This window comes from Pyrus communis, chromosome 10, assembly GCF_041283825.1.
Source record: "Pyrus communis isolate YQ-2024b chromosome 10, ASM4128382v1, whole genome shotgun sequence".
Classification (NCBI taxonomy): domain Eukaryota; kingdom Viridiplantae; phylum Streptophyta; class Magnoliopsida; order Rosales; family Rosaceae; genus Pyrus; species Pyrus communis.
The window spans coordinates 29,748,711-29,867,358 of record NC_142574.1 but is presented as its reverse complement, the minus strand read 5'-3'; the positions used below and the strand labels follow the sequence as shown (position 1 = coordinate 29,867,358).

At 36.7% G+C, this 118,648-nt stretch overlaps 18 protein-coding genes, 1 non-coding gene and 4 pseudogenes across 27 annotated transcripts; 17 read left to right on the top strand and 6 right to left on the bottom strand.

The window, feature by feature from the left end:
• Positions 1-18,164: 18,164 nt before the first annotated feature.
• On the top strand, positions 18,165-19,185 carry LOC137729761 (pathogenesis-related genes transcriptional activator PTI5). The gene has a single exon (XM_068468781.2). It carries the CDS (start codon positions 18,298-18,300, stop codon positions 18,910-18,912), a length of 615 nt encoding a protein of 204 aa, XP_068324882.2. The 5' UTR covers positions 18,165-18,297; the 3' UTR covers positions 18,913-19,185.
• Positions 19,186-21,988: 2,803 nt separating this feature from the next.
• On the bottom strand, positions 21,989-24,229 carry LOC137727256 (Integrase-type DNA-binding superfamily protein). Its single transcript, XM_068466110.2, has one exon. It carries the CDS (start codon positions 23,058-23,060, stop codon positions 22,287-22,289), a length of 774 nt encoding a protein of 257 aa, XP_068322211.2. The 5' UTR covers positions 23,061-24,229; the 3' UTR covers positions 21,989-22,286.
• A 1,600-nt stretch (positions 24,230-25,829) lies between these two features.
• LOC137729781 (GDSL-like Lipase/Acylhydrolase superfamily protein) lies at positions 25,830-28,215 on the bottom strand. Its single transcript, XM_068468805.2, has 5 exons — positions 27,452-28,215; positions 27,206-27,336; positions 26,867-27,100; positions 26,373-26,619; positions 25,830-26,203 (listed from the first exon to the last, which is right to left on the bottom strand). Exons 1-5 carry the CDS (start codon positions 27,729-27,731, stop codon positions 26,013-26,015), a joined length of 1,083 nt encoding a protein of 360 aa, XP_068324906.2. The 5' UTR covers positions 27,732-28,215; the 3' UTR covers positions 25,830-26,012.
• Positions 28,216-31,859: 3,644 nt separating this feature from the next.
• On the top strand, positions 31,860-31,932 carry TRNAE-CUC (transfer RNA glutamic acid (anticodon CUC)). Its single transcript has one exon. It is a non-coding gene; the product is annotated as a tRNA-Glu (tRNA).
• A 40-nt stretch (positions 31,933-31,972) lies between these two features.
• LOC137728542 (negative regulator of systemic acquired resistance SNI1-like) lies at positions 31,973-36,633 on the top strand. The gene is made up of 15 exons (XM_088678128.1): positions 31,973-32,168; positions 32,516-32,541; positions 32,636-32,716; positions 32,807-32,893; positions 33,099-33,170; positions 33,441-33,522; positions 33,603-33,662; positions 33,862-34,064; positions 34,142-34,212; positions 34,346-34,415; positions 34,819-34,884; positions 34,989-35,144; positions 35,688-35,824; positions 36,128-36,210; positions 36,372-36,633. Exons 1-14 carry the CDS (start codon positions 31,973-31,975, stop codon positions 36,198-36,200), a joined length of 1,380 nt encoding a protein of 459 aa, XP_088534254.1. The 3' UTR covers positions 36,201-36,210; positions 36,372-36,633.
• LOC137729657 (D-Tyr-tRNA(Tyr) deacylase family protein) lies at positions 36,534-38,183 on the bottom strand. The gene is made up of 7 exons (XM_068468654.2): positions 37,992-38,183; positions 37,791-37,882; positions 37,639-37,705; positions 37,519-37,549; positions 37,071-37,211; positions 36,787-36,868; positions 36,534-36,700 (listed from the first exon to the last, which is right to left on the bottom strand). The coding sequence occupies exons 1-7, from the start codon at positions 38,127-38,129 to the stop codon at positions 36,667-36,669; spliced, it is 585 nt and encodes a 194-aa protein (XP_068324755.2). The 5' UTR covers positions 38,130-38,183; the 3' UTR covers positions 36,534-36,666.
• Positions 38,184-40,240: 2,057 nt separating this feature from the next.
• LOC137728540 (glutamate receptor 2.9-like) lies at positions 40,241-43,126 on the top strand (annotated as a pseudogene).
• Positions 43,127-43,857: 731 nt separating this feature from the next.
• Positions 43,858-46,071, top strand: LOC137729924 (uncharacterized). The gene is made up of 4 exons (XM_068468974.2): positions 43,858-44,297; positions 44,953-45,032; positions 45,117-45,175; positions 45,574-46,071. Exons 1-4 carry the CDS (start codon positions 43,995-43,997, stop codon positions 45,876-45,878), a joined length of 747 nt encoding a protein of 248 aa, XP_068325075.2. The 5' UTR covers positions 43,858-43,994; the 3' UTR covers positions 45,879-46,071.
• A 676-nt stretch (positions 46,072-46,747) lies between these two features.
• On the top strand, positions 46,748-53,859 carry LOC137728340 (apoptosis inhibitor 5-like protein API5). Of its 2 annotated transcripts, none has more exons than XM_068467152.2 (17): positions 46,748-47,075; positions 47,176-47,292; positions 47,419-47,580; positions 47,854-47,953; positions 48,053-48,118; positions 48,399-48,496; positions 48,584-48,658; positions 48,933-49,082; positions 50,098-50,163; positions 50,260-50,325; positions 51,016-51,126; positions 51,609-51,698; positions 51,785-51,891; positions 52,316-52,430; positions 52,515-52,580; positions 52,670-52,773; positions 53,233-53,859. In XM_068467152.2, exons 2-17 carry the CDS (start codon positions 47,206-47,208, stop codon positions 53,435-53,437), a joined length of 1,668 nt encoding a protein of 555 aa, XP_068323253.2. In that variant the 5' UTR covers positions 46,748-47,075; positions 47,176-47,205; the 3' UTR covers positions 53,438-53,859. The 2 variants fall into 2 exon arrangements, with proteins under 2 accessions (XP_068323253.2, XP_088533324.1); XM_088677198.1 differs by having other exon boundaries at positions 46,775-47,075; positions 47,146-47,292.
• A 661-nt stretch (positions 53,860-54,520) lies between these two features.
• LOC137728786 (E3 ubiquitin-protein ligase At4g11680) lies at positions 54,521-57,471 on the top strand. Its single transcript, XM_068467551.2, has 5 exons — positions 54,521-55,386; positions 55,638-55,757; positions 55,862-55,994; positions 56,618-56,782; positions 57,041-57,471. The coding sequence occupies exons 1-5, from the start codon at positions 54,836-54,838 to the stop codon at positions 57,215-57,217; spliced, it is 1,146 nt and encodes a 381-aa protein (XP_068323652.1). The 5' UTR covers positions 54,521-54,835; the 3' UTR covers positions 57,218-57,471.
• A 3,488-nt stretch (positions 57,472-60,959) lies between these two features.
• On the top strand, positions 60,960-65,264 carry LOC137730324 (sodium/calcium exchanger NCL2). Its single transcript, XM_068469393.2, has 7 exons — positions 60,960-61,392; positions 62,970-63,158; positions 63,256-63,437; positions 63,642-63,763; positions 63,857-64,127; positions 64,321-64,629; positions 64,824-65,264. The coding sequence occupies exons 1-7, from the start codon at positions 61,008-61,010 to the stop codon at positions 65,070-65,072; spliced, it is 1,707 nt and encodes a 568-aa protein (XP_068325494.2). The 5' UTR covers positions 60,960-61,007; the 3' UTR covers positions 65,073-65,264.
• An 809-nt stretch (positions 65,265-66,073) lies between these two features.
• Positions 66,074-70,248, top strand: LOC137730325 (sodium/calcium exchanger NCL2-like; annotated as a pseudogene). Its single transcript, XR_015952307.1, has 6 exons — positions 66,074-66,668; positions 68,310-68,498; positions 68,598-68,779; positions 69,023-69,141; positions 69,235-69,505; positions 69,717-70,248. The product of XR_015952307.1 is annotated as a sodium/calcium exchanger NCL2-like (transcript).
• Positions 70,249-72,391: 2,143 nt separating this feature from the next.
• On the top strand, positions 72,392-75,064 carry LOC137727370 (sodium/calcium exchanger NCL2-like; annotated as a pseudogene). The gene is made up of 6 exons (XR_015952459.1): positions 72,392-72,868; positions 73,394-73,672; positions 73,771-73,952; positions 74,151-74,272; positions 74,366-74,640; positions 74,855-75,064. The product of XR_015952459.1 is annotated as a sodium/calcium exchanger NCL2-like (transcript).
• Positions 75,065-80,005: 4,941 nt separating this feature from the next.
• On the top strand, positions 80,006-80,695 carry LOC148693866 (sodium/calcium exchanger NCL1-like). Its single transcript, XM_088677806.1, has 2 exons — positions 80,006-80,133; positions 80,325-80,695. Exons 1-2 carry the CDS (start codon positions 80,074-80,076, stop codon positions 80,571-80,573), a joined length of 309 nt encoding a protein of 102 aa, XP_088533932.1. The 5' UTR covers positions 80,006-80,073; the 3' UTR covers positions 80,574-80,695.
• Positions 80,696-82,812: 2,117 nt separating this feature from the next.
• On the top strand, positions 82,813-86,751 carry LOC137730344 (sodium/calcium exchanger NCL2-like). Of its 2 annotated transcripts, XM_088677804.1 has the most exons (8): positions 82,813-83,384; positions 84,574-84,762; positions 84,863-85,044; positions 85,259-85,377; positions 85,451-85,721; positions 85,932-86,084; positions 86,171-86,240; positions 86,428-86,565. In XM_088677804.1, exons 1-7 carry the CDS (start codon positions 83,000-83,002, stop codon positions 86,237-86,239), a joined length of 1,368 nt encoding a protein of 455 aa, XP_088533930.1. In that variant the 5' UTR covers positions 82,813-82,999; the 3' UTR covers position 86,240; positions 86,428-86,565. The 2 variants fall into 2 exon arrangements, with proteins under 2 accessions (XP_088533930.1, XP_068325509.2); XM_068469408.2 differs by having other exon boundaries at positions 82,818-83,384; positions 85,932-86,240; positions 86,428-86,751.
• A 1,663-nt stretch (positions 86,752-88,414) lies between these two features.
• On the top strand, positions 88,415-91,700 carry LOC137729536 (protein IQ-DOMAIN 9). 3 transcript variants are annotated; one of them, XM_068468510.2, is made up of 6 exons: positions 88,415-88,695; positions 89,292-89,382; positions 89,889-90,020; positions 90,329-90,556; positions 90,729-90,842; positions 90,929-91,700. In XM_068468510.2, exons 2-6 carry the CDS (start codon positions 89,308-89,310, stop codon positions 91,262-91,264), a joined length of 885 nt encoding a protein of 294 aa, XP_068324611.2. In that variant the 5' UTR covers positions 88,415-88,695; positions 89,292-89,307; the 3' UTR covers positions 91,265-91,700. The 3 variants fall into 3 exon arrangements, with proteins under 3 accessions (XP_068324611.2, XP_068324612.2, XP_088533931.1); XM_068468511.2 differs by having other exon boundaries at positions 88,519-88,695; positions 89,270-89,382; XM_088677805.1 differs by lacking the exon at positions 88,415-88,695 and adding an exon at positions 88,702-88,857.
• Positions 91,701-93,285: 1,585 nt separating this feature from the next.
• LOC148693865 (transcription factor TCP5-like) lies at positions 93,286-94,114 on the bottom strand (annotated as a pseudogene).
• Positions 94,115-96,315: 2,201 nt separating this feature from the next.
• LOC137729299 (nudix hydrolase 15, mitochondrial) lies at positions 96,316-98,256 on the top strand. The gene is given in 5 exon segments (XM_068468193.2): positions 96,316-96,802; positions 96,915-97,057; positions 97,732-97,851; positions 97,942-98,133; positions 98,135-98,256. Coding segments are annotated over 5 exon segments (834 nt in total). The 5' UTR covers positions 96,316-96,456; the 3' UTR covers positions 98,168-98,256.
• Positions 98,257-98,562: 306 nt separating this feature from the next.
• On the top strand, positions 98,563-100,765 carry LOC137730059 (nudix hydrolase 15, mitochondrial). Its single transcript, XM_068469126.2, has 3 exons — positions 98,563-98,819; positions 98,923-99,065; positions 100,320-100,765. Exons 1-3 carry the CDS (start codon positions 98,612-98,614, stop codon positions 100,659-100,661), a joined length of 693 nt encoding a protein of 230 aa, XP_068325227.2. The 5' UTR covers positions 98,563-98,611; the 3' UTR covers positions 100,662-100,765.
• A 1,962-nt stretch (positions 100,766-102,727) lies between these two features.
• LOC137729902 (nudix hydrolase 15, mitochondrial) lies at positions 102,728-103,812 on the top strand. Its single transcript, XM_068468952.2, has 3 exons — positions 102,728-102,945; positions 103,046-103,188; positions 103,368-103,812. Exons 1-3 carry the CDS (start codon positions 102,738-102,740, stop codon positions 103,713-103,715), a joined length of 699 nt encoding a protein of 232 aa, XP_068325053.2. The 5' UTR covers positions 102,728-102,737; the 3' UTR covers positions 103,716-103,812.
• A 279-nt stretch (positions 103,813-104,091) lies between these two features.
• CHLI1 (P-loop containing nucleoside triphosphate hydrolases superfamily protein) lies at positions 104,092-106,200 on the bottom strand. Its single transcript, XM_068467648.2, has 3 exons — positions 105,956-106,200; positions 105,623-105,729; positions 104,092-105,341 (listed from the first exon to the last, which is right to left on the bottom strand). Exons 1-3 carry the CDS (start codon positions 106,059-106,061, stop codon positions 104,289-104,291), a joined length of 1,266 nt encoding a protein of 421 aa, XP_068323749.2. The 5' UTR covers positions 106,062-106,200; the 3' UTR covers positions 104,092-104,288.
• Positions 106,201-106,823: 623 nt separating this feature from the next.
• LOC137729959 (HXXXD-type acyl-transferase family protein) lies at positions 106,824-108,836 on the bottom strand. Its single transcript, XM_068469009.2, has 2 exons — positions 107,961-108,836; positions 106,824-107,679 (listed from the first exon to the last, which is right to left on the bottom strand). Exons 1-2 carry the CDS (start codon positions 108,767-108,769, stop codon positions 107,130-107,132), a joined length of 1,359 nt encoding a protein of 452 aa, XP_068325110.2. The 5' UTR covers positions 108,770-108,836; the 3' UTR covers positions 106,824-107,129.
• A 996-nt stretch (positions 108,837-109,832) lies between these two features.
• Positions 109,833-116,200, top strand: LOC137728539 (uncharacterized protein At4g18490). 3 transcript variants are annotated; one of them, XM_088677425.1, is made up of 16 exons: positions 109,833-109,940; positions 110,885-110,980; positions 111,123-111,258; positions 111,570-111,758; positions 111,854-112,678; positions 113,068-113,253; positions 113,335-113,436; positions 113,627-113,758; positions 113,968-114,180; positions 114,277-114,448; positions 114,608-114,675; positions 114,843-114,882; positions 115,004-115,180; positions 115,439-115,549; positions 115,646-115,743; positions 115,833-116,200. In XM_088677425.1, the coding sequence occupies exons 2-15, from the start codon at positions 110,917-110,919 to the stop codon at positions 115,727-115,729; spliced, it is 2,499 nt and encodes an 832-aa protein (XP_088533551.1). In that variant the 5' UTR covers positions 109,833-109,940; positions 110,885-110,916; the 3' UTR covers positions 115,730-115,743; positions 115,833-116,200. The 3 variants fall into 3 exon arrangements, with proteins under 3 accessions (XP_088533551.1, XP_088533552.1, XP_088533550.1); XM_088677426.1 differs by having other exon boundaries at positions 109,836-109,940; positions 110,868-110,980; XM_088677424.1 differs by having other exon boundaries at positions 109,841-109,940; positions 115,439-115,551; positions 115,648-115,753; positions 115,833-115,961.
• Positions 116,201-118,648: the final 2,448 nt, after the last annotated feature.

Sequence of the window (118,648 nt, the reverse complement as noted above, 5' to 3'; positions counted from 1 at the left end):
TTGTAATTGTAAATAGGATTTGTATTCTATTGTGGTTAGATGTCTTAATTATCGTAATTTCTTCTTTTAAAAGTCTTTGTAAACTTAAATATTTCTTCCTTAAGAATAAAAATACATATTAGAAATATATTCCACTATTATTTTGAGTAAGATAACATGAGTGAGTTATATGGCTATAGACGGTTGACTACCACCCCGATTATGCTTAGGCATTTGAAAATTAAGAAAGGGTGCCTAGACCTGCTGAGGTGCTCACCTAGACCGCTAGGCACCCGCATAGCCTGTCCAGACCTGCCTGGGCATCCGCCTAGGTTGAGACTCACTTAGACAGAAAATAGATAACTTTCATTTTGCATTTTATTTTTTTCAATAACTTGTAAGAAACTTATTGCATACTTAAAATGAACACACGTTATAACCTTGTTCCCCATGTTTTCCTTATGTTCCAATACTTCATAATATATATGTTATACTATTTTGTAGTTTATAATGAAATTATATATATTTTAAGTATAAGTAGACACTTATTTATATGAAATATAGTAGATTTACTTAAATCCCTAGTCTGCCTAGGCCCCGCCTAGCCACTTAAGCGCTAGGCCCCAGCCTGCCGCCTAACTAGCGTCTAGCGTTTTTTAAAACGTTGGTTACATGTGTATATTTTAAAGTATCAGTAAATAAATTACGAGTTATGATATAGATGTAACATATCATGATCGTGAGACAGTCATACCCAGAAAGAAATTCATAAATGTGAGATTTCTAATTAATTAATAATATTATTTAAACACATTGTTATGTTGTGATATAACATAATAGGACAACTTTGGCGTTTTGAGGTCGAATAGACTTGGAGAGTGTCTCGTTATGGATTTCACATTCCGTTTCATGTGACATTGGATACAGTTCTTTGTCTTGTTACTTTTGTTGCGTTATAGTGTTAGTCTTCGAACATGTGAATATCCAGCATTTGAGTAACACAATGGAATGGATCACATACTTTGACTTAATGGTGAAGTTAAGCCCCTTTGAAATTTATAATGAATTGACTAAAAGTACTAATCAGAATTTGTGTAAACATGCACATTTGAACTAATATATATATATTCACATTGCATTCTAGTTATACAGTAAAATCTCTACAAAATTATAAAGTTGGGATCAAATTAATTTATAATTTTAGGAAGGTTATTACATTATTTATTTGACTTATTTATCCTTAATGTGTGTTGTATTTCCTAACTAGAATTTTTTGTGCGTCGAGTATTTTATTTCTTGCACATATATACTTTCTTTACTTGTACTCCAAGACAACGTTCCTTGATGCCCAGTGCCCCGTTGTGCATATAAAGGTGTTGAATAGCTTTTATTTTTTTTCTATCAAATCAGCCATATATGCCAACCGAGGTCAATATGAAAAATCAATCGACTGAAACTATTTGTGTTGAGTTGTGCAAAAAGAAAGCATCAAACTCCAACTGGAAGCAAGAATTATAGTTATATGGAGATGTGTTTCCTTAAGACAGGACCAAGAATAATTATAAATTATTACAATCTCTCTACAATATGAAGCCTTCAATCTCCCTACAATGCCCTCACTTTAATATTATAGAGAAGAACAATGAATATAGCCTTATAACTCAGACTAAATACATGTTTTAAATGAATATATTCGAACCATGTTATGGTGGTTATTTATTCTTCCTTTGTTTTTTGTAGAATTTTTTTAATTAAAAATTTGTAAATAAATTTAAAAATAGTAAAACAAAAATTTTAAATTAAAAAGGTTAATTGCTACAGACATTCGTGTGTGGTAGAGGCTAGTAGAGTATTACTTTAGGTGGGAACCATGCATGGTGGATTTTAAAGGGTGGAGGGTCTATGGAGAGGGAGTGCTTAAATTCCTAATAAAAGGTGGATGTCTGAAAACGACTACATTTTAGATTGTGAAAAAAGGTTGAATTTTCATCCAACAAATAATTAGACCTCTCATGGTAGCTAATATATTTCATATATATGCTATTCATAATACTTGACTACTAATGCCTAAACCCCAAAACCATTGACTGGCCAACATTTGAGAATAATAATTAGTACCACTTGATCCATATCTATCCCCATGCCCATAACGTACGTATTTATAGATCGATCAAAATGGGACCACGGCCTCTAAGAGTGTGAGTGAGTGTGACTGCATGCATATAAGTGAGTTTTGGGGGGACGGACAGAAAAGTATGCAGAAACTAGGAAAGAAGAAGGCATCACATATTTAGAGTAACTGAAGTCGACGTGTGTGGTACAACCAGTTGAGACTTCATTAAGACTCGTATGTAGTACGTAGCTTTTTGGCACTTTGGACTCAATACATATATATTACACTTTCTGAAAGTCTGATGCAAACGTGCAACGTCTGCAATTGTTAATTATTATGGTGAATCCTCTCCTCTCTGCGTACCAATGCACTACCCCATCCCCCCGCTTTAATTTCAACTTGTGCTCCCCTCTCTGTACGTACGCCTGTCTATTGTAATTATTGATTCAATTCCTATATTTGTGTCTGTTTCTCTTTTCAATCAGATTGCTTGTTTCTTCCCACCAATTTGTCTGGACCAAATTTGAAGCTATTGATGAACTAGATCGAGCCTAGGTGTATCCTATATAGACAATTATCATCATGATGAATCCATGATCACTACGACCCCATCACGGTTACAAGTTCCATATTTTAATTTGGTCATATATAACCATGAACCATGGCTTCATTAAGAACAATGAATTAAACATGTAAACGTAGCTAACCATTATCTGTATTCTTATCTTAAGTCTTTGGTTTAAAGAGTAATGTTTTCTTACCGGACTTATTTTATTGTAAAACTGTGAATATAGGTCACATATATAATATGGTAAACTGTGGTTTGACCCCCTAAACTATTACCCCTGTTGAAATTGACCATCTGAACTATTTTTTTGGTAAATTAACCCCCTGAACTATTTAAAAGCAGCCAATTAACCCGCCGTTAGATTCCATCCACTATTCCGTCAAATTCAAGGGCAAATTAGTCTTTTCATCATCAATTCTTACTTGTCAGTTATAACCACCAATAAAATAATGACACGTGGACACAGAATAATTCAAAAACTTATAACATAGTAAGAAACATAAAGAAACGAAACGTTTACATAAGGATCATTTCATATTGTCATTACACATTATTATGTGTCCACATGTCATATTTTTATTGGTGGTTATAAGTGGCATGTAAGAATTAATGGTAAAAGACTAATTTGCCCTTGAATTTGACAGAATAATGGACGGAATTTAACAATAAGGGGTTAATTGGCTTATTTCAAATAGTTCGGGGGGGTTAGTTTACCAAAAAAATAGTTTAGGAGATCAATTTCAACTGAAGTAAAAGTTCAGAGTCAAACGACAATTTACCGTATATAATAAACATGATGGATTCAGATTTATAATCTAAATAAACACATCTTACTTTGCCAAAGAACCCAATAAAAGATATATTTCTCATTTTTAATTAAGTTGGTTAACTATACTATAACAGATGCAACGTGATAAATTAAATAGGGAAATCAAGGGCCATGAACTATCCACTAGCAATCAGAAATCATTTAGGAACTTGAGAGAACCTCAAATTTATATTGTTGGAATAAAATAAGATAACAAACCCTAGTACCACGAAAGGACGCTTTTATAATGTATCTCAACCCTAGACTTGCTAGAAAACTTAATAGGAAGCAAAATTCGAAAAAGTAAAATACTTAAAATATCTTCAAATGTTAGAATTCTGTTTTAGGATAGTAAACGAAAGAAGTCAGCTAAAAATGCCCATCATTCACAGCATATGTCTTGATCACGATGTTATTTTTTTTCTTCAGAATAACAGGTTGTTGGCTCAAATGAAATATGCAATGATTGAACTTTGCTACTAAATTTGCGCTTGTCAAACTGTTATTCAATGCAATATTAGGCAATATATGTTCTACATACAACAAGGCCATGCTAATTATTAACCAGTAACTCCACCATTCAGTTAGTACCTTCCACCCCAATTGGAAGCAAGGCTCTGAGTAAGTTCTTTTTTATGTTGCACTCGCACATGATTACAATAAATGGGGTGTATTAGTCTAATATGCAACATGAAATGGGTATGTGTGTCTTAGCAAAAAATGCGCCAACAGCATTCACTAAATGCTAACGTGCATGTAGTAAATACACAACATGATAAGCTTAAATGCTTCATCTTGGTGCACATGATTTACCAATATATAAATCCTATATACATTTGAAGACCAACTTAAACATGCGTAACTTGTTTCTAAATTGGCACAGAAAATTTGGAGTTGGGGAGTGAGTGAGAGATTGAAAATGCCTTTGATTTCGAATGTTGCTGGAAAGTCTATTTGTGTTCGATCCATTGTGGGCTTTATTTCTCATCGAGATGACGTTTTTTCCTTATCAAGAGTTGGCCGGGATGGTGCATTGAGTTTCATAGTACTGAAAATTATACATCTTTGTTTTTCGTCATGTTAAGTCAGTGCTCTTCACTTGTGTGAGAGGTCTTAGGTTTGATTATTGCCAAAAACAAATCTAAACCATATTATTGTCAGCCCATTGTGATGTAAACCCATGTCTCTTCTCATTAGTGTAGTTAATATCGTTTGTTCAATTAATCTAAGAGACAACCCTAAACTAGCTAGATAGGATTATCTATATGAAAGTGGCTGAACATTCTCACTTGGAAGGCCAATACTGTTGAGATCAATTTTCATTTTATAAACCAATCTATGCATTATTAATCGTTGTTATTGTTAATCCGCGAATCATGGATACATCCTCCTTGGAAATTGAGAAGCACCTACCTAACTTGATTAGTTTTGCATTGACTACTTGTTAAACATATTTGCATTTGCACTAAATTAGGATATGTTTTACTTCAAATAAGAGGAAACACAATCCAAACTTGGACGACTCTTACGTTATACATTTAATTAATAAGAAGAAGCACGATCTAAATTAATTGTTTTGGGATACTAAAAAGCTTATAAATAATAGAAGTCAGAAAGTTGAATTGCAATTCCCACCACGTTCACAGCAGTTTTATTTTCAGAATAAACAATTGGTTTTGAGAAAAGGTTCATATAAGATAATGCAATATAAATCCAGTGTAATTGACAATCACAAACACTAAAATTAAAATCAAAGTTTAGAATTTAAAATTTCACAAAAACAAATATTTACCATATCGATGTTTCTTATGGGTTCTTTACCAGGGTTCTCAACAATTTGTGGAAATATTAAATTATAACACCACATTCTCACAAACAAACATAAATAAGTTAATACCATTTCTTATATGAATGGTAGCTAAGAATGTCAATGCTGGTAATTCGTATGTTAGAGGAAGTAGTGGTGGCTTAATATTCATGGTTAGGGAATACACAGCTGAGGACGACAAATGTTTTGGGATTTCAAGTGATGGGAGAATATACGTACACATGTGTCCTAAGAGGAGGCAAATAATGATTTTAAAAAAAGTAATTGGGTTTTGTAATTTCTAATGCAAATTATTTAGGGTTTTGATTCAGTTGGAAATTAAAAAATCGAAAAATTGATTGCTGTACTTTCTCTTGTTCTTGACCCTGGATCAATGACCATGTTTGATTTGCTTAGGTTTGGATTACCGAAGCTCAGCAGGCCAAGAAAGCCACCCTTCATCCATTTATATGCCTATCTCAGTCCAAAGTACAAACATCCGGGATTCAGTCCGAAGGCCCTGCACTGTTTCCAAACTTACAATTATTTTTCAAATTGGCTTTTGGAGGCTAAACCCGTAATATTTTCATTTAAAGACACATAAAGAAGCTAAATACATTTGTTTTTTTTATTAAACGATAAAGTTTGTTATATTAGATATTAGATTAGCCAATATGAAGTTCAAACTCATACCATCATGCAAGGGAACACCTTTCTACAAAAGTGGTAAAGGGCCAAAATACATTACTCCCTTTGTCTATATATATATATATTGTCTCAATTTAAAATTTGAATATGAAAGCTATGGATATAAAAACACAAAATACATTTCATAAAACTCCACTAGCTTTGAATCATTTCAAGGAGAGACAAAATCTCAAACCCAACAAACCTAGAAAAAAGAACAAGCAAACCAAAATTTTTAAATTCCAACTAAACCCCCAATAGACTTGTCGAAAACCACACTATCTATAAAAACTTCAAACTGATTTTAGATATGAAAAAATAATTTCTCCAAAATTAGTTTTAAATTCTAGTAGTTGTGCAAGATCAGTTTCAAAATTCCAACAATTTTGCAAGATCAATTTCAAAATTCATGTACTTATACAAGATTAGTCTCAAAATTTCAACACTTCTACAAGATCTATTTCAAAATTCCAACATTTATGCAAGATCAGTTTCAAATGCATCCAAACCTTCAAAACCTCGAAATCAAATACTTCAAAAAACAAAATACTATAATAAAAAAATCTAACGGTTCTCATAAAAGAACAAACACCGTTAAAATCTACAGAACAATACGCAAAAAAAGAGGAGGAAAGCGAATTATGAAGAAGAAGTAGGGGGAGAGAAGGACAAAGAAGGAGGAGAGAGAGATAAAGAGAGAGGTATGAAGAACGAGGAGAACAAAAAATAGAGAAGTACCGAAGAAAAAAAGAGGAGAGAAAGAAAAATAAGGAGATAGAAACTCATGGTCAAACACAGAGGGGTAAAATTATAAATACAAAGGCAATTAAATTTAAGTTAATAATCATGATATCACGTGTCACATGAATAAATTTCATCCTTCCATGGAATACATAAATTTTTTTGTCTCTTTCCAAAAGGGATGTGTTATCCACACATCCCAAATTACTTTTCACACACCCCTTGTTAATTTTTGTCCGTTAATCTTCTTTAATTCATCCGATCCGACGGCCGAAAATTAGAAGGGTGTGTGAGAAGTAAAATAGGGTATGTGGATATCACACCTCTTCCAAAATATAATTTTGACTTTATGTCTAATTTCTCCTACTTTTGAATATAATATTCAAATTTTCTTTTTTTTTTTGTCAAACGATATATTTGTTAGATTAGAGAGCCGACGAGGTTCGAACCCCTGCCATGGTGCAAGAAAAACACTCGTCTTCACTATTATAGTAGAAAGCCACCTGCATAATATTCAATTTTAGCAGATTATGTGATTAAATTTGATGGGATACTAGTCAAGCCTAACAATAACCTAGTAAAAAATTATAAAGGAAGAATTCACATACCCATCTTCTTTATGGGATCATAATATTACGACTATAGATTATGACGTCACATTCAGTCAAATACAATGTTATATGTACCGTATCTTTTAATACAAAAAGGTAGGCGATTGATTGCTTAATTTCGCTAGTTATAAGATGATGAAATTTAATTAGATTACAAGGATAAATACCACCTGTTTATCGTTGATAAATAAGATTTTAGGTTGATAAAACGAACGGCTATAATTAGCTTAATACATAAGGATTATGTGTAAGTAAAATTTTCAGACAATCTTATAGTAGACACGGAACAAAAGCACACGTAACTGAGTTCTAATTAGCGGTAGATTTTTTCACATAAAATCAATTAAGGGAGATTTTCACATATAGATTTTGGCTTGAAGTAAACATATAAAAATCTTACCCTAATTTTACCACTGCCTAGTCTACCTTTTTTACTCGTTCTTTTCTTAGGCTCTCTCTTGTTGGGCTTTAGCCTTTCTCTCGAGAGAGAGAGAGAGAGAAGAAAAAAAAAAAAAAAGAAAAGAAAAAAAAAAAAGGAGGTAAACCTTATTATAACCTAGTAAAATATAATAGAAGAATTTATACCCATTGTCTTCTATATTGGCAAGCATATCAAAATATTATGACTATAGATTATGACCAGCCATACTGATAATATCCTATGTTGTACATAACACTTACCCTAATACAAAAGAATAGACGATTGAATCGTCTCACTATTTATCCGATGGTGAAATTTCATTAAATTGCAAGAATGAATATCACCCGTTGATCAACGATCAACAATTATTTTTTTTGGCAATAACATAAACGGCTATGATTAGCTAGATATATAAGGATTATGCGTAAGTGAGATTCGAGAAAATCTTATGGTAGATACAGAATAGAATGTAAATAAATGAATTATAATTGCAATGGATTGTTTTACCAAATTAGGTAGATTTTTTGGTACATGTAGATTTTGGCTTGAAGTATACATATAAAAAGTCCTAACCTAATTTCACCACTGCCTTCGTGATTCATTCTTCACCACAACACCCTCTGCTCTTCGTCTTCTTCCTCCCCTATATATATACGGCTTTCACCCTGCTGGTCTCTCTCACGTGCTTTTCTTTCTCTTTTTCTTGTTCTTCTGTAACAAAATAAAGATTTTACATACTCGAAGCTAATATTTGTACAGGTTTATTATATAAGTATGTCAATGGGTAGCAGTAGTTCTGCAGGGGAACTAGTTGCTGGCCGCCATGCATGTGCGGCATGCCGACACCAAAGGAAGAGGTGCGAAGAGGATTGCGCTATGGCTCCTTACTTCACAAACAAAGATGAAGATTTTAAAGCAGTGCACAGAATATTTGGCGTTAGCAACATGACAAAGTTGCTTAAGCAACTAGAAGACCAAAATCACAGGGGTGCGGCCGTACAATCTTTCATATGGGAAGCCTATATGTGGAACCAAGACCCTGTGAACGGACCTCTAGGAAAGTACAGAAAATTAGAGAGAGAGAATGAACTGCTTAGGAACGCATTGAATGAAGAACAAAAGGCTTTGGCCTTGGCTGCATCCACAATGGAGGAGGAGCCACTTGCTTTGGGCCAAGAGAATAACAACAATAGTGGCAATATCGCAGATGATGTGGAAGGAGTGATACCTATATATGGAAGTTCTCTGAATTATGGTTATGCTATTCAAAGTTTAGCAATTGATGGTTTTAATAATGGCACTTATACTAATCTATTACAAGGGCATGAGGCCACTGAAATGTCACAAGGGCAACAAGTATTAAGGCAAGGGAGAGGCTTTCGTCATGGAGTTGTTTTGGCCAAGCAAGAAGCACCAGACCAACGAAGAGTAGTCGGCCTCGGTTCTTCTTCAGAACAGTTTGGGTCAGTCGGTTTGATGTCCACCCCTGCGTTTCAGTACCAAAGGCCTACGCAATTTGAAGGACCCCCTAATATAGGGCCTCATATGAATGGGCAAGGAAGAGGTCAAGTGGTTTTTGACCCTTCTGTTGGGCAAAAACAGCAAAGAGCATTAGGATCAGTAGGGGCAGCTCAAATTGGGCCAAATTTTGGTGATTTTTCTTTGGAAGCCCACAGGAGATCAACTATTATGCAAAGACATGATGACCGTTATACACCTTATCATCATCGTCAACCACAACAACAACAGCAGCGTCCTGTGAACGCACAGAGGCAGGTGATGAACCAAAGGCAAAATCACCATAACTTTCAACGATACAGCTCGTTGAACAATTTCCACAGTTACGACAATGTTCAAGGTAAATATAATACAATAATTGCATTCTCTTTTCCTATCTTGTTCAAAAATTGGTTGTGTATGATAATGGGCATGTACATAGCAAATTAAGTTGTAACAAGGTCGAGCAAGTGATTGGCGAAACTACTTGTCTGTTTGATGTGAACCTGTATCATATCATCATATTTATACATTGTGTTTTTCGTATTTAAAGTTTTGTCATATGTGTTATCATGTCAAATTGTCAATTTTAATATGTGACCGAATTATGGTTAATATTTGTAGTGGTCAGAAGAAGTGAGGTAGACTGAAATAGCCTGTTGTGAGGGAATCTTATTGTAGAAGTATGTGAATTGAATGATTGTATTGTTACATCAATATATAAGTCTATGACTTGGAGTCCAAGTATACAAATACAATTAGGACAAATAAACCTAGCCTAACCACAGGAAGAAAGAGAATCCTAACCAGATTCGCCTTCTTTGACACTTATATTTCTGATGTGTTACAATACAAATAAATAAACGTTGGTTACATTTCTTTATGTTATTTGTACCAGTAACCGGTTTTGGGTCTAGTTTTGGGATGAAGGATTCAAAGTTGTTTGTGGCTTACTACTTATTAGTGATTTTTTGACTGAGACTTGCTCTATGTTTTATACGATTGTAGATGCAGAGCAGTTCAACCAAGTGAAAAGTGAAAGGCCATGAAAGATCCAACGTGGAAGGCAAACTACTCCTTTACTTCTAACATCTATAGTTTTAATTTTCTCTTTTGTCAAAGTTGATCATGCTCCCATGTTCGGTCCCATTACTTATGAGTGGGCAGATCAACAACACATATTTACTTGAAAATTAGTTAAGGTAATGCCGCCTTCATCATAAACTATTTTATTGTCATGTTATTTTGTTTTTAATTAATGTATGAAGATAGATTCGAACTCGGAAACTCTTCAATCGGATAGAAGTAGTAATACTATTGAGCTAGAACTTTTCTCCTCTTAAACTTTTATAAATACACAATCAGCTAACTTTTGGATTTGATCCCATGTTAACCCATGGCTTATAGTTATATTATATATGTGTTGTGCACTGAAGCATACTAGAACTTAGCTTGGGTTACGAGTTTTTTGGAGTGTCAATAATAATTTTGTTTTTTAATACATAAAATATTATCTACACTAAGAGGTGGAGATTTGGCCAAGCCTCACAGTCGATCAGCCAAATAATTTCGTTCGAATTCGTCTTTAGCGAGAATCAAACCTAAAGATCTTTCACTTATAAGTGAAGAAGAATACCCTTTAACCATTGTTGGTGGTCCAAAAATATCACATGCAAGCCCAATAACGTCTCAAAGCCCGATTGTCCGTGAAATACCCCGAGCCAAGATTAAATACACGCAAAGATGCAAAATCAAAAATATTTACAATCATGCCATGCTAATAAAGTAATAATTTATGGGAAGAAAGTGTTTATGTATAATCGCGCCAAGCCCGTACAAGCCTATGCATATTCACCATTTCAAACCTTGTCACGACATTGCATCACAGACAAACCATGCTAACTATAATACATGTTAAAATGAGCCCAAACTATGCGTCCGGGATTGCTGAGTGGATTGTGGTGTGGACGATCACAGAAGATTATCGTGCATGTGTGAAATTAAGATTATGGAGGACTTTGCGCTTCTTGGGAGCATCAAAGATCCAAGCCTACAATCTTTGAATCCCAAGTAGGTAAGTTTGGGAGAGAACAAACCAAAATCCTTTTTCTCTTACACTATGTTTGGAAAAAGAAGTTTAAGATTATTAAGGAATTTTAAAATGACAGAAATTAAAATGATGGGATTTTAATTTTTAGAATTTGTGAATTTTCTTGTTTAGTTAACCTAAAAGAACAATGGAATTCAATACGGAATTTGTTATTTCTAAACTCTCAATCATAGAAATTGGAAAATGACACTTGTTTACATGGAATTTAAACTTGGGATTTGAAGGTTCCAAATTCCAATTTTTTTTTTCCACGTGGAAATTCTAAATTTCTATATTTATGAATCCAAATAAGGGAATTAGTGTATGTCAATTTATAAATTCTGACTTTTACCTAAATTTCAAGTTTATTTTCCTCATCCAAACATAGTGTTAGCAAACTAACTAATCGAGTTAGGAAGAAACTAGAATCCAAAATATCAAGTTCAAGTGAGAGCCTAGTGCAAGGCGTCCATTAATGAAGAAAGAAGGGGTATTTCCCTTCTTAACTCATGCAGAAGAACGATGAAGAAAAACAAAAGGGCGGGTTGTCAGAAGCAGCGCCTCTGGAAGGTTGACTAGGGAAGAATGTAGTCTAAACCAGGTGTGCAATACAATTTTCATGGGAACAACAACGTCCATCAATGTTACGCTAATAGGAAAAGTCATAGCTGCGCTGAGGAATAAAGAGAGGAAGACTTAGACAAAACAGGAAGAAACGGGGAAACCAAAGGATTCCGTAATGGAAACCCAGGAAAGTTATTATTATCCTAAAAAAAGGTATATGAGACACAACGTAAGCGAGGAACCTTACATAACACAATAGAGAGAAAACGGATAAGATAGAGGATTGCATCACACCAAGTGGGGAGATCTTTCTCTAAGTGCAGGCAGTCTTGGATCATTAAGGAAATCATCTTTCTAGTGTTTTAAGGGTTCCCTTATGTTTCCTTTGAATTTTCTAAGTCACTATCGGCATCCTCAGACCCTTAGGAAACCCAAATTATTCATCTTTCAAAACCATGCAACCATGCACAAGTTCTTTCTCACACTAAACTGGTAAACTTCTAGCTTCCACATCACGCTACAGTAAAGCAAACCATTATTTTCTTAATCACATTATCGTTAAGTGCAGGCAGTCTTGGATCATTAAGGAAATCATCTTTCTAGTGTTTTAAGGGTTCCCTTATGTTTCCTTTGAATTTTCTAAGTCACTATCGGCATCCTCAGACCCTTAGGAAACCCAAATTATTCATCTTTCAAAACCATGCAACCATGCACAAGTTCTTTCTCACACTAAACTGGTAAACTTCTAGCTTCCACATCACGCTACAGTAAAGCAAACCATTATTTTCTTAATCACATTATCGTTAAGTCATTGATCCAACTAGAATACTTCTTAAGATACGGTAATTCTTACGAGGTATTCAGAGACTTGGTATGTAAACAAACCAGGGGAAGTAAAAATATATTTGTCAAAACCCAAGTTCAGCTCGACCTAAAAGTCTCCCAACAACCATATACTAAGTGACATGTATCAATTTTTTTTAATATTAAACATTTAAACAAAATATATAGATAAAGATGATAGAATAATGGGCCTACGTGGGATCCACACAAAATTTTGCCCTAGCTAAAGGGCTTGCTATATTTTGCACGCATGTTAACTCTTTAGCCTGCTCAGGTGCACACTAGAGTTTAGGGAAGCCCGCTTGTTGAAGATGAGTTTTGGGCTATTGCGGGATAAAATGATCCATTGGAACCATGGCTGAAGATGACCTTAGGTGAATCAAAACGTATAAGTGGAGGATTTTAATAATAATGACGGATCCATAATTTTAACATTAGATCCTTGGAGAAAGAGCCTGCCAAACAGGTGCTTCAATGTCGGTGGTCGTGGCCTTCGGTGGTTGGTGGTTGGTGGTTGGTGGTTGGTGGTTGGTGGGATGGGGAACAAGGATAAGTTGATAGCCAATTGGGAATTAGTTTTGGTAAAGTGAAAAGGGATTAGGTTGGATGAAGAGAAATTGGAATTTGTGCCTGATTTTACTCAAAAGTCGTTTGGGATTTGTGCTTTTTTTTTTTTTTTTTATAATAAATAGTGAGATGTTGGTTATGCTCTCTCACGTGGATCAAAGTCTTTCTTATGTGTTTCTGCTCTTTTTCAAAGAATTTTAAAGAAAAATTCTCGATAATATTCATTTTAACGAAAAATTATATTTTTATTTTAAAAAATTATTATAATACTATTCATTTTATTCTTTATTTTGTCCTTATCGTTAAAATTTAAAGTATTCAAACCCTTTTCATTAGTTTTTTTTTTTTAATGACTTGGCTCAAATCAATGTCATTTTAGCCTTTATTTTGTCCTTATCGTTAAAATTTAAAGTTTCCAAACCCTTTTCATTAGTTTTTTTTTTTTAATGACTTGACTCAAATCAATGCCATTTTAGTCAAGTCATTTAAAAAAAAAAAGAGCCTTCTTCTTTCTCCTTGTCTTTGCAGAACCTTCAATGCAATCTATGGTTGCTCTTCTCCCCAACCACAGCCCAGACTTGAGTGGTTTTTGAAGGTCCTCACACCCTATTGTGTGAGCTTTGGGGTGGTCAACTCAGTTCCCTTAATAGATCCACCTCTGATGATAAGTCCATCTTGGTTCTTGAACTTTAGTTGGCGAAGACGTCAGTTCGGTTGCCGATTCCGGCCAAATATTCGAACTTACTTAAGCAACGCCCATCCCTACTATACTTAAGCTTATGCCTGCCCTATTTTCTCAACCGATCAACATTAAGAGATTCCATAATACCTTGAATTTCAATTTTCAGTACTTCAAAAGCTCCTTTTTAAAATTTTGAAAAATAACTTTTGTTTTTACTTCCCTCTTTCCTTCTTATTATTGTTTATACAAGTAACACTGAGAACACAAGACCTTAAGCGTGTGATATATATTCTTAATCATTTGAACTACAAATTTCTTGCATATGCATGAATTTGTTGTTGCAGTTATGCACTCGATCTATTGTTGGGACAAAAAAAAGAGAGAATCCTCAACTCAACCATTGTGATTGAGATTATAGAAAAATAGAAACTGGAGGAAGGAAGAATTTGCCGAGATGAGAGAATGACGAAAAGGTAGGATCAGATTCAGCTGCCAAGTGGAAATGATCCGTTTAAAAGTTTAAAACTCCATTGTAAAAACTGAATGAGAGAGCTTTACTCTCGGAATTGTTTTAATACACAAACGATATTGGGGAACTGTAGATTCGGACATCATATGTAACGGTGAATGCTCTTAGGCATGCTTGCTTACCATAAAAAAAATTAGGATGTGAAGACTTGTGTATGAAATGAAAAATCCCGAGGTAATCTCATTAATTTGTGAAGCTGTAGGCCCAAAATCGATGTGGAACCACTTATTTTTTTTATAATATTTAAGTACTTACCAGTGAGTTCCATAGATTCTAGTCAGTTTAATCAATTGAATGGATTGATCAATAATCTTTCACAAAAGTTGGTGTATTTGCTTGTGGCAGTCAAATTAAAGGTCGTGGCTGCTTAAACGGCAAAAAAGTATAGTATTATACTGTTAAGATCACTATATGGTTATAACTTGGTTGTATACGTTGAAATAAATAATAACATTATTGATAATGATATCGTATAACAACAAGTTCAAATTACAAAAAACATTAATGAATTATGTATCTAAGGGTGAAGTGTCAATTTAGTCCCTGAACTATCATTTCAGTGAAAATTAAGTCCTTTAATTATTTTTTTGGTAAAATAAGTCCCTAAATTCATTAAAAATTGCTTATTTTTTTGTTAACTTAAGTAACTTGACACAATTTAGAGTGTAATACCGTCATTTCCTCGCTATAAGCCCTTAACATTTCATATTGGTTGCAAACTTAACGTCTAATTTACCCTCTAAAGTTAATTTACACTATTTCTTATGAAAAACTAACAATTACCCTTCAAAGTTAACTCCATACACTATTTCTTTATAAAAACTACCAATCTACCCTCCAATGTGTATCATATGCAATTAATGTAACTTAAATTGACAAAAAATTGAATACAGTAGCTTCGAATTTAATATTAGAGATGTAATTGACAAATTTTTATAATTCAATGACTGATTTAAAAAAAAAAAAATAGTTGAGAGACCTAATTTTCACAAGGTAATAATTCAGGGACTAAATTGACAATTTACCGATTATCTAAATAACAAAATGTTCCTACCTCTACTTCTTTATCATGACTTTGTGAGTTCAAATCCTGCCTTAGCCACTGACTGCGAGTTTGATTAGTATTAGATTATTGTCACAGTGATGTGAGTTTGATAACGGTGGGTTTTATATATTAAAATGTAGATCCATCTACTAGTACTTTTTCCATATTTTATGACTCACTATAGGAGTCTGAATTCCATATTATTGGGATCACACTCCCCCACTATAGAAGACCTTACAAAATACAATCCTTACTAGTAAATATACCCTTAATAATAGGGGTAAGAATAAATTATGGATAATGTTATCCACTCATTCATTTTTATTTCACACACATCCCTCTTAATTTTTGAATGTTAGACCGAATGAATCAAAGAATATATCAATAGACAAAAATTAATAAAAATGTATGGGAGGTAAAAAATGATGTGTGAGTAGTACTACCAAAATTTATTCCCACTACCATAAAACATAATTAGCCTTCTCGCGCGTGCAGAAGACATTTTTTGAATCACGGCATGCTACTCTCAACTTACACATTTTAAATGTATTTATATGTGTAAATTGACAAAAGGAAATTCAAATATTTGAAGTAAATGAATAATCTTAGATCATGCTAGAAGAAACCCCTCATAAACCAATTAAAGCAGCTGAATTCACATAATAAAATCAGTCTCTACATAATTTACATTAAAAATAGAGAAAATAATATTTAATAAACAATTGATTGAATCACATTATTACTAACTCATTGTGAGGCTAAGCCCACCCTCTCCCCCTTAGTGTAAGTAATATCGTTTGTTAAAAAAACAATCATTTGACAACTAATTTAATCACATTATTATCCGCGTGCAAAATACTTTTTTTATAACCAGCATTACATGTCTCTTAAGATGTTTTGAACATGTTTAAAATAGAAAAAATAATATTTAATAAACAACTTATTGAACACATTATTGCTAGCCTATTGTGAGGCTAAACTCACTCCCCTCCCCCTTAATGTAGATAATATCATTTGTTAAAAAAAAAAACAATCATTTGACAACTAATTTAATCACATTATTATCCGCGTGCAAAATACTTTTTTTATAACCAGCATTACATGTCTCTTAAGATGTTTTGAACATGTTTAAAATAGAAAAAATAATATTTAATAAACAACTTATTGAACACATTATTGCTAGCCTATTGTGAGGCTAAACTCACTCCCCTCCCCCTTAATGTAGATAATATCATTTGTTAAAAAAAAAAACAATCATTTGACAACTAATTTAATCACATTATTATCTACGTGTGAATAACCTTTTTTTTATAGCCGGCATTACACATCTCTTAAGATATTTTGAAAGTGTTTAAAAATAGATAAATTGAATCACATTATTACTAGCCTATTGTGATATACTAATTAAAAAAAAAATTAATTATTAAAAAAATACTGTTAAAATGACGAAAACGGCCCTACTTTATTTGATGCATTATTTTGGGATGCCTTTGAAGTTTTTTGGCTTGAGGATATTTTTGTCCAAATATTTTTGTTCAATTGGTGACACCAAAATCACTATTCACCTTTCCATTGCCTTATTTGGAGATCTTCCCAAAAGTATTTAATTTCAACGCATGTGTTATTCTAAGTCCTTGATTAGGACCTCCATCTTCATCAACATTCGCAAAAATTTTAGGACTCTTTGTGGTTGCTATTGATTTGAAGTCTTGGACAATTCTTAATTATAATTTTGAACAAATTGTTGAAAAGTCAAGCTATGGACCAGATTGGGTTAATAACACGACCCACGACCTAAAAAAGTTATAATATTACGACCGTGACGACGTCATATACAGAAAAAAAGTTGAAGTTGCGATGTGTATGAATCCAAAATCAAATTTGATCATCGTCATCCCAAAATTCCACCAAGAAACGTCTTTCACACTTTCCTTGCCTAGACAGTCACCTTGTTGACTTTACCAACCCATTGCCCATAACAACAAGCCAAGTCTTGCAATTGAATTGCTAAGTTAGCATCCATTTGCTTATGTTTACCGTTTAGCTCAATTTGCAGTTTAACCTAATTTACCATGAAAAAAATACATGATTTTGGCACAACTGACCGACCCGACAAAAAAATAGAGTGAATAAGGTCTGTGTTACGCATGCATGTTGTGAGAGAGGTTATAATATTTGTGTTACAAGCGACAAGCCTGCACTAGATTAATTTAAACTACAAAAAGAAATTCAAATTTGAATACAGAATAAAAACATATTGTTCTAACTAATTTATCTAAGTCCAAATTTAACACAAATCAACCTTAATTAGTTTCACAGTGATGATGCACAAGTTGCAAGTGCTTATTATCCCACATATGTCTGCTCAAGGCATATTTTGAGATTATGAAGCATAACAAGTTTATAGCAAATATCACCCTTTAAACCCATCTTTGGGGCATCGACCTTCGTACCAATTTCCCTGAATTACTAAATGGAAATTTTAGTTATTATGCTTGGTATGATTTGTAATATCAGAAGGAAGCCAAGGGCAAAAGTTGTGCACCATCAACATCAAGTGGTGGAAGACTAGTCCAATATATAATTTTCTTTTTGTTGATTTCCATCACCATCCTCGTGCCAATGAAAATTCTTTGACCCCACGTTCCCTCCTCCGTTTAGTCCAAAGTTAAATACAAGTCTTGTGCCTATATGCCACTATCTTCAATACCTGTTCTTGCCAGATTTCAGAAGGCTCCTTACAGGTATGAGAAGGCATCTTGGGGAGGAAGAACTGGCTAAGGAAGCTATGGCTTTAGCCTCCTCACAACAAAATGAGCTCCCATTGAATGAGAATGACTCGCAAGACATGGTCATATACCAAGTCCTAAATGAAGCCACGTCTCTCACCCCCTCACTATTGCCACAGAGGCACCACATCCATCGTCAACCAAATCGCCTCGAACCCACCAAGAACGTCGGCAAAAAGCACTATAGAGGCGTGAGGAGGCGTCCGTGGGGCAAGTACGCAGCTGAAATCCGTGACTCTACAAGACAAGGTGCGCGTGTATGGCTAGGAACATTTAACACAGCTGAAGAAGCTGCCTTGGCATACGATCGAGCAGCTTTTCAAATGCGTGGTACTAAGGCCATGCTTAATTTCCCAGCTGAAATTGTGGCTGCATCATCTCCACCAACATCATCAGTTCATAGATTCAGGCCAAGTTTTAGTACACCTTGCAGCTTAAATAGTAAAAGCAGTACTACTACTTCAGACTCAAGTGGAAGTTCTAGTATGCCTTCAGTTGGGACGCCAAGATCAGAATCTGAGAGTAAATTAAGTACCGTGGAGGTACAAAATATGGAGGGTCAGATCTTCTAGAAATCTTCTTCTTCTTTTTTACTTACAAACTTCGGGTTACTAAACACTAGGACATTAAGTTTCATTTTATAGAAAGCAGAGTTCTTAGAGGTGTCTGGGAAAGTTTGTAATTTTTCTTTCATTGGCTAGTTATTCTCTTTTGCTTTGCCAACACAAACAGTAACAATATAATTCACTGCCAAAGAAAGAAAAAAGGGTATACAAATGTACTGCAAGAAGTGAATTTTATTGGTTTTGTAATATAATTGAATGAGTTGGAGCTTATTTTGTATACATACATACATTCTTTTGGTTTTCTCTCTTTGAGCTTCACAATTTTGATGAGGCAGGTGGATGCAAGAAGAAATGCTAAAATAACTCTTAAAAGCGGGACCTTCATGAACTCTCTTTTACCTCATATTTTTTGCACAATGTTTTATAATGTTGGTATAGGAATTGACGTTAAACTGAATGTGACAAAGAGTCCCGCTTGTGAGAGATTCCTCTTAACAATTCTCATCTACTAAGACAATTTACCTACAATTTGAGGAACACTCAGTGAGAATTAATTATCATCTTGTCCAGTACCTAATGTGAAAATGAAGAGGACTGTTCATATCAGTCCCTTAAAAATCAGTCTCTGGGCTTATATTTTGTAGTGAAATGCATGGACTATGGGACAATTTTTACATACTAAATGGTGTCTTGGAGAAATGTAAAAGAGACTCTTTCAAAGTATTTTTCATGGATCGTTGATCACCTCATAATTGAACGTCAATTCATGTGTCAACGTTATAAAATATTGTATTAAAAATATAAGATGACAAAAAGCTCATGAAGTGTTTCCATTTTTGAATCTCTTTAGCATTTCTCACTTGTCAAATGGACCACTATTTTGGTTGGTGGGTAGACACACGTGAACCTCTCTATCTAATTTTTGTAAGACTAATTGCCAATTTGGTCAATCAATCCAACCTATTCTTTCATTGGTTCTCTCACGTTAATTTGTTCCATTCTATTACAAGTTGAACCCAAAAACTTACACGTAACTTAGATTGACAATAATCTAATCTCATATTCAAAGCAAATAGACTTATCCCTTGCGGGGACCAAATTTTCTAATCAGCAAATCAACCTCCTTTTTATTTTCAAATAGAAGAAGAGCAGTTCATATAGACCATCCATTGACCGTACAATTTAAAATTTTGTTATTAAGAAAAAGAAATGTGAAATGTCTTTTGGATAAGCTGACCAGGTACAGAGCACGGCTTGACTTTGAACAGGGAAGAGAGAAAAAATAAATAAATTAAAAATTCAAGGTCGGTTGTGGAGTGGGTTTGCTTTATTTTGCTTTCTTTTAATAATTGAAAAAAGATGGTTCATCTTCAACATGTGAAAGTAGATATACTTGAGGGTTCAAAGTTGCGATGGAGAATTTGAACTTGGTATCTGATTAAATTATTCATATAATATTTTTGTATCATATTTTTATATTATTTTAGATGATATTTGATATGAACAATCATATTATTTGAATTAATTAGATTTTTAAATTTAATTTATTATTTAATAAACTAATAATTAAGAAAAATTAATTAATTAAATGATGATTGTGGTATACGAGGAGTTTTTCTCTTTCATTTCCTTAGATTTTACAAAATTTTAAAATGATGTGACTATTAACATCAGTTATCATCTAAGGTAATATGAAAATACTGTATAAAGACATGATATGAATAACATTATTCTAAATTACTTCCTTTATGTCCTTCCGAATACTTTCTAACGTGTTAAGTTCTTTTGAAAAATACTTGGGTACTCCCCCGAGAGTGCCTAATTCCTGACCAAATGACATGGCCCTGTGAAATGGGAACAGCTGTCCCTTTTAATTCCGTATCAAATTTTTGCTATGTTGAGAACCAAACAGCCCTCTTCTTCCTCCTATTACCTCTGCCATGTCAAATCTGAACAAGCCCTATCCTCTTCCAACCTTCGTCAACCCCACCCCGTGACCTCGACGGCTCCGGCATTATGTGCAAGCTTCAAGCTCACTCGCCAAGCCGACGTCGATTCCTTAACCGAGATACCCCAATCCGTAATCCTCCCAAATTTTGTCGCCGCAATCTCACTGCGGTGTGCAGTCAGCGGTGGGAGGAGGGTGGGTGGGCTTGGTGGTGGTGGGAAAGGATGGTGGCTTGGGATAATGGGATGGAACTCATGAAAGGCTGGTAGTTATTTGGCGAGGGAGAAGACGTGTTTGGATAGCAGAATAGAATGTGTTTGGCAAAAAGGATAAAGGCTGATTGGTTATGTGTTAGCAGATTTGAGATGGACAGGTGTTATTATCTTGTTGTTCCACGTATCCAAGTCAGTATATTGGGTACACTACTCGCCGAGGAGTACCCACAAATTATCCTTTTCTTTTCGCTTTTTATCTTAGATGGTTTTGAAGATTTACATAATTCTTCATTTTAGTTTTTGAAATTTAAAATTGTGGTTCATGAGATTGTCCATTTTGGTCTTTCAATGAGAAACCTCTGTTAAATTAAAGGTGTTTTTTTTTATCAAATCAACTCCTCCTCTTGAACGGGTGGTTTCTTCAATTTAAAAGAGATTTTTCACAAATAAACCAAAATAATTGACGGTAGACAATCTCATAGATCATTTCTATTAATTTTAAAGCTCAAAAATTAAAATGAAGAGTTATAGGAATCTCATAACCATTTTGTGTAAAAAGTCTATCATCGTTCAACGTTTTCATTTTATCTGCCTCTCCATCTTAAGCCAGCTCGGAGATATCCTTTTGATGGTAGAGTAATGCTAAGTAGATTGTAGAAAAAAATTTGAAAATTAAATGACATGGAAGTTAATAATTGGGTTATTACTTAAGCGTTAATAAATATGCTCATTCCTATTGGTGACAAATAATAATTTTGTCGACAAATTTAGTCTTCCTAGCAGTACCCTAAAAAATTAGATAAGTTAATCAACACTTAAGTAATAATCTACTCATTGACTTCCTTATCATCTAATTTATAAAATTTAATCTACAAATTTGATCTACCTGAAATTACCCACCAATCTCTCGAACTAAGAATAGTAAAATAATTAAATGATATAAAACTCTTTGAAAATCTGAAAAAAGTAAATTACAAGATGGTTATAACATGGAAACCTTTTGTATAAAATCCTTACACACTTGCTGATGTGTCTTAAGTTGGCGAGTCACTATCCTTTATTGAAATCTTAACAAAGCACCTTATAATTGTTGATTAATGTTGCAGATTCCACGAGAAATTGTATGTAAGTATATAATGTTTTGCTATTTTTTTAAAATAGAAATTGCTATCTCTTTCTGTAAGGCTAGTTTGAATGGAAGTTACACATCATGTTCTTCAAAAAGAAGACAGCAAACTGTCCAAGTAGTCACTTCCCAGGTCTTCGAACTCAAATACATCAAATTCATGATCACACATCTTATGCATGCTTGCCTTCCTCTTCACTGCAGGTTTTCTTTCCTCAACATTTTCTTCCCAATCGCTCAACCCTCTCTTCCGAGGATTCGAACCGATTGAGGATGAAGAAATGCTGAAGCAATCCAATCCCATAGCCTTTGCAACTGTTTCAAGGGGGAAGTTAAGATGTGCCTTTGAGCCTCTAATTCTCAAAGCAGCCTTGTCATAAGCCAAAGCGGCCTCCTCAGCAGTCTTAAAAGTCCCAAGCCAAACCCTAGCCCCTTTTCTTGTTGAGTCCCTAATCTCTGCTGCATACTTGCCCCACGGCCGCCTCCTAACTCCGCGGTAGTGCTTCACAATTTCCACTTTCTTTGCTCTCTCGACCTTTGCCTCACATTCCGAATTTGTAGCTCCATTGCCTTCTAGCTTGTCATTGCAAGACTGCTCCGTATTTTGTGCAGGACCAACAACACTGTCCAGAAGCTCCTCCCAGGCCTCAGTTCCCATTGATATCCACCTACCTAGACTTGGTAGCCTTTGTAGAACTTCCATTGAACCTTCTCTCCCATCAAGAGGAGGCATATCTTCCCAGGATTGAGACAATTCTGTTGCGTTTTTCGGTCCATCCACACCGACAAAGCTCGCCCACACGTTCTCTAGTACTATAGCTTCAGATGCTGGCTTTTCTGCATGAATATCACTATGTACAGTCATATTCACACAATTTGAAGTCGATATGAGGGGAGAGAAGAGATTGAGAGAATGGGCAATATAAAGGACTAAAGAGAGACGCGTGAACAGCTAAGCTTTTAATGAAGAGCCTGGAAACTTGTAGCTCAATCCAGCTGCAAAATGCATGGAGGATTTCAGGAGTTGTAAGAGTTTAATAAAATGTGGGATTCATTATTAAGTCTCCCACATCGACTTGTGTGGTGTTCTAATCATTTGCGCGGCTTTATCGATGTAGATTCTATGCACTTAGGGTTTTCTATTGTCAAGACCTTCCACAAATTCATGAAGATTACATAAGAAACAAAGAAGAAGACGAATTGAAAGCTGGATAGAGTATAAAGTTGAGTTTTTATAGTGGCATGCTTACACCTCTCGCTTCTAAACAATCCTAAAAACCTACTATAAAATCATTTTTTCCTTAAGGTACTCTTTGAAAATAATTGCAGACAGATGGCTGCAGCATTCAGAAATGTATTTTAGGACTCAACTGAGACAATATAATATCATATATAGATGGCACTTGGCAGAGTCAGGTGGAAAGGGATTTGGATCATTTGAGGATTAATTAGCAAAAATATCCCATCTGAACATAATTAATTAATTCTTGTTGCAAATCAGATCCCTTTGACCTGAAGCTACTGATTTCACAAGTAAATTCTTGTGTACCCTTGAAAAAAGATATAATATGAGAGTTCTAAAATCTTTTCACCACACAGAGAAGAGACTGCAAAATTGTAAAGTCCAAAAGTGCTGCCCTATACTAATTTACTTCAAGACATTTCCAAAAGAACATTATTTTATCATCGAAAAAACTTCAAAGAGGGTCATTTGAAATTTACATGGAAAATATAATTGTTAAATAATTGTAAAACTCCATCCAATCCAACCTTGTGATATTCATTTTTTGGACTAATCCAGTCCCGTCCAAGGAACCCAGAAATGGCAGTGAACATGGTATCCAAGAAATGCCACGGTATCCAACCTTGTGATATTCATTTTTTGCAATAAGCTGGCATATCTTAGAGCCCAAGAAATGCCAGCTTGATTAACAAGTAGATGCACAAATACAAGCTATCAATGTCCTAAACTAGCCGCACGCTTCACTTAGAATAATAATATAATAGCTAGCTAGCGAGAATAAAAACAATAAGGGCCGACGACAAAAGGGGAGGTTTGATTTGCAGAAGATCAAAGCAAGCTAGGGATGTTGTTATGTAGATGCGGCGTACGAACATGATTTGGAGTGGAATATTTATCAAAATCCGTGGGTGCATTTGAATTAGGCGTGTTAGAAATGTATTCAGAGCCAAGGGGTTTGACTTTGATCACTTTTCTTTGCTTCTGTTGATGGCAAAAGGATAACATATTCTTGCAAAGCGTAAGTTGTTTGGCAACTCTCGCTGATTTTTCACTTGTGCTAGATATTGTCTTTTTAAGACCTAAACGTTTAGTTGGCTAGGACATTGTGTTATATTTGTATTCAAATTCCATTATCCCTGCTTCATAAAGTAGAAAAGATCTAACTACATTTTACACACTCCGCGTTTTGCATAATATTTGAAAAATGCCACAAAGCTTTAATTTTCACATATTACATCATGAGATTTTAAAATTGAAAAACTATGTTTTCTATTTATTTGATTGTATAAGCTTTCATTATAATAACGATGTGGCATACGTGAGACCAATTTATGAACTTCATAAAAGCTACACTGTCACTATTGGGATCAAACTATGTGACGAGGAGTTGTCGTTTTAGAAAACAAAGCATTATAGTTGAGATCGTTGAGAAGTCAATGCTCCATATGTGAATAGTTGTGGTATGTATGCTGCAAATGTGGATTCCACACTAACTAATAAATTGTCTCGCACTTATCCTATTATTAATTTAATGAAGGACTAGACAACCGTCAAAATAACACGGGGCAAAAATCCTTGTGGGATGTAAAAATGCTTCGTTAGGGAGGGTTCCGCCTAGTGAGAAGCACTTGCACGAGTAGCGGTGACGAAGCAGGAGTGAGAATGTCGGCTTGATTAACATAAACATTTGCAAGGATTAATGCCCCCGAAAACCTAAGGATTCCTCTGTAAGATTCATTCACGAAGGATGAGTCAGGGCCTAAGATCAGGCTGAAAAGTGTAGTCAACGACTCTAAACTTAAAAGAATATAAAACTGAATAAAACTTTTATAATATTTTTCTATTAGATGTTCTAAATCAAATTATTAACAAATATAGCAAATAAGTTTGTGCAGCTATAGTACAGTTATGCACATCAGCTTTTGCGTAGGAACGGTGCTGGCAATTCTCTCCAATGGCAATGATAGACCAGCTCATTGTGTTAGAATACAATTTTTTTTTTTTTTTTTTTTTTTTTGTTTTTACCTCACATTAAAATTGCAAATTGATATGTAAAGCATGAATATTAATCTCATTAATGATATATTATCTATTTATCCACAAATAAAGAATGAAAAATAAGAAGTGTTCTATTTGTACAATTTCAGTGCATTTGTACGTCCTAAATCCAGATAATCCAGATAAGGACGTTTTTTGGGCTTCACAGCACCCCACACAGAAAGCATACTAGTTAGAACTTGTTTAAACTAGCATTCCGCTCTACAATTGGTCGTGTCATCAAGGACTATAATTGATCAATTACTATAGTCGTTCATGAAGATCTTATAACCCAAGTGAGTGCAAAATAAAATGCAAGCATACGTGTCACGGTTATATTGTGAAAAAATTGCGTTATGTTGGACCAGGAAATGATTATTACGTGAAATGATTATTACAATTACTCACATGAGTAAAACAAATTAGTCGAACCTTCAACTCTGGTACTTAAATTCTTTTGACAACAATCGATACAATTTAAGAACCACCAACTGATTTCTTGTGCATACATCACTGTGTACCCCGAGCCAAATTTTCTTATACGAAGAGTGCTTCGGAAAGAGTTTCGAGAGCCTTGTCAGCAATGATTTTGTACATTTTTTCAGTTGGATGAACAGCATCCCAGTATACGTACTTTGCTGGGTCAGTGCATGTCTCTAGTCCCCGGCATGAATCTCCAAATTCTATGGCTCCAGTCCCGCAGCATCCTTTTGAAGTTTCAGCCAAATCTGCCAGTTTTCACAAAACTTTTTAGTTTCTTTTAGTTATAACACAGAATTTGGACTTGTCTTCATTATTTGGTGTCAAGTAACGTGTCAAATCATGTGTCAAATCAGATACGAATTACTTATTTTTAATAAATTTATGAATAAATAGTAATCAGAAAAATTGACTGACCATATAATTTTGGGTTATTTATGGCATTTTGTATAATACCATAAGCATCAACAAAACCAATTTTCATTCTGGATGTTTTGGTTATGGCCTCCAATTTCTTTTGTATCCTGGAACCCAACGAGAATGCCACTTTGTTGTAATTTTCAGCACATGCTGTCACGTCCATTAGCGTTTTCACTAGTGGCATGCACCCCAATGGTGGAACCCCAACCACAACCAATCTTGTCGCTCCTATCCTCTCCATTTGCTGCACCAAAAATAAACTTAAAAATGTTTAACAATACAGATTACAGATGTGTACGCAGTTTTTCTCTTTTTGCACACCTCTCTGTGTCTCTTACTTTACTTTACCTTGATTGATTGAATTCAAAGGCCAAGATAAAAAGAAATGTATGCAGAAGGAGAAAACAGGTGTGTCAAAACCATTTCGTAGGGATTTTATGAATTCAAACATTTTAGTTAGGGCCGAAGATTAGGAGATTAAAGAAGAGGACCTGAATGCCATTAGCCATGCTAGAGACCAAGTAATTTAGGTACTCTTCAACACTGAACTGCTTGGGTCGAGTTGGGTCCAAGTAGTAATTTTGGACAAAGTCATTTGTGCCCATACTCAATATGAGTACAGCAGTTCTAATAATATCCTCAGCCTTCTTCTGACCTACCAATTTTATCAGCTTGACTTTGTAATGCAAAAAATACTTCAGCTGTCTGGGAAGAGACAATACACTCTGTTCAATCAACAAAAAGAAAATTGATATACATTAGTTTTCACTTGTGATTATGTGACCGTCACACTAAAATTTGTCGTTAAAAAGTATTCCATAGTTAGTTACCGAAATGTTGGCGGTCAAATCATCATAGCCGGAACCAGCTGATGCGAAACTAACACCATGCGGCAGATCTTGCAACTTCAAATTGGTGTCAAGAAATGCTGGGATTATTTTTGTGTAGCCAAGGGCATCCGCTGGTAATTGATCATAAATTGGAAACATGCAAGGTAATTGAATAAACACAACATATAAAATACAAGTAAATTAGTCATAATGTGACTAATTATGAATTAAAACTGTGTTACGTACCAATAAAATCTGTGGCAAGTCTTCCATTAGAGAACCTCCCAGTAGGGAGGCCATTGAAGAAGTCTTTCCCATAAGGAAGGAAATTGCCCTTCAGGAAGGTCGGTAGAACATTGTTGTTGCCAGGATCAACACTTGAATCTCCAAACACTAAGACACATGTCACGTTGTTCCGAGCAGCGACTTCCCTCACTCGGCCAATGTCGACTGCTCCTGAGAGCAAAGGAAGCAGCAAACCCAACGTTACGATCAGCACACCCATCGCCACCATTTTTGAATGCATTAATGCTTTTCTGTGGAACTTTTGCCACCCTTCACCTCTCCTTTAATAGGCCTGTGATAATTAAATGACTGATATTGTTGGTTGAGTAAGATTAATAGACTAAATTTGCAGACTAAATGATATATCACCAATAAGAAATAATCATGTTAATCAACACCAATAAAAAATAACTCAATCATCAACTTCCATGTTGTTTAATTTACAAAATTTGATCTACAAATTTAGTCTCCCTAGCATTAGACTGGTAGGTTTTGATTCGTCGACGGTGTTCTCATTGATGGATATATATGTTGTAAAAGGGGTGGCTTGCAATAACGGGAAGAGAATTCAATGCTAGCTACTGAAGCAGATGTCAAACATAAATGTGGACATGGCAGAACCTGCAAAATGCACATGAAATTTATTGAGCTAAACCAAAGTCAAAAATGATAGCAACACTAATCTCTTAACATATGCGTTGGTCGAGTTGGCCCAGTTCTCTTCACACATGAACTCCACAAATAATAGAAGGACTTACCTGAAGTGAAATAGGGATATACATCAACGGGTTGTAGGGTGTCCAAAATTAATTATTCGACACATATATGATAGTTAACACACATTGTAGACCATTAGTTAGCGTCTCTGTTTCATGCACAACAAATAATGATTTTACCCACCCATTTTTTCTATGTATAAGGAGGCTTCTACCTTCCATTTTTTCTATATATAAGGAGGCTTCTACCTTCCAATTACAGCATGTCAAATCTTCAGTTCCTAACCATACCAATATTATTCCAACTTAATCACTCATTGCTAAGGGTGCAACTTGGGTTGGGTCAACCCGAATCTGCCCATGCCAACCCGATTTCAAACTCAATAGAGCGGTTTAAAATAAAGTAAAAACCTGTCCAAACCCAACCCGACCTCAACCCTATTAATTATTGGGTTGAGCTGATGCTTTGCCCGTCCATGCCAACCCAAACCCAACCCCATTTCTAGCCCAAATTGCTCATGGACATATTACCCGTCCCATTTCATATTATATAAGCTACTCGAAGTTTGTTGTTTGGTTTTCATTTGAAGCAATAAATGATTCTGTTGATTTTACGTTTCTTTTGGTTAAAACGTTGGTATTGTCTATGTAAAATTGATTTTAAAGTATTTATGATCTTATTTGGTTCAAAATTTGAGATTTATCTTATAAAATAATGTGTTACAAGATTGAAATTTATAAGGTTGGGCAAACCTGAACCCAATTTAAACCCGAACCCGAATTAACCTGAACCCAAACCCAAATTAGGAATGTTGGGTTAGGGTCGAGTTACCATCTAACATGCCCGAGTTGCACACCTACCTATTGCCAGACATTGGGTTTTATCACAAGGTCTCAGTGTTATTAGGATGAAACTATATGCTTATATATTATATTTTATTTTCTCAATTCTCCGATTTGGGACTTATATTCAACACCATATTATCTCTTTCTCTCGAGGTTTTACTTTCTCAAAGGCTTGAATGTAAAATGTACAATTATATTTACAGTGAATTATAAACTACTATATACGTAGACGTAGCCCAATTCAAATTGAACCACACACAAACACAATATTTGTGTGATTATGAGTCTTGCTTATGTTGATCCGATTTTGTGCATCGACCACATGATATGTATTCTAAATGAGATATATCAATAAATATTAGGAGGAAACAGTAGCCCGGTCTCGGCGTTTTAAGCAACAAATTCATGTATAGCATAAACTGGACCACGCATATCCAGTGGGTCGGCTAGCCTGCCTAACCAACAAAGTTAAGAACAAGTTGGATTATTGCAACTTGCAAGAAACGTTCTCAAATATTCTTCCGCACACTTCTGTGTATTATTTACTTCCAGATGTAAAATATGCATCCATGGACCATACTGTCTTCCGTAAGAAACCCTAATTACAGAAAGGCTGAAACAAACTAATTAAGCAGAGCTGCTTCCAGTAATTAGCCTCCTTTGGCGGTGAAACAATATAGCTTTATTGCTGGACAGAATTAAATGCTTCAATAATTTTCTGCAAATCTTTAAAGATCAGGTCAAGAAATTGGGTCTGCCATAACTCGAAACCCAATTGATATTGATATTGTGATATATATACGTTGTAGTGGTTGAAGAGAAAGTAGGTAGTGCAATTTTAAATATTCAATAATTCATCGACTGATTTGACCCAAAAGAAACTCATTGATTAATCTTGTAGCTGCTGAAGGTTGTAATGCACAGATATTTCTTTTTTTTTTGAGGAAGTAGTAATATACAGATTACGACTTTATTCGATCGCATCATTTCTCTGCCCAGAAATTGCTTTCTTTTATTGAGGTTTAAGGTGGTAAACATCATTGTCATTGATCATAAAGATTTGGATTCTGCTTGTACCCAACTTGAAGTTAGGATGTCTCAGCTCAAAAGACCAGGCATTATTTAAGTGCTGAAATCGATCATAAACCTAACTTAATTAAGGCTTGTCTGGTAGTAGGATCGGTGAATAAGAAATGTATATGCATAAAAGCTAAAAATTGAAAAAATGTTTAAGTTGTTTCACTTTCAATTTCAGATTTATCCTTCCTTCTTCCATCTCCTCCTTCCTCCATTGCTCCACTGTATTATTATTCCTATCTTATCTCATGTACTAGAAAATGTAGTTACCAAAGAGCCTTTGAACGACAGATAAACACACAAGTTTTCTTTCATATATATTGTGTTCTGCGCAGTTCACCATATTTATTTTGAGGAATGCTGGAGTCATTTACTTGCTTAAATCAATCATCTTTATATATAAAGCCAACTAGCCAAGGGCCCAATGAACAGTATTTTTGGTGTCACAAACTTCACAAAAATAGTTAGACAAAAATGCCCCTTAAACAAAAAACTTCAAAAGCAACCCAAAATAATGCATCAAATGTGGCTGGGGTATTTTCATCATTTTAACAGTGTTTTTTAATAATTAATTTTTTTTACAGTTTTTTTTAATAATTAAAACCTCATAATAGGCTAGCAATAATGTGATTCAATCAGTTATTCATTAAATATTATTTTATCTATTTTTAAACACGTTCAAAACATCTTAAGAGGTGTGTAATGCTAGTTATAAAAAAAAGTCTTTCATATGCAGATAATAATGTGATTAAATTAGTTGTCAAATGATTTTTTTTTTTTGAACAAACGATATTATCTACATTAAGTGGGAGGGGGGTGGGCTTAGCCTCACAATGGACTAGCAATAATGTGATTCAATCAGTTATTTATTAAATATTATTTTCTCTATTCTTAATATAAATTCAATAGAGACCGATATTATTATGTGAATTCAGCTGTTTTAATTGGTTTATGAGGGGTTTCTTCAAGCATGATCTAAGATTATTTATTTACTTCAAATATTTGACTGTCATTTTGTCAATTTACGCATATAAATACATTTAAAACGTGTAAGTCGTGCATAGCACGCCGTGATTCAAAAAATGTCTTCTACACACGCGTGACGCGTGCATGAAGGCTAGTAAACTTAACTAAGGCTCATCTAGCTTTTTTTTTTTTTTTTAATGGTGATAAAGGCAAGAGAAAATAAATGAGATAAAAAAGGGTGTGGAAAAATGGTAGTAAGAGGGGTAAGGAAGAAATATATATATGGAGAAAAACTAAAAACATAAAAAATGGAAGAATTTTTAAGTTATTTTCACATTTAAATTTACATTCTCGATGTTCCTTCTATCCATCTCCTTCCCTCCATTGCTCCTCTTTTGCGCGGAAAATTTGAAAAATAGATGAATTGCGGAAACACTCGAACCTTTAACCGAAATTTGTAGACTTGTAAGATTTTAGCCACTTGAGTTAGGTTCTAGCATGACCATATTTCTTGATCTCGAGTGCTCTTGTGGCTATATTTCTAGTCTTAAATTAGAACATGAAAAAAAAAGGGTTATAAGTCTTCAGGAAAATTAGCTATAAAGGAAAGAATTTAAACTTTGGTTGGTAAAATAGAAAGAAAAATACGAAACACATGAACAACATTAGTCTTTACGAAGTAAAGTTTCTATACAAGCAAAGCACTAAAGATCCAAACTTTATCTTAATTCTAAAAATATTTCTTTAAATGAACTCCCAAGTCCTCCGTTGTAGTCTAGTTGGTCAGGATATTCGGCTCTCACCCGAAAGACCCGGGTTCAAGTCCCGGCAACGGAATTCTATTTTTTTTCAAATTTCTCTTTCGTTCCAAACACAAATGGCGTCAGTCCGTCTCCGTCTGCGTGGGTTTTTTGGCGGGAACATAAACTCAGTGCGGAAGGGTTTCGAAATTCTGGCAGAGGAAAAGATGGAGAGGCCCGGCAGTACGAGAAACGTGGGAGGAATCGAAGAGAACATATTAGCGATCCTCGGGTCTTCCGAAGCTAAAGACAATCAGGACGCCTACGAGGATAGTAAGTCTTAATTCTGTTGTTCCCTTTTTGTTGATAATTTCCTGTTTGGCTGCTGAGAAAATTCGTCAAGAAAATGAAGTTGGGGAACTAAAATTGGTTCCTCTATCAGTTGCTTCAACTCTGTTCTATATTATAAAGGGAATCACACCGTTTTATCTGTATTTTTTCTTCCAACATTTTTGGGCGTTTTTCAATCGTTGCTTGTTTATTTGGAAATTGGTGAACAGGAATCACTTTTCTCGAAGCCGTTCGTGCTGCTTCCATTGTACCGAAAGATGGAACTCCGATATATCTTTGCCCAAATAACCAATTTCTGTTCGTGCCATTTGTTGGACAGTACCATGTTTGAGGCAATCTTTTCCATTTAGATAAGGTGCCCAATGCTAACGTTAATATTCAATTTGTATTTTTATACAATCAGATGGTGCAAAGTTTCTTACAAATTTACTCTTCCTGTATTTTTTTAGCGTTTCCCTCGAGTATATTCTTCTGATGCAGATAAATCAAAATCATCCAGTAGCTTGCCTTTATTAATCGTGGTTGAAGAGGTACTAAGATTTTATCTTCTCCCCATCTGTTTGATATGTTGGACTGACTCATCTTGTATCAATTAAACGCCATTTCTGTGTGCTTGTTAGACTTGGTTTCCATTCACCTTCAGCTCTGAAATCATTAGTAACGAAAAGGGAGCTGCTAATAACTCCGGGAGACCAGTTGACTCGTATGTGAGTTAGATTTTTTTATCATAATTATAATTGTTGTGTGAAAAGCTAGTTCACTTTATTATGTTTAAGATCCTAGTGATTGATGACAATTCCACCTGATTTTATATTTTTTGTTTTTGAGCTCCCGTTGGAATCTTATCTTCGTTTTGGTAAGCTCATCTCTTGCAATTTCACCTTGATTGAAGTGTTCTCTTGCCAACTGCAGAGTTTCCAACTTTTGATACAAGCACTTGTTGATGCAACTGGTGAAGCAAACTTCCAAGCATCAGAAACAAAGGTTAGTTTACTTGCAGTAAGATCATAGAAAATGTATAAGAGAAGATTTTGAATTCGCATTTTCTTTGAATATGTCTGATAAAATGATCAGAGAGCATAATATGACCGTATCGTTCTTGAGCTTTCATTCAATCTGTGGTTTTGGGTTTTGATTGAGTTTTATGTTTTTGGTAGTTTAATGATATAGACTTACTTAACCTGCTTAGTCTTGCTTCCCTGGGTAAGCGAATTTGCTCATCTCTTTTTGGGCTTATTTGATCTTTTGTTGCAGTCCTTGGCAAAGATGCTATTGTTTCAATACCTAATTAATGTTTTGGAATGGGATTTTATACCACGTAACTGTATCTATAAAGGTAAATTGATATCTTCTTATCTGTTATGTTATGTACCTCTAGCTTTCTGGAAGTTTTAAGTTGCTCCTTATTGTATGCAGAAACCACAAACTGGGTAGTTCTGAGAGAGTTGTTACTCAACATGCTTCTGGTATTCTCTCTCTTTCAAGCCATGAATACTGAAGAGCCCGTTTCACATTGCCGATACATTAATTGATTGTTATACCACAACTCTTACCCTCAAAATTATCTTTTGAAGGTGTGAAGGATTGCTTGACGAAGCTTGATGAAGGATTGCTTGACGAAGCCCCTCAAAATTGATTCTTATACCACAATTCTTATACCACAACTCAACATGATGCTTAAACCACGCAAGCTTGATGAAGGATTGCTTGACCATTATGTGTAACCTGTATCAAACCCATGCTGGATTCACTGATGATCTAATATGTTCAAAGAACTCTGTGGCACAACCTGCTGAAAATTTTGATACTGGTCCTGCAATCGCTTTACTCGAGATAGGAAAGAATACCTGCAAAGCCATGCAGAAGTTTCTAGTAATTGTAAGCCCCTTAGAAATGTTTTTATGGAGGTTTTGTATGATGAATTTCAGAATTGTCACTCATTTTGGACTTTTCAGATAATGGAGCTTGATGCATCCAAGCAGAGTGCAGATACGCAAGGTTCTACTACCAGAGCTGATGGCATCAGGTACTAGTTTGTTTTCTTGATTGAACGGTAGTTGCTCGCTCTCTCTCTCTCTCTCTCTCTCTCTCTCTGCTTATATATCATCTTTTATTTTAATATTTTTTTTATGCAAAAACACTTTTCACATTTGGTGCAGAACTCCTCTGTTGGAGATGATTTTGGAGGAACTAACGTACAATAAAGAGATTCTTGACCCATTTCTCCAGGTTCAAATTGTTTAATTGCTATCCCTCACCCTCTCCCATTTGTGGTTTTCTATGTTTCTGTATTCCTACCATGGGTGGCAGCCAGTACCGTTGACTTCACACCTAAGAAGTTCCGTTCATCTGTTAAATTTTGACGGGGGGAGTTCATTTGTATAGCTGTTTACTGAAATCTGATGCTTTAGAAACATTGTTCTTGGTGCTTATAGCATGGCCACTGTTCTATCTTCAAGTGTAATTGGGTTCATATGCACTTGGTGCATCATTAGCAATTTCTTTGAGTTTGTTAAGGGTCTTGTATTTCATTAATATCTAACCTTCAGTATTAATATGTAACAATTTTTTATAAGTTGGCCACGAGTTCTTATTCCTTCTGCCAGTTTATTTTGTGAGGTTGCATTTGCAGGTTTTCGATGAACCTAAATGGAAGCTTAAGATAGTTGTTCAGTACTTGTGGAAATATATTGCTAAGGTAAGTTTTCAGAGTGCGTTTATATTGTCCTGGCATTATTTTTATTTGTTATATTGCCTGTTGTCTGTTAATGTCCTCACTTAATTGTATTCTACATGTCGTAGCCTTCCATTCGCACTCGTAAGTCAAATGGTCCTCCAGATGATGATGCATCTTTCAACGGAGCGTTGAAGTGCTTTTCAAATATCACCAGTGCAAGAAGTACCATAAAGAAGATTAGGACAGAAGTAGTACAGTTGCTTTTAGCACATGGATTTCAGGTGATTATTCTCTTTATTCATTCCAGGGTGATGTTTTGGTTGATTCTTCAAAGGATGTGATGTCATTTTTCCGTAACATTCTTATTGAGTCTGCGCCTGTGTGCATTGGTTACAGAAGTGTTCGTCTATGGATGGTATGTACCACGTAGATATAGCTTGTCTTTTCTTGTGGGACTACCGAACATTGCCTATTACCATGTGCCATTGATTACATGGTGTTAATGCAGTCGATGGCGTTTAGAGGGCATTATGCAAGCGAAATGACCCAAAATTGTCTGAAAAGGCCTTAGATGAGGTCTTGTTTCCCAGTTGGATGACATTTGGACAACTGGGATGAGTCGATATACATTTATATCCGATTGGATGGCTAAGAAGACATAGTATGTACGTGTATGTGTGCACGAGCATGCACCCATATTTAATCCTATGACACACCAAATGGCTTTTTATCTTATGCTATGAGACTTACGGTTTTAAGTCAATCAGAGTAGCATGTCTTACACTTTAACCGTAAGTTTCTTATACTTTCTAAGTCCTTTTCAGGCTCATTTGTCGCTGCCATGTGAAAACCGTCTGGTTGGAGACGCCTCTGCTTCCGATGAAGAAACAAGTAGTGGCTCACTTGTTGAAATATGCGAGAACATAATATCAGCATTCAAAAATATGAAGGCAGCAGACAAGTAAGTTCTGAATCAGAATCAGTTTTTACTTGTTTGTTTCCTTTATTCCTTCGCACATGAGGAGTTTTAACGAAACACTCCCAGTACTATTCACTTTTAACGAAAAACCATATTTTTACATTTTCCTAGTACCATTCACTACACATTTATTTGTCATTTTTCATTCAAACTAAAGTTTTTTTTTTTTTTTTATAAATTTTTCGTTAGTTTTCCTTCACACGTCTGTTATAAACAGTAAGTTTAAGCACGTAGGCTTTTTCTTTATAAGTTTTAACCTCGTATTATTACCAAAACATGGTTTAGGCGCATGGAGATCTCGTCACTCGGAAGGGAAGCACTATTTACGGCAGCTACGATGTTATCAGCAGAGTTATAATATGTTACAGGTAACCTGATTCGAATCTCTAGTATTTATACGCGTATTGGCTAAACTTGAATCTTGAACACGTCTGTTTATCAGGAAAGATTCTGATCCTAACCTACAGCAACTGTAATTTTTTGTCTGAAGAACCGATATCTGAGCTTTGCTTGTTTCCGCGTTTTTCAGGTCAGCTGCGAATAGCGTCCGGTGAAAGCTTAACAAGAACTAAGGAATGTGCCGCGCGCTTTGTGTTTTATGGTCGGCCCTAAACCTTCATTTCCACCTACTTTTGTTCTAGGATAAATCAGTGTCAGGCTGTAGAATTGTAGTGAGATCGTTCGCCGGAGATCAAAAAGAAAACCAAGAATGTATAAACACGGTGATGGAAAACCAGAGATCAATCAAGAAAGTCAAATATTACATCCTAGATATTCAAATTCCGAGTCCATTGCTAAATCTTCACTTGAGCCAATTGACGAAATCATGATTGTTCTTCGCTCACATCATTCGAGTTCCTGAGATGATTGTTAGCAAAATTAAGTTCAGTCGAATGCAAACACGGTGATGGAAAACACCGGAAATACCAGGGGAGTACACTCACTTGGGGGACTGTGAGTCGATCTGCATTGTGACTGGTCCGTCATTCACCAAATTAACCTTCATCATTGCTCCAAACACACCATCTGCACATCCAATCAAAGAAACAAAAGAGATCAACAAATCGAACACATTCAAAAAGAAAGAGCCAAAACTCGAAAATTCTGAACCAAAGATAACAGAATGCAGCGAGAACTCTCAATCCGTTAAGCGAGATCAAGCCGTTTATTTGACAATGTATGCAATACATCAAACGTATAGCAGAACTTTCGAGTTACAAGACATCACCTTTGACTGCATCAGGTTTGTAGGAATTTCTGAAGCTCTCAACCACAGAAGCATAAAAGGGCTTCGCTTTCTGAGGCGGCATCGCCACATGAAAATCCGGCTTGTTGCCCTTCAAGATTCCGTACAATGTAAACTGACTCACTGTCACATTCTCACTACAGCATTAGAGTTCACAAGTACACATATATGGATAACATACGACCGTTTGGTCCAGCATTTTCACGAAGCCAACAGGGCTCCCTGCTTTGCGATGGTCGGGGGAATGTCTATTGTACGTAGTCTTACCCTTGTTTTGCAAATACGTTGTTTTCAAAACTCGAACCCGTAACGTAATTTTTCGTTCACAAAGGAGCAACTTTCCGTTGCGCCAAGGCTCGTCCTCACAAAAATAATCGATTGAAAAATTGTAATTTATATGTTTCTAAAAAAAAACATTTAGCTGAATTACCAAGTAGGACTTCATAATTTCTCTGCATTACCTGAAAACGTTAAGAAGTAAAGTAAATAAATAAAAAGCAGCATAGAAACCGTTAATTCAGTTAAATTCATGAAAAAAGAGGGAAATTACGTTTTGGTCCCATCCTCTGCCGGTGCTTTCATTTGGGAACAACCTCATATTCAAGACCTTCCGGCATCTGAAAATTTTTCACTAATTAGTATTCCAATAAAATAAAATAAATAAAAATTGAGAGAAAAATTAATTTAGTAGCGAGTACGGACATGTAGTCGGCGTCGGAGGTGGAATCGGAGTCGTGGAGGCCGACGAGGACGAGGAGGCCCGGCCCAATCTCCGACACGATGCGCCCTTCCACCTGCAATTTGCTATCTTACGCAGTTGAGGCGTCGGATAATAAATAATATACAGTATACCAGATCGAAATTAGGGGTGAATGTGGATGTGGGGAGTGTGGACTGACTGACCTCGACGCTGGCGGAGGCGACGCGCTGGACGACGGCTCTCATGGCTTTGATTGGTTTAGGGTTGGATCGGGGGCGAAAGTTGTGGGATTGGTGCGTGTGCTTGCAATAGTGAGGCACTGGCAGCGGCAGGCAGTACATGTTTCTGCTTTTTTGTTTTAGGTCTCTTTTTCTTTTCTTTTTTTTTTTTTTTGAATTTTTATTCGTGTAATAAAAGTCTGCAATAGGTTTAAGCGATCCTTTAGACCTTCCACAGTAGGTCCGGAAAAGCGAGCGTGGTCTCAAATACATTGAACTCGTATAGGAGTGTAATTTTCACGGTAGGCAAGAAAATTTGAGTGTGATGGAATGCATTTTCACAGGTATGTTTAGTTCACCGTGTCTCTCTATAAGATAATCATTACGTCCGTTGTGTGGGTCAGAACTTAAACAACAAGAAATTTCGCTATCTTAGGACCGTTATAGTTATTGCCGCCTTCACCAGGGCTTCGGTTGTCAGCTCTCCTGTCAGTATGTCACCAACTTCCTTGACCTTCTGACACTAGGTAGGCGTCAAGCCCCATACATGGTTTAATACCAATTTATGAGTTTAATATATTAAACTCACAAGTGTAATACTTATAAATTAGTAAGCTCTAAAGTATAACTCTTGATGGCATTGAACTCACACTATTGTCACAATAGCATTATTAGTATCAATTCCAGACTGCTTAATTTTTGTATAGGTATCACATTCATTCATATTACTTTGAAATGCCGAGGGATAAACTTGAAGTAGAAATAGCAATTGTATTTAAAAGAAAACTCCAATAGATTTCTTTATAGAAAATTTAGATAATTTGATTAAAAAAAAAAAAAAATCGTCTAAGTTAGACTTGGATTCAATCCATTGTTTCCTTCTAGAAGAGCTTAGTTGAATAGGTTCATTGTAACTATATTTGTGGTAAGAATGATCAATTTAATTAGGGACAATTTCGTTATATCATACTAATATATCTGTAACATGCTCTTTTGTTGTATATTAATGGCTTCTGCGAGTCGCAGCTTATATATGAGGAGTTGATGTGTAGGGAAGAAAATCTCCCTTGCTGCAGAGACACCAGCATCAAATGTTGGCGGCATTACTTGAAGTCCAGTAAGATCAAAAGGTTTGAAGATCGATTGTCAGCGCTTTATGGCAAAGATTCATCAGTGTTGTTAGCGAACTTGAAAAGGTTAAGGAAGCCACTTTTGAGCTCCAATGGTTGAAGTCGAATTAGGCCATTTGTGTCGCCCAACACATATTTTTGCAACAGTCCGAAGGAAGCAAAATGATTTTCACCTTAAATTGAAGCGTCAACGGAAAGTTTTCTCCTTGGTATAACGGTTTATGAATACCTTTCATAGAAGGCCAGAAGCAACGTTGTTAAATTCTAAATACTTCCAGAAGCTAATGGAGTCACAGTTATAAAGATGTCCAAATAAACATCAAGGTCAACTAATCAATTAGTTGTTTATTAAATGGTCTAACTAGAAATTTGACCCAGACATGCAGATACATTAGTTGATTAGGTCAGTGTGCTCGTCCATTTACGCCCTAGCTCAAATTTCTTTTCTGTAAATTAGAGCAGTTTAGAATTTGAAACTAGAAATTTGTGAGGAGGACATATGGTGTTAAGGGGAAAATAATACAAGATCCAACTAGGTGTAAGGGGAGAAGATTGGTCAACAGTAGGGGCTACAAAACACAATAAGACTAAATGCATGAGAGGCCTACATCCAAGTGCTATGTTTGACAAATCACATCCAAACAAGAGATGCAATTTTTGTGAATCACAAAATCGATCTGCTAAATCCCAAAATTGCAAGTTTGAAACTTACACAACAGTTACGTTGATTCATCGTAAAAGACTTGTTCCCCCACATCTCGGTAGTATTCTTTCCTGGCAGACCAATTCAAGGATAAAATCCACACATTTCCGGGGAAAATACCGCGTTTTCTCTTGCACACAATCGAAATTTTACCTAGCATAAGCTGATCTGCTAAATCCCAAAATTGCAAGTTTGAAACTTACATAACCGTTACGTTGATTCATCGTAAAAGACTTGTTACCCCATATCTCAGTAGTCTTTTTTTCTAGCGGACCAATTCAAGGATAAAATCCACACACATTTTCTGGGAAAATACCGCGTTTTCTCTTGCACACAATCGGAAATTTTACCTAGCATGAACACAAATCCTTGTGCAAGACAGTAATATATATAAACAGAACATGTGGGGAAGGTTAGATCAGAACAAAATGTCTTTTCCTTTCCCTAAACTTGGGCTCTTGCTTCCTGTGCTCATCGTCTGCTTGCTAATTGCTATCTCCCATGGAGTTGGAGCTAACAATAGTAGCAATGTCACCAACATTGGAGCAATCATTAATGCTAATGGCCGTATTGGGAAAGAACAGAAAACTGCCATGGAAATTGCAGCTGAAAACTTCAACAACTGTTCGAAGACTCATAAGCCAGTCCTTCATTTTCGAGAATCTGGCAGAGACCCCCTTTCGTGCTTCTTCTGCTGGTTAGTATACACACGACGGTTGTTATAACATACATCATTAAGCAGTTAGTTTGTACACATAAGTGCTTAACCATAAATATATATATGGAGAAGGTAGAAACATAGGATTGGTTGTAGCTGAAGGATTGATAAAGGAGAAGGTAGAAGTGATAGTTGGCATGGAGACATGGCACGAAGCAGCTTAAGTAGCTGATCGTGCAGGAAACCAATCAAATGTTTCGGTGATTTCATTTGCATCGCCAGCTATCACCCAGCCCCTAATCCAAAGCCGCTGGCCATATCTGATACGAATGGCAACAGACGGTTCTGCTCAGTTGAAATGCATAGCAGATATGGTTTCTGGGTACAATTGGAAAAGGGTTGTTGTAGTCTACGAAGATGATGGTCACGGTGGAGCTGTTGGGATGCTAGCTGTTTTATCTGAGGCCCTTCGAGATGTTGGTTTGAAGATTCAGCACCATTTGATTCTCCCGCGAGTTTCTTCAATGTCTAATCCAAATTGGGATGAATTAGAAGAGATATTGAGCCTTCCCAACATACAATCCCGTGTGTTTATTGTTATTCAGTCATCTTTTCCTACAGTGACTCATCTGTTTTGTGTAGCGAAGAAGATGGGAATTGTAGGAAGAGACTCAGCTTGGATAATCACAGAGAGTGTCATTAGCGATTTTCCTGACTCTCTTGACAACTCTGATATGAATGGCACTCTCGGAATCAAGACCTACTATGCTAATAATTCTAGTTCTTGTACGAAGTTCCTAAAGGAACTCGAAACAAAGTTTTCAGACGAAGATAACACTGCGCCAATGCCAGGAATTTATGCGCTTCAAGCCTACGATATGATGACCGTCATTGCACAGGCCATAACAATAATGACTAGTAACAACAGTTCTACTACTAGTAGCAGCCTGCAGGTGTTGTTAAACATATTGTTGAATAATTGTACTGGTCTGAGCGGTAAAATGTACTTCAAAGAAGGTGAGGTACGTTTTTATTCTCCACGATTTAGGATCATAAATGTCGTTGATGGGAAGATACATAGAGATGTAGGGTTTTCAGAAAGCGTTGTCAGGCAAGGCACAAACAGACGTAATGATGTTGGTATAATTTGGCCCGGGAAGGCCAAAAGTGCCCCAAAAGGTTAGGCTATGCCTACTTCTGAGAAGCCAATGAAAATTACGGGACATAAATAAACAAGGCGTCCAGAAGGAGAAAAAGAAGTTTTCGTAAAGCATTTCTCTTTCAGATATCAGTACAAGCCTAACTATGAAACGATGCAGTCTAAAATTGTTAAACCAAAAAGTTAAATGTATGAATCTTTCATCTTGCAGGAGAGAAAATCTGTAACAACTTAGCACGAGTAGTTGTTATAGAGTGGCTTTTTGTTGTATTGATCTCAAGCTCAAGCTACACTGCTAATCTTTCTTCAATTCTTACCATCAACCGGATAGAACCAAACGTAATAGACACCGAAATGCTGAAGAGAACCGAAGCGAGAGTTGGGTCAACTGCAGATTCACTTGTCAGGAACTACATGCTTAATGTTATTGGATTCAGAAACGCAAACATCATAGAAATAGACCCCCAGCACAACGTGGACTATTTCAAGAGCAAACATTTATCTGCTGTCTTTCTTGAACTCCCATTTGCAGAAGTACTCATCAACCAGAACTGTAAGGGATACACTAGAACTGCGCCAACCTACAGATTCGGAGGATTCAGCTTTGTAATTAGTGAATACATTGCATACAACACATCTTCTTACTATTCAACATTAGGGAAACGGTTTCTGCACACCGTTGTTTGTTTTTGTCAACTTATTCTCCTTTGGTTTATTCAATCCAAAGAACAATAAATTACCATATAATGGTGTGCCGAAATCACTTCCCTCAACTTAAGTAGTTCTACGAAACTAACAGAATTGATTTCGTGTTTATCATGCAGGCATTCCAGAAGGGCTCCCCAATAGCGAGGGATTTCACTAGGGTCGTTCTAAAGCTATTGGAACATGGAGAACTGAAGGAGCTACAACATAAGTGGTTGACTCCAAAGGAAGAAAAGTGTTCAAGAAATGCGACTTCAGATATACCGGAAAGCTTGAACCTCAAGAGTTTCTCCGGCCTCTATATTATTACCGGCGTTACTTCCACATTTTGTTTCCTAATCTCTCTTGTTATCTTGCTGAGGCAGTTTGGAGACCGAAAAATGGAGCAGGGCAATGCAAGTCCGAGTGATGAAAGTATTTGGAAGAGAACAGTTAGAATAACAGGATATATTAAACGAAGTCTTTTTCCCCCAAAGGAATTTCCACCTTTCCCTAATGTAGAAGAATGGAGTTCTCCGTTTAAGGTGGAACAACACGGTCGCTTCCAACACTCCTGATCATCCCCAGGCCTTGATGTCGCCGCCGGAAATTGAATGCGTGACGCCGCCGGAAACTGAAGGCATTTCAGAAGAACCTATAGAACAAAGGCAATAGTACATACTACTGCATGTTAATAGCTTGCCAATTGTATTCCTTCCTTTTCCTTTTCTTTTTTTTTTTTTGATCCAAGTATTGTTTCATTTCTTAATTCCCAGGAAATGTGAGCTTCTAAGTGCTTCTCTTTCATTGTAATATAAAATTTTCACCACTTCAAATGACAAAAATGTTATTTATAATTTTAGCAATTTGAGTAATTTTACTTAAAGATTGCTCTCTAGCTTTGACGAACATTAAATATTAGTTTTTTTAGAGAGAACAAGAATTTGACTAACATCATTTTTTTTAGCTGGTTACGATTTATAAGATCAAATGTGATTCAAATATAATTAGTCTAGTCTTGAGAGTTTATTTGGAAAAATATAAGAGAATTGTAGATAAATTTATCTGATCACATAACACGTTCAAGTACTTATTATGAACAAATGTATTAACATATTATCGACTATCCATTATTATTTCTATTATTGGTACCATCCATACTTCCAGTATAAAGTCGTCAAAATGCCAGTGGAAGTCTAAGAAGTAGATCACGATGTGTTAACTTCATTAGATAGTCAGCAAGACACGTGGCAATTGCTTGAGCTCACTTGGGTTGGGCGGAAGAGGATTCTCACGTCTTAGTCGTTTATCATATATCGTGCGATCATTTTTCGTCAAGTACTATTTGTGTTTAATTTTAAATAAAAAGTTAAATTATTTTTGACCGCACGATACATAATAAATGGATAAGATGTAAAGATCTCTAGGATCTTCACAATTTGAATGGGGATGAGATCCAAATCCTACTTGGGCTTTCGCATCGAAACCTGTCGGCCCATCCACCGCCACTTCGTTCAGCTTCGACTCTTATTTGTATTTCTCGTCCCGACGAAGGTGTTTGATAAAAGTCCTGGATGTTTCTAGCTCTCCAGCAGCAATCACAATCCCAATTAGCTCTTTACTCCGAAGTCCGAGCACTTGAAAATCTTCTAAAATGCGAAGAGCTTCCAGGATCTTTACGCTTCCAGCTTCAAATCTCATCGGCCATTCTTCTTCTTCCGCTGGCGCTGTGCACAAACACTCCTTCATAACTCTGACCCTGCAACAAAATCGCCAAAACCCACAACAGCAATCGTTTCCGGGAGGATTTCTGAAATGGGGTTCGCTGGGTTTCTTCAGGGCTTCGAGTTTTGCTACTGGGTTCAATCCCTTGAAGGCTAAGCCGTTGGATTCCATTATTGATGTCGAGCGGGTGAAAGATCGCTCGGCCGAGGACATCGCTTCGGCTTGGGACGATGTAAGCCTCTCAGTTTCCTTGCTTTTCTGTGCCTCCAAATGTTACATTTTACTGTACAAGTTTAGTTTATCTGTGGTTTTTTGAACTGGGTTTTGCCTTCTTTTTCTTAATTTGACTGATTTGCTTTTCTTTCGATTAATTAGATTGTTGCAGAAGCTTGTTTCATTTGCTATAATATTCTATATGGTAAAAAAAGATAAGACTTTAAGCTGCTCAGTACTTGTAGCTGTAAAATATCTAGCTTTGTCATAGCTTTAAAGTTTCGTTCTTGAAGATTTGAAGCTCACATTTTTGTTACTGTTTTTATTTTTTTTGGATAATGTGATATTATTCTGAACTTCTCTAACTTACCGGAGGAGGATTCGAACACGGGTGCAAGGAGATTCGAGCCACTACATTGTATCTATCTTGTCCCTTAATATGAATTGGCTGTGTGTTAAATCTAAGCTGTCTGCTGCTTGAGGCCACAGTGTTAAAGTCTTTTTCTAACCTGATTTTCATGATATCCTCATGAGCTAAAATTTACGCTTACCATGCATCATGTGCATTTGCGATTGATCTTGCTTATCAGTTCTTTAGTGTCTCACTAGATGTGGCTTCCGTTGCAAGATTGTTTTCTAGTATCATTTATGTTTAGACGGGTTGTCTTTTATAGTTTCACCTGGGAAGAGGTCATATCGGTGCATCCATGAATGCAAAACTATATCACCTGTTGGAGCATAGAGCGGCAGATTGGTAATCAGTTTACGTAATGATTGTCTTCCTTTGCTTTCTTTCATCTTTCCGTTGTTTTAACTTTCAACTTGTTTATCATGGCAGCCGGTATTTTGTCATTCCCTTGTGGAGAGGAAATGGTTATACCACAATGTTTGCTCAAGGTTTGGCCTCTAGCCAGTCTATTTACTACTCTTTCTAGTGATCACTTCAGCACGTCTTACATTCGCTACCAAACATTGTAAATGTTATGTAGAAGCAACAACGCGCCAGTATAGGACTACTTAACTTGCTTTTGTTAGTTTATGTCATTAATATGTCAAGAGTTATCTATGCCCATAGTTGATGTTGTCATTGCTCAATGCTGAGTGGCAACATCAAAGAAGAGCATAGGTGGGACCTCTCGAGACGAGTGACATTTTGCAATCTTGCATATCGGTAGAGAACTTGCTCGTTAGATTATAAAATTAAAGAGTTTGAAGAAACTTTTTTCCAATTAAAATAACTAAACAGTTGGATAATGCCTTGTCGTATCAAGTTTTGATTCAAAACTCTTTTGCAGTACAGATGCCACACATGATTTTCACTGGTCTTGAAGATTACAAGGCGAGGGGAACTCAAGCTTCTCCCTACTTCGCTGTAACTTACTACAACGAATTTGCAGAAAGCAAGGACATGGTGCTTATTCGAGGGGATGTCGTACTCCCCAGCAAACTCACTGACTCGGAGGCAAAATGGCTTGTGGAGACCACCCAATCATTTTATTTGAACGACATGAGGTATAAGCTGGTCGAACGGTTCAACAAACAAACACACGATTTTGAGTTCAAGGATGTCTTGCAAGCATTAGAAATGCCGATTCTGTGATTTCTCCAACGGAAAGAAATTTGTCTTACTAGCAGTGATAGAAGGAGCTTTGTCAATAAAGGAGGATTAATTTGATTTTTGCAAAAGGGTGTTGTACTTGTGAGAAATCCCCATAGGGGATACCATGTTTCATACTGATTTGTGCCTTGAATTTTGTGAGAATTGTTTTAACAAAGCCTAGTATTGAAGGTCACGTAAATTGTCATGATTATACATGGTGGATAAATTTGTCCAAAAAAAATACATGGTGGAGAAACTTGGAGCCATAATTTTTTAACTTTGGCCCAATCGGAGTGTTGGTTCATGAACTAAAAATTCACAAGTATTGGTCTCTGAACTTGTTATAATGTGGGGCAATGATCATTTTGTCAACTTTATTAGAATTTTTATCCATTTTTTGTTCCTTTAAATCCTTTATTTTGGATGAAAGTTCTAACGAAGTTAGCCAAAAAAACCATTGCTTTGCATTATAATAAGTTTAGAGGCCAATATTCATGGATTTTTAGTTCAGATACCAAAACTCGATTTGAGCTAAAGTTCAAGGATGATTGCTCAAATTACCTCTTCATGGTGTTAGTCAAAAGAGATTGATTTTCGCACAATCTTTTCTTTTGTTGTACACCCATGTTTATTTGTCTCATGGCTTCCTTATGAGTTATTCAATCTAAAGGCCAAAAATAGATAGGGGCGTGCAGAAGGGAAAGAGATGTGCGAAAGTTCTTTTCTTGGTCAAAACTATCTCATTTACGTATTGTATGAAACAAATTATAGTGAATCATGCAATTAACAAAGTTCAATAGCCATGTTGATTAGATGAGGAAAATAAACTTAAAATTTGAACGGACTCAATTTCTCAAAAACTTCATATACAAGTTTTCAACTCGTTTGCAAGAAAACGACATGCTGCAAGAGCATCTTTGGATGTTCATTAATCAGGAGTAAGACGGTGCGTTTTGAGCATTAGGAGAAACGCTGTTTTTAGCTTTCTCGGTGAGAAGCCCAAAAGGGCCCGACGAGACGTCGTCGTATGACTACAAAGTAAACGGCATAGAGGGGAAGCTCGGCCCCGTCTTTTTCCCTTCCCCATCAAGCCCTCTCTTCGTCGTCTTCGTCTTCTTCTTCGTTTTCTTCTTCTTCTTCTTCTTCAGTCACTCTCTCTCCCTACTTTCTCTCTCTACACTCCAGAGCCAAAAACCAGTAAGCTCTCTTTCGAATTCCAAAATAATAACTATGAATTTTCGAATACCTTTGCGTAATATAATAATAGTTCAATTTTTTGTTCCAAATTTCGCCTCAGCTTCTTCAGAGAGCCAGAAGAGCAGCTTCAATGGCTGACCCCTCCGACGAGGCCAATCACATCGAGAAGCTTTACGAGTTCGGCGAACGACTGAACGAGTCCAAGGACAAGTCCCAGGTGCCCCACGCCCCGCCAATTTCCTTCCAGCATCCTTTCATATTTTATACTTTTTGAAATTTTGGTTTCTAGGGTTTTTCTGGGTTTTAATATTTTGCGATTTTTGTTTGTTTGTTTGTAATTCAGAATGTTAAGGATTACCAGGGGATTATCAATGCGGCCAAGACCAGTGTCAAGGCCAAGCAGCTGGCTGCCCAGCTTATTCCGAGGTTCTTCAAGTTCTTCCCCGAACTTTCGCAGCCCGCCATCGATACGCACCTCGATTTGATTGAAGAAGAAGAGCTCGGGGTTAGTTCATATCTGTATACCCACTCGTGATTACTTGCACTCATTGCATTTTTTGATGCCCTAGCTATATTTGGTAACTGGAGAATTGTTGAGTTTTTATTTATTTATGGAAGAGTTAGATCCCTGTTGAAAAAGTTTGTGTCTTGAATTAATTTGTTGTGACATATTTGAAGCAATTTATAACATGCCTTTGCATGTTATTCTTATTTGGGGTCTTGCTGGTTTTAACATTCAGTTCAACTATTTAGTTCGGATCATCAATGTAATGTGCAGGTACGAGTACAAGCTATTCGGGGCCTTCCCTTGTTCTGCAAGGATACGCCTGAACATATTGCGAAAATTGTAGACATTCTTGTGCAACTCCTTGCATCTGGTAATTTTTTTTGTTTCCATTCTTTGTTGGGAATTGTGATTCTGGGAGTATGGTGGTTGTGTTATATGAGTGATGTTGGCCTTTGTTGATGCTTTTTAGAGGAATTTGTGGAGCGTGATGCTGTGCATAAAGCACTTATGGCTCTTTTGAGGCAAGATGTTAAAGGTATATTTGTGATCTTCAAACTAACTGATAGTGAATCATCATAGATTATACGTTTAGTACAAATTAACTGTTAGGGCATGATTACAAATTAACTGATGTATGATTACATCAGATTTTAAGTTGGCATTTTTATTTATAAGTAAATATGTTTATGTGTACAAATGTACACATTTTATGCAGATTTATGTGTTTTTACTAGCCTTAAGTTCAACACCTGATACATCTTGGATCATTGAAATCTATCTCTTTCATAAAGTATCTCATCTTCTTCTATGCACAGCTTCTTTGACAGCATTATTCAAGCACATTGGGAGTGTTGATGAACCAAGCACAGATGAGTTCATTCGGGAGAAGGTTTTAAGCTTCATTAGAGATAAGGTGAGAAGACCACTTTGTCGAATGTCCAATACGATTATTATCATGTATCTCTTAAGATAACTGGATCTTGAATGATCAAAATTGTAGGTATTTCCTATTAAAGCTGAACTTTTGAAGCCTCAGGAAGAGATGGAAAGGCATATTACTGATTTGGTAAAAAAGGTATGTACATGAATGCTGTGCCAATTGTCTTCATGCGCATGTTTATTTAGAGTCTTGGAACTGTGTACTTAAGTTCCTATGAATGTATTATTTTGAAGTGTGGCATGATGCTCTGTCGCATCTATTTAGTAAATTTATGGGCTGTTCTCTTCCCCTCATGTTACCTTTAGTTAAAAGAAAAACCATGGACATTTATAATTATTATCTCTTGAATTTTATTTTACTTTTCTGTTGAAAGGTTGTATATGACTTATACGATTGAGTTCAATTGCAGAGTCTGGAAGATGTGACTGGTGCCGAGTTTAGAATGTTTATGGACTTCTTAAAAAGTTTGAGCATATTTGGGGAGAAAGCGCCTGCTGAACGCATGAAAGAACTTATTGGAATTATTGAAGGACAAGCTGATTTAGATGCCCAATTCAATGTAAGCACTTGTTTTATTGTGTTGATTTAAGGGTAAAGAATAGAAGCTTCTGACCAAGCTGAATATGCAAAATGTACTCACGATGAGTAATGCAGAAATAAGCGTTTTTGATATTGCTCTGTTATTTCATAAGATGCTTGCATTTATTTTATCATCGTTATATCTGATGCATTGACTTTGTGTTTTGATTACTATTTTATGATTGTATCATACCTGAACCAATATCAACCCATGAGTGTTGAATATATATATGAGTATATACTGTATAGTAATGTTGGTGATTACTTTTTTCCGGCTTGGTTTAGCTCCTTGGAAGTTTTTTTTTTTGGTTGCTAATTTTATTTATTCTTGGGTGACATCGTATGGAATTAATCTTCTGTTAAAGAATTTGGCCAAGCTAAGATGAGGCTCTTCATTTGTTGTGCTTAGCGTAGTCATTTGATTCAATGTGTATGTAGTTCTTATTCTTGAGACTTCTTACCAGCTTTCTCATCATAATATTGACTGCATGCTCAAGATTTGTTAAGTGATAAGTTTGTGTACTTTTCCCTTTTTCATTGGGATGAGCAACAAATCTGTCAATGGTAAACAGGTGAAGCTCTACTTAGTTATCTAGTATTCATAGGATACCAATTAGACCTGTAATCAAACCAGTAGATTAACAGGTGGTTTTTGGGGCTGGGGTAGTCTACTAGTATTTGTTTTTCAAGATATATAGATTCATCGGAAGCTTGATATCTATCAGTTTCTTAAAGTATCAGGTATCTATAATGTTTGTAGGGTTGAAAGTTTGAGTTAGAATATTATTTCAAATTATAATGACCACCAGTGTCTTGTTAACGTAAGCCACCCTTAGATATGATATTGTCCATTTAGGCTAGAAGGAAACAAAAGTGATGCTGTTGGAAAAGGTGCTTCCACAATGTATATTCTGCTTCCTCTTTTAATATCAATGTATTCATTTTAATCACTATGGTTCTTTCGGTAACTTAACAACAAAATGGTTGGGATGCAGGTTTCAGATGCTGATCATATTGATAGGTTGATATCCTGCCTATTCATGGCTCTGCCATTTGTTGTGGTATGGCCTCTAATTATCATAGATTTTTCCATGTGCTTTTGATGTGTATATTTCTGGGAATCAAGTACCAACCATGTTTATTCATATTTCACATAGAGGGGTGCGTCAAGCAGCAAATTCCTAAATTATCTGGACAAACACATCCTTCCTGTTTCGGACAAGGTAACATCATCATTTCCACTGAATTGGTATATTATCCTAGTATGCATGTCAAGTTTCTTGGTAATCTGAAGAGTTTTATTTCTATATGGTTCCATAAATTGAGCCAGTATTGGCCAAAACAAATGAAAATGTTTAGATTTTTCTTACAAACTGATATATAATTAAACATTGGGATAGAATATTTTCTATATATTTGTTTGCTTGATTGGTTTTTGTCTGAAATGTTCCATCGGAATCTGGGATGATTTATCCTTTCTGCTATTGGTCTCCTAATCTTGTTTTATTTCTTTTTCTTGACTCAACTACTCAATTACTAAAGCAGTGTTTAGATCAAATAGTTGATGTCTTTATTTCCATATGAATCCAGAAGTTTTTCTAGGTTGTAAGTAGTCATACTTTCTTCGCACTTGTCTACATTGTTATGAGGACTCTGAGAAATGATCATTACATTCTGAAATGAAAACAAGGACAATATGGAATATAGGATTAAGTAAATAGCATTGGGAGTGCGGTACATGCAAGCCTTTTGTTGATGATAAAATAAAATTTTAAATTCATTTCAATTTTATCTGTATCTTTCTATGACTGTGTGACAATATTTATATTATGCTGTGCTTTCTTTATAGTGTTTTATTGTAATGGGAAAGCTTGTCAGATTCTTATTCAAACAACGTTTTTTTTTTTTGTCAGCTTCCTGATGAAAGAAGGCTAGATTTGCTCAAAGCCCTTGCAGAAGTTTCACCTTTCACAGCACCACAAGATTCTCGTCAGATCCTTCCTTCTGTTGTTCAGCTGTTAAAGGTACAATTTTTTTAATCGGTAATGACATCAGTTTGTATATTCAAAATTATCGGATGATTGGACTATGTGCGTGAAGATCCGACCTTTAAAATACTCTCCACTATTGCAGTCGGTGTTTATAAATGTAAATGCCTAATGCAAGGTGTTTGAATTCTGACAAGATGAAAAACAAGCCTTTTGGGACTCAAGTTATTAATTAAAAATTATTTAATTATGTATTATTTGTATTAATTATTATTCAACAGTAATAGTCAATTTCAGACCTTGTAATATTCATTTATTACAAGGCGCATTGCTGTGAGGTGAACCTCAATTGCACCTTAAAAAACTTCTTAGAATTGATGTATTCACATTCAGTGTTTGGACAGTATTGGCTTTTTTATTTGTTTCAGGTCTGGATAACAAGCCATTTTGAGTCATTTTTTTTGTTTATTATCTCGTTGCAAATTAACTCGCATTTTTATTCTATTTTTTCCTTGCAGAAAAACATGCCTCGGAGAAAGACCGGGGATGAGTTTAACTTCACTTATGTAGAATGCTTATTGTACACGTTTCACCATCTTGCTCACAAGGTAATTTGATTTCCAGTCAACCTCCCTTGTCAATACTACTATGAATAAACATTGTTTTGTGCTTACTTGATTTCTTTACCATATAGGTTCCTAATGCTACTAACAGTCTATGCGGTTACAAGATAGTGACTGGGCAACCATCAGATAGACTTGGTGAGGACTTTTCAGAGCAATATAAGGAGTTTACTGAGAGGTTGGTCTTTCTTTTTCCCTGTTTTTCTCCTTGTATATTTTATTACTTATTCTAGTTTACATAATGAAGTACCACATGAGTGTATATATAGGAATCAAAATATGCCGAATAACTCATGCTCTTTTAAATCCTAGGTCTTCCTGTTCCTTCATCTGGCTTATATTTCCTCTTTTCTTGTCAATGTGCATCCAATATACTTAGCCCTTAACTCCGGTTGTGAGATCGAGTGTTTTTTCTTAAGAGAGGTTGAGGCTGGTTAAAGCTTATGCTGAGGGTAGTAGCCTCCATATCAAGGAGAAGTCTATGGCTGAAATTGAAGACCTTGCAAATTACCGATATCTGATAAATTTCTCTGAAAAGTGGAGAATCAAGTGGCCACACCTCTATAAGACTATAACTGGAAATATTATGATTGTCTGTGCAGGTTGAGTTATGTCGAGGAGCTAACTAGGGCCACCATGAAGAAATTAACACAGGGAATGGCTGAAAAGAACAAAGCGATGGCAGCTGCAAAATCTGACGAAGCAAAGGATACCATTGTGAGTTAATTTCATGGTCATTTCACAGTTTTGTGAACCGTTTCTGTTAGCAGTTATCTTAAACAATGATTTTATGGTGTGCAGAAAACTGAAAAGCAGAATACTACAACCGGGTTGCGAACCTGCAATAACATATTGGCAATGACAAAGGTGAGGGCAACCGTTTGAGAATTTTGGATGGATGATCATTTATTCATGATCTTTTAGAACTGATGTTTAAATGATTTGAAACAATGTAGACTCTACATTCAAAAACACCCTCATTCATTGGAGACAAGAGCATCAACCTGTCTTGGAAAGAAGCAACAAAACCCGCTGTGCCCTCTAGTACACCTGTTGCAGGGTAAGAGAAAAATTCTTGAACCTATATTTTGTTTTTTTGTGTTATACTCTCATTGGTTTGAAGAATAGTTTTTGATTTATGTGATGTCAGACTTTTGGCGTCATTAGTTCAACATACATTTTCCTCAATTGCTTGTGCAAAGAATAAAGTGCGCAGTTCATTTATTTCAATTTTGTGGCTCGGAGAAAAAAAACTCAAAACACCTAATTTTCCTATGTTTTATCATATTCTTTTAGTCACAATCTTGAATTTTAACAGACATCGATACTTGTCAATATTTTCGCACTTCCTGACCATTTGTATATCCGTAGACATCTACATTTAAAAGCTTAGTCTTTATCCATACGAGATGCACTTTGAATCTTGAAAGGAAGGTATAACATGCTGTGAAATCAACATTTTCATCCTATTGCATAGTTAAAGGATCCATTCTTATAGGGTTTAAACCTACTGTTGCAGAACAAAACGACCTGCTAATTTTTCCAATGGATCCGGAAATACGCCTTCAAAAAAGGGTCGTGGTGGCGGATTACAAAATCAGCTTGTTAATAGAGCATTTGAAGGTTTATCTCAAGGTGGAAGAAGCAGGGGAAGGAGCGGCGGTGGTGGAAGGAGCAGAGGCAGAGGGTGGGGTGGACGTGGAAGGGGAAGGGGTTACAGATAGCTGCACCGTGAGACAACTTTGGGAAATCACGATGGTGAGAGAGACATGGATGCGCCCCAGGAAAACGCAGATGAGTACGTGATGTGCTGAATTCCTCTCTATGAAACGAGTTAGAAACAAGTTTTGTTTCATCGAGCAAGCTGATTATAATCTAGATTCGTTGTTGATTAACGCTACTTATTATGTTCGTCTGGAGCTTTGTCTAACAAGAATGGGGCGACCGGATTAACGCTCTGAGTATTTCCATCTGTCGTCGAAAAAATATGCAGGGTTCCGAGACAGCTCCGGGAATCTATCCGTGCGTTGGTGAATGTATGCTTTCAGGGGATTTATAATACTGCTAGTTTGACTTTGTTTTTATGATTGAATGTTATGAATTTATAAGAACTCATACTGACTGATGGAAATTGCTTCTTTTGCCATTTTTAAGTTTTGCCAATTACCTCTTTACTTTCTCCTTATTTATAGGGTTCGTTTGGAAACGTTTTGAAAATAATTGAAAGAGTTTTTGAAGAAAATAATTTTGATTCCAAAAACATTATTACTAAAAGTGTTTTCAATCATTCTAATAGCACTTTCAAATGCGCTAATAAAAGTTTGTTCAACCATGCGATACATTGTTGATTGAAAGCGTAGAAGATTTAAAAGGTTGTTGTGAACTTAGGCCTACCCAAGCTGGCTATGAATAGTGTGCCTCAATTTTTACAATCAAGTTTGTATTGATGTATTATCTCTTTAGTTTAAATCATGTTAAAATGTTTGATAATTTTACTATGTTTTGGAAATGCATCATCTCTGGATTTCTTCCAACAAATTCTATCAATTAACAAATTTGAGCTTTTGAAATTTGATTTAATGGTTAAAATTATTATAATTTTTAAAATGATTTTAATTTTTTATCCATTTGATCAAATTTCAAAAGTTCGAATTTATTAATTGATAGGATTCGATGGAAGAGACTGAAAGAAGATTCTCTTCCCTCTTCAGCGTGGGACATGGTTGATATGCGGGGAACAAGTGGATGTGTACTATGAATCTATAAAATACCTCTCTAATAAATGACAAAATGGTAAAATTATCCAAAATTAATTTCCTTTTCTCTTTTTCCTATTTACAACAAAATAAAACAAAATATGCTTCGGTAGTCCCGCGCGTACGTCAACTCGTCCATCTCTTATTTAACGGTTGCCAAAACCCCATGTGATTCGTCTTTAAAGTGTGTTCTTCCTTACCACGATACAAAACGCTCACCAAATTTTCCGATCCCAAAAAATCCAATCTTTCAATTCGATCCCCCACACTCTAACCCTAAATTTCACTTTTCCAGATCAAATGGAAAATCCCCAATTCAATTAGCTTCGAAATTCAGTAAAATTGAAAAAAAAACAATTGAAAAAAATGTTGAGCTCAAACCAATATCAACCCTCTCCCTCCGACGCCTCGTCGCCGCTTTTAGGCCACTCTATCGCGGACAACATCGTCCGGAGCCGGAGACTCATACGTCGGCCGCCGCATCCTCTCCGTGGCGCAGCTCGGTTCTTGCGACGCGCGAGCAGCCGCCGGATGATGCTGCGAGAGCCGTCGGTTAGAGTCCGTGAGGCCGCGGCGGAGCAGGTGGAGGATCGCCAGAGCGACTGGGCCTACTCGCGGCCGATTATCGTTTTGGACCTATTGTGGAACGCTGGGCTCCTGGGACTTGCCGTCGGGGTGCTGTCGCTGAGCTGGAAAGAGGAGCCTTCCGTGCCTTTGAGGACTTGGATTGGCGGGTACGCGTTTCAGTGCCTGGTGCATATGGTCTGCGTGGTCGTGGAGTGCAAGCGGAGGAGGCGCGGAGGTCAAGCGGCGGCGGGGGCGGAAGCGAGTTCTGCGTGGGAAAGTTCATCTGGGTCTGGGAGTGATGATGCTGAGGACTATGGAGTTGAGCAGAGCACAGATTACACTGCCACCAGGTTTTTCCCTTTCTCTTTTTCTCTTTTGAAATTATTAACCTTTTGGTTTTAGGGTTAATTGAGAACTTGAACTGGGGTTTTGAGTATTAACTGTTACTGTTTGTAGTACTGTAGCTGTTGCATTGTCTGTTTTTGGGTGAAAATTGTTAAATTTGGGAATTTTGGATTGGATTTTGGCCTCTAGGAAAGAACCCATTTTCCAATTGAAGAAATTGTTTTGACTGAGATTGATTGATGGTTTGATATGGCAGTGTTGCAAAGAATTTGGAGTCTGCGAATACGGTATTTTCGTTTATCTGGTGGATTCTTGGGTTCTACTGGGTGACTGCTGGCGGTGAAAATTTGACAGAGGAATCTCCCCAGTTATACTGGTTTGTTTGAGCTAATTGTCCCTTTTTGCTTCTGTTTTCTTTCAAGTCCTTTCTGCGCATGCTGTCGACTTTGTAGGCTTATAAAATATGGGTTTCTTTTGCAGGATATGTATCACTTTTCTTGCTTTGGATGTTGTTTTCGTAGTCATCTGCGTTGTTCTTGCATCTCTCGTTGGTATTGCCGTTTGCTTCTGTCTCCCCTGCATCATTGCCATCTTGTATGTTGTGACAGATCAGGTATGTGCTTGTAGGAAATGTTTGAGTTTATTCCGTATGTTAAGGGTGCTTGATAATCAGTGATTTTATGATGCCACTTGAATAAATTTGTCGCTTGTCGTATGGACATAAGATCTACTTTGACTGGTGAATGTCTATTGCACAACATTACGCCTCTTATCTTCTCGAGCCTCAAGAGTCAAGGCTATATATGAGGCAAACTAAGAATATATTGTAATGTTTCTGTTGTCTGGTGCAATTGAATGCACTAAAACTTTCGGATAGGAAATTATCTCCAATCCCCACTGGGATTCTGAGTTAAGATCTAAACATGCCATGTGAAGACATTGTCTAGCAGTGATTTTCTGCTCTTGGAGATTTACAGTGACTTTGCTTTTATTTGTCAAATTTTGACTATCATATCTTGCACAGTTTCTGTGTATGAGTCGTTCTCTTGCACGGTTTCTTTGTATGAGTTGTTTACTTTTTTAGGAGAAGTATTGAATTTCATTAACACAATCTGTGAGAACTTTATACCTTCCTTCCGCTTATATGCAGTTAAATACTGTCTGTCCCTAAACCACTTATATGCTGTTAAATACTGTCTGTCCCTAATTTCCTGGTCATTTTTTGTTTCTGGACAGGAAGGAGCAACAAAGGAAGAGATCGATCGTTTGCCTAAGTACAAGTTCCGCAAGATACCTGATTTTGACAAAGTTAATGGTGAGATCCAAGAATCTTTTGGAGGAGTAATGACTGAATGCGACACTACTACACCTACCGAAAATGTTCTCTCCCCAGAGGATGCCGTAAGTTCCATGATACCTTCTTGATATCTTATTACTAGAAAAGTCTCATAAAATAGTTAATTGTTTTTAAATGGCATGCTGAAATAGGTTTTTGTATTACCAACTGGAATTCATACATGTACTTGTTCAGCAATTGAGCCTTCAAGTCATGTGTATGAAGTCTGGGGCACCAGATCCGGGGTTTCAGTTTCTCATTGCCAAATTAACCCTACACCAAATCACTAAGTGTGCTTATTACGTGAGTTGTGTTAATCTTAGGAATGTTGCATCTGCCTTTGTGCCTACGAAGATGGAATTGAACTGCGTGAACTTCCTTGCTGTCACCACTTTCACTGCACCTGCATAGACAAATGGTTACAGATCAATGCCACATGCCCACTCTGCAAGTTCAACATTTTGAAGTCCGTTAGCCAAAGCAGTAGCGAAGAAGTATAAAAAGTAAGTTCTGTATAACAGTTATGAGGAGATTTCATGCCCTGCTCCTATGTGTATAGACCATGAAAGATTTCACCGTCTGCCGGAATCCGGATGCAACTTCACGGTCGGGTTTGTTGCGGGAGCATCTTCACCTCCAAGAATGTTAGTTTGTATAATGAAAGTCATTTGTGTGATATCTTATAAACAAAATGTTTAATATGTAGTAGTCCTACCTTTTTTGACATAAATTACAAAATAGTATTTAACAAGGATATTCTCGTCTTTTGGCTGTAAAGTTCACATGTTAGGTCTAGAATTTTTTAAATTATTTTTTGCTTCATAATTACCCCCAAAGGATTTATGGTGAGGATATAACCCAATTCAAAATTGTATCTTTACAAGTTTAATTCTTTTGGAAGAGGATCATCTCCGGATCCACTTTGTGGGGATTATAGGGGTCTCCACATCTTAGTCGTTCATTGTACATCGTGCGAATAGTTTTAGTCAGATAATATTTATATTTAATTTTAAATAAAAAAAATCAAATGATTTCTGACTGATGTGAGGATCTCTGGGATCCTCATAATTTGGGTCCGGATGTGATCCAAAGGGAATTCTTTCTTCCAGCCAAACGGACCAATTGTTTCAAACAAACCTGTCGACAATTTATCAGGTTGAATTGAAGTGTTACTCTCTCACCACTTGCTAAGTCAGTATAATCACTATTTCGAAGAAAAAAAATGTTTTATTTCTATTTTTAAAAAAAAATCTCAAAACATTTTAATATTCAAAATAAACAAGGGTCATGCATCAAGGGTTAGGATTGTTGATGTTTCAAAATAAACAAGGGTCATGCATCAAGGGTTAGGATTGTGTTGATGTTTAGGGTCTTCTTTTTTGAACCACTATGTCTCAAATTCAAACACTCCTCCTATTTAGTGTGAAATTAGTGAAGAATATTTGCTCGTTAAACAAAAAAAAAAAAAAAAAAAAAAAAGAAAGAAAAAAAACACTAAGGGTATGTTTGAAAGTGAATTTGGGATGTATAACTATTTTTGGAAGAAGCACTTGAGAGATATTTTTTCATATAATTACTTAAAAATCACTTTATTTTATTTTATTTTATAGAGAAGCACATACGAGAGGGTGTTCTTCGTTTATCCACAAAAGAAGTCATCCTTGACGCCATCCCATTCCTTCCTTCCCCGTCGAACTGCCTCTCATCGCGGCTTCGCCATTGGAGGAGGGTTCTTGGTAAGCCATCGAATTGCACACGAACTCAGGGATGATGGAGTTAATTTAGCCTTTCGGTTTGCTTGCTTATTGATCAAAACCAACTTTACACGACACCGCATCACACATCCTGACATCTGTAATTTTCCTATGTAGAGTCAACGGTCCAAGTTTGGTATTAAATGATTTAGACCCCAAATGCACATAATGACTATTCATGTGGTTCTTGTTGCAGCATTAGGTTGACAGAAAGATATCATTCGTGCATATGCTTTTTCTGTTTTGAAAAGGGGCTAGTGGGTAGCTGTCCTTTTTAGACTTAAAGGTATTTTAATTTTTTCATGATTATACTATCGTGTAATTTACCAACATTAAGAATCGAATTTAGAATTTACTGTGTAAAATAAGAGCCTAAAATTCGTCCCCAAGTACTACACGGGTTCCACTAGTTCTCGGGAATAAGTGAAAGTAATTTAAAATACCACAGTGTTAACAGAAAAAGAAGACTGTTGTACTCATTGATTGTCTTTAGATTAGTCCAGTTCTCGTCATATGCGTGGATACAAAGATCCTCGTACTGATGACGAAATAAAAAAATAGAAACAAGCTATTTTTTCACCAAAATTCAACCCCACCTGTACCACTCTGCAGGTCACGTTTGGATCGTTAACCATGTTTTTTAAATTAAAAGTTGGCATTGAAAAAGGATTTAACTTCGCTACTGCTTACATCCAATTCCGACTGGACACGTATTCGAGATTTGATTAAAAAAATCAAAATTTAAACACGTATCCAACCGGAATTGGGTGTAAGCAGCAGCTGCTGCTGAATTTGCAGCAGCCAAGTCCAGTTCATTAAAAAAATCTACTTTGATTCACCAACTCAAATTCCGCAGACAATTAGGATAATGAAGGAGGCGTACGAATGCTAAAGCTCTATGATGAATCTTCGTACGAATCTCTTCGGGCTAATACTTGTTATGCTTGTCATCAATATAAAATCTTTAGTTACTACGTGATTATTTTAAATAATATAAGAATCATAAGAAGATACATATTTTAAACTACTCTAATTTATTAGAAATAAAACCTCTGATATTTGAGAGATTGCCCTAACTTGTATACAAAACTAACTTTACACGACACCGCATCACACATGCTGACGTCTATAATTTTCCTACGTAGAGTGAACGGTCCAAGTTTGGTATTAAATGATTTAGACCCCAAAGTTTGTATATAATGACTATTCAGCGCTTGACCATGTGGACATGTGGTTCTTGTTGCAGCATTAGGTTGACAGAAAGATATCATTCATGCATATGCTTTTTCTGTTTGAAAAGGGGCTAGTGGGTAGCTGTGCTATTGTAATTTACCTTTTCAGACTCAGATGCATTTTAATTTTTCATGATTATACTATCGTGTAATTCATCAACGTCAAGAATCGAATCTAGAACATACTTTATGAAATAAGAGCTTAAAATTCATCCCAAAGTACTACGCGGGTTCCACTAGTTCTCGGGAATAAGTGAAAGTAATTTAAAATACCACAGTGTTAACAGAAAAAGAAGACTATTGTAGTCATTGATTATCTTTAGATTAGTCCAGTTCTCGTCATATGCATGGATACAAAGATCCTCGTACTGACGAAGAAATAAAAAAATAGAAACAAGCTATTTTTTTCACCAAAATTCAACCCCACCTGTACCACTCTGCAGCTCACGTTTGGATCGTTAACCATGTTTTTTAAATTAAAAGTTGGCATTGAAAAAGGATTTAACTGCGCTACTGCTTACACCCAATTCCGACTGAACACGTATTCAAGTTTTGATTAAAAAAATTAAAATTTGGACACGTGTCCAGCTAGAATTAGATGTAAGTAGCAGCTGCTACTGAATTTGTAGTAGCCGAGTCCAGTTCATTAAAAAATCTACTTTGATTCACCAACTCAGATTCCCCTGACAGTTAGGATAATGAAAGAGGCCTATGAATACTAAAGCTCTATGATGAATCTTAGTATGAATCTCTTCGGGCTAATACTTGTTATGCTTGTCATCAATATAAAATCTTTAGTTACTACGTGATTATTTTAATTGATATAAGAGTCATAAGACGATACATATTTTAAACTACTCTAATTTATCAGAAATAAAATCTTGATATTTGAGAGATTGACCTAACTTGTATACGCATAATACAATAGACTAATCAACGTATCCGTTAACGTGTGCATTTATATTTAGAGACTTTCATTACTTATATCCAAAACTATGCAATAATTAATGTCATTGTGGAGCAAGTATAGAAGAATATATTTGGTCAAATTGTTTAAAAAAATCCAAATAGGTAGCTGTTTCTGTAAAACTGCCGCTTTCTATGAATTTACTAACTTTTGTTCTTACTTGTAAATTTAGAGGAAGGAAAAGATGGATTTTGCTTATGTCAGACAACTGGCTTGATTTTTTTGCCCATTTTGTCTGATGCCACAACTTGCATGGTATCGATCTCCATATAAACCTAATCAAGTACCAAGTTTCCTCATTCACATATTTTCATTACAAAGCTAAGTGTCTCTGGATATGTCAAGACAAATGTCAAGACCAGCTTTGTTCATTATATCTCTGGTCCTCCAACTGGTCCATTTAGGAAGCGGCCGGATTGTTAGAGACTCCGGTCTTGTATCACATGAAATAAACGACGTAATAAGCCAATCTTCGATCCTCGAAGCACTGAATCTTAGAGCAGATTATGTGACTTGTGAACCAACGTATGGATTCTTGCCTTGTGCAACTTCAGTTTGGGGGCTTCTTTTTCTGGTTATCGTCTACGAGGTCTTGCTCTCCCTCGCAGATCATTATGTTTCAAGAGGATCTGGTATCTTCTTTGAATTGTTTGGGACTGGTGTCTTTGGTGCTAGTGCTTTCCACATGCTTGGCGTGATTCCACAAGTTGGAATGGTTCTTGGTAAGCTCTTTAATTTCTTCTCAAGCCTCAGCATGTATCGTTTGTTATTAGCTCATCGATCGTCTTCCTCTCGTCTATAAAGTCTATTATGCTACATTGTTCTTCACTTCATCGTAATTGACAATTAAAGCACCATTTTGAAGAAGAATAAGCCTAAAATGTTTGAGTATTTCTCACTGACGTTAACAGTTGTCAATTAGGGGAACTGCACTAATTATAAAAAAAATTTAAGTCATCAAAGGTTGAGTCTTGAGTTAGCAATAGTATGATAAAATGCTCTAATGGGGGATAGTGAGGTGGCCTACTTAATTAATTAGCGAGTTAATTATAAATCCAGGTGTACAGCTTCATAGTTTGTCATTTTATAATTGTTTCCCGAACGTAAAAATATGAAGAGCAGGTATAAAGAAGAGGCTCCAGGCTGGTGTCCCTTAAAATGTGTCTCATTTGTGTTTTCTTGCTAATATGTTGACATATGTCCTTTAACTTATCTCTGTTAACTTTATTTATTTAACATTTAAATTAAAAAAAAAATCAAAATAATAAAAATCTATTGGGTTAACGAGGTGAGCAAACCCAAATATGATTCTTCACCTTCTTTTATGTGGTTGTTGAGTGAACAAACTTCTCTGTTCAAGCTTTCTGGTAGAAAGTGAGATTAATGAACAAGCTTATGCAGTTGGGATGCAGAAGCTTGCTTATTAATCTCACTTTCTACCAGAAAGCTTGAACAGAGAAGTTTGTTCACTCAACAGCCACGTAAAAGAAGGTGAAGAATCCTATTTGGGTTTGTTCACCTTATTAATCCAACAGTTTTTTATTATTTTGGATTTTTTGTTTAAATTTAAATGTTAAATAAATAAAGTTAACGGATACAAATGAGACACATTTTAAGGGACACCAGACCTGGAGCCTAAAGAAGAGAGAGAATTTTGAAAAATTACAAAAAATAAAAAATAAAAAAGAGTACCTAAATTGTAATGACCTTAATACATTGCATCAGAGCAAACTATACGCATGTGTTGAATCGTTGATCTCAACAACTCACGTGTTGAATATGTATTGAGCGTGAATGAGTATTAGAGCAAAGAAACTTGAGATTCCACCATCAAACCAATTGGCAATAGGGTAGTCCAACTTACTTATAAGCTCATTCAAAGTCCTATTAATGTGAGACTCATTCTCAACACGCCTCCTCACGTTTAGCAAATTTTCAAGGCTAACACATCAACAACACAACGGGATGACATGGAGCGCGTGTGCCCATTTAACTTCACACTTGGGACAAGTTGTTTTGATAACATGAAGAAAGTTGAGGTTCCACCATGAATCAATTGGTAATATGAGAAGTAGTCCAACTTACTTATAAGCCCATGCAAAGTCCCTCATCCCATCAATGTGAGACTCATTTTCAATAGATTAGTAGTTTAAATGATTATGACTTGCTTAGTAATTGCTTGACTATTTGGAGAAATGTTCAGAAGTTTTGGTTTTAAGTTTTAAATCAAAGTAATAATACACATGACATGTATTATATTTTATAAATTGATGACAGAAATTCACATTTTGTTCCCCAGTAATTGGAGTTACAGCAACTACAGAAACTGCGGAGGAAATGGCAGAAATGAGCATGAGCATGCTTGCAGGATCATCTATCATGATTCTTACCATAATTTGGGGTTCTGTTGTTGCTTTCGGTAGCTCCGACCTCTCGGATTCTCAAACTTCATCAAATCCAGAAAATAAGAAACCCTTCAGTTTAACTGGTTTACTTCTCTAATCTCCACAAACACTAGTTCACTCACTGACAGAAAGAGGTCTAAAATATGATAACTTGATGTGTAAGTAAACATGGCTGTGCAGATTCTGGTGTAAGAACTGATATCGAAGCCCGAGATACTGCAAGAATCATGATGCTCTCGTTGATCCCATATCTCATTCTTCAGCTGGCAAAAATCTTGACTTCAACTACAGCGGTTCGAGTTGTGATCTTAATTTCTCTACTGATTGCATCTGCATTCCTTGCCACTTACTTCATTTACCAGGTAACACACTTCAAGAATATAAAATCTGCTCACCAATACTTAGATGATAGTAAAAGTTCGATTTATTGTGTATATATATGAAAGATGAAATAACTTAATAAGAATCTGAAAAAGACTGATTGTTTAAGCAACGATGAACACAGTACATAAGTTCGAAATGTTGTATTCGTGAACTTCTTAACTGATAGAAAAAAAATTATGCAGTTCTTTCAACCATGGATTCAACACAGAAGGCTTGAATATTTGATGCGTAAATACATACCAAAAAGCATACTGGCGAGTCTTATGAGAGTAGGCGGAAACCCTAATGTATCCAGTATAAAAGGGTAAGTACCCGGTTTCTATTTTTAGCTTACTCCACCTGAATCGCTGAAATGCCATGATCTCATCATTTGGTCGTTTTCTAAATTTATTTGCAGGCTGTTCCATAGAATAGACAAGAATAATAACGCATACATCTCAGCAGATGAGCTTAAAGCATTGATCCTAGGAATACAAATAAACGAAATAGGTCTGGATGACGATGATTATGTAGCAGAAGTGATGAAGCAATTTGATCACTCTGGCGACGCTCAAATAGATGAGACGGAGTTTGTGAATGGAATCTCAAAATGGATTAATCTAGCTAAGCCCCCTGCCAACGGTAAAGGTCATGAACATAGATCGCTTTTCAGAAGAAATAATTCCAAGGTATAATTCAGCCCCAGTAGGACTACTAGTATATTTTTTATACACAAGCAATATTTTACTTTAAGCTAATGTGAACACTGGAGAGAGGGACCTTAAATTACCTCCCTACGCCTGCATTAATTTGCCTGATAGGACTAATTTGAATGCTTAGAAAAACTAGAGTTTCATCCGGGTCATTAAACTGCACTTGCAGAACGAGAAATCTATAGAAGATCAGCTTAGGCCACTGATCTCTAAGAAAAAGGAGACTAAGGGTGCTACTACATCGTGGATGAATCTCCTGAAGGCTGCTTTTCTAATTATTCTAGGAACTGCCATGACGGTTTTTCTTTCAACGCCCCTCATGGAAAGTCTCCAAAAGTTTTCCACTGCTGCAAGCATCCCTTCTTTCGCGGTCTCGTATGTTGTGATACCCTTGGCTACAAACTACAGACTGGCGCTAATGTCAGTAACGTCTGCCAAAGAGAAGACGGAGAATGCCATCTCTTTAACACTTTCTGAGGTCTGTTTCTCTCCATAAACTCAAATATATTGTTTTAACTACTATCACACACTTGAACGTCTAATGATGTCAAACACTTATTTCTCCCCGATTTATATTCCAAAGGTCCGTCCCTAATACTTTCCATGAGCCAAAACACAACACTACAACTCCATATGATCAATATCATCTGACATTTGAACTGTTCTCTGCAGATTTACAACGCCACGTTCATGAACAACATTGTGGGGTTGGTCATATTTTTGGCGCTCGTTTATATACGCAATTTATCATGGAACGTGGCTGCTGATGTTTTAGTTGTTTTACTTATTTCGACAGCAGTTGGTCTTTCTACCAGCTTCAGCAGGAAGTTCCCATTTTGGACAAGCATTCTAGCATACATTCTGTACCCTCTATCACTGCTGCTGGTTTATGTTCTTACCACTGTTATCGGATGGTCTTAAGCCAACAGTTTCGTGACTAGCAAAATATGCTTTTCATTGTAACCAATATCTAAATGTCACTGCAAATATAATTCGGACTGTAAATAAAAACATAAACTTGAAGATCATAGGTAGAGTAATTTAAAATACTGTAAAGGTTAAAGTAATTTAAAATACCATTTTGTTAACAGGAAAATAAGAGTATTGTAGTCATTGATTATCTTTATTTTAGTCCACATCTCTTGTCATATGGCCCTCATACTGATGAAGGAAGGAAAAACTAGAAAACAAGCTATTGCTTCAGCAAAATTCAACCCACCTCTACCACTTTGCAGTCTGCAGCACGTTTGGATCTTTAACCTTTTTTTTTTTTTTTTTAAATTAAAAGTTGGCATTGAAGAATCTTAGTACTTTGATTAATTAATTCAGATTCTGCAGACAATTAGGATAATGAAAGAGACCTGCCTATCCTACAGCTCACTGGTGAATCTTCATATGGATTTGTATTTCAAGCTAGGCTATATTGTTAATTCGTTTTTACATCGTGGTTATTTTAAATGAAAAGAGTCATAAGATGATACGTAGTTTAAACTACTCTAATTTATTAGAAGAAAAATTCAAAATTTAAGTGAAAAAAGTATATTATCATAATCAACTGACCTAACTTATATACGCATGATTCGATAGACTAAATTTATTCATTAATATGTGCGTTTATATTTAAAGAGTTTCATTACTTATATCCAAAACGATCCGATGGTTGATGGCATTGTGGGGCAACTATATAGGAATATATTTGGTCAAATTATTGGAAAATCCAATTAGGTAGCAGGTACCATTTTCTGCAACCTGCCACATTCTATAAATTACTAACTTCTGTTCCTACTGTTCAAAATCTAGACGAAGGAAAAAAGGGATTTGCTAATGTCAACAACTTGCTTGCTTTTTATGGATTTGGATCCTCTCCTGAGCTAATGGAGAGGATCTTCCTCATCAATCATCCTGAAATCCAACGGCTATAATCATTATACCTTTAAAGGGACCTCTTGTTTCTAGCCGTTAGATAAAAATCTAACGGCCCAGGATGATTGATGAGGAGATCCTCTCCATTAGCTCAGGAGAGGATCCAAATCCGATTTTTATGCCCATTTTTGTCTGATGTCACAACTTGCATGGAGTTGATCTCCATTTAAACCTAATCAAGTGCCAAGTTTCTCATTTGTAATAATTATTCATTGCAAAGCTAAGTGTCTCTGGATATGTTAAGACCAGCTCTGTTCATTATTTTTATGGTCCTCCAACTAGTCCATTTAGGAAGCGGCCGGATTTTCAGAGACTCCGCTCTTATATCCGATGGAAGCCAATCTTCGATCATCGAAGCTCTGAATCTTAAAGCAGATTCTGTGACTTGTGAACCAATTTATGGCTTCTTGCCTTGTGCAACTTCAGTTCGGGGGCTTCTTTTTCTGATAATCGTCTACGAGGTCTTGCTCTCCCTCGCGGATCATTACGTTTCAAGAGGATCTGAAATCTTCTTTGAATTGTTTGGGACTGGTATCTTCGGTGCTACTGCTTTCCACCTGCTTGGCTTGATTCCACAAGTTGGAGTGGTTCTTGGTAAGATCCTTAATTTCTTCTCAAACCTCAGCTTGTATTGTTTGTTATTAGTTCATCGATCGTCTTCCTCTTCTTTATATTGTTCTTCATTTCATAGAAATAGACAAATAAAGCACCATTTAAAAGAATAAGAAAAATCCTGAATAGTCCGAGCATTTCTCATTGACATTAACAAGTATTAATTAGCGGAATTGCACTAATAATAAAAAATGTAAGTCATCAAAGATCGAGTCTTGAGTTAGTAGTATGATAAAATACTCTAATGGGTCGATAGTCAATGTTAATCCTCCTCCATGCATATTCATCCATCAAGAAGTTGGAGACTATTTTATTAGTCAATGTTGCCAGCTTGGTTCACTTTTCTTAGCGTAATATTTGTTCTGAATACAATAAAGGAAAGAATAGTTACTTTTGGATTTGGATCTTCTCCGGATCTCCTCCTTGGGGATCTCGGGGATCAAGGCATAATGACCGTTCATCAAAGATTATGCGACCATAATTAAATATTTTTTATATTTTTAAAAGTAAAGCAATCTCGTTTTGCGTAAAAAACATTTAATTATAGCCGCACGATTTTTGATGAACAATCCTTGTGTCTTGATCCCCGAGATCTAAGGGATCCAGAGAGGATTCAAATCCGTTACTTTTACCAAAAAAAGAAGAAGGAAAGAATAGTTATTTAAAATAATATATATTTACAGTCTATTCTATCTTTTTTTATTTAATCAGGCATATACAATGAATTCAAAAGGGGAACCGGATCCCCTACATACCTAAAAGAACTGAGACTATTCATCAAATAATTTAAATCATTAAAATTTGATCAAACAATTACAAATAAGTAGATATTTTAAAATTATAATAATTATAACCGTTAAATCAAATTTTAATTATTCGAATCATTTAATCATTAGGCTCAATTCCTTTAATTTCAGATAGGATCCGGTTCCTTCAAAAGTAACAACTTCTGCAAATCCCCGACCATGTCAGAGCAGGTAAAATAAGAGAGAGAATTTTGAAAATTTACGGAAAAAAAAAAAAAAGTTACCTAAACTGCGATGACCATAATCTTATTGGTAGGAATCTAACTTCGAGGAATTAAAGCTTTACATAGAAGTTTAATTATCTTGGGTCTCTATTTTGTGGTTCAGTTGCTCACCTTTATATAAATATATATACATACTTAACATGATGAAACGTGTTAAGAGTGTAAATGTGATATCGGAATAGAGACTATAATCATGTGTTGAATCGTAGATCTCAACAACTCATGTGCTTAATTTTGTGGCTTAGTTGCTTACCTCTATATACTTAACATGACGAGGCATGTTAAGAGTGTGAATGTGTATTAGAGATTCATAGTTTAAAATAAAAACTAATAAAAAGGATTTGAAAACTTTGAGTTTTAATAAAAAAACAAAAAGATGTTGTAATTAAATAGTACCAAGAATGATTTTTTAGAGTAAAAATGTTGTTTTCATTAAAACTCCCTAGTTTAAATGATTTTGACTTGCCTAGTAATTGCTTGACAATTTGGAGAACAGTTCAGAAGTTTTGGTTTTAACTTTTAAATCAAAGTATACATTTGACCTGTATTATGTCTTGTAAATTCATGACGACAATTCACATTTTGTTCCTCAGTAACTGGAATTACAGCAACTACAGAAACTGCGGAGGAAATGGCAGAAATGAACATGAGCATGCTTGCAGGATCAACAATCATGATTCTTACCCTAATTTGGGGTTCTGTTGTTGCTTTCGGTAGCTCCGACCTCTCGGATTCTCAAACTTCATCAAATCCAGAAAATAAGAACCCCTTCAGTTTAACTGGTTCACTTCTTCTCTGATCTCCACAACACTAATCAACACTCACTGAGAGAGAGCTCTAAAATATGATAACTTAATGTGTAAGTAAACATGGTTGTGCAGGTTCTGGTGTAAGAACTGATGTCGAAACCCGGGATACTGCAAGAATCATCATGCTCTCGTTGATCCCATTTCTCTTTCTTCAACTGGCAAAAATCTTGACTTCAACCACAGCAGTTCGAGTTGTGATCTTAATTTCTCTACTGACTGCATCTGCAATCCTTGCCACTTACATCATCTACCAGGTAACACAACTTCAAGAATATAAAATCTGCCTCGGCAATACTTAGATGATAGTAAAATTTGACTTATTGTGTATGAAAGATGAAATAATTAACATACTGACATTATAAGAATCCGAGAAAGACTTTTGATTGTTTAAGCAACGACGAACAAAGTACAAAAGTTAGAAATGTTGTATTCGTCAACTTCTTAACTGATAGAAAACAATTCGTCAACTTCTTAACTGATAGAAAACAATTATGCAGTTCTTTCAACCATGGATTCAGAGCAGAAGGCTTGAATATTTGATGCGTAAATACATACCGAAGATACTGCCGAGTCTTCTGACAATAGACGGAAATGCTAATGAATCCAGTATAAAAGAGTAAGTACCCGGTTTCTGTTTTTAGTTCACTCCACCTGAATGGCTGAAATGCCATGTTCTCATCATTTAGTCGTTTTCTAAATTTATTTGCAGGCTGTTCCATAGAATAGACAAGAATCATAACACATACATATCAGCAGATGAACTTAGAGCATTGATCCTAGGAATACAAATAGAAGAAATAGGTCTGGATGATGATGATTATGCGGAATAAGTGATGAAGCAATCTGATCTCTTTGGCGACGCTCAAATAGCTGAGATGGAGTTTGTGAATGGACTCTCAAAATGGATTAATCTATATAAGACCCCTGCCAACGGTAAAGATAACGAACATAGATCGCTTTTCAGAAGAAATCATTCCAAGGTATAAATTCAGCCCCGGTAGGACATAAGTATTTTTTTTTACACAAGCAATATTTTACTTCAACTAATGTAAACATCGGGAAGAGGGACTTGAAATTACCTGCATAAGGGATGAGCACATCTGCTCTTACACCCGCATTTGCCTCATAGGACTATGTTTGAATGATTAGAAAAACAAGATTTTCATTCGGGTCATTAAACTGCACTTGCAGAATGAGACATCTATGGAAGATCAGCAGACACCGCTGATCTCTAAGAAAAAGAAGACTAGGGGTGCTGATACATCGTGGATGAATCTCCTGAAGGCTGCTTTTCTAATTATTCTAGGAACTGCCATAACGGTTTTTCTTTCAATGCCCCTCATGGTAAGTCTCCAAGAGTTTTCCACTGCTGCAAGCATCCCTTCTTTCACGACCTCGTATGTTGTGATACCCTCGGCTACAAAATACAGAGTGGCGCCAATGTCTGTATCGTCTGCCAAAGACAAGACGGAGAATGCCATCTCCTTAACACTTTCGGAGGTCTGTTTGTCTCCATAAACTCAAATATATTGTTTTAACTACTTCACACACTTTGAGCGTCTAATGATGTCAAACACTTATTTCTCCCGATTTATACATCAAAATTTACTCCCTAATACTATCCGTGAGCAAATGATCAATATAAACTCTCCATCTCTCCAACAAGTTGCTAATCATGAATTCACTCGACACAACCAAGTCTCACACTTGATTTTAAGGAGGAGAAAACTCACTCTCTTCTTAGATTAACTTTAATTCATTAATTTCACTACTTTAAGGATACGTATGGAGCCCCTTAAATAGGGAAATTACAAAGCATTGGTATACTAAATATTTAAGAGTAAGATAGTTACTAGGTAATTCAATTAAAAGAGGTCAGAAAGGTTTTGAGAGATGAGAAGTCACTAAAGCCTTAAATATATTTGTTCCCCATGCACTGCATCATTCTACTCTTCTCCAAAAAACTCGTCCTTGGGTTTGTGTATCTTTTTAATCTTGATTTGAATTTAGGTTTTCGACCTTCCCAATGATATGCCATCGGTTGTAATGTCCCCAAAACTTGATCTTTAACAATGTGCTGGAGAATTAAAAAGCAAATTCGAACAGCTCCTTCATCACTTGGCCGTGACCACAATTTTACATGCATGTAGATTATTGATGAACTTAACATTGGACTCTCAATCTTCTCATCTTGAAAAAATCCAAATCCTTCATATTCTGAACTTTCCAGGCTGCAAATATCTATCAAAGCATGTTCTTCAACATTCACTTCAACGTTAGCAACTGTTTGGATAGGAATCATCAAAACACCATCCTCCGAATACTCAGCATATAGTGGAGGTAAATTCCAATCAATTCTTTGGGAATAAAACAGATCTTCCTCCATAAATAACATACTAGAGTGGCTTTCATATACCTGAATATTATTCATTGGAACAAGATGCTGGTATATCTCTTCGTTGAAAAAGAAACCGCGCCTTGCAGATTTTGCACAAAACGTACACCTTTCACTATTTGCTATCGAATTGCTGCAAAAAAAATTTGATTGAGTCACTGTCTGTTCTGTTGGAAAGTGGACTCCTAGACCTTTCCAATGATAGGTAACCTTTTGGGTGAATCGGACAAAGAGAACTGAAATTTGAAGAAGTGTAGAATCAACAACACGATTTTTTTTTTCCTTTTAACTCCGCAGCAGAGAACTTGCTCTGATGCCACTTGATGCAGAAAAGACCAAGGGTCTCGAAAAGACAAGGGGTAGTAACATGGGAATCGCTCAACTGGGGGGACGGAATCACTCACATCTCTACAGGGATGGAACCTGGGAAGCACTCGACCAGGGGCAATGGATTCACTCACGTCGCTAATCGTGAATTCACTCGACACGATCAAGTCTCACACTTGATTTTAAGGAGGAGAAAACTCACTCTCTTCTTAGATTAACTTTAATTCACTAATTTCACTACTTTAAGAATACATATGGAGCCCTTTAAATAGGGAAATTACAAAGCATTGGTATACTAAATATTTAAGAGTATGATAGTTACTAGGCAATTCAATTAAAAGAGAAGGTCACAAAGGTTTTGAGAAGTGAGAAGTCACTACATCCTTAAATATATTTGTTCCCCATGCACGGCATCAGCATGGGATACGAGGACCTTTGTATCCCATGCATATGATAAGAAAAAGAAGACTATTTTAGTTGTCGGGAACCTAGAAAACAAGCTTTTGCTTCACCAAAATTCAACCCACCTCTACCACTTTGCAGCCCATGTTTAGATCTATAACCATATTTTTTTTTTAATTAAAAGTTAGCATTGAAAAACCCTAGTACTTTGATTAAGTAACTCAGATCCCGTAGACAGCTAAGATAATGAAAGAGACCTACGTACGAATACTAAAGCTCTCTTATGAATCTTCACATGAATCTCCTGGGGCTAATACTTGTTATGCTTGTCATCAATATAATATATTTTGTGACTCTGATGATACATATTTTAAACTACTCTAATTTACTGGAAAGAAAAACTCGATATTTGAGACAAACTAACCTAACTTGTATACGCACAATACAATAGACTAGTTAAGGTATTCGTCAATGTGTGCATTTATATTTAGAGAGTTTCATTACTTATATCCAAAATGTATGCAATAATTAATGTCATTGTGGAGCAAGTATAGAAGTAAATTTGGTCAAATTGTTTAAAAATCCAAATAGGTAGGTAGCTGTTTCTGTAAACCTGCCACATTCTATACATTACCAACTCTTGTTCTTACTTGTTCAAAATTTAGAGGAAGGAAAAGATGGATTTTGCTTATGTCAGACAACTAGTTTGATTTTTATTTTTTTTTGTCCATTTTTTTCTGATGTGACAACTTGCACGGTATCGATCTCCATTTAAACCTAATTAACCAAGCACCAAGTTTCCTTCTCATTGACATATTTTCATTACAAAGCTAAGTGTCTCTCGATATGTCAAGACCAGCTCTGTTCATCATTTTTCTGGTCCTCCAACTGGTCCATTTAGGAAGCGGCCGGATTGTTAGAGACTCCGGTCTTGTATCCAATGGAATAAACGAAGAAATAAGCCAATCTTCGATCCTCGAAGCACTGAATCTTAAAGCAGATTCTGTGACTTGTGAACCAATTTTTGGCTTCTTGCCTTGTGCAACTTCAGTTTGGGGGCTTCTTTTTCTAGTAATCATCTACGAGGTCTTGCTCTCCCTCGCAGATCAGTATGTTTCCAGAGGATCTGAAATCTTCTTTGAATTGTTTGGGACTGGTATGTTTGGTGCTAGTGCTTTCCACCTGCTTGGTTTGATTCCACAAGTGGGAATGGTTCTTGGTAAGATCCTTAATTTCTTCTCAAGCCTCAGCATGTATTGTTTGTTATTACCTCATCGATCATCTTTCTCTCCTCTATAAAGTCTATCATGCTATAAATCTAGGTGCACAGCTTCATAGTTTGTCATTTTATAATTGTTTCCCGACCATAAAAATATGAAGAGCAGGTATAACGAAGAGAGATAATTTTGAAAAATTACAAAAAAAAAGAGTACCTAATTTGTGATGACCATAATATATTATGGCATCAGAGCAAACTATACGCAGGTGTTGAATTGTTGATCGTAACAACTCACATGTTTAATATGTATTGTTAACGCGTTAAATTTAAGTAACCTTACAGGTGACAAGGCATATTAAGAGCGTGAATGAGTATTAGAGGATTAATAGTATGATTTTGAATTGCTTGACTATTTGGAGAAATGTTTAGAAGTTTTGGTTGTAACTTTTAAATCAAAGTAGAAATATGCATGACATGTATTATATTTTGTAAATTCATGACAGAAATTCACATTTTGTACCCCAGTAATTGGAGCTACAGCAACTACAGAAACTGTGGAGGAAATGGCAGAAATGAGCATGTGCATGCTTGCAGGATCATCAATCATGATTCTTACCCTAATTTGGGGTTCTGTTGTTGCTTTTGGTAGCTCCGACCTCTCGGATTCTCAAACTTTACCAAATCCAGAAAATGAGAAACCCTTCAGTTTAACTGATTTACTTGCTGTTGCTTTCGGTAGCTCTGACCTCTCGGATTCTCAAACTTCATCAAATCCAGAAAATAAGAAACCCTTCAGTTTAACTGGTTACTTCTCTAATCTTCACAAACACGAATCAACACTCACAGAAAGAAAGAGCTGTAAAGTATAAAAACTTTATGTGTAAGTAAACATGGTTGTGCAGGTTCTGGTGTAAGAACTGATGTCGAAACCCGAGATACTGCAAGAATCATGATGCTCTCGTTGATCCCATATCTCATTCTTCAGCTGGCAAAAATCTTGACTTCAACCACAGCGGTTCGAGTTGTGATTTTAATTTCTCTACTGATTGCATCTGCATTCCTTGCCACTTACTTCATTTACGAGGTAACACAACTTCAAGAATATAAAATCTGCTCGGCAATACTTAGATGATAGTAAAAGTTCGATTTATTGTGTATGAATGATGAAATAACTTAATAAGAATTCGAAAAAGACTGATTGTTTTAGCAATGATGAACACGTTACATAAGTTAGAAATGTTGTATTCGTGAACTTCTTAACTGACAGAAAAAAATTATGCAGTTCTTTCAACCATGGATTCAGAGCAGAAGGCTTGAATATTTGCTGCGTAAGTACATACCGAAAAACATACTGCCGAGTCTAATGACAGTAGGCGGAAACCCTAATGTATCTATTATAAAAGGGTAAGTACCCGGTTTCTGTTTTTAGTTCACTCCACCTAAATCGTTGAAATGGTATGATCTTATCATTTAGTCATTTTCTAAATTTATTTGCAGGCTGTTCCATAGAATAGACAAGAATCATAACAAATACATATCATCAGATGAACTTAGAGCATTGATCCTAGGAATACAAATAGAAGAAATAGGTCTGGATGACGATGATTAATTATGCAGCAGAAGTGATGAAGCAATTTGATCTCTCTGGCAACGCTCAAATAGCTGAGATGGAGTTTGTGAATGGAATCTCAAAATGGATTAATCCAGCTAAGCCCACTGCCAACGATAAAGGTCATGAACATAGATCACTTTTCAGAAGAAATAATTCCAAGGTATAATTCAGCCCCGGTAGGACTATACTAATACATATTTTTTACACAAGCAATATTTTACTTTAAACTAATGTGAACCCTGGAGAGAGGGACTTGAAATTACCTGCATAGGGGAGGAGCACATCTGCTATAACGCCCGCATTTGCCTGATAGGACTAATTTGAATGCTTATAAAAACTAGAGTTTCATCCGGGTCATTAAACTGCACTTGCAGAATGAGAAATCTATGGAAGATCAGCTTACGCCGCTGATCTCTAAGAAAAATGGGACTAAGGGTACTGATACATCGTGGATGAATCTCTTGAAGGCTGCTTTTCTAATTATTCTAGGAACTGGCATAACGGTTTTTCTTTCAATGCCCCTCATGGTAAGTCTCCGAGAATTTTCCACTGCTGCAAACTGTTGGAAATTCAAATCAAAATAGGTTGCTATTGTTGAAAATCAATGTCAAAGTTAGGCATTGAAAGTTAGGCAATGTTAGTATGGTTGAATAAAAATTATTAGGTGCAATTAATGTGTTTTGTGTGGTAATAAATAATCTTAGTTTAATCATTTGGTTTGCTATAAATACCCAAGCTCTCAAGCATTGTAAATCATCCCATCCAAATCCCACTTCCAATTGTGAAGAAGCTTGTAAGCTTTCTTATTCCAATAGTTTGTAAACCTTTTTTTCATATATCAAAGTCCAAGTGTTTTGCCAAAGCTTGTTGCTTCCCTCCTTTCTCTATTTCTTTCTTTGTCCAATTTTATTTGAGAGTGCAAAGTGAAAGAGGTGTGATAGAGTTTGTAAACTTATCACCCACATATTTTGGTATTGAGTTAGTAAACTGTCAAATACCAACAATTGGTATCAGAGCCAGAATACCATTCTGGCAGGTGCAGCAGTTATGGCGTCCAACTTAGTGCAACTCCAAGTTCCCACATTGAAGAAAGAAAATTATGAAAGATGGTGCATCCAATTCAAAGCATTGTTTGGATCACAGGAGCTATGGGAAGTTGTCAGTAGTGGGTATGTTGTACCCACTGCCGAGCAAGAAGCCGTATATACTGCGGATCAAAGGAACACTCTCAAGGACTTACGAAAGAAGGACCAAAAGGCGCTGTATCTTCTATACCAGGGTTTGGAAGATTCAACGTTCGAGAAGGTTGCAGAAGCAACAACGAGCAAGCAAGTATGGGATACACTCAGTACAATCTACAAAGGAGTAGATCGAGTCAAGAAAGTAAGGTTACAATCACTTCGAGCAGATTTTGAAACTGCTCATATGAATGAAGGGAAGAGCATCTCCGACTATCACTCAAGGCTCATTGTGATAGTAAATCAGATGAGGAGAAATGGCGAGAGACTCGATGAAGTACGAGTTGTGGAGAAGATACTCCGGTCACTCACATCTAAGTTTGAGCATGTGGTGACTGCCATTGAGGAATCCAAGGATTTGGAGGTGATGAGCGCAGAAGAGCTACTAGGATCCCTCCTAGTTCACGAGCAACGCATTCAGAAGAATGCAAGCCCCACAACGCTAGAGCAAGCTTTGGAGTCAAAGTTGAATATTGACAAACCAAATAAAGGTCGTGGGCAGTGGAACTCACGTCGTGGGAGCTCATCCAACCGTAGCCGAGGACGAGCCCGAGGAAGAGGTCAAGGCTATGCACAAAATCAAGGTCAGTCTCAGGAGTGGAGATCTACTCGAGGAAAGGCGCATATCCAGTGTCACAACTGTAAGCAATATGGACATTATGCCAATGAATGTTCACATAAAAATGGTGAGCATGTCAACATGGCAGAATCAAGTGGAAATACTGATGAAAAACTTACAGTCTTACTAGCACACCATGATTCCAGTAGCCAACAAGATGTTTGGTATTTGGACTCTGGTGCAAGCAATCACATGTGTGGAAAGAAGGAGTTTTTTGCCGAACTCAAAAAAGGGGCCTATGGATCTGTAAGTCTTGGTGACTCCTCAAAGTTGCCAGTTGAAGGCAAAGGGAAGATCAAGATCATCCAGAAGGATGGAAGAGAAGAATACATCTCCGATACCTACTACATACCAGGTATGAAGAGCAACATTCTGAGCATTGGTCAACTGCTCCAGAAAGGGTACATTATACATATGGAGAACATGCTTCTCACTCTCAGGAATGCAAGGAGAAAGCTTATTGCACGTGTTCGAATGTCAAAGAACCGGATGTTTCCGTTGAATTTGAACACAAAGATTGGAAGCTGCAACATCGGTGTAATGGAAGATGAGTCATGGAAATGGCATCTTCGATTTGGCCATCTTAATTTCAATGGCCTAAAGTTGCTGTCAAGTGGAGGAATGGTTCGTGGTCTACCCCAGATTGAAGCCACACGCCAAGTATGTGAAGGTTGTGTGCTTGGCAAGCAAGCACGACTATCGTTCCCTGTTGGTGATACATGGAGAGCAAAGGCACCACTGCAGTTGGTGCACACAGATATATGTGGTCCATTGGATCCCATGTCTTATGGAGGTAATAGGTATTTTATTACCTTCATTGATGATTTCAGTAGAAAGACTTGGGTCTATTTTCTCAAGGAGAAGTCAGCTGCCCTAAAAATTTTCAAGGAGTTCAAGGCACTCACAGAGGCAGAAAGTAACCACAAACTTGTGGCTGTGAGATCAGATAGAGGTGGAGAGTACACCTCCAATGCTTTCCAAGCATACTGCAAGGAGCAAGGAATTAGGCATCAACTTACTGCTGCCTATACCCCACAGCAAAATGGGATAGCCGAAAGAAAGAATCGAACCATCCTTGACATGACAAGGTCCATGCTTAAGGAGAAGAATTTGCCAAAAGAGTTATGGGCAGAAGCTGTAGCTTGTTCGATTTATTTGTTGAATCGATGTCCAACAAAAAGTGTCAAGAGGATGACACCACAAGAGGCTTGGAGTGGATACAAGCCGAATGTTACACACCTAAGAATTTTTGGGTGTGTTGCATATGTTCAAGTTCCAGAAGCCAAGAGGAGGAAACTTGATGATAGAGGTGAGAAGTGTGTGTTTGTGGGCTATAGTGAAGAGTCCAAGGCATACAAGTTCTACAATCCACTAACTGGCAAACTAGTGGTTAGTAGAGATGTCATCTTCAGTGAGGAAGAGACATGGACGTGGAACAACAAAGAAGTCAGTAAAGAGAAGATCGTCTCCACTGATTTTGAAGAACCAGAAGTTGTACCACCGATTGAGCAACAGCCTGCTCAAACAATCACAACAACTCCAGTGCACAGAATTGCAAGGAGTGGTCCTACATCTAGTGAGGAAAGCAGCTCCTCAACTCCAGTGAGGTTAAGGAGTCTCACAGAGATTTATGGACAAGAAGAAGAAGAAGAAACCAACTTTTTCTGCTTGTATGCAGACCACGAGCCTTTCTCATTCAATGAAGCTGTGGAAGAAGATTGTTGGAAGAAAGCCATGGAAGAAGAGATCCATGCCATCGAGAAGAATGACACTTGGGAGCTGACAAAGCTCCCACCAAATCAGAAGGCTATTGGTGTCAAGTGGGTTTACAAGATCAAACGCACTGCAGATGGGAGTGTGGATCGATACAAATCAAGGCTTGTAGCAAAGGGCTACAAACAGAAGTATGGAGTGGACTATGATGAAGTCTATGCTCCAGTTGCGAGACTTGACACGGTAAGATTGCTAATCTCTCTTGCCGCACATCATAAATGGAAAATTTATCAACTAGATGTCAAGTCAGCCTTCCTTAATGGAGTACTTGAGGAAGAAGTGTACGTGGAACAACCGGAAGGCTTCCAAGTACAAGGAGAAGAAGATAAGGTGTATCGTTTGAAGAAGGCTTTGTACGGCCTCAAGCAAGCACCACGAGCTTGGAACTCAAGGATCGACAACTACCTTCACCAAAATGGATTTCAGAAATGTCCATACGAGCATTCAGTTTACATGAAGAATGGTGAAAAAAGGGAGTTCTTAATTATTTGTCTCTATGTAGATGATTTATTGTTTACAGGAAACAATGAGGCAATGTTCCATGAGTTCAAGCAATCCATGTTCAGTGAATTCGAGATGACTGACAATGGATTAATGTCATACTTTCTTGGCATAGAAGTGAAGCAAGAAAGTGATGGTATCTACATCTCTCAACAAAGGTACATGAGAGACATATTGAAGAAGTTCAATATGGACAAGTGCAACACTGTCAATACCCCAGTCGCAACTGGATTGAAGCTGTCCAAAGGAGGAGAGGGTGAGTTTGTAAACTCAACAGTGTACAAAAGCCTCGTTGGAAGCCTAAGGTACCTTACAATCACAAGACCTGATATAGTTTATGGTGTTGGACTCGTGAGTCGATACATGGACACACCAAGGGAGTCTCATTGGCTGGCCGCCAAGAGAATTTTGAGGTACATAAGAGGTACTCTAAACTATGGTCTATTTTATAATTTTGGTGAAGATGCAAAATTATTTGGTTATTCAGATAGTGATTGGGGAGGTGACCAAGATGAAAGGAAAAGCACAACTGGCTATGTGTTTTTTCTAGGATCAACAGCTTTCTCATGGACTTCAAAGAAGCAATCAATTGTTGCTTTGTCATCATGTGAAGCCGAGTATGTTGTTGTAGCCTCAACCGTGTGTGAGGCAATTTGGTTAAGAAATCTGTTGAAGTCAGTGTGTCATCCACAAGTGGAATCGACTGTGATTCATGTAGATAACGTGTCTGCAATCAAACTTGCAAAGAATCCTGTTCAACATGGAAGGAGCAAGCACATTGATACCAGGTTCCATTTTCTAAGGGACCATGTGAAGCAAAAGACAATTGAACTTGTCTACTGTCACACCAAGGAACAAGTGGCAGACATCTTCACAAAGCCATTGCCAATTGAAACATTCCGGCTACTGCGTGAAATGCTAGGAATGAAGGCGTTTTGATTTGAGGAGGTGTGTTGGAAATTCAAATCAAAATAGGTTGCTATTGTTGAAAATCAATGTCAAAGTTAGGCATTGAAAGTTAGGCAATGTTAGTATGGTTGAATAAAAATTATTAGGTGCAATTAATGTGTTTTGTGTGGTAATAAATAATCTTAGTTTAATCATTTGGTTTGCTATAAATACCCAAGCTCTCAAGCATTGTAAATCATCCCATCCAAATCCCACTTCCAATTGTGAAGAAGCTTGTAAGCTTTCTTATTCCAATAGTTTGTAAACCTTTTTTTCATATATCAAAGTCCAAGTGTTTTGCCAAAGCTTGTTGCTTCCCTCCTTTCTCTATTTCTTTCTTTGTCCAATTTTATTTGAGAGTGCAAAGTGAAAGAGGTGTGATAGAGTTTGTAAACTTATCACCCACATATTTTGGTATTGAGTTAGTAAACTGTCAAATACCAACACAAACATCCCTTCTTTCGCGGCCTCGTATGTTGTGATACCCTTGGCTACAAACTACAGGCTGGCGCTAATGTCAGTAACGTCTGCCAAAGAGAAGACGGAGAATGCCATCTCTTTAACACTTTCCGAGGTCTGTTCCTCTCCATAAACTCAAATATATTGTTTTAACTACTATCACACGCTTGAGCGTCTAATGATGTCAAACACTTATTCTCCCGATTTATACATCAAAATTTAGTCCCTAATACTTTCCGTGAGCAAAACACAACAATGCAACCCCATATGATCAATATAAACTAACGTTTGAATTGTTTTCTGCAGATTTACACAGCGGCGTTCATGAACAACATTGTGGGGTTGGTCATATTTTTGGCGCTCGTTTACATACGAAATTTATCATGGGACGTGGCTGCTGAAGTTTTAGTTGTTTTACTTATTTCGACAGCGGTTGGTTTTTCTGCCAGCTTCAGCAGAAAGTTCCCATTTTGGACAAGCGTTCTAGCATACATTTTGTACCCAATATCACTGCTGCTGGTTTATGTTCTTACCACTGTTATCGGATGGTATTAAGCCAGTAGTTTCGCGACTACCAAATATTATTACAGCAAAATGCGCTTTTCATTGTAGCCATCTAAATGTTACAGCAAATATATCTATAAATTAGAGTAACTTAAAATACCGTAAAAGTTAAAATAATTGCTAATGAAAAAAGAAGACTGTTGTAGTCATTGTTTATCTTTATATTAGTCCAAATCTCTTGTCATATGCATGGGATACTGTTGATCCTAAAAACTACCAAGCATACGTGATGCACAAACTGATTAATTAATAAACCAATTACGTCATTCGGTTGTGTGCGGGGTGTACCAACTCGTCAGCCAAGTTTGGCTGGGGAGTAAAATATATTGATGTGGCGTCGGGTGCATTGTTGACATTTTGATCTTGCGACTACGGTCGAGGAAGGAACATATCTTGGCCTTCGGGTTCTAGAGTTTGAAGACAAGGCTGCTAATTCTACGAAGTTCAATTTCAAATTCGGCTTTCAATGTGCCCAATGTAGTAACTTGGTAACATCTCACTTCGCCGAGAAGACTGATAAGATGACCTCTACCAACAAGAACTCGGAAATCCTTGGATAAATAACCAGTCGGTCTCAAAGCAGTGTTGTACGGCTCTAGTGTTGTCTATCCAAACTGAAGATGTTGCCGATTGCCTTCACAATGCTGTTTATCCAAATTGAAGATGTATTGGTGGGAAGAAAAGGGAAGAGGGTAAAATCTCAAGGTTATTGAGAAGCTTTGCGTAGGACAATTTGTGTATTGATTTGGAGAGGCTTTTCGACTCACAAAGTCTTGTATTTATAGGGTTTGTATTTGCTTGGCACGGTCTGATGATGTTCAACTGCAACTCAAACTCTAGGAAGAAAGACTGATCCGTATGTCATCTATCCTTCCCATTCGTGACTTTTCAAACAAAATAAAAAGCCTATCTAGGAATCACGTCATCACCAAAAGCCTAACTTACCTAGGCTTCTTATCTCATCATCACCCAAAGCCATCATCTTTTACCCTATTGTTGCGTGCATCCTCATCCTCGTCTAAATGAATTTCAAATTCATTTTTTTAGTACTTATCACCATATTTTAAATGGATAATAATCAGTTCATAATCCAATTCCATTAGCAGCTTCTAAGTGACATCATATTATCATCTTGTCTTGAATGCTTCATTATCTGATACCGTGCATATCTCCATATTCCACCATTATTCAAATCAATTGGGATTTAGACAAATATTAGGTTCAAATAATTTAATATATTACTAAAAGATAATATCATGATTAAAATCACAGTATTATTTCTCAATAGTAACTAAAAATCATTTCAACCACTTTGTTATTCAACGATCTAATATTCTGCTCATTCAACATCCTCAATTACTCGGGCCAATAATGTAAAATCGGGTCCAAACAGATACAAAGATCCTCATACTAATGAAGAAAAAAAAAAAAAAACTAGAAAGCAAGCTATTGCTTCTCCACATTAATGGGATGAGAGACATTGGATGAGCTTATAAAAGGTTGTACTACTTCTCATATAACCAATTGGTCTTATGGTAGAACATCAACTTTCTTTATGGTATCATAGTAGGTTGGTCCACGTGTGAAGTCAAATGATCACACACTCTCCACATGGCATGTGTATAAGAAGTTAGGCTACTCTTTATATAACTAATTAGTTTTACAATAGAACATTAACTTTATTTAAAATCAATCCACGTCTACCATGCACTATGCAGTCCGCAGCCCACGTTCTTTAACCATTTTTTTAAATTACGAGTTGGCATTGAAAAATCTTAGTAGATTCCGCGGACAATTAGGGTAATGAAAGAGACCTGCCAATAGTACAGCTCACTGGTGAATCTTCATATGGAATTTTTTTTTTTTTATTACATTGATATTTTTACAGTTATTAATTTGTTTTTACATTGTGGTTATTTTGAATAATAAGAGTCATAAGATGATATATATTTTAAACTACTTTAATTTATTAGAAAAAAAATTTAATATTTAAATACAAAAAGTACATTATCATAACCAACTAACCTAATTTATATACACATAATTCGATAAACTATTCAATTTATTCATTAGTGTGTGCATTTGTATTTAAATAGTTTCATTACTTATATCCAAACCTATGCAACGGTTGATGGGATTGTGGGGCAAGTGTATAAAATATTTGGTTAAATTATTTAAAAAATCCAATTAGGTAGCAGGCAGCTTTTTCTGCAAACCTGCTACATTATCCTTCATTCTTATTGTTCAAAATCTAGACGAAGGAAACGAGGGATTTGCTAATGTCAAACAACTTGCTTTTTTTTTTTTTTGCCTATTTTTGTCTGATGTCACAACTTGCATGGTATTGATCTCCATTTAAACCTGATCAAGCACCAAGTTTCCTTCTCATTTGTAATAATTTTTCATTACAAAGCTGTATGTCTCTGGATATGTCAAGACCAGCTCTGTTCATCATTTTTCTGGTCCTCCAACTAGTCCATTTAGGAAGCGGCCGGGTTGTTAGAGACTCCAGTCTTATATCCGATGGAATAAACGACGAAACAAGCCAATCTTCGATCGTCGAAGCTCTGAATCTTAAAGCAGATTCTGTGACTTGTGAACCATTTTATGGCTTCTTGCCTTGTGCAACTTCAGTTTGGGGCTTGCTTTTTCTGATAATCGTCTACGAGGTCTTGCTCTCACTCGCAGATCATTACGTTTCAAGAGGATCTGAAATCTTCTTTGAATTGTTTGGGACTGGTATCTTTGGTGCTAGTGCTTTCCACCTGCTTGGCTTGATTCCACAAGTTGGAGTGGTTCTTGGTAAGATCCTTAATTTCTTCTCAAACCTCAGCTTGTATTGTTTGTTATTAGTTCATCGATGGTCTTCCTCTCCCCTATATTGTTCTTCATTTCATAGAAATAAACAATTAAAGCCCCATTTTGAAGAATAAGAAAAACCCTGAATAGTCCGAATATTTCTTACTGACATTAATAGTTATTAATTAGCGGAAGCACTCATTATAAAAAATGTAAGTCATCAAAGATTGAGTCTTGAGTTAGTAGTATGATAAAATACTCTAAGGGGTGGATAGTCAATGTTAATCCTCCTCCATGCATATTCATCCATCAAAAAGTTGGAGAATATTTTATTAGTCAATGTTGCCAGCTTGGTTCATTTTTCTTAGCTTCATATTTTTTCTGAATACAATAAAGGAAATAATAGTTATTTAAAACAATAATATATTTAGAGTCTATTCTCTCTTTTTTATTTAATCAGGTATATACAATGAATTCAAAGGGTAACAACTCTGCAAATCCCCGACCATGTTACCATGTCAACAAAAATAAAAATATCAGAGCAGGTAAAATAAGAGAGAGAATTTTGAAAATTTACGGGAAAAAAAAAAAAAAAAAGTACCTAAACCGTGATGACCATAAACTTGTATATTGGGAGGAATCTAACTTCGAGGAATTAAAGTTTTATAAAAGTTAATTATATTGGGTCTCTATTTTGTGGCCCAGTTGCTCACCTCTCTCTCTCTCTCTCTCTCTCTCTCTCTATATATATATATATATATATGGATGGTATTAAAACTATACTCATGTGTTGAATCGTTGATCTCAACAACTCATGTGTTTAATTTTGTGGCTCAGTTGCTCACCTCTATATATTTAACACGACGAGCGTGTTGAGAGTGTAAATAAGTATTAAAGATTCATAATTTAAATGATTTATTTTGTCATATGATATATTTTGTTAAATTAGATGTTAGATTAGTCACCATTGAATTTGAACCCATGCCGTCATGCAAGAGCTCAACACCTTTCTACCACCACTGTGGTAAAAGCCCACTTGCATAGTTTAAATGATTTTGACTTCTCTAGTAATTGCTTGACTATTTGGAGAAAAGTTCAGAAGTTTTGGTTTTAACTTTTAAATCAAAGTAATACATTTGACATGTATTATGTCTTGTAAATTCATGACGACAATTCACATTTTGTTCCTCAGTAACTGGAATTACAGCAACTACAGAAACTGCGGAGGAAATGGCAAAAATGAACATGAGCATGCTTGCAGGATCAACAATCATGATTCTTACCCTAATTTGGGGTTCTGTTGTTGCTTTCGGTAGCTCCGACCTCTCGGATTCTCAAACTTCATCAAAGTCAGAAAATAAGAACCCCTTCAGTTTAACTGGTTTACTTCTTCTCTGATCTCCACAAACACTAATCAACACTCACTGAGAGAGAGGTCTAAAATATGATAACTTCATGTGTAAGTAAACATGGTTGTGCAGGTTCTGGTGTAAGAACGGATGTTGAAACCCGAGATACTGCAAGAATCATGATGCTCTCGTTGATTCCATTTCTCGTTCTTCAACTGGCAAAAATCTTGACTTCAACCACAGCGGTTCGAGTTGTGATCTTAATTTCCCTACTGATTGCATCTGCAATCCTTGCCACTTACATCATCTACCAGGTAACACAACTTCAAGAACATTAAATCTGCCTCGGCGATACTTAGATGATAGTAAAAGTTTGATTTATTGTGTATGAAAGATGAAATAATTAACATACTGAAATAATAAGAATCCGAGAAAGACTTTTGAATGTTTAAGAAACGATGAACAAAGTACAAAAGTTAGAAATGTTGTATTCGTGAACTTCTTAACTGATATAAAACAATTATGCAGTTCTTTCAACCATGGATTCAGAGCAGAAGGCTTGAATATTTGATGCGTAAGTACATACCGAAGATTCTGCTGGGTCTTCTGACAGTAGACGGAAACGCTAATGAATCCAGTATAAAAGAGTAAGTAACCGGTTTCTGAATCGCTGAAATGCCATGATCTCATCATTTAGTCGTTTTCTAAATTTATTTGCAGGCTGTTCCATAGAATAGACAAGAATCGTAACACATACATATCAGCAGATGAACTTAGAGCATTGATCCTAGGAATACAAATAGAAGCAATAGGTCTGGATGATGATGATTATGCAGAAGAAGTGATGAAGCAATTTGATCTCTCTGGCGACGCTCAAATAGCTGAGACGGAGTTTGTGAATGGACTCTCAAAATGGATTAATCCAGATAAGGCCCCTGCCAACGGTAAAGATAATGAACATAGATCGCTTTTCAGAAGAAATAATTCCAAGGTATAAATTCAGCCCCGGTAGGACAAGTATTTTTTTTTTACACAAGCAATATTTTACTTTGACTAATGTAAACATCGGGAAGAGGGACTGGAAATTACCTGCATAAGGGATGAGCACATCTGCTCTTACACCCGCATTTGCCTGATAGGACTATGTTTGAATGCTTAGAAAAACAAGATTTTCATTCGGGTCATTAAACTGCACTTGCAGAATGAGACATCTATGGAAGATCAGCAGACACCGCTGATCTCTAAGAAAAAGAAGACTAGGGGTGCTGATACATCGTGGATGAATCTCCTGAAGGCCGCTTTTCTAATTATTCTAGGAACTGCCATAACGGCTTTTCTTTCAATGCCCCTCATGGTAGGTCTCCAAGAGTTTTCCACTGCTGCAAGCATCCCTTCTTTCACGACCTCGTATGTTGTGATACCCTTGGCTACAAATTACAGAGTGGCGCTAATGTCTGTATCGTCTGCCAAAGAAAAGACGGAGAATGCCATCTCTTTAACACTTTCTGAGGTCTGTTTCTCTCCATAAACTCAAATATATTGTTCTAACTACTTCACACACTTGAGCGTCTAATGATGTCAAACACTTATTTCTCCCTGATTTATACTCCAAAAGTCCGTCCCTAATACTTCCCAGAAACACAGCACTGCAACTCCATATGATCAATATCATCTGACATTTGAACTGTTCTCTGCAGATTTACAACGCTGCATTCATGAACAATATTGTGGGGTTGGTCATATTTTTAGCTCTTGTTTACATACGCAATTTATCATGGGATGTGGCTGCTGAAGTTTTAGTTGTTTTAATTATTTCAATAGCGGTTGGTCTTTCTGCAAGCTTCAGCAGAAGGTTCCCATTGTGGACATGCATTCTAGCATACATCCTGTACCCCATATCACTGCTGCTGGTTTATGTTCTTACCATTGTTATCGGATGGTCTTAAGATAGCAGTTTCATGACTAATCAAACTCAAACTTTACATGTTCTTCTTACCACTGTTATCGGATGGTACGTATAAGATAGTTGTTGGTGGTAAACACCAAATATTATTACAGCAAAATAGGCTTTTCATTGTAGCCAATATCTAAATGTTACAGCAAATATAATTCAGACTGTAAATAAAAACATAAACATAAAGATCACAAGTAAACTTAGCAATTTGGCATTAAGAAATGTACGTATGGTGATTAGCACATAATTAATTCTTAAATAAAGTTTAGAAAAAAATTAAAAAATGTAATTGGTCCCGTGGCTCAGTTGGTTAGAGTGTGGCTCTTATGAGCCGAAGGTCACAATTTTGAGCCTCGTCGGGACCAATTGTCTGAATTTACATTTTTAATTAGTATTCTTCTCATTGAGTTTGCCATTTGTTGGCTAATTTAGTATAAAATTGGCATATTAGAATTGGGATCGGCTACAATACTTATATGTGTATAATACAATCTCGAACAAACCATTCTACCATAATTAGGATTAAGTAAATCAAGTCTAAAGAAGAGGGTATTTCTCTCATCAAGTTTGCCGTTTGTTGGCTATAATTCAGAATAAAGTATAAGAATTAGGATTGGCTACAATACTTACATGTATTTAATACAATCTCAAACAAACCATTTTAACATAATTAGGTCTGAGTAAATCAAGTCTTAAGAAGAGGTCCATGAAGAGTAGTAGATGTATGTAATAGCAAATGACCATTTGGTCTTGCATCTTTCAATCTTCACTTGCTTTTTAAGGGATCTTGAATTCAATTCTCATGAACGACAATTGTTGATAATAAGATAGATGAATCCAGTTAAGTCACAATAGCGATATTTCAGATTTTTAATAAAGCAAAATTTTCCTAAAATTTAATCTGACCATAAACTTGTTTAACACACTAAAAGAGTGCTAAGCCACAAAAAAGGGGTTGTAGAAGCATGTGGAGCTACCTTTGTTTCTCTCCAATTATACTGAAATCACCAGGAAACAAAAATATCACATCTCCTACCAAATTTTCCAACTTCACATCCAATCTCCAGCTTCAATTGGAATCCTGCCGAATTCCCAAACAACCTCAACAGGTAAAATTTGCATTGCATGAACCTTCTTAATCACCCACACTTTTTAAGATGGTGAAAAACGTGCATTGTATGATAAGGTGATGATTTATGCGTTGGATAGTCTGGAGTATTGCAAAAGGATTGCATAATTTTTAACAAAATGAAGAAAGTTTTATCCTTTATTTTCTAATTTTGCTAAAGATTGAAGCTTGATGACGAAATTCAGAGAAATAGAAAGGCAGCACATCTCAATCAGACCGTGATGATATTGACAATATTGGTTTGTTGTGCCATCGCTGTAGCCTGCTTTTGTTGAAGTTTCAAATCCCACAAACCACGAATTGGGATCTACTCCAGATCTCTGTGTCTAGAGTTTGTGTAACGAAAAATTTGGATCACTCAATTTCAATATTACGATCCTTATTAGCCCATCTCACTGACTTACTTCGCAAAAATCTAAAAATTTGAACCACCCGAATCTCTTAATTTACATACTTTAAACATAAAAATCCAAAATGAATCTCATTCCCCAAACCACCACTCCCACCCCACACGGTGAGTTGTAATAGCGTTAGTTGAGCCTATGATTGAGGTGTGAGAAAATTAAATAAAACAAAAGTACAAGATTCATTTTTATATTATATGAAAGATTTGTAATTTTGTATTTTGCAAGATTTTTAATTTAATTTTAAAAAAAAATTGTGAGAGAGTGATGGGCCATGGCAATCTACATTCCACCACACCCACCTTTTAATCATTCTCTCTCTCTCCTCTCTCTCCTACCTTTCTCAGGGGTTTGCTTCTTCCTTACTTCTTCTTTTACAACAACCTCCTTTTTCCTCCAAAATCTTGAGCAGTGAGCACCCATTTCCCAGAAACAAAAAAGAAAACTGTTTTCTTGGAGATTTCAAGCTGCTTCTCTGGTATGGGAGTCTGACCCAGATGCTGTTTTCTTTGGTTTTGCATTGTTTGCCTTACTTTTTGAGTTGACAATATGATTTGAGGACAGCCCTTCTGTGCATTTGGGAGATATGGGTGGTATCTGGTTGTTAAATGCGTAAGGGGTTTTTATAGACAGCAGATTGGTATGGAAGTCAGTTTACACTCTGATAATTTCCTGGAAATATTGTTGTGTCTTGCATTTGACTTCAATTGGTTTTCGTTTAGAGAAGTGATTTTCGCGCTTTCATTTTCTAGTCATGCACTCCTCCGTTCCTGTTCTAGCCTTCGGATTGAATAAGCATCGAAGGAGAATCAAGGGACGAAGGAGAGTGCAGAAGGAATAAATGAGAGTGAATAGGCAGTACTGTGAGGTTATGTAGTTTGGTCGACAGTTAGCATATTGTGGTTTTCTCTGTTTGCTATTGGATAATGTATGCTTAAACATTAACACAATTGGATTGATTTCAGAGGACAAAGAAGATTACAATTTTTGCATGCTTAAAGTTAAATCCTTGTTGTTGCTTAATGTTGATGGTGATTGTATTTAACTGGTAGGGTTATGTTAAATTGGATACAGAGTTTCACTATCAGGTATGGGTTCCGGGCGTTGGTTTAAGGTGTTAATCGGCTTAAACAAAGCAAAGGACGGCAATTCAAAACGGTTGAAGGTATAGAGCCTGAAATTGCTTTACATTGTTTTGCTCTTGGTAACGATATGCAACTTGCAACTGTAAAGTTTATCCTACTTATCGTTATATTTATTTTATTCCAAAATTGAAATACTGTTCTGGAGCATTTGATCTTACATATCAATCAGTAATTAGTATTGACCAACAACTGAAAATTTGAAATCAAGTGACGTTAAAATATCTCTTTTGTTTCAAATAAAGAAGGAAATCGCGTTAGGAATTTGGAAATCTTAAATGTAGTGTATGAAGGTTTAGGATTCCAACTCTCCAACACTGCTGGTGGCATAGTATACCTGAGTTATACTACCGTTTTACTTCATGAACAAAAAAATTTAAGCTAAATCGAGTCATATGAGTGAATGTGTGGTTTATGCTTTAGTGGTAGCTTGCTACTAGTAGCAAAGGCTAGGAATTTATACGTGATGTCGCAAGACTGATGTTAGTATGAAATTGTAATTTCTCACCCGCCATTACTTTTCTGACAGGGATCGTCAGCTCATGGAAAATCAAGTTCCATAAAATTGAAAAAGTCTAGTTCTGCGAATGGTCAAAATCTTGGATTGCCAATTGAGGATATAGCTGCAATTCGGATTCAAACTGCTTTCCGTGCATATGCTGTATGTATATGTGCACTAAAGTGTATAAATATATAAAATTTTGATGCTGTTTGTGTTCTTTACACAGTGATTCTGTGAAATTTTGTTTTATGTCTTTGGTTTTGCATTCTTCTTATTTAGTGAATGGTGTTTAGTTCGAATCTTGATGAGCAATGAGGAATTGGTAACAAAGTTGACTGATGTTATTACATTGAATTTTTTTTCCCATTCATGCTAGATGGAGAGCAATTTAGGCATTCATGTATGAAGGAGCACTTTTTGTTACGATGGTTTTTTTGGTTCCTAAGATTTTCTTTCACCCATTGCAGGCTAGAAAAGCTTTACGCCGTTTGAAAGGGATTGTAAAATTGCAACTAATGACCCAAGCTTTTCCTATTACTAAGCAAGCTACAACTACATTGAGTTATCTTCATTCATGGAGTAAAATACAAGATGAGGTTAAAGCTCGCCGACTCTGTATGGTAACAGAAGGACGGATCAAGCAGAAGAAAATAGAGAGTCAGCAAAAACTTGAGGCAAAGCTTCATGACATAGAGGTGAGACCAGCAGCTTCCATATCTGTTAGCTTGCCGGACTTGAAATTTATTTATAGTAGGATTCTGTAAGTTTCTTCATAATCTTGGTGTAATCGTGCTACAGAACTATCATCTCATCAGCCACATGCTTGATTTCATAGTAACATTGATTAGTTGTCTTAATCGGTGACAGGGGGAATGGTGTGGTGGCTCTGAAACAATGGATGAAGTTCTTGCAAGGATATATCAAAGAGAAGAAGCAGCAGTTAAACGTGAGCGGGCTATGGCATATGCATTTTCTCATCAGGTAGACTATTTTCTCATGTTTGTCCTTTATTTGTTGATTCGAACCTTGAACCAATTGACATGGAAAACATATTCCATGATTTGTAGTGGAGGGCCAACTGCAGTCAGAGCCAAATGTTGGGTAATTATGAACTCGGCAAAGCTAATTGGGGTTGGAGCTGGAAGGACCGCTGGATTGCTGCTCGCCCCTGGGAAAGCCGTGTGCAGTCACCTAGCCCAAGGAAAGTGCAGAGTAAGCAAGCAAGCCCAGTTGGTAAGAACATAAATTCACCAACACCAAAAGCTTCGGTTATAGTTAAACTTCCTTTGTCAAATGGTAAGGCAACCACAAAGGCTCGGAGATTGTCTTACTCAACTGTCGAAGAAAAATCAGCGGCAAGTGCAGGGGGCATTAAAACTGAAGAAAAAAACACTCCGAAATGAACATCGACTTTGTTGGTGGTTCTGATCCAATGGTAGAAACTAAATAAGAATGTCTTCAGTATCTTATGGATTCAAACTGCAGAAAAGTGAGGGAAGAGCCATTTTTCTTTAAAAAAACGCGGTCATTTCTGATTCTTGTACATGGAGTGGTGTGGAAGTAATGTGCTTGCGCGTGCAGTAACGGATTTTCGAGCAGGACCTGGATTTAGGGCTGATCAGAACATCCTTCTATGATTCTTTCTTCTTTTTTTCCCTCTGTTCTTCATATTAATGTATATTTGAAGGAAAAATAATATTCTATTTATACTGTAAATAGACAAAATATTTGTTGGGGGTGGATTATTCTGTGCTTTCGCACGCTGTAATTAGAAAGTACTCTGGTTGTTGTCTTTCAGATTTTTCACCAGCATGCTTAAATGACTTGTGTTGCTGCAAATCTTTGCTCTTTGAACTACTTTGTGTTCTTAAATTATTCATTTTCTGAAATTCAAGGTCCCGTTTTTCCTCGATTCAGTCCATTAGATTTTGAGTGAAGTGTAAAAATTAGAAGAAGAGTTATTTTGCCAACGAAGGTTGGTTCAGTTGGTAAGATTGTGCTTGTGGTTAACTCCCAATCCAAGTGTCATTCTTAATAACAGCGGTTCGTGTTGATACACAATTCATAAATTCCTGACTAAATCCAGACGAGCACTTAAAGTGATAAGAACGATCTTTAAAACAAAACTGAGGGGAATTTTAGAGTGCTATAATATATCCCTTATTAGTATTAACGTAACATAAAGAGATACTGACAAATCTGTGAGAATCTCTTGAAGTCCAACCTTTTTAAGTAAGCTCAAAAGGCTAGTATATGTTTCATTAAATTCTACGTTCTTGGCCTACATAAGAGGATAGAATTAAGGGAACCTTAACGAAAAGTTTTTGATACTGTTCACCTCAACGAAAAATCACATTTTTAAACTAAAAAATCAATCCTGGTACTATTTACTTTACCATTTATTTTGTCATCATCGTTAATATCCTGATACTATTCACTTTACCATTTATTTTGTCCTTATCGTTAATACTCAAAGTTTTCAAGTATTTTTTATTAATTTTCTTTATAACTAATAATGCACACATTAGTTGACATGACTCTGCACCTACAAAATGGAAAATACAGTTGTTTTATAAAGTTTTCATAATTAAAGATTAGATTGCTCTAATGCTCACTAATGCCTTTAATAATTGGCTTTCCATCTATCTTTTTTATTGGCAAGGCCATAGGTTGTTGGTGTTTGTACATTTTTAATATTAAACAAGTTAATTAATTATAACCGTCATTATTTGTTGTTAGTGGAAAATTAACTCTTGTAACTCTTTTCTTGTTAATACGTGTTTGTTACCCTATTCACCAAAGATGATAATAAATCTATAATTAGTAGCATTTTTTCTGTCATCTTTTTTATTCATTGTCCCACTACCCAATTTTTCCTACAACAATTATTATCTCTATTTCCATATTTTCTGTTATTACTTACTGGACAAAGAAGGGTGTTCGTGTGATGTAGCTTTGGACTCTTCCTTTTATGCAATAGGTTTGAGTCACACAACGATTTAGTTGGACTATTGCACCGATTCGTAGACTTTTTCAAATCACAATAGGCTTGAACCTTCTTAAAAAGTACGAGATACCCGCACCTCACCCTAATTGTCTACGTGCTTATTAGAAGAATATTAATTCATTATAATTTCTTGTCACAATTTTCTTGTAATCTTTCCTACAATTGGCTTGTTGCCTCGTTGGCTCTTCCATGCCCAAAAGTTTAGGTTCCAAATCTTAAAGAAACAAGGTAATGGGAAGGGGACTTGGGTTTGAACTTCGGTCAAGTTAATTAGAACTGTTCTCTACGTTCTACTCCAACTTCAAATTCCTCTCTTCGTAGTTTAGATTAGACAAAAAATTTAATGGAAAGAAAAAGAAGAAGACAGACAAAAAATAACTGAAAATTGTAACTCAATCCGATTTAGATAGACTAGGATTTCAATGGAAACAGTTTTTTGTAAAATTAGCTAAAAATACAATTCAAAAGACTTGAAGCAAATAAAACTTGTGACAAGATATATGGCTAATGCAGAGATACATGCGATGAATTGTAAGGACAAATTTCTCCTCCATTACCTGCATTATAATTCCAAGCCACCAAACTTTGAAACCATCCCATCTCCGTGACTTTGGAATCCGATAAACTTGATGTGGGATCGAGGGCTTGTTCAGCATAGTTCAATGAATTTAACTGGTGAGGATCGAAAACCGGTTCTTTAAAATTGTTGACATTGTTCCTGGGACTCCCATTGCTCATTGTTTCCAGCTCCCTATTGCTTTCCGGGTGATTCCAAAACTGATGCTTGCTTTGTTCTCCAATTTCTTCCAAAACTGGTGAGGATCTAAAACATTACTATTAGTGCAATCATAGTAATATTGGCAAGGTTGTTCAGACCCAGAGAGTGCTTCAATTGCTGCTTTGGACTTCTCAATGAGCCAATCAATGGCTTTACTTGGGCGGTCGTGGCCAAGGCGGTCTTGAACATCATAGAACTGTATAGCAGTATGAGGTGACAGCCGGAACCTCCTGTCTCTCGGACCTTTCGAAGTGTAAACATTGCTGTGACGGTCTTTTCTTGCCATGGATCGGACAATGTGGCCTCCGTGAACTCTCACAATCTTTCCATATCTCGTATTGTCGACCTGCTGTTGCTTGAATGCCGATTTTGAAGTAGCCATCAAGTCTTGAACATGCTGATAATCTCCATTCTCTTCTTTCTCATTCTTTGATTCTCTTTGTTGTAACATTCTCTCTCTCTCTCTCTCTCTCTCTCTCTCTCTCTCTCTCTCTCTTATGGAAGACACTAGTGCAAATAGTCCAGCGATATAGGGGTGAAAAGTCCTACTATATATACATGTACATTATACAGTGCTTTCAAAGTGGCTCAGATTCATCCATTCAATTCTCTCGGATCTTTCAGCGCACATCTAACTGTTAAACTCATCACACACCATACAATATTTATGTACTCTAAATTTTCGAGCTATGAAACGAGAGATATGTTTGATAAAGAAGGCATGACACAGTCTGAGGAAGTAAAAGAGATCATAAAGATAGCCTTTTAAAAGCTAAGCATAACATTAATGCAGAAAAGTAGGGTTTCTAAATTGTTTCTTACTTGTTCAGCTCCAAACTCTTGTATGAAACAGGAATATTGGCGCCAACTCTAGTTCTAATTACTTGCTGACTTGATCATGCAAATGTCACACCTCTTAATTAACCCGATATGCTGCAATTAACTATCGAGTTTGAGTCAGATTGTTTTTTTCTTGGTGGACTTTCAGAAAGCTGGTCACAAGTAAAACCCTACAGTGGTAAAGATAGACAAGATAGTAAAAATTCCACAAACAAAAGGGACACTACTGTCAATCATGTGCTGGTTTGGTCTGGTTTCTTCTTGGGAGGAGTTCATGTCTCCATTTGCTTGTTAAGCAAGCAACTCTTGCCCTCAAAAGCTAGTCAACTAGACATCACCTTTTCGATGGGACCCTCTAAACTCTAGATTAGGAGAGGTTCTTGTGTGAGACCACCGTTGATGGTGGGTCATTGGTGTTGTGTGAGGTGGGGGTGGGACGCAAATAGAGCCAGGTAAACATGAAAAAATAAGGGAGTGGGATAAGGGATGATTTTTGTGTGTGGGCCCGTATAAGCCACTTGGTCTGGTCTCCGGACTGAAGAATTTCTCTTAGTTAGAGTTTAGAAACTATCGATCAAATGCAAATTATCTCACATTGAAAAAAATATCACTATAAGTAAAATGTATATAAATGTTAGCTAAGTCTCTAAATTGAATTTTATTCGGCATAAATTTTCACGCTGATTATTTACCTAATCACACCATTTATGACCCTAAGTGGTAAAATTGATAACAATAACAGTGCAATCAAGGAATCGCCAGAAGATGTGAGCCCTAATTGCTAAGATCAATATGTATTGCACCATAATAGCATATACACAGAAGGTTGGAAGGTATAATGCTTGTTCTGTATGAGATCATGTATTCAACCGAGGCTCTTGTGATCGAAGTGATCGAGGACTACAACAGTTAGCACTGAAATTAGTTTGTACCAAAAGGACGGCATGCGCAGCTGAGTTGCGACGGAGGAGTAAAGAAAAAGAAGTTGGGTACAATATATCGGTACTACTGTCTTGCTGCAACTTTAGACGGTATATTGCATGCGGGAGGAGACCACTTGATATTATTGCTCTTTACGTGCAATGGAAAGGGATCATCTCGAGATCCCTTCCACCAAATTTTCTCCATCAAATAATCCAGGCATTTGAAATTTAATTCAATAGTTAAAGTTATTATAATTTTTAAAGTGTGTCTTTGTTTGTAGCTGTTAGATCAAATTTCAAGGGTCCGAATTAGTTGATGAGAAGGAGTTAGTAGAAGGGATCCTCCGGATCCCTTTCCAACCATTATTTTAAGCACTACGGCTCGGTCTAACTGCTAGGGGGCGGCTGGTTCGATTTGTGCACAAACCGGACATTGAACCAATGTAACATTATGATATATTTTGTTTTTTTTTTTTAACAAATGATTGTGTCTACACTAAGAATGTGGGAAAGTGAGCTAATCCTTATAATGGGTTTGCCATAATAATATAGTTCAACTTTACCGTTGGCGAGAATTGAATTTAAGACATCTCACTCACAAGTGAAGAGAAATACTACTAAATAGCCTATGTATTTGCTACAATAGATTGACTAAATGACCTTAGTTTTAGTACTACAGTCTAGTGATATTTCTTTTCACTTGTAAGTTAGAAGTCTTACGTTCGATTATCGCCAAATGTGAATTTAAACCACATTATTGCTAGTCCATTTAGTGTAGATAATATCATTTGTTCAACAAAAATAAATACTTAGATGGTTCATAATGACTTTTTCAATTTCATTCATCTATTTTTATATAGTTCAATGACTAAACGGGGTTTTTCAACCTAGATCCAAAAACATAGGTAGCTCAAATGAGAAGTTTGGGACCATTTCCATAGCCAATGGCCGTATGCTGACTCAGTGACTCGTGTGCCAACAAAAAACCGCCGATCTGCAATTACTAGTATTCTTCTTCTACTATGATTAATATGCAGAAGGCAGCCCATGATCTCAATCCTCAGAAGGCTATTACCACCGCCGCCACTACTCATGGAGCTGCCCAATGCATGCGGAGGCTCACAGAGACTCATCGTCTTAGCCCAGCAGCTCCGCCTCTACAAGCCGCCGCCTTTTCCCTCCTCCGACGACATTGAGGAGCAAAGAATCGAAGAAACCGCCGGCAAGGTCGTGTCCCAGGTGGGCTTTGCCGAATCCGACACCCCAGTTGCAAGGGACCCAGAAAAGTTCAGACCCAAAAGAGCGGCCGTCTTGGTCTGTCTCTTTGAAGGGGATGCCGGCGATCTGCGCGTCATTCTCACTAAGCGGTCGTCGGGGCTTTCCACTCACTCGGGTTTGTGGAGTTTTGATTACCCCTTTGTTTGGTTCCTGAGAAAATTGGGGAAATTGATAAAATGGAAATGGGAAAGATTGGTTTTTTTAATTTTTGTTTTGTACTTCTGCAGGTGAAGTTTCTTTGCCGGGTGGGAAAACAGAGGACGGGGACAAGGACGATGGGGACACGGCGACGAGGGAGACGAAAGAGGAGATTGGTTTGGATCCTAAGCTTGTCAATGTTGTGACAGTTCTTGAACCATTCTTATCGAAGGTATAAATGTTTGATCTTTTGATCACTATTTGTTTCAAATTTAAGTTTGATTGAGCTCAAATGTGTGCATTTGAGTGGACACAGAACTTGGTTAGTCGAATTATGTGTTGTTTGCGAAATTGCAGATTGATGCGTTAGTTTCTTTGTATTGGAAGGTGAAAGTTGGGAACTTGAGTTGAGTTGAGACTAGAAAGAAAGGCTCGGGACTTATCATATGCTTTTCGTTTGCATTCGAAATGAGATTGAATGTAAGGTTTAGGGTATTAGTTTTCGGAAAAACTGAGTAATCATATTGGTAGATTGGAGGTGTTCTTTAAGAAGTATCTGTCTGACACGGTCATTTAGTTTGTAATGTACTCATTTGTTCTTCGTGTTGATCTGTTAAGTACACGTCCTTAATATCAACTAATTTTAATCATGTGCATCTTAATTTATCGAGATACACCCTCCGAATCCATAATTTGCACACAAGTCCAAAATTTGAGAAGTTGGTCTTGGGGAAGAGCAGTGTAGTTTGTCTGATTTGTTGAGTAAGTGCTTTGAATGACTTCTAAAATAGGGTACATAGGCGTTAGGGGCGATGTATAATGCAGATTTCGGTGTCAGACTTGTAGCTCTGAAAGACTATTTTGGATGAGGAACTCGATTTAGCTAACCTTTGGATTTCTGTGCAGCATCTGCTAAGGGTTGTTCCGGTTATTGGCATACTTAATGAGAAGGAAGCATTCAAGCCGGATCCAAATCCTGCTGAAGTGGAAGCGGTATTCGATGCTCCCTTGGAAATGTTCCTCAAGGTTTCTCTCTTTTTAGTTTCATACTCCGATTACAGATTATGTAGTTGTCTTTTGATCTCTTAAAGATCATTTTGTATACGTTTTCTTCAGGATGAAAACCGGACGTCAAAGGAGAGGGAGTGGATGGGAGACAAGTTTCTGATCCATTTCTTCGACTACGAAACCAAGAACAAGAAGTACATGATTTGGGGCCTAACTGCAGGTATCTTGATTAGGGCCGCATCAGTTGTATACAAACGGCCACCAAATTTTGTGGAGCAAAATCCCCGTTTTAAGGTTACTAAGAGTTGTAGATAGAACTAAGACAATCCCATAAATTATTGTCAACGAATCGTATCGATTTGTATTGGAAACGATCGTCATTCCTGCATTAATATTTACCTCACTATCGATTCGTACTGGAAATTATCGTCATTCCTGCAATACTATTTTACCTCACTATCGATGGTTTGCTAAAAAAACAATCGTCGTTTTAGTTCTATACCAACAAAAAGCTGCAATTTAGATCCAACAGTCAAAATAATGAAATAAATATTTGGTTGGTGTGTGTATTGAAGTTTGGTTGGTTGATTTATGTATTAAAATTTGGTTGGTGTGTATATTAAAGTCTGTTTGGATGACTGGTTGGTTTGTGTAATTTGTTCGGTTTTGAAAATTTATTAGAATTTAATGTTGTTTAAGGTTGGAGTTAGAGTAAGGGAAGGCTATATATAGCCCACAAGTATCTTCTTTTTTCAGAAAGAAAGCCTTGAATAAAATAATGAGTTCTGTTGAACTAAGACTGCAAACTCTAGCACAAAATTTCAGACGCGAACAATCAGTCAAACCACCTCCACCACCCACCGGTTCCGCCACCTCCGCTTCAACAACCAAACGGGCGGCGATTCTGGTGTGTCTGTTCAAAGGGGACGATGGCGAGCTGCGCGTCATTCTCACGAAACGATCTTCATCTCTCTCTTCCAACCCTGGTGATCACCCTCGGCCTCCAAAACAAATCGCTTCACATTACTGTAGCAGGACCAGTTCCACCATTTGTAAAGAACAACTGAAAGAGGGTGTGTTTGGTTGCAGGCGACGTTGCGCTCCCCGGCGGGAAAAGAGAGGAAGCGGATGCTGATGACGTGGACACCGCCCTCCGGGAGGCCAAGGAGGAGATCGGCCTGGACCCTTCCCTAGTCAAAGTTGTCACCGTTCTTGACCACATTGTCAACAAGGTTAGCTCAGCTGTACTCTTTTCGGTTAAGATCTTCAAATGTTCATGGTGGTTGTGAAGGGTAGGTGGGCGGGGCAAGCATTTTTTGACTGGAAAAAAAAACTTCTTGTTTAGATATAGAACCTTAAAACTATTATCGTCTAGACAAAAACCCGCCTCATATTAAACATTCAAATAACCTAAAATTCAAATAGTTTGTCATATTGGTAAATAAACGACCTATTCTTATAAAATATTTACAACTTATGTCACAATGACCTAAATATGTCAATGGATATTATTATTACTCACCTTCAATTATGCTAGCAATGAGCAATGATCTTCAATTATAAAACCACGTGTTACAAACTATTTACCTATATTTTAAAAACTCACTAATTTACCTACATTTTTTTTTTATACAAACTAATTGACCTACATTCTTTTGATACAAACTATTTACCTATATTTTAAAAATTCACTAATTTACCTACATTCTTTTGTTAATTACAAGCTAATTTATCAGCATTTTTTGTAGTACATACTAATTCACCAATCTACTTATTAATTTACTTATACAAATAATACTGTCATATAATTAATTATAATATCCAAAGTAATCATATACATTTTTTCTTTACAATATCACGCCTATGGGGTAGGTAAATTATTTTTATAGTATTTCTAATCTAAGTGGATACTAACATATAGATAGGTAAATTATTTTCTATGAAAAGAAAAAGAATATAACCATTATTTTGTATAATTATTTTGACACAAATTATTTGCCCATGTTTCAACGTAAAACACCATAATATTTTTATTTATATTATATATTGCATGCTAATAAGGTAAGTTAGTTTCACGATAAAACAATTGTTGGTAAAAAAGTTTGAGAAAAGAAAGCCTAATCAAACAATAGGTTAACTGACATTTAATTGCATTGATGCAAAATTTATTATTAATCATAAGTCAAACTTAACCCACGTTACACTCTATGAGGGTATTTTAGGAACACGAGAACTATAAAAACTGACATACCAAGCTTGTTAAGGAAATTTGCTTAGTTGGACTCTAGTAAATGGGGTTTAAGTCTGAAAAAATAAAGAGGATAGGTTTTAAGTGAGAAAATAAGTTTTAAGGGGGGAAACTCTCATTTTTAGAAAACTCTTTTCGGACATGTTTAGGTATCCGTAATTGGAATCAACACAAGGAGTTTGATTTTGATTATGGATTACTCATGTATTCTGATTATGACTCCTCTTCAATCTTACAGCGCGGTATGACAGTGGTTCCGGTAATTGGCCTACTTTCTGACATAAAAGCATTTAGTCCGGCTCCAAATGCTGCAGAAGTGGAGGCAATTTTCGATGCTCCTTTAGAAATGTTTCTCAAGGATGAGAAGAGGAGAGAAGAGGAGAGAGAATGGATGGGAGACAAGTATCTCTTACATTACTTCGACTTTGAATCGGATGATGGTAAAGAGTATGTCATATGGGCTCTAACTGCCGGCGTTCTGATAAGGGCTGCTTCAACCGTGTATGAGCGGCCACCGGCGTTTCTCGAGCGGAGGCCTAAGTTCTGGGTGCGTGGTGGTGCGAGCACCACCATGCCATAGGTTTTAATGTCATTTTATTGTTACTCATGTGATATTACATGTTTTTGCAATCTGCATTTTCAAGTTGAATCCCATAAACCTTCAATGTGGCTGTTTATCTTTAACGACTACTTTCTCAGATATTACATTGACAAAGCAACAAGCTTACTCCTTATACGGGAGAGCAACTTACTTACAACGGGATACCACTGTGGTGGTATGTCATGTCAATCACACTATATCATGTGAAAGAATTAAAACACATGGTACTGTGTGATTGATTTAACGGTACAGTAGCATCCTGCTATAGGAAGATTCGCCTTATACGAGGTACAAAGCCAACTATAATGATCCAGTTTATGAACCGAAAGGTCAATGCCGAAGGGCAGACCTAAACCCAAAAATGCAATCGAATGGTGAGACCTACGCATAAAATATTTGGCTTGGAGTCAAACTAAAACCCAAATTTGAGTTTCTAATAGCACCCGAAATTTTGGGGGCCCCACTTTTTTCATAAAAAGCAAACGGGTGGAAGAAATGAGAAGTGGGCAACAGCTGGACTCCAAGTGGCAGAGGACCCCAGTTGTCTAACCGTAATATTTGAACAAGAAAGATTATATTTACATCTCAAATTACTTCTCTCGTACTTTTTTAATCTTTTAATATTTTCTACACACCATTAACATTTGATAGAAAAATATTAAAAAAAAATTAAAAAGGTGTGGAGGAAATAATTTGGGATGTGTGAATATGATCTCTCTTTGAACAATTGTGAGCCGTTCAATTTCTAGACCGTTGATGATCAACGGTCCATATTAAAATCAGATTTTTTTTACAATATTTTTATTTTGATCTAAGGGTTTATATTTGTTTTTTTTCAATCCGACTGTCAAAAATAATTCAACGGTTGCAATTTAAATCTAATGGTCAAAATAATAAAATGTATATTTGGTTGGTATGTGTATTGAAGTTTGGTCGGTGTGTATTGAAGTTTGATTGGTTAATTGGTTGGTTGGTGTGTGTGATTTGTTTGGTTTTGAAAATTTTATCAGGATTTAAGCCTTTTTTTAAATTAAAACATTTGTAAAATTAAATTAAGATAAAATAACTCAAAGTTACAAAAAAATCCTTATAAAAAAACTAGAGTTAAAATCATTCCACAATAATTAATAAATTTTAGGTCCTAATTTGAATATGGATCCTCGCCAAATTTTCTTTGTGTGAGGATCCTGAGGATCTGTAAATTACATCCGTTCATCGTACATCGTACGATCATAAATCATTTTAAATATTTTTATTTAATATTAAATACAAACAGTACCTGACAAAAACTAACCGCACGATGTACGATGAACGGACACGATTTAGGAATCCACATGATCCTCACCAAAAGGATTCGGAGAGGATCTTGTTGGCTAAAATTTTAGGTGACAATGACATTCATCGCAGACCAAAGTTTGAGTCCAAAGTTGGAGTTAGAGTAAGGGTAGGCTATGTATGGATTTGGATCCCATCCGAATCCAAATTGTGGAGATCTTAGGGATCCTCACATCCTTAGCGTTTATCATATATCATGCGGTCAGAAATTATTTTGAATTTATTTATTTAAAATTAAAGAAAAATAGTACCTAATAAAAAACTAACCGCACGCGATATACGAAAAACGACCCTGAGTGTATTTTTTTTTTTCTTCCATAATTGTAAACAAGGGAAAGAGATCCTATCTGGATCTCTTCCACCAAGACTACCAGATCAAGTGATCTGGACCTTTGAAATTTGATCCAACGACTAAAGTTATTATAACTTTTAAAAGTGACCCCTGTTTTTAGTCGTTTGATCAAATTTCAAAGGTTCGGATCACTTAATCCGATAGTCTTGGTGGAAGAGATCCGGAAATGATCTCTTTCAGTAAACAAGGTTAGCTCAGCTGTACTCTTTTTAGGACATTTAGGTCTATTCATGTATTTTCATTGCCACAATTGATAATTTTTATAAAAATTAACATTTATGAAATTGAAGGTTAAATTTTAATTATATATGATAAATTCTCTATATATAGCCCACAAATTTTATTTTTCAGAAGGAGCGAAGAAAATAATGGGTTCTGCTGAACTAAGACTCCAAACTCTAGCACAACATTTCAGACTCGAAGAATCAGTCAAACCACCTCCACCACCTACCGGTTCCGCCACCTCTGATTCAACAACCAAACGGGCGGCGGTTCTGGTGTGTCTGTTCAAAGGGGATGACGGCGAGCTGCGCGTCATTCTCACGAAACGATCTTCATCTCTGTCTTCCAGCCCTGGTGATCGCCCTCAGCCTCCTCAACAAATCCTGGTACCAGAACCAGTTCCTCCATAATCCATTTGTAAAGAATAACTGAAAGAGGGTGTGTTTGGTTGCAGGCGACGTTGCGCTCCCCGGTGGCAAAAGAGAGGAAGCGGATGCTGATGACGTGCACACCGCCCTCCGGGAGGCCAAGGAGGAGATCGGCCTGGACCCTTCCCTAGTCAACGTCGTCTCCGTTCTCGATCACATTGTAAACACGGTTAGCTCAGCTGCACTCTTGTATATATAATCTAATTTATTTTTTAATTAAACGTTTTTAATGGATAATTCATCCCAAAACTCTCTCTTCACCAGAAAAATCACAACCCACAAAATAATTTCATTCAAATTTCATCACTAATATGGCCTTCGGATTCTGACTCCTCCTCAATCTTACAGCATGGTGTGATTGTGGTTCCGGTAATTGGCCTACTTTCGGACATAAAAGCATTTAGTCCGGCTCCAAATGTTGCAGAAGTGGAGGCAATTTTTTATGCTCCTTTAGAAATGTTTCTCAAGGATGAGAAGAGGAGAGAGGAGGAGAGAGAATGGATGGGAGACAAGTATCTCTTACATTACTTCGACTTTGAAGCAGATGATGGTGAAGTGTATGTGATATGGGCCCTAACTGCTGGCCTTCTGATAAGCGCTGCTTCAGCAGTGTATGAGCGGCCGCCGGCGTTTCTCGAGCGGAGGCCAAAGTTCTGGAAGAGTGGCCAGGGAGCACCACCATGCCCTAGGTTTTAATGTCATTTTATTGTTACTCATGTGATGTTACATGTTTTTGCAATCTGCATTTTCAAGTTGAATCCCAGAAACCTTCAATGTGGCTGTTTATCTTTAACTACTACTTTCTCAGATATTACATTGACAAAGCAACAATTTTACGCCCTGTACAGGAGAGAAACTTACAACGAGATACCACTGTAGTGGTATGTCACGCCAATCACGCTATGGCATGTGGAAGAATTAAAACACATGGCACCATGTGATTGGTTTGATGGTACAGTGGCATCCCGCTACAGGAACATTCGCCTTATACAAGGTACAAGGCCAACTCTAATGATCCAGTTATGAACCGAAAGGTCAATGTGCAACGGTAAATACATTAGGAGAAACCATAGGCAAGAAATTGTATCATATACGTGCTTCTTGAAAATATAGACCATTAAGTTTTGAAATAACACAGTAGTCAGAACATATCAATGGTGAAACCTAAATGTGCTGGTATAAAAGCAGGATAGAAAAAATGTTAAACAAAAACAATCTTACAATCTTACCAACAAAATTACAGAAGAAAGGGCTCTTTCAGTATCTCCTTCAGCTAAAAACCTCATAGAACTTCTCAATGACAAGTAAACCAGAGTCAATCGACTCTAAAGGATCCTTCCGAAGACGATGTCTTAAGCAGTTAGGGATGACAGTAGCAATATCCTCTGGAGTCACCTTATCCCTTCCCTTAAGAGCAGCCAAGGCTTTTGCAGCCCTGTTTGTCACTATGTCTCCTCTCAATCCATCGACATTCAACTCTGCACAAACCTTGGAGATTTTCACCTTGAGGTCCTGATCAATCTGAACAGATGGAAGATAACTTCTAGCTGCGCCAATTTGTTCCTGAAGTTTTTCTTGCTCAGCTTCGTAAGAAACCCGAAATTCTTTGGGATTTTTGTCAAATCGAGCTCTCTCCTCCACAATCTTCACTCTGAGCTCTGCATCCCTCACAGTTCCAACCTGTGCGTGCATCCCAAAACGGTCAAGCAACTGTGGCCTGAGCTCCCCTTCTTCTGGATTGCCCGAGCCAATCAAAATAAACCGAGCAGGATGTGAAATTGAGATACCCTCTCTCTCCACTGTGTTCCATCCAGAGGCAGCAGAATCCAATAGGACATCAACTAAATGATCATCCAAAAGATTAACTTCGTCCACATAAAGAATTCCTCTGTTAGCTTTTGCTAGAAGGCCAGGCTCAAATGCCTTGACACCCTCGGTTAGAGCTTTCTCAATATCAATTGTTCCACAGACTCTATCTTCCGTAGCACCCAAGGGCAAATCAACCATGTTGATCTTAGTCTTGATAACAGGAAGTTGCTCCCCTTTCACAATGCTCTCTCTGACTTCCGCTCCCATGGACTCTGGATCTTCTGGATCCGAGTTGTAAGGGTCACCAGAAACTACCTTAATTTCGGGAAGCAAATCAACCAAGGACCTAACAGTTGTGGATTTTCCAGTTCCTCTATCCCCCATGATCATGACACCCCCAATCTTGGGATCAATCACATTCAGCAGAAGGCACAGTTTCATCTCATCTTGTCCTACAATAGCGGCGAATGGATATACCGGCCTCTGGTTTTCCTTAGCAGCAACCCTCTTTGCCTGAATACAATTTGGCAGACCATAATTAATCACACATAAACTCAACAACCTATATTTTTACATAACATGTATAACTCCCAATGAAAAAACTTCAACTATTTCTCGAAATTTTCGGTTCAACAAACATCTAGAATGCAAAAAATATTTCTTTCTCCAACATTATAGAAAACTGAACCACCAATTTAAAATATAAACTTCATCTATTAGTAATCAAACTTTTCAATCAAAACCAATCAAAATTTTGTTGTCAAATACCGCAATTGGATGAAGAAAATTCAGACCTGCTCAGAAGGGCTGATTTCAGTGGCAACATTGGTCACATGGAATTGAGACCTCTTCTTTCCATGAATCCCAATCCCTCCATAAAACTTCCTCCCAAAACTCTTCCCTGCAATGCAAAAACACAATTCCATTCAAATTAACAACAATCCACAACCATTATCCAGCAAAAACCCACTTCAAATCCCCCATCAAAACACCAACAAACACCAAATTACGAACTGGGCATTTCATGTACTCAATCAAATTGCAGAAAACAATCCCAAATCATGGTCCAAATGCTGGAAAAAAAAAAAAACAATTGGGTTTTCCTTTGTTTGGTGGGAAAAGTTTACCTGGGGTTAGAGAGAGAGAGGGAATTGAAGTCCTGTAAGTGCGAGAGGACAGAGGTCGGGAGGCCAAAGTTGCTACCGCCGAGCAACTTCCGAGTACGGACGCCATGGAAGAAGTGTACAGGGAGTGGGACTACTACGTGTTCGAGTGTGAGTATAATTCTTCGGCTCTGCAGCTCGGCATGGTTTCTGGCTTTCTATTGGTTTGTGAGGCTGAAGGATAAGTGGATAGATTTTCTGTCGTATTTTGTATGTTTGCTCGCTCGCCGTGTTGTCGTATACCAAACAAAAGATAAAAAAGTAACATGAATTGTAATTTGTTGTAATTTGTCACTTAGAGTGAACTACTTTGTATTTTCAGTGTTTTTTTTGTCACAAGGTGGAGAACATTCTAAAATAAAAGTTCAAACGGACAAATTACACTGTATGTAATCATAAAAAGAATCGGGATATAGAAAAAATACCTCATGTATGCAAATAAAATATGATTAATGGTTCTTCCATGCAGCAATTACAAATTGTACATAAAGAAAAAAAAAACATCAAACGATTTTAATTCTTAAATAGACCGTCCACAAGAGGTCAAACAGTCAAACAACATAAGTCTAAAGATGACTAATAGAGAAAACCCTAAAAGCATAGACGAAGGATAACTCGCTGCAGCTGCCTAGAAACTAGAAGCGGCTGACAATTCACCTCGTCAATTCCGAACCACAGAACAACAATTATTCATCCCTACAAGGTGCCATATACAGAGCTTCAAAAACCCCAAATAAAAACCTAATGTGGTTTATGATTATTTTCACTGTGTTTTGTCACCTCCTTTGGTTGTATTTTCAGCACACAAAAACCTAATCAGAGGATGTAATAGTTGATCCATAATTATTACATTGATGATGAATTATTATAACAAAAAATAATGCACATATCACAGTGAAAGTATTCTTGCATAACATCAAGGCAACCCAATCTCGGCCTCCGGGTATGCTGTCCCGAAATGGTGTCTCCTTCATTTCTCCTTCTTTATTTATTTGGCACGTGTACTACCACTTAACTCTAACCTAACTCTGTTAATTTTTAATTTTTCAATTAGTTTATAAAAAATTAACAGTGTTAATATTAGTGTTAAATTAATAGACGAATGTCAAAAAATTAAGAACGAGACACAAATGAGACATCAAATTCGGGACAGCGGATCGCCCTCTAGGCAGCCAAACTTCTCCATCTCCTCTCTAAAAGCCGGCACAGCACTCTCCCTCATGGTCACCAAAACCTTGAACCCATCCTTCTTCCCCACACCCGCCGAGGACGACGACGGAGGCAAGAAAAAACAAGGCTCAACGCTCCCTAGCAAGTTCCTTGAAAGTGGCAACACAGTCACAGGACCTCCCCACCCAAAATCCACGCTTGAGTGGCGCAAGTGCCTCCAGTCAGTGAACCCGCTAACTTCTTTCCCCGCCGTGATCCCGTCCTTGTAATGCAGCTCCTGGAAGTCGATGAACGAGCGGACGTACTCGTCCGTGGCGTTGCTCTTGCTCTTCTTGATCAGATCCGCCACGGACGAAAGCGGCTTCGAGGTTAGTTCTTTGGCGGTGAGGTTCACGTACATTGGTACGCAGCCGTTGCCCCAATAGCTGGCTGGTAATGCAGGGGTTACTAGTCTTCGTACGTTGATTGAGTATGCAAATGTTACCTTCTCGTCACTTGGAAGCCCTATGGCTTTAATCCTGTTTCATGCCATCCATCACCCAAAATATTAATTTTAGTCACAACTTTGAGATTGTGGCAATTCTGACTCGGAATTTCAAAGCATCTTAAAACTGAACCGCACAATACCAAATTAAGACGTTTTGAAGTTCCGACTTTAAAGTGCCACAATCTGAAATTAAGACGCTTTGAAGGTCAAAGTTCAAATTTATGAGAAATTTCCCGATGTACCAGGTTATGTTACTGGAATACTGAAAAACTTCTTAATTTGGTATGACGGAATAAAGCAACTTTAACTTACTTGGCACGCCATATAAAAGCACCGAGAGCTTCGAAAGTGGTGAAGTTCAACCCACTCTGCTCCAACAGCTCCCCCTTGAATTTCTCCACCCACTCGTCTCTCACATGAAAGCACTCCCTAACAGCCGGCCCCACCGCCTCCGCCTGTCCGTATGGCGGGAACCCCTTGTCCAAACTCAGGCACTCGTGCAGCACCGGTGCGCCGATTCGGGACGGGTCTCTGGGTCCCAGCAACCCCGCCCGGTCCCACACCGGCTCAACCGACGCCCGAGTCGCCCCGCGGGCGAACTCGGCCGCGGCATTGAAGAACTGTGTGGCGCCCATTCCGTCGCACAGCGAGTGGTGTATGGCGGCTCCGAGAGCGAACCCGCCGCAGTTAAACACCGTGAGTTGCAGCATACACGGGGTGGACATTGCCTCTTCCGGGTTGGGGTCGGGCGCCAAGTGTTCGACGAAATCCGCAGCTGGGTCATCGAGGTATCCGACCGAATCGAGAGTGGAGTCGGCGGAGGCGATTATGAGGGGGACGCCTTGGCCGTTAGAGCAAAAGAGCTCGAAGCGGCGGTCGGGGCGGGGGCGAATAGTGGCGGCGAGAGGGTAGTAGTGGACCAGAGCGGCGGAGATGGCATCGGAGATGACGTGGGAGGGGTTGGAGGGGGAGGAGTTGGTGTTGTGGTAGGCGCGGACGTAGCGGAAGGTGACGCGGAGGTTGGGGTCGTTGTCGAGGTGGGTTAGTTGGAGGAAGTGATCGTCGGTAAATGGTGGCGGAGATGGAACGATGACATTGGTTTCGATGATTTTGATTTGCATTTTTGGTTGCTTCAACTTGGTAGGTGGAGGTTTGGGTTCTTGTTCAACATATTATGGTGTGGGGATTTATATAGAATAGTTATTACTCTCATATCACTAATTAATCTACATTTCTTAATTCCAACAATACAAAAAAGAAAATGTATTATTTGGAACTGGAATTCTTTTCATTTTTGCGTAGCGATGTTTGAAAACGATGAACTAAATACAAAACTTCACGTGCATTTAAAATATTTTTGATACTTACACGTATTTTATTATAATTAATATTTCTACGATTAAATGATAATTGTTTTAAATTCACATATTCACGTACATATGATAATTATAATAAATACCTACAAATATTGTAGTCAGTTGCATATTATTTTTCTAAGAATTCATCATGACTATATATAAAAGTGGTCTACCAAAAAAATAAGGCCATGTGGTTGGTCGAGATGATGGTGTTTGAAGGAGCGACGTGGAGCATGCCGCAGCGTCAACTTTATTTGAGAGGCATTGTTGCATGCCATTTCTGCCGAGTGTGACACTTTCAAGTTTCTACCACCCTAATTTTCTAAAAAAAAATAAAAATAAAATTCCAACCACTCATTACTGTGGGCCTTTTGATTGGGCCGCAATCCATGTGGCAAATTTAGCGGGGCCAAACCAGTGTTGGATCTTTACACTCGACGCCTAATCGATTTGTATATGCCCGCCTAATCAGCGGGTTAAAGAGTAAAGTTGAACCACATTATTATGACAAGTCTATTATAAGACTTAGTCCATTCCCTCATCACTTAATATCAAGGTTCTTAAAGATGATAGGCGCTAGTCGAGCGACGTATTGGAGCCTAGCGCCTAGGTGGGTCTGGACGGGTTAGGCGGTCTAGGCAGACACCTCAACTGGTCTAGATATCATTTTTTAATTTTTAAATGTATAAACATTAATTAAGACGATGATTAGCCACCTAGCGTCTACACAGTGCTAAGTGGGATTTTTAGTACGTTAAGCAAAAAAACACAAAAAAGCGCGCTAATACGTGACAGGTATCCTCCCCGCCTCTTCAAACTTGGAGAAGTATAAATATTCGCACATTTGGTTGGTCGGATCATTTTGCCAAGCAGCTCTCTCTCACAACTCGCACCTCCACAGTTTCTCTCTCATCTTCTTTCGACTCTGAAATCGGTGAGTTTCTCAATCCCTAATCGTTTCGTTTTACATGGCTTTTCGGATTCGCGAGCGGTGCAATGTTTTCTGGACCGAGTAAAGCCGCTTGAATTTTGAACTCTGGCCCTTCGTTTCGTGAATTTCTTGATCGATTCCGTGTATTTTCCAGGAAATTTTGCTTATTTTCTTGGAAAATTGCATGCAAGTAGAACGTAATCGATTTCTTTGTTTGCTGAGCCTAATGTTGAGCTTCTGGTAGCTTGTAGAATCGCTTGAATTTTGAACTTCATTATGTTCGTTTCGTGCATTTATTGATCGATTCCGTGTATTTTCCAGGAATTTTTGCTTATTTCTCGGAAAATTGCATGCAAGTAGAATGTAATCGATTTCTTCTTTGAGCCTAATGTTGAGTTTTTGGTAGATCGTAGAATTGCTCGAATTTGAATTCCATATATTCATCTTGTAGATTACTGTTCGATTTGTAGAGTTTTCAAATCTCTCTCTCTGCGGAGTCATGTTTGATATCAAGATTACTCCGTTAATCTCTAATTTCATGTGTTTCTAATGTGCTATTGTTCCTACTGCTAACCTTTTTTTATTCAAATTTAGGCGCGAGTTATGTTTTAGCTAGTTCCTTTGGTTATCGTTTCGATTTTAGTCCTTAATTATCAATTGATTAATTTTTTCTGGTTAATCACTGAATTTTCCTAATAAAGGCACAGCAGTTAACAGTTTATTTTACACTATGGATTTAATTCTGTGTGTATTATGTTTAGCTTTGCTCTGTGATATACCGATCATTACAACTTTTTGTAAAATGAAGTTTATAATTTTCTCAGTCCTCTTTAAATTTTTGTTGTAAGAATGTCAGTTTGGTAGGATGGAAAATACTTAATGTGGACAAGGACTGAAATCCTTTTTCTGTTTTGGAATACGCGGTGACAGTTACTGAATGTTTGCAGAGGTTTACAATAAAGTCTGCAAGTCTGAGACTATGGCAGAATCAGAGAAGGCAAAAACTTCCTCGGTTAATCAAAAAGGAAAAAGTTCATTTCTAGGTATTCTCTTGGTTACCCTTAACCTTTATCTTTGCTGTGTAAGTCATCGTATACAAGAAGAATGTCCGAGTGAGAGTTAATAGGCTGAATTTTTCATTTGACATGAACAATGTAATCAGATCCTATGTTCCTCTTATAACAGATGAGGAAATCGGAGACGAATTTCTCACCTCCTGGAAATCAATATCAGTAATGGAAGATGACGGAATGGATTTTGGCTTTGATACAGTTTCCAAAGGCTCCAAAGGCAAGAAGAAGGTGTTTGACTTTGAGAAGCTGTAAGTACTGCGAAGTGTTTTTCTTGCTAAACATTTAATAGGTTTCTTATATTTAGAGCTTAAAGGTTTGCAGGACAGTTATGTGACACTTTTGTGTGCTATCATGGGTAAATTATCTACCTTTATGAGTTTTGTTGATGTATCTGGTACTCAGGGTAGTATGTGGCAAATTGTTTCGAGAAGGAGCTAGAATTGGGATTCAAGTATTCTTATTCCAGTTATACAGATACAGCTCCAATAAATGTATGCTAGTGTGAGTCTAGAAATCCCAGACAACTCTTATAAAGTTCCTTTTCCTCCTTTTTGTTCAGGGATATGGATTTCAATCTGGATGGTGACTTTGGCAAGATATCGTCCTTCAAAATGGACATGCCAGACCTTGATTTCTCAAGCCCGCCCAGAAAAGCCGCAAAAACCAAGGAGAAATCTGAAGAAGAACCTTCCAAAGGAAACCGTCAAGGGAAACAAGACCCCTTTAAATTCTCTTTTGATTTCAATGAGTAAGCTCTGCAATCTGCATTTTCTTGTTGTTTTGTTATTTGAATTACATAAGGAATGTAAATGTACTTGAACCTGACACTTTCTTTTTTGGAAGTGGGTTGGGTGATTTCGATCTTGATTCAAGCTTAACGAAAAGTGAAAAAAGTTCAAATAAGAATCAAGATAGCAGAAAAAAGTTTCTTTCTGATAGAAGAGGACCTCAGGGCTCTAAAATCGATCTGGTTGAAGAGATTAGTACACTTGATGGTGGTTCTGAGAGAGTGGCCCCTTTAAAGGTTGATACTTCATTAGTTGTTTCGGGCAAGGTTAATTCTATCAGTGATGATTGCCCATCAAAACCTAGATCAGAAAATCTGAAACTTCCACATGGTCCAAGGTCTCCAGGAAAAGTAATGACTAATAGTGTTGAAGAATCAGATCAGCAAATTCATTTATCTGAGAAGGAGATGGCCACAGAACCATATGGTAAGCCAGCAACAGATGACCTGTCCGGTCAACTTGTAGGGGGAGTTGATTCAAATGGAGGTACCGTTTTTGAAGGAAAGAATGATGGTCGTCTTCAGATCACAGATTTGAATACCATTTCAAGTGGAAAAGAAGATGTTGATGAGAAAATGTCAGCAGGAGATGGTCCTAATAGTGAAGACTTGCCTTTGAAGGATTCATCTTCAGTAAACATCGCTAATACAGATAGCAATAACGGTGATGGGTGTAAGTCTGGCAGCGACATATCTACACAAAACGCTGAACCAAAGTTAGGCAGTGATATCTCGAATGAGAATGCTGAATCAGCTATAGATAACTTAGATCTCAAAGACAATTCCAATACATTCGTCTCAAGGAAGACACTACATAACATCAAATGTATCAAGGATGACCAAAATTCGACTTTAAAGCTTCCTTTGTCTGCAGAGAGCAGGTCAGAAAATCTTTGAGCATATTGATAGCTGCCACCTTTGTTTCATTCATTCCATCCTTCAAGTCACTGACTTATGTTTTGAACTATAAGAAGTAGAAATTGTCACGACTCAAAATGGTTTTGAATACAGAAACCAACAATAATCAGAAATCAAGTGCATCTATTACTGAAACTATGAGAAATGCATAGAACCATTTAATTTTTGAGTTAAGTACTTGCAAATGCTTATGATAATGTAATTGGAAAAAAAAAAATTGCTTATAACGAATAGACTCTAAGCTGTATGTATAACAGGTATGCTCTTGAACTGTGTAGATACCTCTGATACGAAGCAAACATTTGAGCTGTAGTATCAACTCGTCATTTACATTTTCCCTCTTTTGATGCAGTGAATCTGCAGTTGATAAAGCTACGCTGACAAATGAAAGCAAAAGTGGAGAATTCCACTCAAAGGTTTCTAAGAGATTGGAAGAAGCTGGATCTCAAATGTGTCAGCCATCATTAATAGGAGCAAAACCTCTCCCATCTGGAATCAAAAGGATTGATACCATGCGTCTACGTCCAGCAATTGAAGGGTGAGTGATACGGTGAACTTTCCCATAACAATTGAATAGTAGGCATTTAAGTTATGAACTGTTTTGGGTAATCTTCAACAGGGTGGCTACTAATGCTCATGATGCACAAATTGGAAGCAATTTGCCTGATACTCCTGTGTTAGTTGATAAAGAAATGAAAGCCAAACATGTAATATCTGGAAGGTAATGTTAAAATTTAAAAGTAATATAAGCTGATGACTCTAGGCACAATATTCCAGTAATCCTTTTGTTTTAAATAAATAGATACATAAAGTTTTTACACTGACATCGTATTACTATGAATCACTCAAAAAGAAAAAGGGTGACATCATTTTAGTTCATACAGTGTCCCTTCCTTTGTAATTATCAACAGGGAGGGCCTGAATTCTGATGCTGTACCAAACAGGGCCAAACTGGTTGTGAATCCACGACCATCTGACAAAGAAATAACAGAAAGGGAAACTGTCCTGGGAAGTGGACTGAGAAAAAGTCTTCATGATCTGAGGTAAAGCATTTATAAAAGACCTTGTTCCATCTTGTACTTTGCATATCTTATCATTGAGAATGTGGCTTTCGACTGATGTTCCCATCCAAAGATGTGACTGCTTATTTCTCAGGCACATGACAACTTACTTCGTACATTGTTCAGCAACATTATTATTGGTCCTCAAAACCTTGTAGTGAAATTTCTGATTGTCAATATGTGTATTCTAGGCATGTGGAGATTTCTAGCTGTCAAGCAAATCCTTCCAGCACAATCGAGAAGACTATTAAACCTAGTACTCAGACATGTTTAAATCCTAAATTCATGCTCTCAAGCCTGGACTCTATGAGGAACACAAAAATCATTACAGCTGAAGGGAGTAAACTTTTTCCTGATAAACCTGCCAAGAAAAAAACCAACCTTTCTACCTTGAACATTTCAAAGTATGGTGCGAGTGTAATTACTCCTATTCTTCAGTTATTTTCTGTGCAGAAATGTTTTAATTGTAATTTTGAATATTTTGATGTTTCTAAATGTAGGAATATTGGTGGCAGTAAAGTTTCATTGAATGCTACACCGCATAAAGAAGTGAAATCCCTGAGTAGTCCAGAGCAAAACATGGAAGTGCAACAGAATGTGGAATCAAAGACTGCCCAGATTGTTGAGAAACAAATGTCACCAAACCTTTCCTTGAAGCGAAAAACATTTGAGGTCATCCATTATAAACCCATTCCTTTAACTCCTGAAGTTCTCTTTGGAATGATATCGTGACTATAACATTCTTATTTGAAGCTCTGTTCTATTCTATCCAAAAGATTAGTGAAGATTTTATTGCACTTTTCCAATTTCTTACACGAAGCTATTTTGCAGGGATCAGATTCAGGTTTAGCATTCTTAAAGCCTCTAAAGCGCCTTTCTCAGTCGCCTAGAGAATCCAGGTCCTCTTTTACTAGTATATACGCATTTAACATATTATTCATCTTTTTCCAGCCTATCTAATTTTTCTTCGCAAATAGCTGCATAAAACACTTACTATTTACGTATTGTAAAATGGTTTACTGGTATCTGCTGACATATCACACTCTTTTTCCAAAAATACCTGCAGAAATTTCAGAGAACCTTCAAAAGAAGTTGTTGCAGAACAGGTTTCATCTCAACTGACTCTATAAAATCAATAAAGACTGTTAAGTGTATCTATAATGTAAAATAGGTGGAAACCTTTACCGGATAAACTATCTGCTCAAATATTCTGTACGTTTGATCTAGGTTCACATTCATGAGAGTCATTTGGAGAGCAAGACTAACAGCACCTTAGATGACCATCCGACCTCTGGACTTGGTAGTCCTTGCGCGATCAATGTGATGGAACTTGATATTCCTTCAGCAATGGAAAATGACGGAAATGTTGAAAAGGCTGAAGCGTATGCTAAGGAGCTTGAAGATGTGAGTAAATTATCACTTGTTTTACGGTGACATTCTGTGTGCATTATAATTAAAGAATTTAAACACCTAACCTATGAATTCAGTTAAATTATAGAGAGAATTAGGACTGCTAGGCGGTGTCATTGCGATTGATTATGCATCAGTCATTTATGCAGCGTATAATTATAAATTATATATCATGGGTTATAATGATCTCTCTCCTTTTCTCTCTCTCTCTCTCTCTCTCTCTCTCTCTCTCTCTCTCTCTCCCACTTGCAGATATGCAACATTCTGAGGAAGAAACACGAGGAAGCCAAGGAACTGCTAGTTAGAGCTGTTGTGAACAACAATAATCTACTGATGCTCAACCATCCCATCTACGAAGCAAAGATATCCTTCAGGCTGTTTTAGATGTTAATTTCCTCTTTTTCTGTCTTCCGTTTTGATCATCGAGATAAAGTTGCATTTTCCTTCATAATTACTTACATTCATAAAGTTCAGAAATTTGCTGCAAAACTGATGTCGAAGGAGCTTCAAACATGTTTGAGATCGCCGACAGTTGTTATTTGAAAGCATTCTTACAGGCAAGGACAGGTTGGCTTGCTATAAAAGCATTCATAATTGACTATGGCTATACTGATAGTGATGATTTACTATTTTGTTTGAATATCAGGAACGTGTTACGCTTTCTCTTTCCTGGTTTTGTTCGGACAATGAGAACCTGCTACTCGAAGGACCATCTGAAACTCAAATGCGATGCATCAGGCCTTGAGTTTGCAACTTCACAAGCTAGCATGAGCTATATCAATGTTCTGTCTCTTGTAGTTATACATAGGGAGTGAAAAAATAACGACGATTGTGATGTAAATGATTAGCCAAAAACCTCGTTTGTAATCTAGTTTGGCATCGCTCTTTCGTATTGTCCTTCCTAAATACAGTTACTCTGTTCTTATTAGGACACAATCAGGTGCTCTGGTTAGATTCTTCCATGCTACTTGTGAATTACCATTGGCATCTGAATGATATACACATGAAAGATCACTTTGTTTTGTATGCTTCGTGCCCCTCTGGGTTCCAAGTACAAAACCCAGAACACTTGGAGATGCATGTAATTTGCATCCCCATTCTTAATGTAAACGCAGTTCTTTCTAGTCTAATTAACTTGGCTATTCGAAGGGCTGAGGAGTTCATCCTCGAAATACTCCGTGACTGGTTTAAGGAACTTAATGCTTATGATTGGAATCAGTATATAACTGCATGGCAAAATAAATAAATTAAAACTAATATCGTTTAGACAATCAACTGTAGGAAATAGGTGGAGATCAACGCATGATTATGTAAATTGGCTACGCAACGGGAGGAATTCCTTCAACATAAGGTAACCGAAGACTTTGAGGATTTTGGGTGGCATCAATTGGTAATACTACCTCAATTGGTAATACTACCTATGGACCTTAGTCTATTCCTTCGTTCATGGAAAGTTACTAGGAGAATGTGGACATGGGAAAATCCAGGTGGCTTCACTTGTCTTAATTTTTAACCGACCTTCGTTCATGGAAAGTTACTAGGAGAATATGGACATGGAAAAATCCGGGCGGCTTCACTTGTCTTAATTTTTAACCGACTAAGGCCGGCCAAATCAGTTAACCTATTCCTCTTTTATTTCAAAAGGTGCCTTAGAACCTTTATCAATGTTATCATTAGTAAAATGCTTAGTAGACCATATTTTTAAATCATATTTTATAAATCATATGATGTGCTGGTTGATGGTTGATGGTTAGATTCTATTTTCAATGACTTAAAGGAGGAATCGAATCATGCAGTCAAATTTTTAGCCCACTAAAGCCGACCAAATTAATTAAGGAAAACTAATGAAAAAGACTTGAAACTTTGAGTTTTAACGATAAGGACAAAATAAAGGGTAAAGTGAATTGTACCAGGATTGACTACCTAATTAATTAACCTACTCCCATTGATTTCAAAAGGTGCCTTAAAACCCTAATCAATGTTATCGTTAGGAAAATGCTTAGTAGACCATCTTCTTGGACCATATTTTGTAAACCACCCGATGTGACGGTTGATGGTTAAATTCCATTTTTAATAATTTAAAGAAGGAATCCAACTATCAACCATCACATCATGCGGTCTTGAAAATATGGTATAAAAAGATGGTCTTTCTGACATCATCCTTATCGTTATAGAGCACCCAAGGCAAATGATCACTTAAACAAACAGCTTGAGAGGCTGTAAGAGATGAAATTTTATTGAGTATAAATGTCCCCAGCTTATTGTTTGAGTACAAAGAGTTGGTCGGCATTTGTTATTTCCGATTAGTGCTCAAGGGGTCACAAGGTACAACAACTGAACTACAAAACACAAAAAAACAAGCATTACAACGGGGCTTCGTGAGGTCCCATTTTCCACCCACTTTGAATAATATCATAACAGAAACCAACACTTTTGATGGTCTCTATATATACTCCCTCTCAGATGGTCTTTACAAGCCTATCATTTTTATGAAACCCTTAATTTATAGAAGAATGCTCTGGAGATTTTGTGCCTGCAGTGTACTGATGCTGCTTTTATTTTCGAGTGCTGAAGCTCGGCCTCTCAATCCGAGTGGGGAGAAGAGGAATGTAACCGGGTCGAGTCAAGCATTGGCCGGAAGTGCTAGGGAACTACTGAACGTTTGGTTGAGAAAACTAGACGAGGAGGATCAGCAAACTGTTTACAACCCGAAGCGATTGAGTCCGGGAGGTCCTGATCCTAGACATCATTAAAAAAATCAATACTAGTGTAGCTACACTAGCATGCATATGTTTCGGTTTTGAGTGTATTTTACATGAATGCATGTGCTCCAAACCAGAAAATCTGTTGAAACCTCGAGGAACTTCTTGTGATCGTTGATTATCAATCATTGCATAGAGAAGTTTACTATATGTAAGGCATAATTCATGGTCTTTCAAATAAAAAATGTACCATCAGTTGAGCAATGTATCTACCTAATTTGTTCCTTTTTCAGGTGTGATGATAGGGGAAAGAGTAAAAGAAGTATCACTTTCCAAAATATATGATGGGAAAGAAATCTGAAAAACAGAAAGTCTCTTTCATAATATGGTTGAAAAGTACTTGGGAGTAGGGACACAGGATTGGCTCACAACATGAACTTACTAAGTTTTATACTGGTGAATCGAAAACGATAGCTAATGCTCTTAAAATAATATTTAGCTATTCAAAAGATGAGTAAGAGTTTCTATTCAAAATTATTTGTTGTCTATTCATAGAATAATGTTTTTATAATCAGAACCGTTTCTATTATAAATCATTATAAAGATCATCTTTGTAAAAAGTTAATTAAAGTTAAGGTCATTTAGCCATCGAACTGTATAAAAACAAATGAATAGAATCTGTAAAAGTATTGCGAATCGTTTATATATTTGTTACAATAGATTGACTACACAACCTTAATTTTAATTCATTTTTAGCAGA

Excerpts from the sequence above, each read along its gene's own strand:
- LOC137728539 (XM_088677426.1), top strand. The coding sequence starts at position 110,875 with ATGTTTGCAGAGGTTTACAATAAAGTCTGCAAGTCTGAGACTATGGCA. Across the intron at positions 113,254-113,334 it reads CTACGTCCAGCAATTGAAGG|GGTGGCTACTAATGCTCATG; the intron begins GTGAGTGATACG and ends AATCTTCAACAG. Across the intron at positions 114,181-114,276 it reads TCTACCTTGAACATTTCAAA|GAATATTGGTGGCAGTAAAG; the intron begins GTATGGTGCGAG and ends TTCTAAATGTAG.
- LOC137729657 (XM_068468654.2), bottom strand. The coding sequence starts at position 38,129 with ATGTACTGCCTGCCGCTGCCAGTGCCTCACTATTGCAAGCACACGCAC. Across the intron at positions 37,212-37,518 it reads AAATTATGAAGTCCTACTTG|TGAGTCAGTTTACATTGTAC; the intron begins GTAATTCAGCTA and ends AGAATGTGACAG. Across the intron at positions 36,869-37,070 it reads CAAACCTGATGCAGTCAAAG|ATGGTGTGTTTGGAGCAATG; the intron begins GTGATGTCTTGT and ends TTGGATGTGCAG.
- CHLI1 (XM_068467648.2), bottom strand. The coding sequence starts at position 106,061 with ATGGCGTCCGTACTCGGAAGTTGCTCGGCGGTAGCAACTTTGGCCTCC. Across the intron at positions 105,730-105,955 it reads CTCTCTCTCTCTAACCCCAG|GGAAGAGTTTTGGGAGGAAG; the intron begins GTAAACTTTTCC and ends TTTGCATTGCAG. Across the intron at positions 105,342-105,622 it reads AAATCAGCCCTTCTGAGCAG|GCAAAGAGGGTTGCTGCTAA; the intron begins GTCTGAATTTTC and ends AATTGTATTCAG.
- LOC137729536 (XM_068468510.2), top strand. The coding sequence starts at position 89,308 with ATGGGTTCCGGGCGTTGGTTTAAGGTGTTAATCGGCTTAAACAAAGCA. Across the intron at positions 90,021-90,328 it reads CTGCTTTCCGTGCATATGCT|GCTAGAAAAGCTTTACGCCG; the intron begins GTATGTATATGT and ends CACCCATTGCAG. Across the intron at positions 90,557-90,728 it reads CAAAGCTTCATGACATAGAG|GGGGAATGGTGTGGTGGCTC; the intron begins GTGAGACCAGCA and ends AATCGGTGACAG.
- LOC137728542 (XM_088678128.1), top strand. The coding sequence starts at position 31,973 with ATGGCGTCAGTCCGTCTCCGTCTGCGTGGGTTTTTTGGCGGGAACATA. Across the intron at positions 32,894-33,098 it reads GGAGACCAGTTGACTCGTAT|AGTTTCCAACTTTTGATACA; the intron begins GTGAGTTAGATT and ends TGCCAACTGCAG. Across the intron at positions 34,416-34,818 it reads TTCTTGACCCATTTCTCCAG|GTTTTCGATGAACCTAAATG; the intron begins GTTCAAATTGTT and ends TTGCATTTGCAG.
- LOC148693866 (XM_088677806.1), top strand. The coding sequence starts at position 80,074 with ATGTCAGTAACGTCTGCCAAAGAGAAGACGGAGAATGCCATCTCTTTA. Across the intron at positions 80,134-80,324 it reads TCTCTTTAACACTTTCCGAG|ATTTACACAGCGGCGTTCAT; the intron begins GTCTGTTCCTCT and ends TGTTTTCTGCAG.
- LOC137730344 (XM_068469408.2), top strand. The coding sequence starts at position 83,000 with ATGTCTCTGGATATGTCAAGACCAGCTCTGTTCATCATTTTTCTGGTC. Across the intron at positions 83,385-84,573 it reads ACAAGTTGGAGTGGTTCTTG|TAACTGGAATTACAGCAACT; the intron begins GTAAGATCCTTA and ends TTTGTTCCTCAG. Across the intron at positions 86,241-86,427 it reads TCTCTTTAACACTTTCTGAG|ATTTACAACGCTGCATTCAT; the intron begins GTCTGTTTCTCT and ends TGTTCTCTGCAG.
- LOC137729959 (XM_068469009.2), bottom strand. The coding sequence starts at position 108,769 with ATGCAAATCAAAATCATCGAAACCAATGTCATCGTTCCATCTCCGCCA. Across the intron at positions 107,680-107,960 it reads GCTTTTATATGGCGTGCCAA|GATTAAAGCCATAGGGCTTC; the intron begins GTAAGTTAAAGT and ends GGCATGAAACAG.
- LOC137730059 (XM_068469126.2), top strand. The coding sequence starts at position 98,612 with ATGAGTTCTGTTGAACTAAGACTGCAAACTCTAGCACAAAATTTCAGA. Across the intron at positions 98,820-98,922 it reads ATCTCTCTCTTCCAACCCTG|GCGACGTTGCGCTCCCCGGC; the intron begins GTGATCACCCTC and ends GTTTGGTTGCAG. Across the intron at positions 99,066-100,319 it reads TTGACCACATTGTCAACAAG|CGCGGTATGACAGTGGTTCC; the intron begins GTTAGCTCAGCT and ends TCAATCTTACAG.
- LOC137729924 (XM_068468974.2), top strand. The coding sequence starts at position 43,995 with ATGCGAAGAGCTTCCAGGATCTTTACGCTTCCAGCTTCAAATCTCATC. Across the intron at positions 45,033-45,116 it reads GAGCATAGAGCGGCAGATTG|CCGGTATTTTGTCATTCCCT; the intron begins GTAATCAGTTTA and ends TTATCATGGCAG. Across the intron at positions 45,176-45,573 it reads TACCACAATGTTTGCTCAAG|TACAGATGCCACACATGATT; the intron begins GTTTGGCCTCTA and ends ACTCTTTTGCAG.
- LOC137728340 (XM_068467152.2), top strand. The coding sequence starts at position 47,206 with ATGGCTGACCCCTCCGACGAGGCCAATCACATCGAGAAGCTTTACGAG. Across the intron at positions 49,083-50,097 it reads ATTTAGATGCCCAATTCAAT|GTTTCAGATGCTGATCATAT; the intron begins GTAAGCACTTGT and ends GTTGGGATGCAG. Across the intron at positions 50,164-50,259 it reads TGGCTCTGCCATTTGTTGTG|AGGGGTGCGTCAAGCAGCAA; the intron begins GTATGGCCTCTA and ends TATTTCACATAG.
- LOC137727256 (XM_068466110.2), bottom strand. The coding sequence starts at position 23,060 with ATGACTGTACATAGTGATATTCATGCAGAAAAGCCAGCATCTGAAGCT.
- LOC137729902 (XM_068468952.2), top strand. The coding sequence starts at position 102,738 with ATGGGTTCTGCTGAACTAAGACTCCAAACTCTAGCACAACATTTCAGA. Across the intron at positions 102,946-103,045 it reads ATCTCTGTCTTCCAGCCCTG|GCGACGTTGCGCTCCCCGGT; the intron begins GTGATCGCCCTC and ends GTTTGGTTGCAG. Across the intron at positions 103,189-103,367 it reads TCGATCACATTGTAAACACG|CATGGTGTGATTGTGGTTCC; the intron begins GTTAGCTCAGCT and ends TCAATCTTACAG.
- LOC137729761 (XM_068468781.2), top strand. The coding sequence starts at position 18,298 with ATGAGAAGGCATCTTGGGGAGGAAGAACTGGCTAAGGAAGCTATGGCT.
- LOC137729781 (XM_068468805.2), bottom strand. The coding sequence starts at position 27,731 with ATGCATTCAAAAATGGTGGCGATGGGTGTGCTGATCGTAACGTTGGGT. Across the intron at positions 27,101-27,205 it reads ATTTGACCGCCAACATTTCG|AGTGTATTGTCTCTTCCCAG; the intron begins GTAACTAACTAT and ends TTGATTGAACAG. Across the intron at positions 26,620-26,866 it reads GCATGGCTAATGGCATTCAG|CAAATGGAGAGGATAGGAGC; the intron begins GTCCTCTTCTTT and ends TTTTTGGTGCAG.
- LOC137730324 (XM_068469393.2), top strand. The coding sequence starts at position 61,008 with ATGTCAAGACAAATGTCAAGACCAGCTTTGTTCATTATATCTCTGGTC. Across the intron at positions 63,159-63,255 it reads GAAACCCTTCAGTTTAACTG|ATTCTGGTGTAAGAACTGAT; the intron begins GTTTACTTCTCT and ends ATGGCTGTGCAG. Across the intron at positions 64,128-64,320 it reads TCAGAAGAAATAATTCCAAG|AACGAGAAATCTATAGAAGA; the intron begins GTATAATTCAGC and ends CTGCACTTGCAG.
- LOC137728786 (XM_068467551.2), top strand. The coding sequence starts at position 54,836 with ATGTTGAGCTCAAACCAATATCAACCCTCTCCCTCCGACGCCTCGTCG. Across the intron at positions 55,387-55,637 it reads ACAGATTACACTGCCACCAG|TGTTGCAAAGAATTTGGAGT; the intron begins GTTTTTCCCTTT and ends TTGATATGGCAG. Across the intron at positions 55,995-56,617 it reads TGTATGTTGTGACAGATCAG|GAAGGAGCAACAAAGGAAGA; the intron begins GTATGTGCTTGT and ends GTTTCTGGACAG.